Source organism: Mustela putorius, unplaced genomic scaffold (genome assembly GCF_011764305.1).
Source record: "Mustela putorius furo isolate JIRA1106 unplaced genomic scaffold, ASM1176430v1.1 tig00001419_pilon_pilon_pilon, whole genome shotgun sequence".
Taxonomy (NCBI): Eukaryota; Metazoa; Chordata; class Mammalia; order Carnivora; family Mustelidae; genus Mustela; species Mustela putorius.
In genome coordinates, this window is record NW_025421736.1 from 142490 (window position 1) to 256131 (window position 113642).

At 51.6% G+C, this 113642-nt stretch overlaps 6 protein-coding genes and 1 long non-coding RNA gene across 10 annotated transcripts; 4 read left to right on the plus strand and 3 right to left on the minus strand.

The window, feature by feature from the left end:
* Window positions 1–13874: 13874 nt before the first annotated feature.
* LOC123394086 lies at window positions 13875–17351 on the minus strand. The gene is made up of 2 exons (XR_006608854.1): window positions 16828–17351; window positions 13875–16174 (listed from the first exon to the last, which is right to left on the minus strand). It is a non-coding gene; the product is annotated as an uncharacterized LOC123394086 (long non-coding RNA).
* Window positions 17352–17429: 78 nt separating this feature from the next.
* On the plus strand, window positions 17430–20837 carry ARSA (arylsulfatase A). 3 transcript variants are annotated; one of them, XM_004775342.3, is made up of 9 exons: window positions 17430–17700; window positions 18145–18397; window positions 18569–18809; window positions 18927–19145; window positions 19220–19389; window positions 19677–19801; window positions 19894–20021; window positions 20206–20308; window positions 20400–20837. In XM_004775342.3, the coding sequence occupies exons 2-9, from the start codon at window positions 18180–18182 to the stop codon at window positions 20717–20719; spliced, it is 1524 nt and encodes a 507-aa protein (XP_004775399.1). In that variant the 5' UTR covers window positions 17430–17700; window positions 18145–18179; the 3' UTR covers window positions 20720–20837. The 3 variants fall into 3 exon arrangements, with proteins under 3 accessions (XP_004775399.1, XP_004775398.1, XP_004775400.1); XM_004775341.3 differs by having other exon boundaries at window positions 17430–17633; XM_004775343.2 differs by having other exon boundaries at window positions 17430–17603.
* Window positions 20838–30109: 9272 nt separating this feature from the next.
* On the minus strand, window positions 30110–40945 carry MAPK8IP2 (mitogen-activated protein kinase 8 interacting protein 2). Its single transcript, XM_004775344.2, has 12 exons — window positions 40504–40945; window positions 39414–39519; window positions 37411–37704; window positions 37167–37260; window positions 35836–37068; window positions 35432–35507; window positions 35126–35298; window positions 34923–35032; window positions 34098–34202; window positions 33895–33965; window positions 31197–31295; window positions 30110–30850 (listed from the first exon to the last, which is right to left on the minus strand). The coding sequence occupies exons 1-12, from the start codon at window positions 40566–40568 to the stop codon at window positions 30778–30780; spliced, it is 2499 nt and encodes an 832-aa protein (XP_004775401.1). The 5' UTR covers window positions 40569–40945; the 3' UTR covers window positions 30110–30777.
* A 15445-nt stretch (window positions 40946–56390) lies between these two features.
* Window positions 56391–59788, plus strand: CHKB (choline kinase beta). 2 transcript variants are annotated; one of them, XR_006608855.1, is made up of 11 exons: window positions 56391–56811; window positions 57070–57178; window positions 57435–57548; window positions 57691–57824; window positions 58093–58188; window positions 58364–58422; window positions 58505–58586; window positions 58713–58821; window positions 58992–59067; window positions 59295–59376; window positions 59527–59587. XR_006608855.1 is itself a non-coding variant. In XM_045087538.1 (11 exons), exons 1-11 carry the CDS (start codon window positions 56588–56590, stop codon window positions 59596–59598), a joined length of 1185 nt encoding a protein of 394 aa, XP_044943473.1. In that variant the 5' UTR covers window positions 56398–56587; the 3' UTR covers window positions 59599–59788. The 2 variants fall into 2 exon arrangements, 1 of the variants encoding a protein (XP_044943473.1); XM_045087538.1 differs by having other exon boundaries at window positions 56398–56811; window positions 58964–59067; window positions 59527–59788.
* Window positions 59789–59931: 143 nt separating this feature from the next.
* On the plus strand, window positions 59932–68153 carry CPT1B (carnitine palmitoyltransferase 1B). Its single transcript, XM_004775345.3, has 19 exons — window positions 59932–60419; window positions 60908–61067; window positions 61449–61588; window positions 61869–62046; window positions 62265–62366; window positions 62552–62689; window positions 62787–62864; window positions 63641–63748; window positions 63823–63907; window positions 64458–64653; window positions 64976–65161; window positions 65257–65362; window positions 65448–65564; window positions 65891–66055; window positions 66133–66267; window positions 66348–66500; window positions 67055–67168; window positions 67583–67675; window positions 67816–68153. The coding sequence occupies exons 2-19, from the start codon at window positions 60927–60929 to the stop codon at window positions 67897–67899; spliced, it is 2319 nt and encodes a 772-aa protein (XP_004775402.1). The 5' UTR covers window positions 59932–60419; window positions 60908–60926; the 3' UTR covers window positions 67900–68153.
* A 3365-nt stretch (window positions 68154–71518) lies between these two features.
* On the plus strand, window positions 71519–100936 carry SYCE3 (synaptonemal complex central element protein 3). The gene is made up of 3 exons (XM_004775347.3): window positions 71519–71624; window positions 82419–82527; window positions 100635–100936. The coding sequence occupies exons 2-3, from the start codon at window positions 82419–82421 to the stop codon at window positions 100790–100792; spliced, it is 267 nt and encodes an 88-aa protein (XP_004775404.1). The 5' UTR covers window positions 71519–71624; the 3' UTR covers window positions 100793–100936.
* A 239-nt stretch (window positions 100937–101175) lies between these two features.
* KLHDC7B (kelch domain containing 7B) lies at window positions 101176–105911 on the minus strand. Its single transcript, XM_045087519.1, has 2 exons — window positions 104441–105911; window positions 101176–104074 (listed from the first exon to the last, which is right to left on the minus strand). The coding sequence occupies exons 1-2, from the start codon at window positions 105906–105908 to the stop codon at window positions 102165–102167; spliced, it is 3378 nt and encodes a 1125-aa protein (XP_044943454.1). The 5' UTR covers window positions 105909–105911; the 3' UTR covers window positions 101176–102164.
* Window positions 105912–113642: the final 7731 nt, after the last annotated feature.

Below are 113642 nucleotides of genomic sequence, written 5' to 3' on the forward strand. Positions count from 1 at the left end.
GTTGCGTGCAAGAAGATATAGAGATACAGAGAGCCGCAGATACAGAATCTCTGTTATATCCAGCTTGTTAACTGTATTATTTAAATATCCCATGCTGGGGTGCCTGGGTGGCTCAGTGGTTAAGCCGCTGCCTTCGGCTCAGGTCATGATCCCGCATCGGGCTCTCTGCTCAGCAGGGAGCCTGCTTCCTCCTCTCTCTCTCTCTGCCTGCCTCTCTGCCTACTTGTGATTTCTCTCTGTCAAATAAATAAATAAAATCTTAAAAAAAAATATCCCATGCCTTTTCTAATTTTGCATCTACTTGATTTAGAAATTACTAAAAGAAATGGGTTAAAATCCCACTAGTATGATATTGGTTTTAGCAGTCTCTCCACAAAATCTGCCAGTTTGGGTTTTATATTTTTGAGACTCGGTTTTTAAGAGCTAAGAGGTTTAAGATTATTATACCTTCCTGATAATTATTCCTTTTGATATTATACACTACTGCTCTTTATCCCTAATAATGTTTTTACCTTAATTTCTTTTTTCCAGTCATTAATCTACCATAGCCCTTTTTTTGTGAATATTGACCTCATGTATCTTTTTCTATCCTTTTTCTTATATCTTAAGTATGCTTTTGATATACAGTCTCTGTAGCTAGATTTTTTTTAAATCAATCTTGTCGTTTTCAGCCTTTAATGGTGTGTTTATTATGATTGTGATGCGTTTTAATAGATCTTTACTATCTTATTTTGTGTTGTCTGTCTTTTTAAGATAGGCATCTGTCTTATCTATGCTTCCTTTTTCTCCCTTTCTGTCCTCTCCTGGACGGGTCAAGTGTTCTCTATTCCCCTTTCCCTCAACTCGCGTTGGCTTGGAAGGTTTGCATTCTCTATCACTTTCGTAAATACACTTTCCACCCTGCATAACTGACAAATTCTACAGTCGATGACTCTCTCCACCTCCCTTCTACGAATGAGAAGAACTTAGAGACCTTCACTGTGACCTCTCGCCTCCCCCTCCAGGTGCTGGTCCCCACCGTTGTTGCCTCCGGACCGCCCAGCGCTGCTTTACACTTCACTCACTTTTCCTCCAAGGCTGAAGTCTCTTTTTCCGGAAAGCACATGCTCGAGATACTTTTAATGAACGTCTGTTAGTGAGAAATTCTTTGTCTCTGAAATGTCTTATTTTGCTCTCTTTCTTGAGTGAGAGTTCAGCAATGCAGACTTCTAAATTGACAATTGTTTTCCTCACCATATTTTTTTCTCTGTGTGTGCTCTGTTCTGGGTAATTTCCCAATTCTGACTTCCACCTCATTAATATTCTCTTTGTCTGTGTTCAATCTGCTGTTAATTCTCCTCATATGTTTTTGGTTTTGGGGGTTTTTTAAAAGATTTTATTTATTTATTTGGCAGGCAGACAGAGATCACAAGTAGGCAGAGAGAGAGAGAGGAGGAAGCAGGCTCCCCGCTGAGCAGAGAGCCCGATGCAGGACTCGATCCCAGGACCCTGAGATCACGACCTGAGCCAAAGGCAGAGGCTTTAACCCACTGAGCCACCCAGGCACCCCTCCTCCTATGTTTTCTTTTTCATAGAGTTTTCAGTTTCAATGACCACAGATTCTATTTCTCAATTTAATCAATTTAGTTCTATTATACGACCTTTTTGGTGGTCTAATCGTTTCACTTGCGGCAGATTATTTCTGTGAAAAGTTTGTAATTTGAAGTTATGAACTTAGTTGGGCCTAATTTATGTGGGGACCCTAAGCAGCCTAAATGTGTCCCTTCAGAGTCCCACTCCCCCTGGTCTCCTTGTACATTAATTTCCCGGAGACTACAAAGAATAATATAACTCAGACCTCAAAACGGAAGGGGGCAGGCAAGAGTTACAACCTCACAGGGGGTTTTCTACAGAGAGGCCACCACAAAGCTTTATGAAAATTGCTTAGATTTTTTTAAAAATGCAATAAGAATTATGAAAATTCATTCCTTACTAAGGTGTTTGAGCGCTACATGCCATTCACTGAGCGAGCCGCTGTTACTGTTCTTGTGACACAGATGAGGGACCGAAAGCCATCAAGAGTAAGTAACGTAAAGGGTCCGAAGTCATGCAGGCTGGACCGTAGAGGACCCGGGACTCGGACCATGGCAGTGGGCATGGGACCCAAGCAGGACAAGTGACAATCCTGCCCTGGGTTGTTTTTTTTTTTTTTAAGATTTTATTTATTTATTTGACAGAGAGAGAGGAAGACCACACAAGCAGGAAGAGGGAGAAGCAGGCTCCCCACTGACCAGGGAGCCTGATGTGGCACTTGATCTCAGGACCCTGGGACCATGACCTGAGCCAAACAAGGGCAGATGCTTCACGACTGAGGCCCCCAGACATCACTTGTGCTGGGATTTTACCTTTTACAACTGTTTCTCCACTCTTACACTCTTCATAGTTACATAAGAGCCATGAACTCAATAGCTACTGGTGACCAAGATTCCAACCTTAAGAAGAGAGCAACAGTGGGGGAAGAACAGATGCGGGGAACAGAAGAGGTTTTGAAGGGTAAGTCCCTAAACGTGCCCTGAAATCTGAAAGCACTTCAGTTTTTCTTGATTTTGGTTTCAAGAGCCAATAGATTTCCCTTCTCGGTTGAGAGGCCACCTACTGGACAGGTGGAAGGTTTGTCCTTGGAGCAGGTGTCGGGATTAAAATCCCAGCTCAGCCTCCAAATACCCACGTGGCCTGGAAAAGCTTCTTACCTTTCCCTCTGTCTTTCCTATGTCTCCAGAACACCATGCCACACTCTGCCAGGCTGGGGACGATGGTTGGCATTGTGTCATTCCCCCCTTTATTCTGGCCACGTGCCAGGTCCTGTTTCAGTTGCTGGACACGAGGCAAGCACTTGCCTTCGCAGCTCAAAGGTTGGCTCCTGGCCTTCTGGGCCATTGTGCAGGCTAGATGAGCTCAGTGAATATGAAATGCTTACCATAGGCCTGGTACACAATGAACACAGTTTTTATTAACATCATAAACCTAATTCTGATTTGGTTTCTGTCATCTCCAGAGTGCCTTCTAATGAACATTCTTCATATAGAGTGATGTGAAGGGATGACTGATCTTTGTTATATACTCTTAGAGCATCAGATTTTAAATATTTTAACTGAAATTAAGGGCAGAAATATCTGCCTAATTAATTTCACATTTAGGATTCCAATTACTTTTTCTTTCAAGAGCATGTGTTTTACCCACGAGTTTACTCTTCCCTGCAAAGGTCACTGACAATTCAAGAACTCTGCGGGTTTTTTGTTGTTATGGTAAATAATACATAACAGCAAAGTCACCATCCTAACCATTTTTAAGTGTACAATACAGTAGTGTTATTATTTTGAAATAATAAATCCATCCCTGTGTTGGAAGACAGACACAACCCTTGCAGGCGGAACAACCGGTTAGGGGCCTCTGGCGGAGGGGAAGATGTGGTCCATATACACGATGGAGTATGACGCCTCCATCAGAAAGGACGAATACCCAACTTTTGTAGCAACATGGACAGGACTGGAGGAGATTATGGTGAGTGAAATAAGTCAAGCAGAGAGAGTCCATTATCATATGGTCTCACTTATTTGTGGAGCATAAACAATTAGCATGGAGGACATGGGGAGATGGAGAGGAGAAGGGAGTTGGGGGAAATTGGAAGGGGAGGTGAACCATGAGAGACTGTGGACTCTGAGAAACAATCTGAGGGGTTTGAAGTGGCGGGGGTTTGGGGGTTGGGGGAGCCAGGTGGTGGGTATTGGGGAGGGCACGGATTGCATGGAGCACTGGGTGTGGTGCAAAAACAATGAATACTGTTATGCTGAAAATAAATTAAAAAGAAAAAGAAGAAGAAGACAGGGGCACCTGGGTGGCTCAGTGGGTTAAAGCCTCTGCCTTCGGCTCAGGTCGTGATCTCAGGGTCCTGGGATCGAGTCCTGCATTGGGCTCCTCCCTCAGCGGGGAGCCTGCTTCCTCCTCTCTCTCTGCCTGCCTCTCTGCCTGCTCGTGATGTCTGTCTGTCAAGTAAATAAATAAAATATTTTAAAAAAAGAAGAAGAAGAAGACCGCGAAGCCCACCGGGCCGCAAGCGCGCTGCTGCGGGAAGAAAGACGCCTCCGCTGCGGTCCGCTCCGACTGGCCTGGGGCACCAGCTGCTCCCTGTGTGGAGTGGAGGGGGCTGGAGAGCCCGCGGGGCCAGGGAAGGAGCCTGTCCCCGAGAGAGGTCTCAGCCCCCTTGTCGCCTTCCTCGGTGGCAGGGCAGGGCCGGCCGATCCGCCCTAACCCGCAGCCGCCCACCTGCCCGGGCCTGCCCTCCAGCGTCAAGGCAAGCGCTTCTCGGGGTGAACGTCCCTCCTCTTTCTTTTCGTTCTGCGTGAGATTCGCTGCAGGAAAACACTGCGTTTGGGGGCTCGGTCTGCTGAGGGTCCCACTCTGGGTCCGGCTCAGGTTGCGATCTCGGGGTGGTGAGATCCCGCCGGGTCAGGCTCTGTCCTGGGGGCGGAGCCTGCTTGGGATTCTCCCTCTCTCCCCTGCCTCGTCCCCCACCAAAATAAATAAACTTATTTAAAAAAAAAAAAAAAGAAAATACCACATTTTGCCTATCAATTAATCTGTTGAGATGTACACTTTTTTACAGTTCGGAAGGATCGTGAACAGAACCGCTAGGAACACTTGCATGAAGCGTCTGGGTGGCTTTTGGTTCTCTTGGATGGAGACAGAGTGGCTAAGTCTTACGGTAGACCCACGCTCACTTTTTAAGAAACTGGCAAGCAGTTTTCCAGAATGGTAATATCATTTTAAATTCCAGCTTCTTCCATTTCCTCCCCATCCTTGCCAACACTTGGCATTGACTGTTTTTTTTTTTAATTGTAGCCATTTTAATGGATGGTAGCAGTATCTCCTTGTCGTTTAAATCAGCATTTCCCTGATGATGTCGAGCCTCTTCTGGCATGCTTGTAGACCATTCACACGTCTTCTTTGGTGACATGTCTGTTCGAGTCTATTCTCCCGTTTTTAAAAAACTAAGTAGTTTGACTTACCGAAATGTAGTAGTATCTCTATATATTCTGGACGCAAGCTTTTTTGCCTAACGTTCTCCAATTTTGTTGCTTGCCTTTTCAAAGGCATTTTCTTTCAAAGAATAAAAAGCTTTCGTTATTATAGAATCAATGCACATTTTTCTTTTATTTGTCATATTCTTTATGTCCTAAAAAATCTTTGCCTACCTCAAAAATCACAAAACGTTTCCTCTGTGTTTTCATCTTGAAAGTTTTATTTGCAACAGTTAGGTCTATGATTAATTTCAAATTAGTTTTTATCTGTGATGTCAAAAAGGGTTGATATTTGTTTTTTCCGTTTGGGGATGTCCATTTGTTTTGGGCCACTTTTCAAATTATTTCAAAATAGTTTTTACTGTGGTGAGATATATATAACATAAAATACACCCTCTTAGCCACTGTCTAGCTCAGTGGTTTTACGTCCATCTGTATTATTGTGCAACCATCTCCACTGTCCGTGGGTCTCCAGAACTTTTTTCATTACCCCACACAGAAACGGTGCCCATCATGCAGTAACTCTCCATCCCCCTCTGCTAGCCCCTGGACCCAATATTCTGTCCTCTGTCTCTACAGGTCTTACTGCTTTAGCACCCTCCCAGCACCATTTTTGAAAAGACTTTGCTTTTCCACTGAAATGCCTTTCCACGTTTATTGAAAATCTGTTGATCACATATATGCAGGTCTATTCCTGATTTTTCCTTCAATCTACATTTATATTTTCACTAATACCAGATTTCTTAATTTCTCCAAAGGTTTTTTTTATTTATTTACTTGACAGAGATCACAAGCAGGCAGAGAGGCAGGCAGAGAGAGAGAGAGAGAGAGAGAGGAGGAAGAAGGTTCCCCGCTGAGCAGGGAGCCTAATATGGGGCTCAATCCCAGGACCCTGAGATCATGACCTGAGCCGAAGGCAGAGGCTTTAACCCACTGAGCCACCCAGGCACCCCGGATTTCTTAATTTCTGTGAAGTCTTGAAATCAAGTACTATAAGCCCTACAACTTTGTTTTTCTGTAATCTTTTTGGCTGTTTTAGGTCATTTTCATTTCCATATAAAGTTTAGAATCAGTTTATCAGTTTCTACAAATTTTTTTAAAAACCCGATGGGAATTTTATTGGTACTGAATTATATCTATAAGTATATCTAGAAAGAATGGATTCTTAACAATATTGGATCATCCTATGTGTGATCATGGTAAATCTCTTCATTTATTTTGGTCTTCCTTAATCTATTTCAGCAAGGCTTAGTAGTTTTCAGTGTAGAATTTTTATGCATTTTTCTTAAATTTATGCCTAAGAATTTTGTTATTTCACATTATTGCAAGTGAAATTTTAATTTCATTTTTTATTCTTAGAATTTTTTTATTTTTTAACATGTAATGCTATATTAATTTCATGTGTACAATAATACAGTGATTCAACAACTCTATACCTTACTCAGTGCTCATTGTGGTAAGCGTGCTCTTAATCCCCTTCACCTATTTCACCCATCCCCCTACACCCCTCCCTACTAGAACCATCAGTTTGTTCTCTACAGTTAGTTCTGGTTTTTTATTGGTCTCTTTTTGTCTTTGTTCATTTCCTTTTTTATTTTTTTTAAAGATTTTATTTATTTACTTGACAGAGAGAGACATGGTGAGAGAGGGAACACAAGCAGGGGGAGTCGGAGAGGGAGAAGCAGACTCCCCACTGAGGAGGGAGCCTGATGCGGGGCTCGATCCTAGGACCCTGGGATCATGACCTGAGCTGAAGGTAGACGCTTAACAACTGAGCCCCCAGGCACCCCTAAGTTCATTTTATAATTGTTTGTTGTTAGTATAGTATATTCAGTATACTAGCCAAAAAAAAGAAAAAGTTATCTACAAAAAAGTATATATTTTTGTATATAAACTTTGTAGCCTGTAAACTTGTTAAATTCACTTAGTTCTAGTAGCATTTTTATAGGTTCCTCAGGATTTTCTACATAATCAGGTCATCAGTAAATAACAAAATACTTATTTCTTTAGAATTTTCTCCATTTTATTTATTTTTCTTGCCTTATTCCAATGGCTGGGACCACCAATACAGTGTCATATAGAAGTAGTCAGAGCAAGCAGCCCGGCTTTGCTCTCAGTCATGGGAGGAAAGTATCTGATATTTCACCATTAAGTATGATATTACGTGAAGGTTTTTTGGTAGATGGCCTTTACTAGATTTAGAAGGTCCTCTTCTAGTTGTCATCTACAGAGAGCTTTTCATCATGAACAGATGTCTGACCTCCTTAAGGATTTTTTTTTTAAACCCTACTCAATAACCCGGCTTTATTTCATTGGTCAGAACTGAGTCTGGCTGCAAGTGAGCTTAGGAAATGAAGTTCTTTCTTAGGTGAACACATGACTGCCCCCCCACATCAAAATCAGGGCTCTATTAATGAGGGAGAAAGCATGATGGATATTAGAATAGGCAGGTAGCAATCTGTCAACCTACGTATTCAATTCTAGATTAACAGTTATTTACGCTCCACATTTTTAACTTACGATTCTATTGTCATCTAGGTTCTACTGCTGACGTTGAAATAAATGCTGTTAAGTTGTTATTCTTTCTGTATTTGTTCTTTCTGGATGCTTTTAAGAGCCTGTCATCTTTAATATGATTCCATTTCAATTTATATATAGGTGCTGTTTTGGTTTTAGTTGTCCTGTTTGGGGTTTGTTATGACTCCTGGGTCTTACGGCCTACGTCTTTCATCGAATCTGGAATTTCCCGGGTATCATCTTTTTAAATGTTGTATCTCCTCAGTATCCTCTGTAAAAATATGTTAGATCTCATGGATGAGCCTTGAAAGCATTATGTGAAGTGAAATAACTGATTCACAAAAGGGCAAACGTATGATCAACTTGTATGAGATATTTCTGGGGCTGGGAGAGGAGGGAATAGGTGGCTATTATTTCATGGTACAGAGTTTCTGTTTTGTATGATGAAAAGTTTTGGAAATGGATAATGGTAATGGTTCTACAACGTTGTGAATACATTTAATGAAATTATAAGGTATGAAATTTTTTAAAGATTTAAAATTTTTTAAATATGTTAGACCCTCTCATTCTAAAATATTCTCATCTCCCAGTCTATTTTGTATTCTGGGTAATTTCTGTAGACCCATCTTCTTTTTATCTTTTTTTAAAGATTTTATTTATTTGCTTGAGAGAGAGAGGGAGAGCCTAAGAACAGGCAGGGGGAGAGGCAGAGTGAGAGGGAGAGGCAGGCTCCCCACTGAGCAGGTAGCCCAATGCAGGGCTTGATCCAGGACCCTAAGATCATGACCTGATCTCAGGATCAGGTCTCTCTGAAGGCAAACGCTTACCTAAATGAGCCACCCAGGTGTCCCTCTAGGGCCAGCTTCCTATTCAATAATTCTCAGCTGTGTCTAGTTTGCTATTTAATCTGCCTGCTGAAATTTCAATTTTATTTTTGTTTTCTAAAGTTATATTTTTGGGGTCACCTGTGTGGCTCAGTCAATGAAGTGTCTGACTCTTGATTTCTGCTCAGGTCGTGATCTTAGGGTCCTGGGATCCAGCCCTGCACCAGGCTCTGCACTCAATGGGGAGTCTGCTTGAGATTCTCTCTCTCCCTCTGCTACTCCCCCTGCTTATTCTCTCTCTCTCCCTCTCTGTCTCTCCCTCCCTTTATCTCTCTCTCACAAATAAATACATAAACCTTTAAAAAATAAAGTTATACTTTGTTCATTTTCAAATCTATCAGAGTCTTTCCTTTTTTTTTTTCCCCAAGATCCTTTCTGACCATTTCTCATCTCTTTTCCAGGTTTTCAATTGCATCTTTTATCTCTGTGAACATTTTTAGCATACTTATATGGTTTATGATTTTAGATTGTGACCTCATGTTTGGCTAACCCAATCTGTGAGAACCTGGAGAGACTGAGTTAAGACAGTGGTCCTCCAGAGATTATTTGCATCTGCTCCTGCTAGACGCCCCCATGCTGCCAACCTACAACCACTTCAACTCAATGCCAAACCACCCAGGTAATATATATTTAAAACCCACACCCATTTGAAGGTAAGTCTATGCTTATGAATTCTGAGGAGAGATTGTATTTGCATCTTGTGGTGAGATCATCACAATATCTTTTCTCTTTTTTGAAAATCCAATTTTTTCTAGTCTTTCTAGCCCATCACTGAAGTTATGGGTCTTTAAAAATCCTGAGAATGTCCCCAATAACATGCTTTCTTGCCCTCTTGCTTTTAGTTTCCATTTCATTTAGTGTCTCTGGGGATATCCCTTGCTTTCTTTCAAGCTCAGCTACATACATTTAAAAGAAGGCAAATTTTATTCTAGTGAACATTTCCAAATGTTTTGCACTGGGTTATGTTGTTGAAAATCTTTTTCTTTTTCTTTTTTTTCTAACTTTTTAAAGTAATCTTTATACTCAATGTGGGTCTTGAACTCACAACCCCGAGATCAAGAAGTACATGTTCTACCTACTGAGTCAGGTGCCTCAGAAATGCTTTTTTCTTTTCTTTTCTTTTTCTTTTTTTTTTAAGATTTTGTTTATTTATTTGACAGAGGTCACAAGTAGGCAGAGAGGCAGGCAGAGAGAAGGGGAGAAGCAGGCTCCCTGCTGAGCAGAGAGCCCGATGTGGGCTCAATCCCAGGACCTGAGATATGACCTGAGCCGAAGGCAGAGGCTTTAACCCACTGAGCCACCCAGGCACCCCAGAAATGCTTTTCTTATTCAACCACAGCAGTCAGCACACATAAGTGTTTAATGATTGTTTGCTGGACAGATGTTAAATGAGTGTATAGATAACAGAAGGACATTTTACATTTTAAGATGTTTATTATAGACCTATACACACACAAACAGACCCCAAAATATGAGGTACTAGGAATATGGCACTGTACCAATGGGTCCCAAATGGTCACCTACATCTTCTCATTCACTTAGGATTTTGGCATCTTTTTTTTTTTTTTTTTTTTTTTTTTTTTTTTTTTTTTTTTAAGCAGGCTCCACACGGGGTATGGAGCCCAACTAGGAACTTGAACTCATTACCCTGAAATCAAGAGTCAGATGCTTAACTGACTAAGCCACTGAAGCACCCCCGGATTTTGACATCTCAAGTTCTGACATCACCCATGTCCCTCCAAGTGATCCCTCACACACTGGCCCCCCAGTTCCCCAACCTCTCGTCTCACTGAATGCAAAAGCTAGAGTTTGGATATAGATTACAGAATTGTGCATAGCTAATTTGACCAAAAAGGGATTTAATACACCAGGATTAGTGCCTACAAAGTCGCTGGAAGGACTGAAAGAGAAGCATCTAGTCTGAGCTTCTAGAAATGCACCGGGCCCCCAGAAACACCGTGGAACTGGTTCTCTAGGGAGTTACTCTTCTGCCACAGTTGACAAACTGACGTGTTGGAAAGCTGGTGCCCCAACTGCTGGCCCCAATAGGCCACACCTCTCAACCCCTTTTGCATCTAGGTAGGGTTATGTCACAGAGTTCTGGAACTGATCTGGGTGGAAATGATATGTGCTACTCTAACCCTAACCCACAAAGGCCTCCTGCTCAAGCCTGCCTGCTCTCCTCACCCTTCTGCTTGCTGGATGTAGGTATCCTGGATGACTTGAAGTCTGTATGTTGAAAATAGCAGCACTTCCTTTGTCCTGGTCCCTAAATGACTATAATGAGAAGAGAGCCCCGCCCCCCCATCCCTACCAGTGTTGCAAACTGGACTTTCTGAAAACAAGAAATGAAATCTGTTTTATTAAGTTCTTGAGTCTTAGGGGTTTAGCTGTCAAAGTAGCTGGTGTTTCCTCAGCTGATACTCGAGTGGTGTTCTAGAGGCCTCACTGGGCCTGCCTTGGAAGTCCTTGCCTGGACCAGCAAATAGTGTTGCATTGGCTGCTCAATATACCTTGACAACTGGGGAAATTAACACAAGATCAATTTGCATAGCCACCATGTCCACTGTGAGATGGACTTATGTCCAGGGAATGGCTTTAGATCAAAACGAGTACCCGACAATCCCTGAAAACTTCAAGTGCCTCCCCCACCCCCCACCCTGCCCAGTGCATAGCAACCTTGGCAAAGTCTGCACCTCCCTGCAGGGGAGGCCACAGGGAAGACAGCATGGCCTTGGGTGTTTCCGCCAGGTCTTTCCCTCTGGCACAGGGCTCAGGTCTGTGAGTGACTCATGTCCAGGAATTGGAGGAGGAGCTGGAGCGACTTTCCTGCGTGGTGAGTCAAGTGCAGGCCAGTTCCTGAGACGCAGGGTTTTCCAGCACCACCCAAGCCTCCACCGGCACTCCCCTGTGTGTCCTGGAGGGTGACTCCGTGGCCAATGAGCCAATGCAATGGTCTCTGAGTCCACATCACTATGTTTGACCAACATGATGACCACACCTGCCTAGCCGCGTGGCCTCTGCCACCCCATTATCTCCTCGCTCTGTTTCATCTCACCCTACAGCAGCTTCCCCAGAGCCTCTCAGGAGGGTTGCTGCTCCCCTGCCTTCTCCAAACTACAGCCTTTATTATCTTGGTGATGGAGGGATGTCCTCCAGGCCCTCTTAGAGGATACATGGGGGACAACTGAGCAGGTGAAGCACAGTATCTTCATGTCCCAGACTTTGGATGTCTTTTTCTCCACTGCTAAAAAGAAACGACAGGCTCCAAAATGTAGTCACTTTTGCTAAGCCCCCCCCAAGACTTATAACCTAACCTAACTGCAGTTTCAGCCTCTCCCAGTAGGGGAATTTCAACCCATCAGTCTGGAATTTCCTGGTCAGCCCAGTGAGGTCGTCTGTGTGATGAGACCCCTGCCTTCTGGAAGGAAAGGGGACCTTGCCTGAAGCAATCCACTCTTTTTACTTCCTTGTCTCCTTTCTTCTGCCTCTAAAATCCTCCCAGTTTGTACAACTCCTTGGAGCTCCCTTCTTCTTACTGGATGGGATGCTGCCTGATCCAAGAATCACTGAATAAAGCTAATTAGATCTTTACATCTATTCAGTTGAATTTTGTTTTTCAACACCACCAAGCCAAGGACTTTTCAGCATCTCAGCTTCATCACATGGGCTATCGTGAGCCCTGGTTTTAATTGCTAGTGCTGGGTCAATACCATCCCAGTCTCTCAGATCCAGAAGGACGCTCACTGTCAGTCTCACCTGATTTAGGGTCATCTTCCTCCAATATCCATTCCTCAGGACTTTGCTGAAGGAGATGTGCAAAATGGTGCAGTTCCCTTGGTGTCTAAGTCTTCTCTCCTGCGTTTACATTAAAGTGCCCCTGTCTTGACCTGGAAGGCTAGACTCTGACCTCCGGAGGAGCTTACACCACAGCCTTACGTTCCTCAAGCCCTGGGACCCATGCACTGACATCTGACCCCAGCCCCCGAGGCCAGACCTGCACCAGGCTCTGCAGTAGGGGGTCCCGGTGGCCACACACATGGAGTCTAGAATCTGCTGCTAAACACTGGATCTCCTTGAGAAGATGCTCAGTCTGAGCCCCGTCCAGTCCCTTGAAAGAAAGCACTGGAAAGGGAAAACTGTCCCCTGGCTGGTCTGGGCAGAGCTTCAGAAATTAGCATTCCTGATGAAATTGCACAGGCAATGATCTGATGACCTTTAATGATGGCATAATCTGTTTTGGGAACCGGTCACCAGCCCAGCTGCGTGTCATTCACGGTAAAGTGATCTGTAACCAGAGGTTGTTTTGTATCTAGACGAACAGCGATTCTCTTTCCTGCCCTGAATGAATCTTTGAGGTAGTCTCTCGGAGGCTTTCCCCTTGCATGCAAGACTGAATGAAACTTGAAAGACCTCCCCCCTGCTGGTAACTCAGTTGACAGGTTGACTTCATCTCGCCACCTTGCTGTCACCCAGGTGAGCCCTGTCTTCCCCAGCCCCCTGCGGAACACTGTCCCTGTCTGGCACTCCTCATGGTCGTGGCCCTGCACCACCGTATGACAATAATGGTAGGAATAATACAGACTTGCCACATCCCGGCCAAGGCTAAGCCTCGCTTACGTCAACTAAGAGCAACAGCTCACAACTGGGCAGAGAGTAGGAGAAGGCGCTTGGACACCAGGGAAGGCCTCACTGAGACAGTGACATCCCAATGGACCTGAAGGAGGTGGGGAGATAGCCAAGGCTGATGTAAGGTCGAGAATTTCAGGTAGGGAACGGCAAGGTCAGAGGCCTGGGGCCAGAGGGTACCTACTGATCTGCAGTGAGTGGGGCAGGGGCAGAGGGACAGCAGAGCCAGAGGCACACCGCTGCACGCCAGCCACGCACTCCAGGGCAGTAAACCTCCCACCGGCTCAAAACTGCACCCCCTTTCTGGGAGCCTTCCCAAAGCCCTCTCCTTTCCAGTGGATGCCATGAGAACCTCCCAGTCAGCACCTTGTTAAAGAAAGAATTATTCCTGGGTGCCTGGGTGGCTCAGAGGGTTGGGCCTCTGCCTTCGGCTCAGGTCATGATCTCAGGGTCCTGGGATCGAGTCCCACATCGGGCTCTCTCCTCGGCAGGGAGCCTGCTTCCTCCTCTCTCTCTCTCTCTCTGCCTGCCTCTCTGCCTGCTTGTGATCTCTGTCAAATAAATAAATAAAATCTTTTAAAAAAAAATAAAAAATAAAAAAAAAAGAAAGAATTATTCCTGACACTTCTTAAAATGCTAAGGTAGTTGGTGGGAATGCAACCTGGTGCAGCCACTCTACAACAGTACAGAGAGTCCACAAAATGCTAAAAATAGAGCTACCCTATGATCCAGTCACTCCGCTACTGTACATTTGCCCAAAGAATACAAGAAGATTAATCCAAAAAGATACATGCACCCTGGGTTTATTGCAACATTATTTACAATAGCCAAATTATGGAAGTGGCCCAAGTGTCCATGGTCCACAGACTGACGAGCAGGTAAAGGAGAAGCGGCAGATCTCTACAGCAGGATATGACTCAGCCACCGAAAAGAATGAAATCTTGCCATTTGCAATGGCATGGATAGAGCTACATATTACAGTGCTAAGTAAAATAAATCAGAAAAAGATAAATATATGAATCCACTCATATGCAGAATTTAAGAAACAAAACAAATAAACAAAAGAAAAAAGAGACAAACCAAGAAACAGACTCCTAACAACAGAGAACAACCAGGCAGTTACCAGAGGGGTGAGGATGAGCTAGGCGGTGGGGGCCAGGAGGACACTGACCGCACGAGCAGTGAGGAAAGTGTGAAACTGCTGGCCTGTGACTTTGTGCCCCCGAGACTAATGGGACACTGTATGTCAGCTCACCAGAATTTTGTAGAAAGGACACATTTAACCAGTGAAGACAGTAAGCACACGTTATTCAGGACCATCACGGTACGTACACAGACCACTGCGATGGAATTTCGTGGTGGGGGCTCAGGCCTGGTTGCGGCATGGGTAAGTGAGACCCCTATGGTAATGGGGTTCAGAACATGCCACCCCCAGCGATGACGCCTTGCACACTGCATAGTTCAAGGTGAAGGGGTCTGAGAAAACAGCAGAAGCAGGACGGTCACTCTAACCTCGCCGCCCTTGTCCCCTGAAACAGGCCATCAAACCCTCCTGTAAGAGGCACCCTCCCTGTCCCCAGAGAACAGGAACAGCCTTGTGCCAGAGACAAAGGGAAGAAGCCCAACAAATGGGCACCCCCAGTTCACTTCACCAGCCTCGTACACCTCAACGTGCCACAATCTCCCACAGCTATCCAGTCCCCATCCAACCAAGCACAAAATACGCAGGTTTAACTGTTTCTCCGGGTCATTTCCTTATGAAGTCTCCCATGTCAGGTGAAGCTTATAAAATTAAACAAATGCATGGGCTTTCTCCTGTTAATCTTTATCAGTTTAAAGATAAACTGACAGGGACCCTATGAGGGTCCAGGAAAACTTGATCTACAATAGCCAAGCTGCAAGTGGGGGTCAGTGGGAATGCCCGACTGCTTCACAAGAAAAAATCATCAGGGGTGAGGGGGGTTCTGGTTCAACCAACCTGCCAGGATTCTGGCCAAGGACAGGTCAGGGGATTCAGACATCAGCAGGGGGGCGGGGGGGAGGAGAAGATAGAGAACCTGATCAGAGGGGGCCCCTGGGAGGCTCAGTCAGTTAACCATCCAGATGCCTTCCACTCACAACATGATCTTGGGGTCCTGGGCTGGAGCCCTATGTCGGGCTCCCTGCTCGGTGGGGAGCCTGCTTCCCCCTCTGCTCCCCCTCCACCCCATGTGCTCTCTCTCTCAAATAAATAGATAAAATCTCGAAGAAGAAGAAGAAGAACCTGATCAGATACCGAGGGGAAGCGCTTTTGCTAAAACTGGGATTTACAAGGAGGTGCACAGATGGGCCTAGGAGCCAGTCCAGGAGCCTGACTGAAGTTTGGTCAAGGAAACCTCCCTCCCTTGGTTGAGAGATGCACCCACCTGCTGTGCCCTTCTGGAACTGGGGCCAATCACACCACATCAAGGTGGCTGCAGGGGAGGAAATCCCACCCGGGTGGGCAAGAACAGGAACAGTGGTTGCCGAGGACAACAAGGATGGAGCTGGAGGCCTCCACAGATGGCTTCTGGCGTCCTGGGTCCCCACATTAGCCAGCCCCTTCTCGTTCTCACTGAAGACACTCACCCACCCCACCCACCCCACACAGGAGACAGAGGCCTCTCCTCCTTTGTCCTAGGTACAGAAAGACAAGACCAGCACCACTCATTGCAAGGCCCCTCTCCTAACTGTGGGCGTCAGTTCCAAATTAGCAATGTCCCAGGCGTCCAGAGCCACATCATGCGGCTGGCAGGCTGCCTCCCATCAGGCCTCTATCCCAAGCTGACCCTCCTGCCAGCTCCTGCAGCAATGCCAAAAAAGAACTCACATCTCCAAAAGACTCAGGCGCCTGCAGAGGCTTGGCTTTGAACAAACATAGCTGGCAGCACACAGACCTTCCCCCTACCTAGAGGTCAGGGCCGGGCTGGTGCAGCGGTCCCGTGTGCACACACCTGAGCAGCCGCAGGGGGAGATGCCAGCCTTTTGCGTAACATTACAACCGCAGGCAGGCTCTTCCCAAGAATCAGGGCAGGTCCTTGGCTGCCTGGGGTAGTTTCCAGCTTGCGGCTGAAAGGGAAGAAAGTGCTTTTGGTTAACTCCTTTTAAACTCCAATTCACAGCGCCGACCAGCTGTGATAGCTCCAATTACAGGTTCAAAGATTTCTGGGCCACAGAAAAACTTCCTGTCCTGGCCACTCAGCCCCATACCGCTCCCACGCAAAGGCCCAGAAACCACCCTGGAACGTGCCGCCAAGGGGTTGGGTTGCCAGAGACTGGACCCTTCCTTTCCCCACAAGGTCAGCAGCAAGTCTTGACCACAACCCTGAGCCCCATCTCTGAGAGTTCCTGCCCTTCAAATTTTGCTCCCCCACACTCCCCCTTGTCTTGAGCTTTCATGTTTTGTCAGGAAAATGCCAGCTCCCCAGCTGGGGTGCGGCTTCAGTGGAAGCTGTGCCCTGTTCCCCAACCCTTGTTCCCAGAGGCCATTCAGGGCGCTGTCCACTCTCCCGTCAGTTCCAGGGTCAGGAGCCTCCCCAACCAGAAACCCAGGTCCTGGTCTTCCTGAGGTCAGAGGTCCCAGAGGGATGCCCTGAGCTTGTGGGGGAAACTGAGGCCAGAAAGCTGCCCTGGAGAGTTTCCTGGGGTGGGGGGAGCTGCCCTAGGGAGCTGAGCTGCGGGCTGGGGGCCCCAGTTACTGCAGAGTAAAACACCCAGCTAACCTTCCTCCTGGGCACGCCCTCTGACTTCGAGACGGCTGAACCAACTGGGGACCACAAAAGTGAAGTCATCTGTCCAAGGTGGTCCAGTGATGGAGCCAGAGCCTACTCGTCTCCTGCCGGTGGGTTCTTCCCATTGGGTAACCCCAAGGCAGGCCAGACCCCAGACACCCGGACGCACACGCACCCAATACACACACACGCGGAGACGCGTGCACGGAGGGGAAAGGGTTTGAAGGAGTTTGCTCTCTCGCCGGAAGTAACGTTGGGGGAAAAGCCAGCAGTCGCGGGTTCCACCGCTTCGTTCCGCGCGGCTCATCCAGCGATGCCCACACCCCCCGCGCGTTCAGGGCCTTTCCAAAAGGACCCAGAAACCCAGTCCGAGGTGCGGGGGCCCCGCCCGACCCCGCGCGCCGCTCCAGCCGGGCCCCCTCCAACGGCCTCGGGGCGCGAAGGGGGCCGAGCGCGAGCCGCCCAGCGCCCCGCGCCCCCAAGCCCAACCCCGACCCAGTCCAGACCCAAGCAGGCCCCGCCCCCTGTCGGCCCCGCCCCCCGCGAGCCCCGCCCCGGCCCGCCGCGCGCGGAGGGTCACGGGACCGCAGGGCGGGGACGGGGGCGGGGCGGGGCCGAGGCGGAAGCGCCCGCGTAGGGCACCGCTGTCCGCTGTCGGGACCCGCCCCTCCTCGGCCGGGTACTGGCCTCGTCCAGCCGCGCCGGACCCGGGGGTCAGTGTCATGTGACTTCTGTCCCTGACCACGAGCCTGAGCCGCAGCCTTTAGGTGAAGAGGGTCCGATCGCCCGAGAATCAGGTGTCCTGGTCCCCGGGGGTCTCCAGAGAGTTATATCCCAGGCTACGGTCTCCTGGGTTCTGTTGGGGTCAGTGGTCTCCGGAGGTCCGCTGGGACTTCAGGAAGGGGTTGTCTGGGTCGGGGAGTATTTGAATCTGGGGTCTCAAGAAGGGGGTAGTGCCTGGGTCTGGGGTCTCAGGCGAGAGGTAGCTCCTGGATTTGATGTCTCTGGGGAGAGGGAACGCCTAGATCTGGGGGTCTCCGGGGAGAGGTAACGCCTAGATTTGGGGGTCTCGGGGGAGAGATAGCGCCTGGATCTGGGGGTCTCAGGGGAGAGGTAGGGCCTGGATTTGGGGTCTCTGGGGAGAGGTAACTCCTGGATTTGGGGGTCTCGGGGGGAGAGGTAGTGCCTGGATTTTGGGATTTCTGGGGAGAGGTAGTATCTGGATTTGGGGTCTCAGGGGAAGATAGTGCTTGGATCTGGGGTCTCTGGGGTAGAGCATGCTGGAGCCAGTTTGCTTTCTCTCCCAAGGGTCTCTTGTGACAGTCCCGTCCTTGCTGTGTGCCATGGTGGCGCTGTGGGCTCTCGCTCTGGCCTTGGCCCTAGGCCTGGCCACTGCTGGCCCACCTAACATCATGCTGATCTTTGCTGATGACCTGGGCTATGGGGACCTGGGCTCCTATGGGCACCCCAGCTCCACCACCCCCAACCTGGACCAGCTGGCCGCAGGCGGGCTGCGCTTCACCGATTTCTATGTGCCCATGTCTCTGTGCACACCCTCCCGGTAAGTGAGGGGGCATCTCCCAGATTCACTCTGGGCTCCAGCCGGGGAGGCAGAGGGCTCTGTCTCTTTGGAGAGGTTCGCATTTCTCTGTCGTCCTCCCCTCTCATCCCTCCGTGTGTCCATTTCACCCTGAGTTTCCCTCTGGCTCACGGACTCTGACTTGCCCTATAGGGCTGCGCTCCTGACCGGCCGACTCCCAGTCCGGATGGGCCTGTACCCTGGAGTTCTGGAGCCCAGCTCCCGAGGGGGCCTGCCTCTGGAGGAGGTGACCCTGGCTGAGGTCCTGGCTGCCCGAGGCTACCTCACAGGGATAGCTGGCAAGTGGCACCTTGGGGTGGGGCCTGAGGGGGCCTTTCTGCCCCCCCACCAGGGCTTCCATCGATTCCTGGGCATCCCGTACTCCCATGACCAGGTAGGAACCTCCAGGGCCCTCAACCACCCTCCTCCCCACCCCTGACCAGTCCCCTTCCCCTTAACCCCTTGAGCCCCACCCCCCAGCCCAGACTCCTGAATGGACCTGCTCCCCCAGGGCCCTTGCCAGAACCTGACCTGCTTTCCGCCGTCCACCCCCTGTGATGGCAGCTGTGACCAGGGCCTGGTCCCTATCCCACTGTTGGCCAACCTGTCCGTGGAAGCGCAGCCCCCCTGGCTACCTGGACTGGAGGCCCGCTACGTGGCTTTCGCCCGTGACCTCATGGCTGACGCCCAGCGCCAGGGCCGGCCATTTTTCCTGTACTATGCCTCTCACGTGAGTGACCGCGGCCTTGTCCCCTGAGCTGCCCTTGACCCCTAGCCTGCACTGACTCCTGTCTCCACCCACAGCACACCCACTACCCCCAGTTCAGCGGGCAGAGCTTCTCCGGGCGCTCAGGCCGAGGGCCATTTGGGGACTCCCTGATGGAGCTGGACGCAGCTGTGGGGGCCCTGATGACAGCTGTGGGGGACCTGGGGCTGCTCGGAGAGACGCTGGTTATCTTCACTGCAGACAACGGGTTTGCTGTGGCAGGGGGTGGGGACGTGCTGGCTGACGCCTCACTGGCCGGTCCCTGGGGCCTCCCCATCCTGACCACTGGCTGAGGACGTACAGCTAAGGGTGTCCGGGGGGATGCTGGCTGTGTTATGGTAACCCATGGGGCATGTGGGAAGCTGGGGGCCACAGGTGTGTGGAGGTACTGGTCTAGGACACAGAGGGGACAGGTGTGTGCTGACCACTTCTGCACACAGTGTGGAACTCTGGGGTCATCCTGAGCACCACTGACAGCTTCCTTGTGTGCCCCAGGCCGGAGACCATGAGGATGTCCCATGGCGGCTGCTCTGGCCTTCTTCGTTGTGGAAAGGGAACCACCTTTGAGGGTGGTGTCCGGGAGCCTGCCTTGGCCTTCTGGCCAGGCCACATCGCTCCTGGTCAGTCTGCAGGCCCTCTCCTCACAAACCCTCGGCCCCACCTCCCCGACCCCGATGGCCAGTGGAGTGATCACACAGCCTTCTGCCTCCAGGGGTGACCCATGAGCTGGCCAGCTCCCTGGACCTGCTGCCCACCCTGGCTACACTGACAGGGGCTCCACTGCCCAACGTCACGTTGGATGGTGTCGACCTCAGCCCCCTGCTGCTGGGCACAGGCAAGGTAAGGCTTATGACCCTGGGACCCTGGCTGTCCGGCATCCAGATGGGGCTACCAGTGGGGCTTCTTGGGTGAGCGAGGAGCAGCTCCATGTCCAGGGCCTGACACAAGGCCGCTGGCTCCAGGCAGATGCACATGAGCGCTGGGGGCCCCCTGCCCACTCTGTGATCCCTGACTTTGCCCCCAGAGCCCTCGGCAGTCTCTCTTCTTCTACTCGGCTTACCCAGACGAGGTCCATGGGGTCTTTGCTGTGCGGAGTGGGAAATACAAAGCTCACTTCTTCACCCAGGGTAATTTCCTCTCCCCCAGCCCTGCGGACCCCTCGCAGCCCCAGAGCCCAGCCCCTCCTGCCCCTCGCCCAGACGTGCCCCCCCTCCCCAGGCTCCATCCACAGTGACACCACACCGGACCCCGCCTGCCACGCCTCTAACCCGCTGACTGCCCACGAGCCCCCGCTGCTCTTTGACTTGTCTGAGGACCCTGGAGAGAACTACAACCTTCTGGGAGGCGTGGCCGAGGTCGCCCCCGAGGCGATGCAGGCGCTGAAGCAACTCCAGCTGCTCAAGGCCCAGTTCGACTCCTCGGTGACCTTCAGCCCCAGCCAGATGGCCCGTGGCGAGGACCCTGCCCTGCAGATCTGCTGTCAGCCTGGCTGCACCCCCCGGCCTTCCTGCTGCCACTGCCCAGAGCCCCAGGCCTGAGAGCGTGGGCAGGCCCGCCCAGGGCGCCTGCCCCACCCGGGATGGTTGGCGGCAGCAGTGTGGGTGTGCGGAGGGGCTCTGTACCCAGTAACCTAATAACACCATGTGATACTCACAAGCGTGGGAATTCATCTGATCCTTATGATGACCCCAGAGGTAGGTGCTGTTCTGCCTGGGTTACAAATGAGGAAATCGGTGTGGAGAGGTTCAGCAACTTGTCTGAGGCCACCCAGCTGTTATGAGGTCAGGCTGGGATCTGAACCCAAGCACTGGGCTCCGGGAGCTGCCCACCGCCGTTGTGATTGTCAGTGCAAGCTGGGTTCCTGAGTGTGCGTGTGTCCCTCCCGGAAGCCAGGAAGCCATCGAAAGTGCTGTTGTGTGGCAGGAGCAGGGTGGGTGGGTGTGAGGGCAAGGTGGGCAGAGACCTTGAAGTTGCCGAGCACCCGTGAGCCCCAGGTGTGCCCGGACAGTCCGTGGGGGCACCACGACTGGGGCGGTGGGGGGTGGGGGGGCAGGCTCTTCTCAGAAACCCGTCCGAGGGGCTGAGGGCTGAGGGTGGATGACGATTGCACACTCCAGGTGGGTAAGAGGAGACAAGCCCCTGGGATAACCCCCAGACCCTGCCTCTGCCCCTTTCGGAGCTCTGCATTTTCCACCTGCCCTGTCCCACCCAGCAGAGGAGGCGCAGCTCAGGGCTGGCTCCCTCCCTGCTCCGCACTCTGCAGGCCACACTCTCCAGCGGTGCTCAGCATTACGTTCAGGCTCCTTAGAAGCCTCATATCCTCTGAGGCCTTCCCCACTGCCCTCAGCTCTGGTGTGCTGACTCAGCCATCCTCTGGTGGGGCTGGTGTGCTCTCTGCAGAGGGGACTCCAACCACCCACCTGTACCCACGTGAGCAAAGTGTAGACCTTGTAGTCACCTTGTGTGTGCACACATGACAGGTGCACACGGATACCCATGCTCCCTCCCGGCCAGCTTGACAAGAAGAGCTTGTCTGGATGCTTGAGGGTGGTATCCACATCCTGCTGATAGACCCTCGCCTTCCCAGTGTTGGGCAGAGGCCCGTGGACGAGGAGGCATGGCCTCTCCAGAACCCAGTCTGAGCCAGTCACAATCCCATCCAGTGACTGGTCCCTGAATGCCACATGGCTAAGTCCTGGTCCACGAAAGGTCAGTCATTGTCTGCCAGGTTCCCTGCAGCATTCTTTCTTGGGGCAGTGAGGGTTTTGTGCTCTCACTGTCCCGCCCAGACAGCCTGCAGCTGCTAAACCCATGTCCCCAGCCACCTAGCTCCAGAGCTCATGATATAATCAACACCACCGGCTTAAGCCGCTGCTGGGGGGTTATCTGTCCCTTTCAGACCAAAGAAGTCTTGCTGGAATGAGACGCGGGATGCACGGCAACTGTGTCCACAGGCAGCCCAGAAGCTGTTCATGCCTCAGATCCTGCTGTGTCTTGGAGCTGCCCCCCCTAGGGCAGTGCTTTCCCTGGGGACCCTTGCAGCCAGTGATGCTGGTTAGGAGGGCCCAGATGAGCTGGGCGTGCCCTCCTGTAGGCTGCCCCTTCTCTTCTGGTGGGACACAGTCACCTCAAGGGGCCTTGGTTCCAGAGGGAGGCCTGAGGAACTAAAGCAGGCCCACTGTCTGTGCGTGTCCGCCAGATACCCAAGTGCTCGGCAAGAACCACACCAGCGCTAACACCCATAAAGGCAGGGGCTGCTTTGGGCCCGCCACCCACTTGGCTGAAGTTCGCTCCACACAGAGGGCTGTGTGTGATGCTGAGGCCCAGATCACCAGAGGGAACCCCTCCCTGTTCCCAGGGCACTTCTTGTCTAGCGAAGGGTATGGGCGTCAGCTCTGAGATCTCTGGAAGGTGGGATTCGGGCACAATAGGGCCCCTTCCACCTGGGTGGGCGTGGGGGACATATGGCTATTACCTGAGAAGGGACACTAGGGGTACTGGAGGGTGGAAACTGTGTACGTATGTACAAAGCAGTAAAGCTACACACTTAGGTTGTCACATCTGTATTGTATACTTGAAGAGAAATGAGAATTTTGCGCTACGTGCCACAAACGAGGAGTGTGGGTCCTTTAGGAGCATAACCGCAGGGGGAGTGGGGATCCACCGCGGGGGGAGTGGGGATCCAGGTCACTGAGCACATCAGGGACGTTCCCCTGTTGGCTACGCTGAGACCCACCCGCTGCAGCCAAGGTTTGGGGAGAAGCAGACTGTCACCCTCCCAGCCCACTGGTGGTCTTGCTGGGATGGTGGTTTTGTTTCATTTAAGATTTTATTTATTTATTTGACAGACAGAGATCACAAGTAGGCAGAGAGGCAGGCAGAGAGAGAGGAGGAAGCAGGCTCCCTGCAGAGGACCCCGGGACCATGACCTGAGCTAAAGGCAAAGGCTCAACCCACTGAGCCATCCAGGTGCCCCTTGCTGGGATGGTTTTGCAGCAGAAATGCTTGTCTCGGCATTCTAGCTGCTCCCCGTCCAGTCACTTGTGCACATGTGCAAACACACACATGCGTACGGAGAGACACATACTAGCTCATATGTGTGAGCACACACACTCGAGGTGGTCCTGAATGCTGTCTACGGTATCCCTGCTCTTCCCTTCTTAGCTGCTGTTGATTTAAAAAAAAAAAAAAAAAAAAAAAAAAAGCCCCTTTCCCTGTGAGCGTAAGAGTCACCATTCAAGACCGGTAGCTTTCCATTCCTACGGAGCAACGTCCTCCGGCAGCTGGGTCTCCTCTGGAAGGGGCTCTCTCTGCTTGCAATGGACGGAACAAACACAGCGGGGCTGTGGTGTCCCTCCAGGTGCGTTGGGAAGGAAGAGGCGAGGTCCGGAGCAGCGGGAGTGGCAGCAGGTGAGCAGCACCTGCTGAGGACCCCTCCCCCGACCACCCCCACCTTGGGCACCTGCTCACCTGTCCCCCAAGTGACCAGAAGGGGGAGCAAAGGGGATGTTTTCACAGAGTAAAGCTTATATTTGCCTCTTGCCTGAATGTTTTTACTTAGGAAAGTACATGTATTTTTCAGAGCAGCCCAGGCAATGCCTGCAATCCCAGCCGAGTTCTCCATGCTCTTGTAGATCGCGTCACCACAGCACTAACGCAGGTGTAACCTTTCCTTGCTGCACCCCAACACCGCCTTTCTGGGGTCTGATGGTCCATTCACCTTGACCCCTGGCCGGGTGCAGGGGTGAGCCACAAAAGAGATGCCTCCCTGTCAGCCTCCGCAGCTCCTGTGTGTGAAGGTCCCTGTGAACCTTCGCAGCCACAAGGGCCAAGGCGTGACAGCCCCTCCCCACACTGCGGCACAAACGGTATTTTGCTAGCAGCCCAACACCCCCCAACACCCCCAAGCAAGGAGGGAGAGCTGAGTCTCTCTCTCCAGGTGTTCTCAGAAGAAAGGGACCCAAGGGAGAAAGAGGGGTCTGGGGTGCCCTCCGAGCTGACAGGCAGCTAGGGCCCTAGAGAGAGCAGTTGTGGGAAGGTGGCCTGGCCCCGGACTCCCCAGCAGGAGTGGAAACATCTCATCACTTGGCAAACACTAGAACCACATGGAGCACTGCCCAGGAGCACCCACTGCCCAGTGAGACCTGGAGGGAGGGGCCGTTGGTCTAGCAGCTGGCCATCACCCGGATGTGGATCTCCAGGTGGGGGGGGGGGACCCACAGAACAGAAGAAGGGGCTTCTTCTTACAGCAGAGCTGGGCCAGATTGGGGGCAGGAGCGGCCCATCGACTCTAGAGGCAGCCACTGACCCTCTGGGGCACACTTGTCATGCCTTCTCTTCCACCCTAGGAGTCCTCAGCACTGTCCCACTAAATTTCCTTTGGTTAGAGACAGGGGCACCTGTGTGACTCAGTTAAGTGTCATGATTCTGGGATCCTGGGATCGAGCCCCACATCAGGCTTCCCGCTCAGCCGGAAGTCTGCTTCTCCCTCTGCTCTTCTGTCTGCTTGTGTCCTCTTGGTCTCTCCATCAAATAAATAAATAAATAAAATTTTTTAAAAGTGGACTGGCGGGGACAGGAATGGTCCCTGCCAGAGGCTCCATGTAATGTGCCGTTTGGGGTGGACACAAGGCACAGCCCTGGGGAACCACCTGTGCCCGTGCTGCCACCCTTGGGGTGGGTGTCATGTCTGAAGAGCACGACCTCCTTCTTCCTACCCTGCTGGGCGAGTCACCTCCCTGAGCTGCCTCCCCGCGTGAGCCGCACAGGCCAGTCCCTACGTGGAGTCCCAAGCAAGGACAAGGCGGGTCCCGGTGACCGGTGGTGCTGCACCCACTCCTCTGCTGCCCTTCCCAGGAGCCTCCTCCATGCCCCTTCCGCTGACCGCAGGTACAGGCCAACCTCATGCAGGACCCCCCCCCCCAGGAGAGCAGGTGGGTTGTGCCGTCCAGGGTCAGCATGTCCTGTGTAGGTAAAGGCCAAGGAGTGGCGAGGTCCCCACCAGGCCCTGCGTGGGGTTCCGGGTCACGGGGGCTTTGCACAGGTGCCAGGGGCCAACTGCCCCCAAATCTACGCAAAGGAAATAAATAATAAAATCCAGGTTCCCCTTTTTGCCATCAACTCAAATGATGGTTGAGACAGCTTTTAGGTAGATTGTTTAGTCCTCGTCTCTGCCGAGCTCTGTGCGTACAAGGACTTGATTCGCAGGTCTGAGGGAGCAGGGCTCAGTGTGGCTGACTTTGGGTTCAGTGGGTGCTCCCTCAGGACGGGCACCTGGGTGTCAGACAGGACCTGTCTGCTGGCTTGTACACCAACTCTGTAGAACAGGACCCAGGTGGTGGGGGTGAGGACGCATTCCGGGAGAGCCCCCGTGCTGCATCAATCCTGGCCTTCACGCCTGCACGGTTTCCACCACACCTGTCCACACCTGCAAACCAGCCAGCTCACTGCAATGGTTTCCACCTGAGGAGTGGTGAGGAGCCTGGTACCTGCTCTGCTCAGCACCGAGGCTGTTCCCTCATAGCCTCTCTTCAGAGGGGGCCACTTACTTCTGCATCCTGGGGGCAGCCTTGGATCCCTGCTTGGGAGTGCAGGAGGGTCTTCCCGCATGCTCCCTGGTCATGGGTTTTGCCCTCGGGGCCTCTCCTGAGGAGGTCAGAAATACCGCTGGGCTTTCAAGGATCCAAAGTTGGGGACAGGACTGCTGGCCTCAGCTGTGGCCGGACGACCCTCAGAGGGCTGCTTTGCTCTGCTCTCAACTCGCCTATGAGCGGCTCTGAAGGGCAGAAGGTGCGCACTCCTGGGGCAGCCCCCCACCTGTGGGGGCCAGGAGCCAGCAGGTAAATATTCCCGTTTCTCATCCTTCCAGTGATGGTTAAGGGAGCCTTGAGTTTGGCCTTCACACTGGTGTCTCCTCCCCCCTGCCTCTCTCCTACACACGCCTCACTGCAGCACCCTGTGGGTCTTCGGCAAGACCGGCAGCCTGGCCCTCCGCCCTTGGCCTTCCTCCGGCAGGAGACTGAGCCCAGTGCTGAGCCCAGGAATGGCAGCACTCAGGACACAGGCCAAGCACCCATGTCACAGGACCTCAAGGAGGAGCCTCTTGTCCTCCCAGAAGCCTTCCAGCAGCCACGACTGCTTGACTCCTCCTGCCCTGTCTGGTCTAGACCCGCCTAGAGCCGAAAGCTTGGAGTCACACCTGTTCCATGGTCTAGTGTTGAAGATGTCTGTTTTCACAGACATCCAAAGAGAATGGTGTTCTCTACATGTAAAATACAGAATCCAGTGTGCATAATAATAAGCTTACTAAGTTGATTTTCGGGTCTATTTTTTCCTCCTTTTTCTGGCTGTTTGGTTTCTAACATTTCTGATCATGCATTTGTTGGTCTGTGTTTCAGAACTAGAGACTCAGGTGTGAAGGCCATCTTACATCACACGCGGCTCACTTCACAGTGGTGCGGGCTGCTTTGCTTTCATTGTCTTGCCTTAAATTCTTCATTGGATCCCCCGATCTCTCTCTGGTTGCAGACAAAATACAATAAAAACCCATGTATAGAAAGGAGACTGGAAAAAAATACACCAAAACATCAGTAAGAGTTGTCTTTGAGTTGCTATAAGAATTTTTTTTTTTTACCTCCCATTTTCTGCCCCTCCCAAAATTCCCACAATGACCATGAGCTCTTTATAATGGAAAAGACAAAACTTTAAAAAGACAAATCCTATTTTGTACGGTGTTTTTGAGAATGGTGATGAGCACCGACGTGCCCGAGCTCTGATCTCAGCCTGTCCGGAGGGCAAGTTTGTGCGCGTCTCACCAGAGTCCTCAGATGGGTACTTTTCTTGTGGTCAAATAACCTTGTTTTGCTTGCAGTTAAATAATGCAATTTTTTTAATTCTTGGTTTTTCTGGGGATGTTTCTATTTGCATTTGGGGGGTCTCTCACGGGCACCTACAGTACAGGTAAGGATGAAGAGATGTTCGTGCAGGAGAACAGCTGGGGAACAAAGGCTGCCGGCCTTCCTCATGCTCACCTAGTGTCTAGCGCAGGGCCTGCACATTTCCCCATAATAGCATGACTGTTTTCCATATTACTTTTCTTCATATCTGTCCAATATTTCAATTAAGTCAATATACCTTTAGTTGGTCAAAATTTGGATTATTTTTACTCTTTCAATATTTTAAACAAGAATGTGTATAGACGTTTTAATTCAGGATGCTCTCCTTAGCCAGGTCTCCGGAGATCAGAGTCCTGATGCTAGAGACTTGCTCACGTCCATGGGGGGGTTGGCAGGCATCAATACATGTGCCCAAGCCCTGCACTGAGCTCCAGGGCGAGGGCAGCAGCTGCACCCCTGCTCTCTCGGGCTCGTCTCCCACAGCCTCTGCCAGGGTTAGGGTTACCCAGCTCCCGGGCTCCAGCCCCCCAGCGACCAGGAGGAGGATAGGCCACCCAGCAACACACAGAGGACAGCGGCTGCCCTTGGGGTGCTCAGAGGTTCTAGGGCAGAAATAGGGTGGAGGGAGGGGGTTCTTGAGAGGGGCAGGGACTAGCCGACCCAGTGGGGAGCCACTGTGGAGTTTAAGAGGGACAGTGCCCAAGAGAGTCAGTTATCATATGGTCTCACTTACTTGTGGAGCATAAGGAATAACACGGAGGACATGGGGAGACGGAGAAGAGAAGGGAGTTGGGGGAAATCAGAGGGGGAGAGGAACCATGAGAGGAACCATGAGAGACTGTGGACTCTGAGAAAAAAACTCTGAGAGTTTTGGAGGGGCGGGGGTGGGGGGGTTGGGTGAGTCTGCTGGTGGGTTTTAAGGAGGGCACAGATTGCATGGAGCCCTGGGTGTGGTGCATACACAATGACTCCTGGAACACTGAAAAAAAATCAAATTAAATTTAAAAAAAGAGAGAGAGAGTGCCTGCTCCAGTTTCTGTTTAAAAACTCATCTAGGGGGCACCTGGGGGTCTCAGTGGGTTAAACCGCTGCCTTCGGCTCAGGTCATGATCTCAGGGTCCTGGGATGGAGTCCCGCATTGGGCTCTCCGCTCAGCAGGGAGCCTGCTTCCTGCTCTCTCTCTGCCTGCCTACTTGTGATCTTTCTCTGTCAAATAAATAAATAAAATCTTTAAAAAATAAATAAAAATAAAAACTCATCTGGCTGGAGGGCCAGGTGGGTTCTTGGACATGGGGGGCAAGTGGGTTCTCGGACGCAGGCTGAGGCCGGGTTCCTGGAGGAGGCTTTTGATGCACAAAGACGTAGGAAAATCAAGGTGGTTTGACGGGAGGGCTGTGTGTGTGAAGGGGCAGACATAGGAGTGACGGGGTAGGGATGGAGGTGGCAGCCATGGGGATCTAGGGCAACTCCAGTTGAGACGCTGGAGAAGAAACCGGAAAACCCAGAGCATCGCTGAACAGGAGCAGGCAGGGAAGGCTCACGTGCGTCTGAAACGTCGTGGCCCCTCAGAGCCGCTCAGGCCCTCTGCACCTCAGGGCTCACAGCAGCGTCATTACAATCTTGAAACTTTGCAAAGCACAGGCCCCCTGACTGGTGGAAGGAGTGGCCTGGAGGTCAGCTGGGGGTGGTGAGTCAACGCACGCAGACAACTGAGCCAAGAAGCCAGGGAGGACCCAGGATGGAGCCAGGGACGGGGTCTGCAAGACAGCTGAGCTGGAGGAAACCCTAGGATCCAAGGAGCAGTTGGAAAGGGGACGAGAGGGAGGCACAAGCAAGGTCAAAGAGGTGGAAGGAAGGTGAGCGATATGGGAAGGGTCCTACTGAGAGGGAGCTGTTCCAGGGAAAGGGACTGGGGCTTGTCCAGCAGCTGAGCTGAAGGGCCAGCTGCGGGGCAACGTTAATGATGCAGAGAACCCGGGGGAGCCGGAGGCGCTGAGGTGAGGGTGCGAGCAGGCATGTGGTGACTTCCCGAGACGGACGAGGGCCGTGGCACGGCGTGAAGAACTCCTGCCTGACAGCGAAGGCAGAGCAGAGGGAGCTGGTGGGCGCTGGGTCCCGACGGTGACACAGCAGAGGGGTCCGAGGCCCAGGCTCCCTGCCAGGCGCAGAGGGGTGCACGTCTCAAACAGACACACGGAGCACTCTCTGCCTCTTCCAGCTTCAGTCAGTAGCAAAGTCTTCACAGACATTCTGCTTCGTGTTCTTGACAGCAGCCTTGGAAGGTTCCGGCGTGCCGGCTTACCAGCTGCGCGTCCATTAAGACTGGTCCAGGTCCCCGTTCTGCTGCTGGGGCTGTCCACGTGCCAAAGGTCTGGGGCATTTATCAACTCAATTTGTGGAGAGGCGTGTGATTTTTATAGATAGTAGTTTAAAATTCATATGTAGTGAATCTGTCCTTTTGCTCACATTTCATAACCTTTACCTGTGGTCTTCCCAGGGCTGCACTGGTCCCAGGCTCTGCAGGGAGGACCCAGAAAGGCCCTCAGAAAGGCCCACCACGCTGACCTCAGCACCCGAGAGCCAGGGCTCCCCTGGGGCCCCAGAGCCAGCAAATCCCGTTCTCTGTTAGACAGTCCCTACAACCACCTAGAGGCATCAGGAAAAAGAGCCACCTCCTCTCTTCTGGCTTTCTGTGGAGAATCTTTTAAGATCTGAGCAGACTAACCCCTTCTTTCTCACTCACACGCGTGCATAAACACCCATGAGCACACGCACACGCTGATCTGAGCCCGACCGGCTCCCCAGCCGTTCCGGAAGGAACACTGAGAGTGACCACAGCCCCTCCTCTCTCGCCTCAGTGACCCTGCTGAGATGCACGCAGATCAAGTACATCTTGGGACAATCCCCAGGGAGCCTGTGGCATGACCTCGGAGAGCACTGCAGGGCTAAATCTTCTCACGGTTCCAACACAAGCAAGGGTAGCTCCTGGACCCCCGGCCCCCGAGCTGGGCCCCCCACCAGAAACAGCCAGTGTCACACCAAGCAGAGTTTATTGAGGCGCTAGACTGCAGGGAGTGTTTGCAGCGGCAAAGCGGACGCTGGTGTGGCCAGGGCCGGGGTGCGCACCCCCTCCCAGCATCTGCGGGCTCGGGGTTAGCATCAAGAGCTACCTCTAATCTCCCCCAGGGCCCTTCTGGGGGGCCCTTCCCTGCTTCCCCCGAGCTCCATGTGGGGCAGTATGGGGGTCCCTCTCTTTATCCCTGTGGTCAAGGATGGGGTAATCCTTTGAGATTCACTATAAAAATTAAAATTCCTTTATAAATCACAGGGGAGGGGCAGGAGGGGGTGGCCTGGGAGCCTGGTGCCACCAGCCACCTCGAGTCTCGGCTTCCTCTACGACCCTCCCAGTTCTGACCCCAAGTAAAGAGCAGAGGGCGAGGGTTTGCAGGCACAGAGAGGGGCAGAGACAGAAACAAGGAGCTAGGAGGAGATCAAGGGGTGGAAGAGGGGGACACAGAGAGAAAGAACGGGTCAGAGGGAAAGTGGAGAGGACTCCTCTCTCCTGCGGCCCCTGGGGAGCACGGAGGAAACTCCCCGACGTCGGTTCCCACGCGCCCCCAATCCAGTTCTTGCCAAAGCCGCGGTGGCTTCTGGAGAGGCGCCCAGCCCGGCGGCCCCTGCAGCAGGAGGGCGGCGGGCGGCTACTCCAGATAGATGTCCTCTGTGGGGCAGGCGTACTCCAGGTGCTGCTGGTAGTACTCCAGGAAGGCGCGGCTGGGGGGCAGGGAGAGGGTCTACCAGCCATGCGGGCCCCCCGAAGCCGCCCCTGCCCCCCGCCCGCAGCTCTCCCTCCTCACCCCCGGGGCGCGCCCCTCATCCCCAGACCCCACTCCTCCGCCCTGGGGCCTGCTGAGCACACGCTCGGGGAACTGTGTCCCTCCCGTCCCAAGAACACCCCTCCTGCCCCAAGTCTTCAAATGTGCTTGCCACCCACTCCGGACCCTCGGTCCCCCTCCCTCCCACCCACACTCTCCTCCCCACCCTGTCTGCTCCCAGGCCCCACCTCCTGCCCGTCTTCCCAGCCCTGAGCTCCCACCCGGGCACTCCCCACCCCACTCACCCCACGCTCTGGGCCACGGGCCTCATGGACTCCTGGGAGACGAAGACGTGGCAGGCGAAGCGGCTCAGCAGAGGGTGTTTGGTGATGAAGCCGAAATAGCTGCGGGGGAGGGGGGGTTGGTGTGGGTGGGGGGCGTCAGAGCACCAACCCACACCACACCGCTGGGTCCTCCCCACCGGCCCCCAGGGACCCAGAGACAAGAGTCAGGAACAGAGGGCTCAGGGACAGAGGAGGGATGGAAAAGGTGTGAGTCCCACAGATTAAAGGTCTGAAGGCGCCTTTTTGGGGTCCAGTCCAAGCACGGTGCGAGGCACCTACAAGGGGTAAGTGACCTGTGTGAATTTCTCTGGGACAGGGAGGGCCCCCCACCCGGAGCCTGCCCCTAGGCCACAGGGTGGGGGCTCGTTCCCGCCTTCCTGGTGCGAGTCGCCCAAGCCCAGCCCCACGGCTGCTCCCGCCACCTCTACAGCCAAGATCTGAGCTCTGAGCTGGGCTGGGCATTGGCCCCAATCTGCTAAACCCTCATGGAGAAAAAGCTCCCACCCTGGCTCGGTCACCGGCTGGGGTCACTTCCCCAGCTCAGTCTCATTCAGCCCTCTCCTGAGTCTGCCCCGTCCTGCTCGTCTAAGACATTAACAAAACCTGGTCTGGAGGGAGGGCCTGTTAGAGCAGTGCAGCAGAAGACCCGAAGACTCCCCTGACAGTGGCTGCTCCAGTCCACAGCAACTGGACTTGGGTCTGTGGTTCCACAGCATGGGAATCCACATGGCAGAGACACTGCCAAGACGCCATGCTCGTGTATCTATGACAGCCTTGTCTCAAACGCTGTGGTCAAACAATCACACCTATGGTCACCAACACTCAGATGTCGCTTACCAAGCCCCAGGCACAACTACTAGTACTACTAGTACTATGACTACTAATACTACTACTATTAGTACTACTAACCCACATACCCCTCCCAACAGCCCTGTGAAGTAGGTGCCCTGATCTACTGTCTCTAGAGGACAGAGTTGAGGCCCAGAGATGGTCAGAAATTTGCTCAAGGACACACAGCCGGTGTGGGACCTTACAGGCCACATACTCCAGCCTCATCCAGGTCCTGCAAGTCCAGCACAACCCTCATCGCTGCCTGCTTCACGACGAAGAGAGGCGTTAAGGGTTCACCTAACACTATTTCGTTAGCGCCTCCTTATGTGAGAGACTGGGCTGAGTTCTGAAGTGACAAATACTAGGAAGGTCTGGGCCAGGACAGTAGTTCCTTGGTCCCGTCCGCTCCCCCCACAGCCTCCCCTCCATCCTGACCCACCGGTCTGATCACCTTTCTCTCATGGGCTTGCACTTGGGTCCGTGTTCAAGCAACCAGGCCTGATTCTCTGTTGTCCGCCCCCTGCCAGAGCCGTTCTCAGCCCACTGCCTACCCGGGCCTCATGCAGACCAGTCCTTGCAGTACCAGAGCTGCCCTGTTCGGCTCTGACCCTGCTGAGGCTTGACCCCATGCCCCAGGCAGCAGACACAGCCCTTCTCCCCACCCTCGTTACCACAGAAATGCCCAAATGATACAAGTGCTGGACCGCAGATCCGTGACAAGCCTCAGCTCCGGTCCCCACGTCCCTCCTACATCTAACCTGCCCTTGATGACCGGCTCCCCCCATAGCCCACCAAGTCTTTTCGAGCCTCTGGTTGGCCCTTTCTTTCTGGTGACATCCTGTTTCCTTCATCGAGGACACCGGGAAGAGCAGGCAGGAGCCGGGCTGGGCAGGAAGCCTGTGCACTCACCCAAGCCGGTTACCGCTCTGGTCCTCTCGCTGCCCCCCTGCTGTCCCTTCTCACTCCGCCTGTCTAGTTGGCCTCCACCACAGTAACCCACCTGCTCCCAGCTGATTCTCTTCCCTCCGTGTCTCCCTCCCACTCCAGACGGCCGGTCTGACGGCACTGCATCTGCACCTGAGTGCCACATGCCCAGCACGTCGGGCCTACTCACTCCACACTCCTTCTCCAGGTGTAAGGGTCACTCTCTGCCCATCACCCAGGAGGCACATCACCCTTGGTTCTCCCTCCAGGCCAGCCTCTACATCCCATCAGCCTTGGGCCTGCCTGTTCCACCTCCTAAGTGCCCCCAGCACACTGTCCCTGCACAGCCTCGGCAGCACCTGGCCTCTGGCAGGAACACACGGGGCCATCCATCCACAGGGCAGCCAGGACCAGCTCGGCCACCTGGTCACCCCATGACAACACTGCAGAAGGGACTGAGTACAAGCTCTGTGACGGATCCCAGTACTCCTGGTGTCTCTCCAGCCTCATCCGAGCTGCCCCCCAAGACACCTGGCGCCCCTCACCCACAGCCTTAGCTCAGCTGGCTCCCTGCCAAGACCCACCCCGTGACTTATCTTCCAAGGCTTGCAGAGTGGACCTCAGTGCCCTTCCTGAGCCCCAGGAGAACTCACCCCACTCTCTACAGGTCTCTACAGCCCCACACAGACTTCTGCCAGACCCCAACAGGTGCTTCAAGCATATACTTGCCTGTGTCTCTGTTTCCCCACCCAGACCAGATGAGAGCTTGCCTGAACCCAGTCTCCTGCACCCAGGGCAGACTGGGTGCCATGTGGGTGCAGGTGGGGCAGTCAGCGTGGGGGAGGGGGGCTTGTATCCAGGCAACGCTCAGGGCTTGTGGGGACTCGGGGGGTGAGGCCCTTACCAGCTGTTGCGGGGATGGCAGCCACAGAAGGAGATGTTCTTCATCTGGAAGAAGTGACTGCAGTGCTGGAACTAGAGCAGAGACAGCCGAGCATGCCCAGTTAGCCGCGGGGCCTGGGGCGCCTGCCAGATATCCCTCCAGTGGCCCCTCCCGCCTTAACCCATGCCCAGCCGCCCCCAGGCCTCAGGCCCCAGCACTCCCACCTCAGGGCCTCCACTCAGACTCAGTTTCACCCCCCGAAGGGAAATCTCGAGGTCACAGGAGGCAGGAGGACGCAGGTGGACGGTCAGCTTCCGGGCAGTAGCAATCTGGGAAGAAGTTGGGGGCAGAGGGCCTCAGGGCCCTGCAAGGGTGTCTTTCTCTCCCCTGGGTGCAACATTTCACATTACGGATGAAGACTCGGCTCTAACCCTCGAAGATAGGAACTGGTGGTCTCAGCCACTCCTCGGGCTCAGGCCCAGCTCGCCACCTGTTTGCACTAAGCCTGCCACTCCCTTCTGCTCCTCCAGACATGACCACGGCCCCCCAGCCCTGGCCTCCTCGGTGTCCATCCCTGTGGGCTGGATGGGAGTGCTCGGCAACAGAGCCATCCTGGTCCTCTGCTGCTTCCCCACTAGACCACAGGACCAGCAGACGGGCAGGCTCACTAAACGTCTACCGAGTGAACGAGCCAGTGAGCAGACGACTCCCAGGAAAGGATGTGTGAGAGTCGGTCTTGATTTACAGACGAAAGGAAGACGGACTGCAGGAAGGGTGGAGCTGGGGGGACGGTGGGGGCCCTACTTCAGGCGACCAAGCTGCAAGGGCAGAGCAGGCGGCAGAGCACGCCGAGTTCCACTGAGGGTTTGAGGGAGGGAGAGACCTGCCAAGCTCTGCCCCAGGCCTGTGTGCCCAGACCCTAGTCAGAGCTGGGATCTCTGCCCGAGGCTCCCAAGGCACCATCAGAACCCTCGGCGGCCAGAGGCCCGGGTCCTCCAGAGGCTGGGCCAGCCCATGGGGTTGAGGGGGGCCGATGACCCCGGACTGACCTTCTGCATGGCTGCACACAGGATGCCGTTGCCCTGGTGACAGGGCACCTCTACAGAACCCAGGAACTGCACGTCGAAGCGCTCCACCCAGCAGGGACTCCGCTTGCTCCCTGGGGAGAGGGAGGCGTCACCAGGGGCCCAGAGCAGGCGGAGAGGGCGGTGAAGCCCGGGTGACAAGCTACCCCTTGGGGATGGGCCCTCACCTAGCAGGTCCTTGGCAGGGCCAGGTACCGCATGGGCGTAGAAGGCAGGGAAGACCCCACGCTCCCCTGTGCGCATGTTGAAACCGCGAAACCAGAAGTCATCCTCCTCGGCTTCCACCAGCACCGGGTCGTCCACATCCAGCTCCAGCTCGTCCGGATGGCGAGGGATGAACCTGAGGTCCGGTGGGAGGTGGGAGGTCACTGGGGGGGAGGGAGGAGACCCAGTGGGTGGTGTCCACCCCAGTCCCACAGTGTCTGTGGACCAAGGCTGGGGGATCACGGACAGCAAGCAGGGAAAGGCTGTACCTGAAGACAGCCCGGTGGGTTTGCTCTTTCTCCTCCCCATTGACCAAGCAGGAAAAAAGACCAAAGGACTCGGTGCCTGAGACACAGACACAGGGAGAGACAGACACTGAGGAGGCAGAGGAAGGAAAGTACTGGAAGGCCTAGCTGCGTTCCTCCCCGATGCACCCCTCAGCAGTCTGGTGGAGGCTGTCCCGAGTCCCAGAGGGACGGAGACCCTGCCCATCAAGGGCCGGAGGCAGAAGAGCTCTCCCCATTCCGCTGCGCACCCTGCGCAGGGGGCCTGGGGAATGCTGCAGGCACATGGTCCTGGGTAAGAGGGCAGCGCCTAGCCCTGACCACCCTCGGACCCTCGGGCTACCCGGGGCCCGCTGGGGACCATCCCCCTTGCCCCACCTCCCACTCACTCGAAGAACGAGATGTGCTGTTGACAAAGACGTTGAGGAACTTTTTAGAGAAGGTGAGGTCAGGGCTGTCCGGAGAGGCGTCCTCCGGGCCCTGACCACCACCCAGCAATGCGGCCGCCGTCTCCTCCTCGCTGGCCTCGCCACCGCTATCCTCCGAGCCGTCGTCCCCCAGGCCCGCGCAGCGCCGCAGGCTGACCAGCTCCAGCTGCGTGTGCTCGTCCACCACCAGCGTGTACTTGACCGCGTCGTACACCAGCGAGGCGTCCAGCGGCGCGGCGGGGCCCACGCCCCTGCCGCCAGGGGGGCCCACCTTGTCATCGGCGTCGCCCTCGTCCTCTTCATCCTCATCGTCCTCCTCGGAGCAGGCGGCGGAACAGGAGCGGCCCGGCCGGGCGCTGCGGCCTGCGGCAGCCCACAACGGCGTGATGGTGTCGCGCGTGGGGTTGCTGAGGAAGAGGCAGGGCCCGGGCTGGGCGGGGCCGGGCCGAGGGGCGGAGGGCGCCGGGGGTGGCGGCCCGCACAGCGTCTCCATGTCCACCAGCTCCACGCCGCCCCGCCCTGCAGGCGCTTCCGAGCCCTCGGTGGCCCCGTCGGCGGGCGACGCGGCCTCCCCGGAAGGACGGGACGCGGGAGACAGGCACTGGCCGGGGCAGCGGATGGGCGAGGAGCCCTCGGAGATCATGCGGCTCACGAGGTTGCTGAGCAGCCAGGGCGAGTCGGCGTCCTCGCTGAGGTCGGGCTCAGACTCGGACCCTGATTCGTACTCGCTATTGGTGTCGTCGGGGCCCACGGGCAGGAAGGCGGGGCGACGCGGGGGCTCACAGGGGGCCTCAGGCTCGGGCTCGGGCTCAGGCTCGGAGGCAGGCGATGAGGCCTCCTCGATGGAGTTGGTGAGGTGCGAGGAACGGCCGCTGCTGCTGCTGCCGCCGTCGCTGCTCAGCTCCAGCTCCGTCTCTGAGATGGACGAAATCATGCGCCCCAGGCGCGCACCCCCCGCGTCCTCCGAGTCGGAGCCCGGCGAGGACAGCTCCTGGCTGCTGCGCCGGCCACCTCGGCCCCCGCTGGAGCGGCTTCCCAGGTCGGCCTCGATGCCAGGATCCGAAGAGGGCGAGGCTCCACAGGGCGCAGGGGCACCCGCGGCCGGTCGGTTCCCTTCACAATCGCAACCCAGGCGCACAGGGGACTGCGCCCCGCGCGGGCTGGCGTCTGCGGGCTGGAGGGACGCCGGCGACTCTGCAGAGCAGGGATTATGTATCAGCAAGCCCACTCGGCCCCCTTCCTCTTCCCCTTGCCTGCTCTGACCCCACCACCAGCACCACCACTCTGCTCACCTCTGAGGGGCTCTTGGGGAGGGGAGCGCAGCACTGTCTCCTGCCAGGAAGCTGGAGGCACTGGGGCAAAGCCTCCATTGTTGTTCAGGGAGTCCTGGGGGTGGGGTGGGAGAGCCATAAGAAAGCAGCGCTGAGGGGGGTCTCCAGCTTTCAGGGGTAGGACAGGCTGCCATGGGCAGCAGAGTCCCAGATGCTAAAAACCCAGGTTAACTCCAGGATGTTGTGGGTGGGTCTGGATGCTCACCTGAGCTCCCAGCGTAGTCAGATGGAGAGTGGTGGGCCGGTTCTTGTGGGGTTCATCCACGGAGGGGGAAGGGATCAGGGTCTCTGGGGCAGGGGCCTCCGACACAGGGCCTCCTGCCTCCTTGCCCTCCCCTTCACCTTCCTCCTCTTCCTCCTCCTCCTCTTCCTCCTCCTCATCCTCCTCCTCTTCCTCCTCCTCCTCTTCATTGTCATCGATCATCTCAAACTCCTGGAAGTCATCCTGGAAGGAGCAGATGGGGTGCGGCTGCTCCGAGCGTCCTAGGGAGAGACTGTCCTGCAAGAAGGGGGGACAGGCAGAGCTGGGCCAGAGCTCAACAGTGACTTGGGGTTCCAAATCCCAGGACAGGGGAAAGCAGAAGCTATGAATTAAGGGAGAGAAGACTCCAGTTCACTCTGCTCCCCACCAACTGAGCAGTTTTTTTAAAAATCTGCTTAGGGGGCACCTGGATGGTTCAGTCAGTTAAGAGTGTACCTTCCTCGGGGGTCATGATCCATGTGTCTGTCCCAGGCTTTCAGCTCAGTGGGGAGTCTGCTTCTCCCGATCCCTCTGCCCCTCCCCCTGCTCATGCTCTCACTTGCTGTCTCTCTAAGATGAATAAACAAAAAAAACCTTCTTTTAAAAATCTGCTTAAGGGGCACCTGGGTGGCTCAGTTGGTTACGCGACTGCCTTCGGCTCAGGTCATGATCCTGGAGTCCTGGGATCGAGTCCCGCATCGGACTCCCTTCTCAGCAGGGAGTCTGCTTTTCCCGCTGATCTCTCTCCTCTCATGCTCATTCTCTCTCTTTCTCTCTCTCAAATAAATAAATAAAATATTTTTTTTTTTAAAAATCTGCTTAAGATACAAAAAGATCATTCCTGTTCTTGGTAAGAGCTCAAACTCCTAAGCTTAAGGAACAGATCTTCTCAGGGTAGCTTCAATCCACATGCCACCCTATGTTATCTCCAAAGCCCATCACATCTGACACCAGCACTCCTTCCTTCATGGCATTTTAACCCAATTCACAATCCCTGTATTCTGCTGCACCCCCCTCCCCCCCACAGGCTGCAAGCTCCACCAGACAGGCCCATGTCCATATTGTGTACCAACATATCCCACCTTGAGAACAGGACTTAGCCTACAGATACTCATTGGAGTGCATGAAGACAACCCAGGATTCACCAAGCCTGCACCAACCTCAGGGCCTTTGACACACTTGATAGCTTTGCCAGCAAATCCCCGCCTCCCTTATCCGCCCAGCTCCATCCAGTCTTCCCCAAGGGCAAGGTTGGGTGCCATTTCCCCTGGAAAGTCTCCCGGAAGGCCTCAGTGTCTGTTGGGTCCCCACCCCTTTCATTGTCCCTAGTGTGCTCCCATTCCTTGGAACTCAGTCCTTGATATTCAGCCAGCCAGCCAGTGCCTCTGACATGTCTTTCTCCCCTACTGACTTACAAGCTCCCAAGGACAAGGGCAACACTTGCCCCATTCTCCTTCCACACACCCGGAATCCCCAGTACTTGCCACATGGCGGTTCCTCAGAAATGTTTTTGAATGAATGAAAACAGAAACATGGAGAGACAGGGAGGGGGTGGAGAAGAAGCCGGAGATGGGGAGAGAAAAGATACCAGGGGTGGAGACACAAGGCAGAGGAGGCAGGAGAGGTGGGGACAGGGCTGGGAGGGAGACAGCAGGAAGGGGCGGGGTCTTCCTAAAACATGGTCTGAGGACTGAAGGCATACCTCCCCTCCCCCAAGCTAGCCCAGTGACAGGGGCCAGGAGAGGAATGCTGAGGACAGCCCTCTGTGGAGGGTGTACAGTCTGAAAAAAGAAAGGTTTGATATCAGGAAGACCCTGAGCCAGGAGGCCCACAGGGAGGAGACAATCAGAGGGTTTCTTATTTCAAGGCTGAGCTCAGACCCACACGAAAACTCCAAGTGAACAGTAAACAGAGCCAGAGTGAGGCTCTCCCTCGAAAGGCTTCCAGTCCCCCAGCCCCTTGCCCACCTTCTCGCAGTGGTCCGAATCATAGCTGAGGCCCAGGCCACAGTCATCGGTGATCTCAGACAGGTCCTCATCATCAAATTCTTCCAGGCTTATGTCCTGGGGAGGCCTGGGAGAGGAGACCATGGTCAGAGAGCAACGACAGGGCTCCCTAGAGAGCCATAAACTCTGGACTCCCTCCCTGCCTGGATGCTGGCCCTATGGAGGGACCCCCCCCCCCCAGCTGCTAGGCCCAATGGTCTCCAGAAAACCCAACTCCCAGAGCCGCATACTGCCATCACCTTGAGCCCCAGGCTGTGCTCTTCAACAGATTTCCCCCACAATCTGAGCCATGACCAGCCCAGAGGAGCCTCTTTCCCCTCAACCCTCCTCCCACTCCTCCTCTCTCTTGGAGAGCCAGCAGCCTCTCCTCCCTGCTCCCCTGGGTCACAGCTTCAGCCTCAGAGGAGTCGGCTGAGCAGAGTTGGGGGAGGGAGAGCTGAAGCTGCAGTGGCAGCTGGGGGGGGGGGCAGGTAGGCCTGCTCAGCGAACAGAGTCTACTAGCCACTTTGTCTCCCCGCTCCTCCCCGAGACAGGTCTACACCCAGGGATCCAATCCTCTCTCCACCTCAGCCCCTTCCCCCAAGGGCTGCAGGCTTGATTTCAACTCTCTCCCTCCCTGAGCCCTACAGGCCAAGACAGGCCTTTACCAAAGACAGGCCCAACAAGGCCAAAAGGACACTGCCAAGCACAGAAGGTGGCTCAGTGTCCTGCCCACACAGGCTGCCGGGTCAGAGGCTCAGCCCAGGTCCTCCACCCTTGATGGGTCAGCTGCCCAGGCTGGGTGCGGCACTGGATCCCAGCGGGATGGGGGGGGGTCATTAGGGCTGGAAAGGGGGGACGAGAATAGGACAAAATTAGAGACCCTGCAGGGAAGGAGGATGGGGAGCAGGAGTCAGAGGCCTTGGGAACAGAGAGGAGACTGGGGCTTGGGTCCCCAAAGGCGATGGGGGTGGGGTGGCAGGGCCGGGTCGGAGGAGGCTGGGGACTGGGTCGGGGAGGGGGTTGCGGGAAGATAAGGGCCTGCCAAAGCCCGGGGCGCCCGAGTGCGTACCTGCAGCCTGGCGGCGACAGCGAATGAAAGGTGGAAAGAGAAAACATCTCCGCCCGATCCGCCATCTTCTCCGGGGAAAGGCCTGCCGACTGCGGCGGGGGGAGGGGTGCGCGGAGCGACGGCCCCGCTCGCCCTTCGTCGCTCCCTCTCTCGGTCTTCAGCCCTCCCCGAGTCACCTCGTGACACGCCCTGCGACACCCCGCCCGCCGACACACCTCGACACCCTGCCAGGACACCGCGGCAGGCGAGCGGCGGCGCCGCAGGGGAGGGGAGAGGAGAGGGAGGATCCGGGAGCGGAGGGAGGGGACAGCGGAGGGAGGGAGGGGGCTGGCGGGGAAGCTGGTTGGAGGAGAGAAGATGGTTTGACGGAGAGGCTCTGGTTCGGGAACGGTCGGCTTTGGTTTTTCCGGGGGGTGGGGAGGTGAGAAGCGGGTTGGCGGCAGGGTGGGGGCGAGATCAGTTCGTGTACAGGAGGGTCTGCGGGGCGGGGGGGGGGGGGCGGGCGGAGAGGGAGAGCCTTCGGTTTGAAAGCTGCGGGGGGACGTCGGAGGACGGCCGCGGTCCGGGTCCACGGACCACTGGTTCGCTGGGAGGGGGAGGGGCTCGTGGAAGGGCGGGCGCCGCCCGGAGTTGCGCTGGCGTCCGGAAGAACCTCAAGAGTTGGGGTCCCAAGCCTGGGCCTGGGGGCGGATCCAGACCCACGCAGGGCTGGGAGCTGTCCGCCTCTGGGTGCTGATTGGGCCGACGGAGACGTCTCGCTAAAACGTGCTGATCGCGGCTGAAGGAGCTGTTCTCCCAGAGGGTGCTGATCCGTGCTGGACAGAGACATCTGACCAGGGAATGCTGATCCGGCTGGATTCCAAGTTGATCCTACAGAGGTTGCGGGTTGAACTTTCAGTTCGGTACTGAACTTTCAGTGCACAGTACAGACTACGCAGGCTGGACAGAGGTACTGATGCGCATTGGGTGATAACCCTGAGGCTATGTTCATTCAATTGGAAAAACTGTTTCTTGAGCACCAACTATGTGATTGGCACTGTTCAGGAGACTGACATATTCTGACTTTCTGACTTGAAATGGAGCTGCGTGGGGAGAGCGATGGTTGAAATCCAGCTGGAGGAGTTAGATTAGATCAGGGTCAGCAGGCACTGGGGTGGGAGAGGGCAGATCAGTGTTGTGAGTACAGTTGATAAAGTCGGGTTGGAAGGGCAGATTAGGGGGGCATTGTGGAGAAGATTTGGCTAAAGAAGGAGGCTGGATTTTCAACAAGAGTGCAATGAAACTATCCTTAAACTACCCCCCGATGGAAATTATGTGCCCTGAAATTTCCTACTTCTGTGGAAAATTATATCTGTGCGAAAGATGAAGCACTTGATTAATGCCTGGAAACCACAAGGCAGAAGGAGCTCATGCATGTTGGGAAGGACAACATCATTCTTTTCTTTGAGATAGAAGGGCTATAGCCAAGGTCAAATTGTGCCCTATTTTGTGCCCTAACCACAGTTTACATTTGTCTCAGTTACGGTATTTTTCTAAGAATGGTACTTAATAGTTTATGTTATCCTCGCTAATGAATGAGAGCTGCAAGACAGCAGATACACTATCTTAACTCTCTTTGTACCTCCAAGCCAGTTGGATCCTAGAACACAGCAGGTGCCCAGCAAATATGTGAATGAAGAAACAAATGAATGAGAGGACTTAAGGACTTTACCAGGTCTGGAGCATTAAATCCTTGTCATGCTGTCTTTTCAATTTTAGGAGCACTAAGAACAGTCCCCATTTCTGAGTTTCAGGGACTCTGGACATACTAAAAACTCCCTGACTACCCCCATACTAAAAACTCCCCCACAAAAATCCAGATCACTCTCTAGAATTCACAAAGAGTTTCTACCCCCACTTCCCAGATTTCCTTTCAATCCTGTCTTGTCGTCACACTGGCTAACTTGGACATCCACATAAATGACCCATCCAACACCCTGGTAAGTCAATTCCTTGACTTCTGACCAGCCAACAGTCTTTGACTGTTTCAATTCTAGTGACCTCTCCCACAAAAAGTGTCAGGATTTACCTTTTCCTGGAATTGCACCAACTTTGAATGAAGCCTTATATTTCTAAATCCCACCTCAAGTTATCATTCCCGCAATCCTCTTCAAGACTCTTCCCTTCTTTTCCTCCCACTTACCAGATGATTTGCCTCCAGATTCCAGGAGTATAAATGTCATGAGGTCAGGGTTTCCATGCCCAGTTTTACCTCTGAAGTCTTCTGTCTGTCCCCAGAATACAAATGGAAGGTCATAAGCCTTAGGGTCTGAGAGATTGTGGTACCAATCTTTATCTTGTGATCAATTTTCTGAACACAGGCAATTTACTCAATCCTATGGACCCCAGTTTCTTCAACTGTACACTGATGCTATGAGGATCACATGAGATAATGCATGTAAAGCTCCAGGCATGGGCTTTAGCTCCTCATCATGGTCATTCAATGTTCCTCCTCCCCATGCTCCTCGCACTAGGACCCATTTGCTCCCAAGCTCTCAGGACTCTGCTCTTCTCAACTCAGGGATACATTGATGAAAAGGCACAATCTGTGGAAGGGGTTTATGATCCTTACATGTCCCCACATTTCATCAAATTTACATGTGTTACCTCACGTGATTCTCATAGCATATTTGTATGAATGAAAGATCCCCAGGGACCTGACCAACCCTTCCTTGAAGCTCTCCCCTCCCTCAGCTTGTGGACCCTTTGCACTATTATTGGTTTTCCTCTTGACTTCCTCATCACCTATTGTCACTGTCCTTCCAGACTTCTTTTCCTTCCCTTTCCAGCACTTTAATAATTTGGCTTTCTCTAAAGTCCACTAATGGAATGGGCAGCTAGTACAAAACACAGAACTGATTGGACTTATATGGGAAAACTGAAATAGCAACAGAGCTTGCGTTTCAGCAATCCCAGTCACAGATCAATTCTAAACAGTCAGAGGACATTTTCTGACAATTTTCTCATATATCAGAATATAAGTAAATGCAGGGTGTTGGGGGAGCTCAGTCAGTTGAACATCTGAGTCTTGGTTTCAGCTCAGGTCATGGACCTCAGGGTTATGGAACTAGAGCCCCATGTCGGGCTCCATGCTCAGCACAGAGTCTGCTTGAGTTCTTCTCTCTCTCTCCCTCTGCCTCTCACTCATGTGTGTGTGTGCTCTCTCTCAAATAAATAAATAAATCTTTTTTTAAAAAAAGAAAGAAAATAAATAAATATATACTAATCTTTTATTCTATTCAGCATAGAAGTCACACAAAACAGTAAAATGCCAGTGGCTAAAACTATATATAATGATGATGAAAAGCTTAAAAGCCATACTTACTAGGAATGGTGTCATAACCGATAAATTCACCACCTCCTCAATTTTGATTTTAAGCATCCAGTTCTCCAACATCACCTCCTGTTTTTCTTGCTTTATTACTGTGTCACCATGACACCCACAATTCCTTGACCTAATAGGAAACCTGTTCCAACTACTTTTGCTATGTAGAAGATTACCACAAAGTTTATTGGATTAAGACAATCATTTTACTCTGCTTAGAGTTTCCTGATCATAAATTTGGGATTTGAAAGTCCTTGACTGGGGCTTCTTGCATGGTGTGGTTACAGTCAGAAATTGGCTAGCCTGGATGTTCAAGAGGGCTCACTCACAAAGCCGGCAGCAGATGGTGACTGTTGATGGAGAGCTCAGCTAGAGATGTCAACCAGCATCTACACATGGTAGTCTCAGGGTGGTGGGACTTGTTACAAGATGGCTGGCTTCCTCCAGAGTGAGTATCCTAGGAGGGCCAGGCAGAAACTGCATGGCTTTTCTGATATAGCTTTGAAAGTCATATGGCATCAATTTTGCTATACCTACTGATCAAAGCAGTCCCAAGCCTAAGTAGATCAGCTACTTGTACTTAAACCTTTGTCCCACCACTATTTTTAAAAGAATCTGAACTCAGGCACCCTCCTACTTATGACACCCCGGTTAAACTTAACAAAGCCTGAAGTGAATTGCTGTCTCTACCCTCTTCCTGAACAATATAAAGAACCTGGAACACTCTAACTGGATTAAGTCCTGTCCCAATTTAAATTCTATTATGCATTTTAATTTTCCTTTTAAGGACACATAAGGCCTTGTTAATTTTTGCTTTAAACACTGTTTACTTAGATTCATCCAAATGTTAACCTCTTCCTATGTCTTCATTCTTCCTATTTCAGACCTTCCTGTGATACCACTTTGCTTTTGTCTGAAATACATTCTTTTTTAATGTTAAAGGGAGTTCTTTATTTTTTTATTTTATTTTTTGGAGGGAGAGCAAGCACAAGCAGGGATAGTAGCAGGCAGAGGGAGAAGTTGGCTCCCTGCTGAGCAAGGAGACAGATGTGGGACTCGATCCAGGGACCCTGGATCCATGACCTGAGCTGAAGGCAGCCACTTAACATCCTGAACCCCCCCACCCCCGCCAGTGGCCCTGAAGTATATACTTTAGCATTTTCTTTTTGAGAGCTCTAGGAGATAAACTCTCTATTTTTCTAAGAATGTCTTTATTTTGCTCAACTCCTGAAAGATATTTTTACTGGATATAGAATTCTAGGTCAGATAATTAGTTGCCGTCATCAATGCAAAGATGTCACTCTTCTGTCTTCCCTGAATCGCCTTGTTGCCATGAGAAGTCACCTTCAGTCTGCCATTCCCTTGATAGTCATTTATCTTTATTCTCCGGCTGCATTTAGGACTCTTTCCTTTGTCTTTGGTCTTCTGAAGTTTCAATACAGTGTATCTAGGATTATGGGTTTTTCTTTTTCTTTTCTTTTCTGCCTGAGGTTTACTGAGTTACTCAACTGTGCAGATTTCTCTGTATTGTTTCATCAGTTTGGAGATTTCACAGCCAGTATCCCCTGGAACACTGCCTCCCCTGCCCCCTCTCTTCTCCCTCTGGGACGCCACTCAGACCCTCTGGACCTCCTCGTTTCAGCCTCCATAGCTCTTAGCATCTTTTTCACGCTCTCCATCTCTACATCTTTCCAGGCAATATTCAGGATAGTTTATTCACACTTTACTTCATAAATTCTCTCTTCAGCTGCTTATTATCTGCTGCTAAAGCTGAGCACAGAGTTTTAAATTTAGTTGAAATTAAAATTCAAGTGACACTCAATTAAATTAAAACTTTCATTTTAGAACTTCCGTCTGGAGCTTCTTTCCAAAATGTTTGATTATTCTTCATAGTTTCTACACATATTTTCAACCTTGCCTTTTATTACTTAAATTATATTGAACATAAGCCTTTTATAATGCATTTGATAATTCTATTACCTGAAATAATGTCTATGACTACTGTTGGTTTGTCTCGTGATTCCTCATTATCTTGCTGTTTAATTCTTGCGTTTTGTTTTTTCTTTACCTTAGAATGCTCATTAGCTCTGGGATTGTATTTATGGGAAACTCTGTGGTCTAGGAAAAAGGTAGGTATCAGAGACAATTTGTGTTTGCTTCTACCAGGCTCCTATGAGAATTACCAAGACCATTCTACATTCAGTGTCCCACTGAAGGTTTCTTGGACCACCCTGACCATATGAATTGGAATTGCCAACTTATATGAGGCCAGCTTCTTATTCTAAATTTTCAGCCTCTGTCTCTCTATCTCTATCTCTGATTCTCTTTCTCTCTCTCTCTCTCTCTTTCTCTCTCTCTCACATACACACACTCCATTTTGCCCCAAATTTAAAACAACTTTCTTTGCAGTCCCCAAAGGACAGAGTATATCTTTCATTCACGCTTATAATTTAACTCTTTGAAGTACAAGCTTTGTAGAGGATTGGTTTCTTATTAAATTCTCCTCCTTGAGCAGGCTCTTTGACTTGTCTCTGTCTTCTACATCTCAAAGGGTACATATTTGTTTCCTAGGGCTACCATTAAGAAGTACCACAAAATTAGTGCCTTCTCTCACATTTCTGAAGGCTAAAAGCCCCAAATTAACATGTTAGTAGGATCACGCTCTCTCCAAAGGCTCTAGGAGAAGACTCCCCCTTGCCTCTTACTAGCTTCTGGTGGTTGCCTCCTCCTTGGTTCATAGATGCATCACTCCAATCTCTGCTTATATGGTCACATGATCTTCTCCCCTAGGTTTTGGTGTCTTATTTCCCTCTTATTATTATAAAGGTACCAGTCATCAAATTAGGACCCAGTCTAATCCAGTGTGACTTTATCCTAACTGGTTTTATCTGCGAAGACCCTATTTCTAAATAAGTTAACTTTTTTTTAAAGGTAGGCTACATGCCCAACATAGGGCTTGAACTACAACCCCAAGATCAAGAGATGCATGCTCGGGTGCCTGGGTGGCTCAGTGGGCTGAAGCCTCTGCCTTCGGCTCAGGTCATGGTCCCAGGGTCCTGGGATCGAGCCCTGCATCAGGCTGTCTTCTCAGCAGGAAGCCTGCTTCCTCCTCTCTCTCTCTGCCTGCCTCTCTGCCTGCTTGTGATCTCTCTGTCTGTGTCAAATAAATAAATAAAATCTTAAAAAAAAAAAAAGTTACATGCTCTGTGGACTGAGCCAGCCAGATGCCCCAATAAGGTCACATGCTGAGGTTCTGGGTGGATATGAATTAGGGAGAGGGGAGACGCTATTTAACTATTTATTTACAGCATAGACTATAAACCCCAAACTCAAGTTCTGTCAGTTGACCAAATCCCTCTGATCAAAAGCACAGTGCTCCCCTTATCTCTCTGACCTCCTATCTTACCTAGTCCCTTATTTTCTTACTAGATTATCAATGATTTTAGAAAACACGTTTTAAGAAAATAGTTTGTCCAGGGATGCCTGGGTGGCTCAGTTGGTTAAGCCTCTGCCTTCGGCTCAGGTCGTGATCCCAGGGTCCTTGAGCCTGCTTCTCCCGCTTGCTTTCTCTCAACTCTCTTTTTCTCTCTCTGACAAATAAATAAAATCTTTTTAAAAAAAAGTTTGTCCTACATTTTTTTTTAATCGAAGTATCATTGACGCACACCGTGTTATGTTAGTTCCGGGTGTGCAACACAGGGATCCGACGAGTCTGTATGTGACGCCCATCACAAGTGTGGCTGCCGCCTGTCACCGTACAACACGATGGCAGCACCACCGACTGTACTCCCTGTGCGGTACCTCTCATCCCCGTGACTCACTTGTCCCACGACCGAAAGCTTCTCCCTCTTCTCCTCACTCGTGCTGCCCCTCCCCCTCCCCCGCCCCTCTGGCAACCCTCAGACTGTTCTGTGTATTTATCATCTGTTTTTGCCTTTTGCCACGTGTCAGTGAAATCATATGGTATTTGTCTTTCTCTGACTTATTGCACTTAGCATAACACCCTCTAGGTCCATCCATGTTGTCTCAAATGGCAAGATCTCATTCTTTTTTATGGCTGAATCATAGTCCATTTTATATACATTTTATACATACGGTCTCTTCTTTATCTCTTCATCTGTCAATGGACCTTAGGTTGCTTCCATATCTCAGCTATTCTAAATGATATCCTTTTGAATTAGTGTTTTTGTTTCCTTTGGGTAAATACCCAGTAATAGAATTACTGAATCATAGGATATTTCTATTTTCAATTTTTTGAGGAAACTCCATCCTGTTTTCACAGTGGCTGTACCATTTTACATTCTCACCAACACCACCTGAGGATTCCTTTTTCTCCACATCCTTGCCAACACTTTTTAATTCTTGGTTTACACTTGATTTTAAAACATTTTCATCAGGAAATTCGCTTAGGAATCTAGTTTGCCATATTACATCTCCATTTATCTTATGAAACCCTCCAACATGTAAGACTAGCTCAAGAAAATTCATGAATTGTGTGTCTATTTCACTTATAAGCATATATACAAAAGACTCAATAAAATACTAGATAATGAAATTCAACAGTTTATATTTGTAAATGCATTCTTTTTTTTTTTAAAGATTTTATTTATTTGACAGAGAGAGATCACAGTAGACAGAGAGGCAGGCGGGGGGGGGGGAAGCAGGCTCCCCGCTGAGCAGAGAGCCCGATGCGGGGTTCGATCCCCGGACCCCAAGATCATGACCTAAGCCGAAGGCAGAGCCACCCAGGCGCCCCCTTCATGATTTTTAAAATGGCTTCCAGCCATTACTGGAATAACAGCTAATGGACTTGCGTTCCTTCCAAAGGGAGTGGGGAGGAAACCCAAGAAAACTGAACAAAATACAAAATATAGGAAGCAACTATTTTCTTTTTTTTTTTTTTAATAGTCGGCCAATTTACTTAGGGAGCAACTATTTTCAAACACTGGACAAAGGACAGCACAGGATTGTGGTCCCTAAAATAAAGGAAATCAATGACATAAAGTCTACAATTTCCCTGGTTTTCCGTGCAGAGGAAAGACTGCAGGGAAGAGAATCCAATCAGAATGTGACGTCCTGACGAGTTTAGAAGACAGAGTCAGGGTTTGGAGAGCCAAGGCATTTACAATTTTCAGATGGGGGGGTCAGTACTAGAAAGTAAAGATCTACTCAGAGTCCCAGAAATCTACAGTAGGGTCTCCCAAGTTATTCTACACAAGCAGTCTGCAAGCAGTGCCCTCTGCATATGTGAACACGAAGCTTAACAAAGAACATCCCAGAGGACAGAGCCAGGGACTATCAGAACAAGGAACTTCCTTTTCTTCCCAGGTAAGGGTCTTCATTATTCAAGCTTAAAGGGTCTGGGATTTACCTTGGACCATAGGCTGCTACGTGTTTCCCATGTTGCCATTTATAAGTAGAGGTTTTGTTTTGTTTGTTTTGTTTTTAAAGATTTTATTTATTTATTTATTTGTCAGAGAAAGAGAGAAGGCACAAGAAGGCAGAGTGGCAGTCAGAGGCAGAGAGAAAAACAGGCTCCCTTATGAGAAAGGAGCCCAATGTGGGACTCAATCCCAGGACCGTGGGATCATGACCTGAGCTGAAGGCAGAGGCTTAACCAACTGAGCCACCCAGGCTTCCCTGTAAGTAGAGGTTTTATTGTTTTATCCTAGTCTTACCCTCTCATTGTGTTTTTGGGACACGTAAAACATTTTTCAGCTTATAAATCACTGAATTTATAAACTGTCATACATTGATTGTGTTGGGAGGACAAATAACATATTTCATTTTTATTTTTTCATATCATTTCATTTTATTTATTTATTTATTTATTTGACAGAGATCACAAGTAGGCAGAGAAGCAGGCAGAGAGTGAGCGGGGAGCAGGCTTCCCTGCTGAGCAGAGAGCCCGATGCGGGGCTCGATCCCAGGACCCCGGGATCATGACCTGAGCCAAAGGCAGAGGCTTAACCACTGAGCCACCCAGGCGCCCTATATCATTTCATTTTTAAATCAAGGGACCACAAGAATCTACATCAGACCTTTTGAAACAAACTACACGTAACTCAGAGAACCTAAACTGTGAGCTGAACTCCGCAGCTGGCTGGAAGTCTCACAGAGGCTCTCCCTTCGGGGTCCAGCGTGTTTGTTCCCGACACAGCAGAGTGCAGAGATATGTGAACAGCCATGAGAGTGTACTACAGCAGAAACAGCCACTGTCCTCCAGTATCCGCTCTCCCGGTCCTCTGTGACTATAGAATCCCTGACTTTTAGTCAGACATTTAGCCCTCTAACATCCTACGGTTTCTGGGCTTCCTTGCTGCTAGGGGCCTGTGGCAGCTTCCAGGTATTTCCCTAAAGAGACTTTTGGCCTGAGGCATCTGTGCCCATCCTTACCCCCGCCGGCCAAAAACTAGAAGCACTTGTTGGAGCAGCCACCTTGGATCATGAAAGAAGCTTGGGAACGGAGCCCATAAAGGCCGAATAAGATAAAAGAAACTTGGATCCTTACAGGTTCATGGAAAAGAGCCACCATTCAGGCCCAGGGCTGGCTACCTCTACGCCTTTGCATGAGATAAATGAAATTATCTTTTGTAAACTGCGCAAAACTGTCCAAGTCCTGTAACTGTAATTCCAGGGACCCCACTTAGTGTATTGTATGTGTTCAACCACATACGGCCGCACTAAAATTTCCCTGTTATTCTGGGTCTTTGTGATTCAGGGCCAAATAGTATCCTAACTGCTACAGAGCATAAGTTGGAATAACCAGTTTGGGGAGAAGTTTAGCAATACTTCGTAAAACTGACATATGCATATCCTATCATCCCTATAATATACTATTATAGTGGTTCTCAAAACATGTTCCCTGGACTCTGGATTCTCTGAAGGTTAGCAAGGTCAGATTTATTTGTGTGACACTGAAACATGACTTGCCTTTCCACTGTGTTGACGTCTGCATTTATGGTGTAACAGCGATGGCTAGGTAGCACACTCTAGGCAGTCATACCAAACTGTAACAGTACTCAGCAAACTCTTCACTGCCACGTGCGGGGAGGTTGAGGGGAGGAAAAAGCAGTGTCACTTAAGAATTTCATTGCTTGGGGACACCTGGGTGGCTCAGTGGGTTAAAGCCTCTGCCTTGCTTGGGGACACCTGGGTGGCTCAGTGGGTTAAAGCCTCTGCCTTTGGCTCAGGTCATGATCCCAGGGTCCTGGGATCGAGCCCCGCATCGGGCTCTCTGCTCAGCGGGGAGCCTGCTTCCTCCTCTCTCTGCCTGCTTCTCTGCCTACTTGTGATCTCTGTCAAATAAATAAAATCTTTAAAAAAAAAAAAAGAATTTCATTGCTTGGGCACCTGAGTGGCTCAGCGAGTTAAGCCTCTGCCTTCGACTGGGGTCATGGTCTCAGGGTCCTGGGATTGAGCCCCGCATCGGGCTCTCTGCTCAGCAGGGAGCCTGCTTCCTCCTCTCTCTCTGCCTGCCTCTCTGCCTGCTTGTGACCTCTCTCTCTCTCTCTGTCAAATAAATAAATAAAATCTTTTTTAAAAAGAAGAGTTTCATTGATTGAGCAATAAAAGAACTATTTGTTGTATTGTCTTGACTTAACAGCTCCTAATATTCAGGGTCACAGCATGAAGGACACGGCTGAAGTACAACAGGGCCATCCGAGCTACTTACACAACCATTCATCTGGGCAGCTGCACTTGCCACTTTTTCATGAAACACTTTTTTACTTAAAAGAAAACTGACAAACTATGTTTATTCTGACTTGCATATCCTTGAGACACTTTCTTGAAAATGAATAAAGTCAACATGTGACTTCAAAAAAAAAAGAGCGATAGTATTTGCTGTCAATGATAAAATTTGAGCTTTTAAGCAAAACCTACAATTTTTGAAAACTTGTGTCTACCACCATGAGCTTAAAGCTTCCTGATGCTTAAACATTTTTGATATTATATAACAAAATGTGTCAAAATTTGGAAGATTTACTTAACTCAGTGAACCAGTATTTTTCAAATGACCAATGAAGACATGATGCTTCAAAATTATACATAAGTAAAAGATCAATTCAGCGTGAACATACCGTACTTCTTCTAGAACACAGACAAAGAAATGAAATCACGTCCAAAGGAGAAAAATTCGGCAAGGGCTCAACTTTCCAGCGGCAGCGCCCAGGACCAGAGCACCGTGGAGGGAGGAGCCGGAAGCTCGAGGGAAAGAACTGTGCCGAGTCTGGACTTCCCTTGTCCTCGGCTGGCATTTCACAGGTTACCCACCCTTTCGTTCCTTGGGGGTTCCAAGCCCTTGACAGGCCGAGGCTGATGACCATGGCTTCCCACTGTTATCACGTGGCATGGAAGTGACCAGACCGGCCCAGGTAAACCCTCACAAACTCACCACAAAATCATCAAACTCTGGAGGGCCCCTGAGAAGCAGCAAGCCTGAATCTCCTCACGGTCGTCCTCAACTGTCCCCTCCTGCTGTCTGCCGGTTCCCAGCACGAGGACTCAGAGTGACCTAATGGCACTTTCGGACTGTGTCCCATCATGGAATCGTGCCCTTCCTGGGAACCAGGGGCCAGATCCAGCAGAGTTTAATGTGACAGAGCAGAATGTGCAAATCCTAGGGGTGGGTCGCTTAAAGCAATGGTGAGATACCCCAAGCCCTGGGTTCTTAGGGCGCTGTTGTTCCTGGAGCCACATACTGTATCTACTGGGGCACAGCACAATATACTGAGCTTTCACTTGGTGTTTATAGCCCAATTCCTCAGGCTACTGTCCCATAGCTGGGACATTTGCTAAGTCTCTAAGAGGTCACTCCATCTTTGTATTAGATGAGCTGCTTATGGATAATTCAGGATATTAGAGAAACAGTGGCTTCCATGGCAATTCATACATTGTTGCATTTCTTGCACTGCAGAGTGAGTTCCTTGATCCAAAGTAATGTCATACATGATACCATGTTGGTAAATCAGGGTTCTCTAAGGCTCTGGATAGTGATATTACTCTGATTCATGGTGCATATGTGGATCTGAGAAAGCAAACCCGTATCCAGAGCAGGTGTCGATTCCAATAAGGGTGAATCGATGCCCTCTCCCAGGTGGAAAGGATCTGCCGGAACTGACTTGTCACTGAGTCATCTAGGGATGGAGCCATATCAGACCTCAGCACTGATCTTGGCTCTAAGAGGTCAGAAATTCAGCCACAGTAACAATTAGACAAGTTTGATGAGAGAGAGCCCATGTTAGTGGACATAACCAGCACTTCTGCCACCATGGCAATTCCCTTCATGGGCCTGCCAGACGAGCACAAGGGTAGCCAAGGACAGAAGCTGGCTGACATCTGGCCATCCACTTTGCCATTCAGTGACCCCTCTGCGGTGGGTATTGACATGAGGCATAAAGATGCACACGTTTGTGAGGTCTTCTACAGGCTCGTCTTCTTTTTCAGACTGCCCTGTCTCCAGTATTCCCCCCTAGCTCTTTCCAAGTCCTGGGCCAGCCCCAAGACATCTGTCACCACACAGAAATTCATGTGCACTCTTTCCCTAGACTGTTACTCTGTCCACTCCACTCTCTCCCTGCAAAGTGGAAACCCAAGGGTACTGCTCAGAGCTCTGCCCTCTGGAGGGTTTCCCCTCATTACTTTCCTTTAGAAGCACCCTGAGCAGGACTGTAGTTCAGCAGTGAACCATTTTAAGCTCACAGCAACACATCAAGTCGACCTACCTGTGAACCAGATCTGAATTTTTCTTCCTGTCTCCTGAGAGAGAGGCATCAGTGGAACAAGTAAGGAGACATGAGGGCCACAGCCACCTCTTCCTGTAAATGGCAGGAAGCTTGCATCCAATTCTTCTTCACTGTGCAGCGAGTTCCTACTGAGCCTGCTTATCCTACTGACGTCACAGGTCCGTCAGCATTGAGCTCGGGACAGGCCAATGTGGTTATGTGGTGGTGTGGTGCCCCACAAGCAGGTACTAAGCCTATACCTGGATCCAGCAGTGTGCCAGAAGCCACATGGTTTTGCTTCAAAACCCACAGAGTGTGCACTGCAAAACCACGGAAGCATGTCGAAGGTGTCCTATAGAATCCCTACTTCCCACAAATAAGTCCAACCTTACCCCTCATTCTGCCGAGTGGCACGGGAACCCATCCTCCAGTCTGGGTCTACAGAGGCCTCATTTCTTCTGGGCTCCACTCAAAACTGGCGGTCTCCCAAGTCATTCAACAAATGGGCCAGAACAGTGTTCCCAAGGATGCGGACTACAACATCCAGAGATGCATCAAGGGCTATGCTCCCCTTCTTCGTGATCCAGACGCAAGATGCAACAACTTACCATCATCTTGGAAACAATGCCCTGTCTTGCCCTACAGCACACTCCGAGAACTTCACTGATGACAGGCTGCACGACTACGGAGGGTCTCTCTCCCATCCTCAGATCTGCATTGTCTCATCAATGACAGAGCCCTTGTCACTTCCTTTTTCACCACGTCCAATCAGCATGATGTTATCAGTGTTATGTGAAAGTCTAGGGTAGATTAAATTGAGGAAGAGAGCAGGAAAGTTAAAACCATCTCCCTTGAAGGGAGATAATATGTTTGGCTGTTCTTCCCATAAAATGTGAACTGTTGGGGTGCCTGGGTGGCTCAGTCAGTTAAGCGTCTGCCTTCTGCTCAGGTCATGATCCGCAGTTCCTGCAATCAAGTCCCACATTGGGCTCCTTGCTCGGTGGGAAGCCTGCTTCCCCTCTCCCTCTGTCTGTCACTCTGGTACTTATGACCTATCTTTCTCTGTCAAATAAAGAAAATCTCAAAAAAAAAAATTTTTTTTTTAAATGTGAACTGCTTTTGGAAATTTACTCTCTGCTACTGGAAGTTGAAAACAATGTTCCCAAATCACTAACTGTGTTATCTGGTGCCAGAGGCGCAATGATAGGTTCCAGCAAAAACAGCTCAACTGACACACTACTGTGATTGGGGATACCACTTGGCTACATTGGTGGCGGTTCACCACCCTTTACTGAGCCCATCTGGATTTTGCAGGAGCCATTCAGGCGAACTGAAGATGCCACGGGGAGCAGCACCTGTCTTTGAGAGCAACGCACTCTCTGCAGTCCGGTCGGACTGCACCGTTGCTTCTGACTTACTCCCCTTGCTGGGAGGGGGAGGGGGGTTTCAGGGGCTCCCACTGTGCTCTTTCTGCCACGAGTCTTATTCCACAGATCGGGGGTCAGGATCTGCTCACTGCTAGGTACCATCATCCCAAGTATGCCCTGGGACCAAAAACAGAACCACAGGACTTGGGCCAGGACCCCATTTCTCAGCTGGCTCGCACACCCTCCGCTCACCAGGGCTCCTGATGTTCCAGGTGCCTCGGCACAAGTATCTCAGGTCCTGTTCCCGAAAGCCTGTGAGAGGTCTGCCTCGTCCCTCCGCCAAAGTCAATTACCCGTGAAGCAGCTCTAGGTCCCTCGGGGGAAGGCCGGGAGGACCCCTGAAGGGCCGAGCCTCCCTTTCAAACCGTGGGCTCCGGGGCTCAGAGCAGGCTCGGATTTTAAGAGTGAGGGATGGCGCCTTCCCACTGCAGCGACTGGCCTGTGCCTTCTGACCGCAGACTCTTCCCTTCCTCCCGCGGGTTCGCATCAAACCCCGCCCCAGTCCGCTGCCCCGCGATCTCAGCCCACCATCGCCGCGGGGCAACCAGCAGGGCCACAGCTCCCTGCGGCTGCAGCCTCCCGGGCGGCCCCTCCGGCCTCCAGCGGAAGCAGAAACGCGGGCGTGCGCCGCGGCTGGGGCTCCGTCGGCCGGGGCTCCGTCGGCCGGGGCTGGGTCTGATGGGCGCCGAGGGGCGCCGAGGAGGCGTCCCCAGCCCCGCGCGTCTGCTCCAAGCCGAGCCTTCTCCTGGGTTTCGCCGCCGGGCCAGATCCGGGGGCACGAGGGCGCGGAGCCGCCAGCCGCGAGCAGGGCGCGAGGGCTTCCTCCCCGAACGAGGGCGCCTCAGCGGGGACTACGGCGTCCCCGAACTGTCCCCCGGGTCCCACGTCCCCCTCTCTCCTCCGCAAACGTGTACGGGGCGCCTGCGCCGCGCCCCGCAGTCTCCGCTCCCGGGCGGCGAGTCGCACAGCGCCGCCTCCTCCGGGGGGACCCCCGCGCTCCGCGGCTCTCTCCGCGCCCGACCGCCCCCGGGACTGGGCGGGGCTTGCGCGCGCCTGTCCAGCGAGGGGCCGCCGCCTGCGCTGCGCCGTGCGCGCCCCGAGCCCCGCGACGGCCCTTCGGCCCTCCCTGGCACCCGCCCGAGGACAGCCGCCCTCGAGCACCCCCGCGCGGGCGCACCACCCCGTCCACGTGACCGGCCCTCGAGACACGCCCCAGGGCCGTGCGCCCCACCCCGCTCTCGACGCTTCTGGTTGGCCCCCGTGGGCCCCTCCTAGCTGCCCGTCTTTGGAGCGGCCCCGCCCAGAGAGACACCTCATTGGTGTTCGCTCAGAGTAGGGGCGGGCACGGCGGAGACGCGCGGAACTTGGCCTTCGGAAAGGGCACCCGACCGGGATGACGGAGAGAGGCGAGCGGCGCCGCAAAAGGCCGAAAAGAGCCGGAGAGATCCGAGTATGACGAGAGCAGGGCAGGCTGGCCGGAAGCAGACCCGAGCGCAGCCGGAAGGAGCCGAGTTCGCCCGAAGGGGCCTGAGCGCGGCTGGACGTTGGGGCTTCGCCCAGCCGGCGCCATGGCTGCCGAGGGGACAGCTGTGGCCGGAGGCGGGGCTGTTGGCGACCGGCTGGCCAAGGACAGCTTGCCGCAGTCTCAGTGCCCGGACGCGGCCCCGAACCGGCGGCGCGGCTCGTCGCTGTCGCGTGACGCCCAGCGCCGAGCCTACCAGTGCTGCCGGGAGTACTTGGGCGGGGCCTGGCGCCGAGTGCGGCCCGAGGAGCTGAGGGTTGACCCTGTGAGGTGGGAGGTCAGGGGTTAGCTCTCCGGAGCCAGCGCCGGGGTCAGGGGTCGAGCTCGGCCCCGGGAACCCCGCGTTGCTGCGGCTCGGGCGCGCGCGGGGCGGGGGGCGCGCGGGGCGGGGGGCGCGCGCGGGGCGGGGGCGCGCGCGGGGCGGGGGCGCGCGCGGGGCGGGGGGCGGCGGGGAGGCCGGCCCCGGGGCGGACGCGGGGGCAGGTGCCGCCGGCCGCCGGCTGAGCGCACGCCGCTGTGGGTCCGCAGCGGAGGCCTCAGTAACCTGCTCTTCCGCTGCTCGCTGCCGGACCAGCTGCCCAGCGTGGGCAGGGAGCCCCGGGAGGTGCTGCTGCGGCTGTACGGGGCCATCCTGCAGGTGAGGACGGACGAGGGCCGCCGTGGCGCCGGCGTCGGGGCCTGCCCTCCCGCCTGGCGGGTGGCCGTCGCCCCGTCGCGCCGCCGGGGCCGCGGAGGCCCCGGGGCTCAGGGGCTTGTCGGCTCCGCGGGAGCCTGGCGCGGGCGTCTCCAGGCGGTGGAGCAGGCGGGGCGGTGCTGGGAGGTCAGAGCAGACGCTCCTGGGTTGGCCTCCGGCCCCGCGTGACTCTGCCCCGTGGCTGTCCATCTTCCTGCAGGGCGTGGACTCCTTGGTCCTCGAAAGTGTGATGTTCGCCATCCTGGCAGAGCGGTCGCTCGGGCCGCAGCTCTACGGAGTCTTCCCAGAGGGCCGGCTGGAACAGTACATCCCAGTAGGAGCCCAGCCCGGCCCGGCCCTGACCTCCCCGAGGCACCTCCTGCCCCCAGACCCTGACATCCCCCCCACCTCCGTTCCCCACCCCTTCCCCCTCCAGCCCCAGCCCCCTCACCACCCTGATAGGTTCCTGGGTGCAGAGCCGGCCACTGAAAACCTGTGAGCTCCGAGAGCCAGTGCTGTCAGCAGAAATCGCCACGAAGATGGCCCGGTTCCATGGCATGGAGATGCCGTTCACTAAGGAGCCCCACTGGCTGTTTGGGACCATGGAACGGTGAGTCCGGAGCCGCCTCAGGGCCCTTGCACACCTGTTCTGAGCCCCGATCCTGCCCGATGCTACCCTGGGCTGCAGCTGAATGTGTCGGTGACTGTCCCGCTGAGTGGATCAGGTGTCCCAGTGTCTAGCGCGGGACTCTGACACAGAACAGGCGTCCGAGTAAGGCAGACAAGCCCTCCAGTGACCGGAAAACGGGTAGGACAGCCCGGCCTGGGGAAATAGGAAGGGATAACAGACGGAGCATGTCTTCTTCTTCGGACTTCAGGTACCTCAAGCAGATCCAGGACCTGCCCCCGACTGGCCTCCCGCAGATGAACCTGCTGGAGACCTACAGCCTGAAGGATGAGATGGGCAACCTCAGGTGAGGGACGGCAGGGTAGGAGAGCGGCACAGCGCAGCGCAGGAACCAGTGCTAGGCACCGACTGAGGAGCCTCCCCAGTATTTACTGAGGGCGGGCTCAGGGCCTGGCCCACGGGGTGACTGGCCCTCCTCTGGTCACTCCTGCTCAGGACCCATGCCCCCTGTTCTCCTACAGGAAGTTGCTAGACTCCACCCCATCACCCGTGGTTTTCTGCCACAATGATGTCCAGGAAGGTAGGAGAGAGCACCGGCATCCCCTAAGGAGAGGGGGGCCAGAGGGCCCTGGAGTCACTGGAACTCCACCCCGTTTTCCCAGGGAACATCTTGTTGCTCTCAGAGCCAGGAACCACTGACAGACTCATGCTGGTCGACTTTGAGTACAGCAGTTACAACTACAGGTGAGGGTAAGAGGCTGGCCTCCGTGGCTCTGCTCCCACAACAGCCTGGAAAGCAGACTAGGCCTTCCTCTCTGCATCCCAGCTGCCCAGGGTATTTGGGACTGAGTGTCCACCTTCTTCCCCCAGGGGCTTTGACATTGGGAACCATTTTTGTGAGTGGGTTTATGATTACACTCACGAGGAGTGGCCTTTCTACAAAGCGCAGCCTGCAGACTACCCCACCCGGGGGCAGCAGGTATGTGGACCGGAGGCTGGGGAGCGGGACCTGGCCTGTGAGGGAGGAGGAAGGTGAGGTCTGGGAAGAATGGTGGGGAAGGGTGTTCACTGGGAAATGTTCCGCAGTCTCCCCATGGTCTGACTCTGTCTGTCAACCTCAGCTCCATTTTATTCGCCATTACCTGGCAGAGGTCAAGAAAGGTGAGACCATCTCCCAAGAGGACCAGAGGAAACTGGAAGAAGATTTGCTGGTAGAGGCTAATCGGTGAGGAGAGACGGGGCAGCACGGAGTGCAGGGGAAGAGGGGCTGAGGAGGAGGCTGGCAGGCCGGCTTCTGGGACTGCAGGAGGGGGCAGAGCGGAAGAGTCAGGACCGTGTTGGCATTAAGGCAGTGGGGGAGAAGTTTGAGCTTTGGGGCTTGACCAGCCTGAGGAACGAGATCCAGGTGATGCCAAGTATGCTCGGCACCCATGTCTGTCCTGCCCTCCTTAGATACGCTCTGGCGTCCCATTTCTTCTGGGGCCTCTGGTCTATCCTCCAGGCATCTATGTCCACCATAGAATTCGGTTACTTGGTAAGTGACCCAGATGGCTGAGTTAGGTGGGAGGAGGGGGAACAGCAGGGGCCTCATGTTGCCCAGGAAATCTGTGGGCAGACGTGGGGGGGGAGGCAGGTGCTAGTCTCAAGCCTTCTCACAGGTCTTCTGGGGGGTTTCCTTCCCTAGGAGTATGCCCAGTCTCGCTTCCAGTTCTACTTCCAGCAGAAAGGACAGCTGAGCGGCTTCCCCTCATCCTGACTCTCCAGCCCCCAACTCCGATTGTTCCGGGAGCCTCCAGGGCAGGACCTTGGAGGGAGGCTCTGGGGACTGGGCTGAGCCTGGAGCAAGCCTGGGCCTGAGGATGGCCCGCCTGTCTCCACCGCAGGCAGATGGTGGGAGAGAGCCCCTGGCTGTGTACCTTGAGACAATAAACAAGCTTCTTCCTTCACACCCGGTCCTAGCCCTGCTGCAGAAAGTACCAGCAGGGAGTGCCACACACTCACAGGCGTGATCGCTGCTGTGAGCCTTGTTTTCTCTGGGAAGGGTGGCTCTCGGGTGCTCTGGGCTGGGGAGGCGTTAAGGGTCCACTGTGGCAGCTGGAGCCCCCTGCCCTCCCCCTCCCGGCCCCAGCTTAGAAGTGACACACACTAGAACGATTTGGGTGGCGGGCTAGGAGGTAATGCGGGTACAAAGAGGGCACTGGGCTGGGGCTGCCCAACCCGGCGCACTGGAGATCAGGGGACGGGCAGCGCAGCTGACACTCGGATGACCTTTTCCCTACATTCAGCTATTTTTAGCGCCAATGCGGCCATCCTCACGTGAGACCCTTTGGGCCCCCCCCAGGTCCCAGACCTCTGAGCAATCTCAGCTTGCCGAAACCCGGCCCGCCCCCACTCCGGATTCCCACCACAGAGAGGAGGGGACTCTGGTTGCCGCCCCACATCTGTTTTCTCAACCCAAATTTGGGAGTGGGTGTCAGGTTCCCGGTGAGGGCGGGGCAGGGATGGCCAGGCCTGAAGGACATGGGGACACGGGCCAGAGCGACTGGCCCCACACGCGGACAGGAGCGAACCCAGGCTGTGAGTGGAGTGGGGGGCAACACGGGGCCGCCCGTGGGGCTCAGAAGCCTAGACCAGAGCAGGGGGCGCGGACGGCGCGGGGTCCCTTGCAGTTGGGTTGTCTGCCTCGCCCCAGATCAACTCTGCTTTCAGGGGCGCGTCTCGCCCCAACCCGGAGGCAGCCCTTCACTGTCCTCGGGGCTTCTGAAGATTTCCTGGCTCGGCCCTCTTCCCGACCGCTGCCCCACCGTGGCGGACGGAGCACGCCCGGAACGCGGGCGCGAGGGTTCCGCGGCCGTTGGTCGCGCTACGGAGCCGCGGCCGGGGCCGAAGCCGGGGCCGGGGCCGGGCCGAAGCGGGCGGCGGGCCTGGGGCGGCCGCTGGTGTATCGCGGCCGAGGGCGGGGGCGGGGGCGCGGCGGGGGCTCGGGGGCCCTCGAGGCGGAGGGCGGCTGGGGGCGGGGCCAGCCGAAGTCCGCCCGCGCACCCTCCTGCCCTGCCCCCTCCCAGGTGAAGGCCAACCTCCGGGATGGCGGAAGCGCACCAGGCCGTGGCCTTCCAGTTCACTGTGACCCCAGATGGGGTCGACTTCCGGCTCAGTCGGGAGGCCCTAAAACACATCTACCTGTCCGGGATCAACTCCTGGAAGAAACGCCTGATTCGCATCAAGGTGGGCGGGGGTGGTTCTGGCTTCTTCCTCCCAGCAGCTGCAGGATCGAGTTTTCCCGAAGGCAGAGGCCAGGTGTCAGCTGCTGCCCCATTGTCAAGACCTTCCACCTCCACCTTGGCTGGCAGTTTGGCTGGGTGGCAGGCTGTAGCAGTGCAGAAACCAGAGAGGTGCTCAAGGTGTGGAGGGGAGATGGGCGTTCAAGGAGTAGCAGTGGGACCCAGTGAGTGAGTGAGCGCTGCAGGCGGAGGAGGGGAAGACCTGACCTGAAGGAGGGATGAGCACAGCAGGTGAGGGAGGGAGGTGGCCTCCCAGGCAAAGACCAGGACCTCACAGGGGCCCACCGTCATTTCTGCTGTAAGTGTGCCTGTTTCTGCCCCACAGAATGGCATCCTTAGGGGTGTGTACCCTGGCAGCCCCACCAGCTGGCTGGTTGTCGTCATGGCAACAGTGGGTTCTTCCTACTGCAAGGTGGATATCTCCATGGGGCTGGTCTGCTATATCCAGAGGTGCCTCCCTGAGGGGTAAGAAGAAGGGTGACAAGAGAGGGCTGGGCAGCCTCCAAGGCCAGGGTTCTTGAGCTGGGCACATTCAGGATACCAGCCACTGGAGGTCCTAGGGGCAGCCCTCCCCGGGGGCCACCATTATCCGAGTTGGTAATGTAAGGCATTCAGACAGGAGTGTGCCGGAGAATGGTCATCCATGCCTTCTCCAAGCTGGTTCACAACCATCAAAACTGAAGTCAGAATTTTCCTAAGGCTGACCTCAAGTGGATTCCCTGCAGCCCTATCCCTTCTCTGACAGATGTGGCCCCTACCAGACCCCACAGACCCGGGCACTTCTCAGCATGGTCGTCTTCTCCACGGGCGTCTGGATGACGGGCATCTTCTTCTTCCGCCAAACCCTGAAACTGCTTCTTTCTTACCATGGCTGGATGTTCGAGATGCATGGCCAGACCAGCCACTTCACCAAAGTCTGGGCTGTGAGCAGAAGCCAGTGGATGGGTTCAGGCAACTGGTTGGAGACTCTAGGGGCCTCATTTGGGGTTCTAAACTGGAGGGAAGAGGCAGGCAGGGCACTGGTGCCTGGTGCATAGGTTTGTCCTGGTTCTGAGGGTCAGGGGCCCAGCTCCTCAAGGGTTTGTAATTTGTTTCCTTCCCCTGGTTTTCACCAGAAACATTCTCTGCTCCGTATGCCCAGATCTGTGTCCGTCTTCTGTCCAGCCGGCGGCCCATGCTCTACAGCTTCCAGACATCCCTGCCCAAGCTTCCCGTGCCCAGTGTGCCGGCCACAATTCAGCGGGTAAGGGCCTGAATCAAACATCCCCGTTGGGCAGGCTAGGCTGGACTCAGAGGACTTCGCCAAACTAAGGGACTGTCCCTTGCAAAGAGCGAGGTTGAGAGAAATGGGGCTGGGTTGGCAGAGAGTCGGGACAGAAGCAGTCATTGCCGTTTGGCCCCCACGCTGACAATGACTTGGCTGGACAGTACCTGGAATCTGTGCGGCCCTTGTTGGATGATGCGGAATACTACCGAATGGAGACGCTGGCCAAGGACTTTCAGGAGAAGACTGCCCCCAGGCTGCAGAAGTACCTGGTCCTCAAGTCATGGTGGGCAACTAACTATGTGAGTCCCCTCCTTGGCTTATCCTCACCCCTCTTGTGTCAGGGGCATCTGTCCCCTGCCCTCTGCCCCAGCACTAACTCTTCCTTTCCTCTTGCAGGTGAGTGACTGGTGGGAAGAGTACGTGTACCTGAGGAGCAGGGCGCCCCTGGTGGTGAACAGCAACTACTACGTCATGGTGCGGGTGGGCCTGGGGGCAGGGAAGATGGGGGAGATCTGGAATAGTCGGGAAGCAGTTTCAGGGCAGCAAGGGTCCTGAGGATCTGGGGAGTCCAATAGACCCACAGCCTGAACTATCCCTGTCAGAGTCCCTCGGGCTCGCTGCCCTCACCAGCCCAGGCTCTCTCCCTTCCTGCCTTGGTTTTCCCACCGGTCCCCCAGCCACAGGTTCCCAGCTGTCCTGACACCATCACTGGGAACTTCCTGTTATGTTACTGTGCGGATCCCGAGCTGCCTCTCTTAGAGCTCACGAGGTCACGGTCTTCCCCCTGACACACATGACCAGCCCTTCTGCTCCCAGCACAGGCCTCAGCACAGCCACCAGTCTGCACAGCAGGCCCCTCCTCTCCCACTGCCCAAAACACATTCCGAGTCACGCGCCTGCACAGAGCTGTCGTCCCAACCACTTAGTACAGCTTGCCCGTGACGGAGGTTTTAAACTGTTTTTCAGTGGTAGAAACTCTGTGCTCAATGCAAAATAAACAAAACACGACCAAAGAAAATAGGCTAGGAGAAAGCAGCTCCAAAGATTCAAGCTGGGCAGAGAGATGGCGTGACCAGCTATGCATCTCACCTCTGGCAGTACACCCTGACCACGTGTGCAGGACGGACCGGGGAAAGGGATCAGGACCCCTCAGGTCCCTAGGCGGGGAGACCCAGGTGACACCAGGACGGAGAGGTGCTGCTGCACATCTCTGTCACACCCCGTGCGGGCTCTGCGCTCTCTCTCTGCAGGACTTCGTGTTCATCCAGAATACAAACATACAGGCAGCCCGCCTGGGAAACGTCGTCCATGCTATGATCATGTATCGCCGTAAACTGGACCGGGAAGAAATCAAGCCTGTGAGTTGTGTGGGGTCGAGGGCACAGCAGGGAGAGGAGGCCTGAGTCTGAGCCGTGCCGGGCCTTCCTCCCAGGTGATGGCGCAGGGCATTGTACCCATGTGCTCCTCCCAGATGGAGAGGATGTTCAACACTACTCGGATCCCGGGCAAGGATTCAGGTACTGGCCACCGCCAGGGGCCCGAGGTGGGGCTGTCGGGACGGAGGCCCCTCCCTCCCAGGTCTGCGCCTCACGTGGCTGACCCTTCTATCTGTGCGCCCGTCACCAAGCGTCCCGAGCATCTCAGGGTCACGGAACTGGAAAAAATACTTGATTTGTGACCAGCAGGGCCCAGAACAGAGCCTCTGCTCCCCAGGACCTTCCAGGGCAGGGGTAGGTGGTCTGAAGAAGGGGTCGCGGGAGGAGCGGAGCTTCCCAGGAGCCCTTCACAGCCAGTGGAGTAGGAGAGGCTGCTTGCCGAGGGCCTGCTTCCTGACACGGGGACAGTGTGTGTGCTTCCCGGAGCGTCGGCCTCCTCCTCTGGGACGTGCTTTATGGGACTGTTGGCATTAAGCAAGACAGATGGGAACGCCCAGCACAGGGCCTGGCTTGGTGCCAGCACTTCCACTGCTGGGAAAGGAAAGCCCAGACGGAGGCCTGCAGGGGGCCTGGGGGGCAGTGGGAGCCGGGAGGTGTGCCCTGCCTCAGCCTTCCTGCCGCTCTGTCCCAGACCTGCTGCAGCACCTCTCGGACAGCAGGCACGTGGCTGTCTACCACAAGGGCCGCTTCTTCAAGGTGTGGCTCTACGAGGGCTCCCAGCTGCTCAAGCCTTGCGACCTAGAGATGCAGTTCCAGAGGATCCTGGACGACCCCTCCCCACCTCAGCCTGGGGAGGAAAAGCTGGCAGCCCTCACTGCAGGGGGAAGGTACCGGAGCCCCATGAGAAGAGGAGCTTGTTCCTGCATGCCACCCTGGAACTTGGGGCCACGGGCATGACTGAGGGAGGCACGTGCTGGCAGGGTGCCCTCTGCCCAAGCCAGGCCCCTCCGTAGTGAGGAGGATGGCGGGCACGGCAGACGGCGCATCTAGCCACATGCGACTGGGCGGGGGCTGGGTGGGAGTGTGTGGAGGACAGGGACATCTGCCAGGACAGCCTGGGAGCCCCGGTCCCGGGCCCTGCCGCGTCCTGAGAGGTGTCCTTCGCCGCCGCCCGGTGACCCCACACTCACCCTGCCCTTGTGCCCCCAGAGCGGAGTGGGCACAGGCACGCCAGGCCTTCTTCAGCTCTGGCAAGAACAAGGCCGCTCTGGATGCTATCGAGCGTGCTGCTTTCTTCGTGGCCCTGGACGAGGAGTCTCCCCACTATGACCCCGAAGATGAGGCCAGCCTCAGCCTCTACGGCAAGGCCCTGCTACACGGCAACTGCTACAACAGGTGTGGCACCCCAGCCCCGCAGAAGGCCCCCGCTCCTTCCCCCTGTCTTGGCGCTGCCCCCCACCGCCCCGCATCTCCCGCCTCCTTTCCTGCAGGTGGTTTGACAAGTCTTTCACTATCATCGCCTTCAAGAACGGCCAGCTGGGCCTCAACTCGGAACACGCGTGGGCAGACGCACCTATCATAGGGCACCTCTGGGAGGTAATGGGCCCTCAGAGGGGGTCCTGCCGGGCAGGCTGGGTGCGGGGTGTGAGGGTGGCTTCTCAGCCTGATCTTCTCCCTGCAGTTTGTCCTGGGCACTGACACCTTCCACCTGGGCTACACAGAGACCGGGCACTGCCTGGGCAAGCCGAACCCCATGCTTATGGCTCCCCAGCGGCTGCAGTGGGACATTCCTGAGCAGGTGTGCAGGCCAAGAGGGGACAGGGAGGGGCATGTGAGAGTGGCAAGTACCTGGGACGCTCTCAGGGGCATGGGGTGGGAGCTTCTCAGAGTCCAGACAGGCCACGCAGAGAACAGCGATCCTGGGACCATCAGTTCGTGAAAGACGTGAGGCGTGAGACTCGTCCACGGAGCCTCCCTCTTCCCACAAAGCCCAGCGTGGCCTCTGGGGATGGAGGCCCCTCAGGTTGCCCTCTGTGTCTGAAGATGTTGAGGGCTCACTGAAACCTGCCCAGCCTCGCTGCTTGGCGAGCTCTGCCCGCAGCTGACCCTTCCGTATCTTGGCAGTGCCGGGCCATCATCGAGAGCTCCTACCAGGTGGCCAAGGCACTGGCAGACGACGTGGAGCTGTACTGCTTCCAGTTCCTGCCGTTTGGCAAAGGCCTCATCAAGAAGTGTCGAACCAGCCCGGACGCCTTTGTGCAGATTGCCCTGCAGCTGGCCCACTTCCGGGTAGGAGCCCCGCCGGCTGCTAAGGGGCAGGGTGGCACCAGCCTCACCTGCCAGATTCACACCTCTGTGCTCCTCAGGACAGGGGCAAGTTCTGCCTGACCTATGAAGCCTCCATGACCAGGATGTTCCGGGAGGGACGGACCGAGACCGTGCGTTCCTGTACCAGCGAGTCCACGGCCTTTGTTCAGGCCATGGTGGAGGGGTCCCACATGGTGAGCCCCCCCAAACCCTCCACCTCCTGCCCACCTTGAGGGGCAGGGCTACTCTTCATTGTTCCGCTTCTGCTCCCCAGAAAGCAGACCTCCAAGATCTCTTCCGGAAGGCTTCAAAGAAACACCAGAACATGTACCGCCTGGCCATGACAGGGTGTGGGATAGACAGGCACCTCTTCTGCCTTTACCTGGTCTCCAAGTACCTGGGGGTCAACTCCCCTTTCCTGGCTGAGGTCAGCATTGTTGACGGGTGTGTCCCCTCTCCCCATGGCCTCTCCTGCGGGGGCACGGCCTATCCTCTACCCAGATCCCCAGAAATTTCCCTTGAGGGCTGGAGCCAGCTTTCCTGCTCCACACCCCTTCCAGGCCTGTGGTCCTATTTCTCAGTAGGTGGTTCTCATGAGGGTGGACATACAACTATGGTGGCGCTCAGGTGGTGACAGCACTTTGGGAAAAGCAAAGAGGCTGCAGGATGAGGCTGGGCAGAGGGAGCCTCCAGACAAAGAGCAGCAGCAGGAGGGGAGGGAGCAGAGCTGAGGGAGGGACAGGCCAGTAGGAGAGGAGGCCTGGGGGACAGTTAGGTCACGTGGGCCTCAAGGGTTTTGTGCAAATGCTGTCATGGTGAGAACAGACGGGGAGGGAGTGGGAGGGGGGACCTGTAGAGGCAGACGGTGGTCAGGAAGTTTGTGCTCATGCAGGTGCTCAGGCATCACCAGTCAGCAGGTTGAGTGCTGAGTGCGTGGCATTTCACGCATGGTGCCTCACTGCTGTGATCTCCCTGGTACAGGTGCTCTCAGAACCCTGGCGCCTCTCCACCAGCCAGACTGCTCAATTCCAGATCCGTATGTTTGACCCGAACAAGTACCCCAAACACCTGGGTGCCGGTGGTGGCTTTGGCCCTGTAAGTGCCCTTGAAAGGAGGTCGATGAGCAGAACTGGGCCCCAGGGATCTCAGTGGAGAGTACAGCGCCCTGAAGTCAGACCAGGGGCAGGAGCATAGCCCTGGGCTTGCCCTGCGTAGAAAGAGAATGGGTAGCTATCGACCCCGGAACTGAAGACACTCCCAGGAGAGAGGCAGTGAGCTTGAACCTCGTGAGAGAAACACAATATCCTGGACCCCGGTAGCGTCTGGACCTGCAGTAGGCAGAGCTCCTCGGTTTTCACACTGTTGCTCGGAAATGTTCCTGACCTCAGGGGAAATGCAGCATGTGGGGTGGGGCCCCTTCCTGGGCATCTTGTGGGGACAGCAAGCATGACATCAGCTTTCCGATCTGCAAGGTTTGGTTTACTTCTTTACTCCTCGTGCTGCTCTCAGGTGGCAGATGATGGCTATGGGGTTTCCTACATGATTGCGGGCGAGAACACCATCTTCTTCCACGTCTCCAGCAAGTTCTCAAGCTCAGAGACAGTGAGTCTCTCCCGCTCCTGCTCAGGCCTGAGGAGGGCTACCACCTGGGGCCCTTTCTGGCTGGGGAAGAGTCCTTGGTTGTGGGGACAGAGGGACAGGGCCTCACCTGAAGGGTTGGTCTGAGCTCTTGGCTCCCACAGAATGCCCAGCGCTTTGGGAACCACATCCGCCAAGCTCTGCTGGACATCGCTGATCTTTTCCAAGTTCGCAAGGCTGACAGCTGAGGGCTGGAGAAATGCAGCTGCCCTTTCATCCCTACACTGTGGAAGAAGGGGCCTGTGGTCGGCTCGCAGGCCTAAGGGGTGGCCATGCACAGGTGTCCAGCGTCCAAGGACAGCTCTGGCAGCAGGCACTCCCGAAACAGACGCTGCTCCCTGAGGGCCCAGGTGGTAGAAGTGGGGTTGGAGCAGGGAGGGAATTTTGACTTTTTTTTTCTTGCTAGACGCTAATAAAGATAAGCCTCTGTAATTCTCCCTTAGCTCTTAGGTACCTTTGTTTTATTTGGGGACTAGGAGGCCCTCCCCTGCCCAAGCTCAGACCAGAGAGGTAGCAGGGGGAGGAGATGGGGCTGGAAGACTGAGAGGCTTGTGACCTACTTTGCAATGCATGTTTCTCCTGAGGTCACCACCGTGTACACCCACTTGGACTAAACTCTTGTTTCACAACCTTCACCTGTTCCCTGGGGCCACTTCTGTTTGTCTGCCAGAGAGTGGGGCCCAGCTGCCAGGTCCCAGCTGCCAGCTGCCATGAACGGTCATGCCCTCTGCACACCTCTGGGCTGGGGCACAGCCCTGTGGAGGCCCATGGCCACCTCCTGGCCATAGGGAAGGGCTAGAATCCCAGGCCCTCAGTCTACACACCAAGTGGTCGTGTCTGTGAGAGGACACACAGTATAATCTGGAGCAACACCTGCTCCTTCCCTCAGGTTGACTTTTTACATTAAAATAACATTAAAAGTAAACATAAATTTTTTCCTGGAAAGTATAAGAAAGCATTTAATTCCTACTCCTGCATGTGAGAGGGAATCCGGGTCTCAGCACTCTGCTTGTTGCCAAGACCCCGGGAATGAATTCATACAGTCCCGGGCCTTCTCTTCTGAACTACCATTGATTGCGCACCCACCCCCTACTCGGCGCTGTGCTGGGGATTCGGTGCTGAGCAAGGCACCTGCCGTGTGGAATTCACTATTAGGTCAAACAGGCATGGATTAGGGGATGGAGAGGCTGGCATGGGAACCAGCAGCCTTTTGGAATAATTCACTTAGTACTTATTTAGTGCTATGATCGGCTAGGCACTGGCATACAGCAGTGAATAAAACTGGCCAACACAGTCCCTCCCCCTGGGGCGTAGAGTCTAGTGGGAAGACAGGCATTAAGCAAGAAGAATGAGTAAATTATATGGTAAGGCAGATGGTAATAAGTGCTAAGGAGAAAAGTAATGGGCGGGAGCAATGGCGGGGTGGGTGGCAGTCTCAGACGGGGTTGGGAAGGCAGACTTCCTGAGCGGGGCTATCTGACTGACCGGGAGGGAGGGAGGGCTCAGAGTGGACAGCCAGGGCCAGAGCTTCCAGGGGGCAGGTGCCGGCTGCAGGAACAGAACCAGAGGGGCTGGGCCTGGTGTGGAGGGAGCGCAGGGAGCAGGAGGGGACAGGTGGATCGGGGCCTCAAGCGCCTCAGACGCCGGGCTCTGGCTTATACGAATGACGGGAGAAGCCACTGAGGTGAACAGAGGGTGATCTAGTCTGCCCCAAATCTTCATGGGATCATTCTGGCCAACCAGAATGACATTAGAACAACGTGGGGGGGTGGTGAGGACAGAAGCAAGGAGACCTGTCTGTCCCTCTCGGCAGGGTGGCCGGGGGGCGCGGTTGGGAAAAATGACGGGACTTACACTCCCGAAAGGAGACTCAGGACGCAGAAGGTCAGTGTAGGTCTGGACACCTGACAGGCACGGAAGAGAATTCCCATTTTCTGCTCTGGGTGCTTGAGTGGTTAGATGAGATTTTTACACGCGGCGCTTGATGTGCCTGTAGGAGGTATTGCTGCGGCTCAAAGTCCTCCAAACAGAAACCGAAAACTAAGACGATGCAGGCTCCGAGCGCAGCTCGGAAGAGAGCCCGTCAGGGGACTCCCAGGGCAGAGGCTCCTGATGGCCTCTCAGTCTCGGCGAGAAGCTTAGGAATCTCAGCCCCCAGAGTGTTCCGTTCTGCACCAGAACTTTCTTGGAATCCCAAGAACCTCTTCGCAGCCAGGCCACAGAGGGTACACCTGGGTCACCTACCCTGGGGGGCTGCGTGGGTTTGGTAGGCTTCTGGGCACACCAGCCCCCCAGCCTTGGAGAGCAGTGAGCAGCGCCTTCCAAAAAGCTGGCTTTCCGTTAATGCCGAAATTCAAGGTTTTCTTTCTTCCTTTTCTTAATCGGATTTTTTCTTGGTTAAAAAAGGTAAGAAGGGAAACCATAACGCCGACCCAAGGCGAAAACCTCAGCGACAACCCACTGAGCCATAAGCTACTTGCAGCCCCGGGGTTGGCGGGTCGGCGCGGGTCGCGGCTGGCGGGGGAGGGGAGGGAGGAACAGGCGCGTCGCGACCCCCTCGCGACCCCCTCGCGGCTTAGCGCGGCAGAAGGGGGCCTCGGCGCCCGGCTGAGAGGAAGGCTCTGCCCCGCACCACGACTCAGGCGCCGACCAAAGGCCCGCCTCGGGCTGGTCCCAGGTGGCCCCGCGGGCTCCCGGGGAAGAGGGCAAGGGGTCGGGCCAAGGGGTCGGGCCTGGGGCGACACGGAGCGCCCGCACCACCGCCGCCGGCCCGGGCCCCCAGCGCGGGAGGGGGGGGGGGGGGACACAGTCCGGCCGGGAGACGCCGGGGAGCAGCGGCCCCCGCGAAGGCCGGGCTGAGCCCCCGCCGTCCGGCTCACCCGCGAGGCCGAGCCGCCGTCCGAAGAGCCGGAAGGAAGCTTGGCCACGCGCCGGCCGTCGGCTTCACGGAACCGGCTTCACGGAACCTGCTCGTCCCGGCGCGTCTGTCCCGGGCCGCGGCAGGAAGCGGCTCCGGCAGCCACGCGGACGGCCGCGCCGGACGCTCGGGCTCCACCGCGTGCGCCGCGCCGCGGACCCCGGACCGGAAGCCGGAGCCCTGCTCCCGAACCCGCTTCGCCCCCGCCGCCCCGCGGCCCGGCCCGGCTTCGCCCTCGGCCCAACCCCGCCCCTTCCGCCCTCCCCTCCCCCAAACCAAGCCCGCTCAAGTCCACCCTCTGGACGGCTCTGAGCGGGGGGACGTCCCTGCCCTGCGACCCCCGCACCGCGGCCGTCATTCGCCCGAGCAGCCCGCGCCCTCCCGCTCCCGCAGCCGGCAGCCCGGGAGACCCTAACCCGGGGACCGCCGGGGCGCTCTCCTGGCGGCCGCAGGTCCCTGGGGGCGGACAGCTGCCTCGACGTCGGCAGGCGCGGTGGTCGCCAAGACGGAGAGCGTCTGGGCCTGCACGAACGCCTCCTGGCACCTGCTGGGCCAAGTGCTGTCCCGGACACTGGGGACGCGGTGGTCAGGAGGCCCGGGCCCTGCGGGCAAGGCCTTGCGCCGGCGAACCGCGGAGAAGAGCACAACCAGCAGGTCCACGAGGGGACCCTCCCTTCAGTTCCGCTCTCCCTCCGCCTCAGCCACCCCTACTTCGGGCAAGAGCCCCCGCGGCGACCCCGCCCCTTCCGCTCTGGAGACCAGCCAATGAGACCTCGAGGCCGAGACTCGGGACCAGCCAGAGGGCGGCACACTCACGTGTTTGCGGCCCAGCCCCTTCCGCCTCGGGACACTGGCCAATGAGGGCGAGAAATCATCTCCAGGGGGCGGGTCTGCTAACGGAAAGGGGCGGGGTTCCGTGACCAGCTCGGGCCGCGTGCTCCCCACCACACAAGTGGGTCACGGACCACCACGCGAGGAGCGCAGGCGGTGCTTGAGGTGAGCGAGGCCCGCCCCGCCACGGGTCCCTGGCCCTCCCTGCGCCTCCTGCCCCCGCCCCCGGGGCCACGACGTCCCCGAGCTGTGCCCGCCGCCTCACCCGGTATCCCGCTCTCGCCCGTCCCCTCGCCACGGGCCGCTCGCCGCCCCCACACCCCTGTCACCCCAGCCCCTGCCCCCCACACCCCGTTCTTACCCCAGTCTCCTCGCGCCCCAAAACCCCTCAGCCCAGCCTCCTCCTCCTCTACCCGTCACCCCAGTATTCTTGCCCCTCACCCCAGGCTCCTCGCCCCCCCACATCCCCTCACCCGTCTCCTCTCCCCTCACACCCCTCCTCACCCCAGGCCCCAGCCACGACACCCCACCCTCAGCCACACACCCGACCCTCGCCCCAGCCTCTACGCCCCCTCCCCCAGCCCCTCCCCCACCCCCTCACCCCTGTCTCCCCGCCTCCCACACCCCTCCTCAGTCTAGTCTCCTTGCCCCCCAGACCCGCCCCAACACCCCCCCTCAGGCCGCCTCACCCCATCTCCTCACCTCCCAAACCCGCTTTCACCCCAGTTCCCTCACCCCAATCTCCAGACCTCTTACTCTGCCGGCTCCAGACTGAACTCTCGTACGACCTGGCCCTCGCCGTTGCCCGCACACCTGGAGCGGGGCGCCGCACACGCCACAGCCTCCTCCGACCCCAGGACCCCGCCACCCGCGCACACGCCCTTCCTGGGCTGCTCCTCGCGCGGGCCCCTCGCAAAGAATCTCCACCCGAGAGCCCCACGTGCCCTTTCCCAGTTCCCATTGCCAGGGGGACCCCAGGCTCTGCCAGACGCTTCAGGCCAGGCAAGACCCTGAGACGACGAGCAGGCCTCCAGGCCCCTGAGCCCTGCACACCTCTGGAGGCTCCACCCGCAGGAGCCCTGGGACCTCCAGCCCTTCGCACCCGAAGGGCTTCTTCACCGGTCCTCCCTGCTCTCCTCGCCCCATTAGTCGGCTGCTGCTCTCCTTCCCCTGGGCTTGGGCACTGGACTCCCCTCCTTCCCATCCTGGTCTTGCTCCCCTGCAGCGACCCTATCAGGAAGGAAAGCCGTGGGCTGCTCGCCCTGGTCTTCCTCCACCCCAGCTCATCCCGTCTCCCTGGATCTGCTCATCCCACCTGTGAAACCCAGCATCACCCTGGCCGCAACCTCCATCCCCATCCGCCTGCCCCCAACGGCATGGCTCCCTGCTTCTGCTTAGTCCCCACCCATCACCTTCAGCCTCCTAATGCACTCTCTTCCCCGTGCCCTCACTCTGCCCACCCACCACACTCATTTCAAAATCCCAAGCCAGCTACACGCCATCCCTTTTCTCTGTGCTACCCTAGAGCCTGAGGGTGCTGTGCAGCCATGTGTCCCCAGCCACACAACCACTGCTTCTCTGCTGCATATCCAGGTGCCTCTAGGGAGGTGCTCCGCTTTGCCAAACCCGTCTCATTCTCCTGAAACCAAGAATGTCTGGCGGGAGAAGGACCTTTTCATTGCCATTTGTGGGTGAGCCAGAGACCTCAGGCCTGAACCTGGACCACCTGGACCCTTACCTACCCTTTCTAGGGTAAAGTGACCTTCTTCCTGTCTGAACCCAGCCCATGCACCATCACCACGCACCCTTTCTTCTGTTTTCAGCCTTCTCTGTTCAACTAAGTTCTTTCACATAAACCTAAAGTCAGGCAAGTCTCTGCCTTTGTAGAATAAAAAAGAGAAGTCCTTCCCTCTATCATCCGCTCATTTATCGCCCGTTTCTCCTACCTGTCTCAACTGAATCTGCATGCCCTATCTATTTTGCCTAATGCTCTGTTAATTCTTTATTCTTGGAATTCTTGTTATCATTGCTACTGTTACTCAGTTACTCACTGAGACCTGACACCCAAATAAAAGGTCTTAAATGCACTGGGCCTCTTGTAACTTCTCCCAACTTAAAAACAAAAGATACCTGTAACTCCACATTACATTCCAGCTGCTGGCCCTTTCTTTGCTCCTCTTTGAACCAGAACACACAAGTTTTACTTACTTCTCTTCCCTTCTCTGTAAACATATTGTGGTCAGGCTTTTGTCCCTGCTGCCCCATGAATACAGCTTCTGTCAAGTTTGCCAGTGACCTTCAGATTGTCGAATCCACGGTCACTTTTTTCCTTATGCTACTTTATGTGAGACACAATTGATCACTCTTTGTTTACTTTCTTCACTTGACTTCCAAGACCTGCTGCTGCTTTTTAGTCTCCTTTGCTGGTTCCTCTTCTTCCCAGATTCCCAATCTGGAGAGCTCCAATCTCCTTTCCATCCACCCTCACTGCCCAGAAGACCTCAACTAGTCCCATGGCCTTAAGTGTCATCTGTACCCCAGTGACTCAATACAGATATTCAGCCAGGCTTTTCACAACACTACAGATACATATTTCTACTTGGATGTCAGCACATACTGTTGGCTCCATGTTTCCAGCATATTCAGAATCCGGTCACTTCCCACTACTGCCACTTCTCTAACAGTCTAGTCCAAGCCCTGTCATCCCTTACCTGGAGTTCTGCCACAGCCTCCTCTCTGCTTCACCGTCCCCATCCCAATCTGCTCTCAGCATTGCAGCCAGAGTGATCGTTTGACATACTTGTTTGTTTTAGAGAGAGACGGTGAGCACATGTGTGTAAGCAGGGCTGGTGGGCACAGGGAGAGAGAATCATAAGCAGGCCCACACCCAGCGTGGACCCAGGGCTTGACCCCACACACAACCCGGAGATCATGACCTGAGCTGAAACCAAGAGTCAGACGGTCCCAGAGAAATCCTTTTAATTCATAATTCAAATCGTGTCACTCCCTCCAATTTCTCTAATATCTCCTCCGCTCACTCAGAATTAAAGTCAAAGTCTTGTAGAAACTGCAGTACCCTCCCCAGCTCCTCATCCTCCTCGCCTAACATCCTGCCCTCCTCCGTTCCTCTCCAGCACTTCTAGCCTTCTTGTCCTTCTCAAGCACAATTAGCCTGAAGGTTTCTTCATCCCTGTTTCCTCGGCATAGAATTCTTCCCTGAGGTACCCGCAGGGCTCACATGCTCACTTTCTTGAGTCTATTTGAAGACTCACTTTCTCAAAGGGGATTTCCATAGTTCACCATAGATGGAGTAGTTCTTGACACTCCATTATTTTGTAACCTACCTTTTTTTTCTTTTCTATCACCAACTCAAATTTTCTATATTTATATAAATTTATATATTTATGTATTATATATAAATAATATATATTATATATAATATTATATATAAATATATAATATATTTATTTATATATTTATGTATATTTCTATGTTTTCTATATTTATTTATTTATGTGTTTATTGCCTATCTCCCTTCACTATAATGTAAACTCTACAAGGGCAAATATTATTTTTTGTTCGCTAGTATACTCCTAGCACCCAAAACAGTGCCTGATGTTCAATAAATATTTGTTGACTAAATGAATTAACTGGCCCCTCCCTCCTCTTTTCTGTTGGTCTCAACTACATACTCCCCAATTCTCTACTTTCTTTTTATCAGTGTCTTTTATGGGCTCATTTTCTTCTGCTTTTAATGGCTGATATTTAAGAGCTTCTTCCAAGTCCATTTTCTCTTCTTTTACACAGTCACTGTGAATGATTTCATCTTTTCCCATAATTTAAACACCGTCAAATCTCTATTTTCAGTTTACCCTCTCTCTAGGGCTCTAACCCTGGATTTCAGCTGTTGGCTAGCTTTGCCTGGACGGGCACCACATACTCAAGCTGCCCCAAGCTGAGCTCTCTGTTAGCCTCTTTGCTCCACCCCTCCACCCCCTTTGTTCCATCCCTCCCGACAGTCAGGCTCAAAGCCGACCAGTATTGTCTGAGGCAGCCGTGAGAAGATGGCGTGCTAACGAGCTCTGCCTCTAGAATCAGGACTGTGCTCCAGCCTGGCTCTGCGGCTGCTTGGCTGTGTGACTTCGCTTAGATCCTTCCACAATCCTCAGTTTCCCTATCTGCACAACAGGGAGAGTAATAGCACTTACTTTGTTCCATGGTTGTGAAATCAGCCAGTGCTCATTGAGAATTTACACGGTTCCTGACACATACTAAGCATGAAATACACGTTAGCTTTTATGTTAATCACTTCACATCTCTTTCTCACCTCCTTAACATAAAATATTTTCTGAGCAACTACTCTGTCTATACCTGGTGTTACACATGGAGTCCTGCCAACTATTTCATTTGGTGAATGTGGGTGTCTGCCATCCCCGCAGCTGTGTGTGTCTTCACAATCACCTGCAAAGGAGCTATTATTTCCATTTTACAGAAGAGGAAGCTGAGACTTAAGGAAATAGGGGACCTTGCCAGCCTTTCACAGCCGATACATGGCAGAGCCTGCCTTCTACCCTGGAATTTCAGGGTACACACAAGTTGTTCTTTAGTTGCTTACTACACCTTGTTAGTTCCGTTCACTCACATGTTTATCAAGAATTTATTGCATACCAGGAGTGTAATGTGTGAGCGCACAGACTGGAGCCAGATTCTCAGGGCCCAGTTCTTAGATCTGTGTCTTTGCTGTCTGACCTGGGGCAACTTTGGTCATTTCTCTGAGCCCTGTTTTCCTCATCTGTAAATTAGAACAATAATAGTACGTACTTTTTAGGGTTCCTCTAAAGGTGTAAATGCTTAGAACAGTGTCTGGCTGGAAGAGGTGCGGAAGCTGTTGAAATGTAAAAGAGATGCCACCTTCAGAGCTGAGGATGGGAAATGTGAGGAAAGCCTTCTAGACGTGACGCTTGAGCGGAGTCTTTAAAAACAAGAGAGCGTGAGGGAAGGGTGTTTCAGGCAGTAGAATAATATGTGTACACACATGGAGGTTAAGAGAGAACCTGTTTGCAGAGTTCTCAATGTCTTGGCTATAGGGGCCATTTTATATATGAAGGCTTTGATTTGAAACCGAGCAAGGACATCTGGTTGAATGGCTATTGCTCTTCAAAGAACCCTGCTTTACAACAGGTTTCTTTTTGCCAGACTTATTTGTTTACAGCACTGAGTACCTGTTTATTTTTTAATCCCTTTTTTCTGTAGTCCTTAGTTGGCATATGGTAGATACCCCAATTTACCAAATATTGGATATGACTGAAGCTTAGAGTAAATATGAGGACATGGCTAGATATTGATAAATATGAGCTCCGGTAACTTTAAAGGCATTATTTAGACAGAGGAAAGAGCATTTGATTGTTTACTTTGGTTTTAAAAAGTAATGTTATTTTATTAACATAAGTAATATTAAAAATCCAGTTTTTCTTGAGCAATTAAGTTTATGCTCTAAATCACTAGATTTAGATTATTAGATTATTTTTAGTTTATTACATTATTGGATTACTTATTCTAAATAATTATCTCATTCTAAACTCTTTTTTTTTTCAAGGTATTTTTTTATTTATTTGACAGGGAGATCACAAGTAGGCAGAGAGGGAGACAGAGAGAGTGGGGGAAGCAGGCTCCCCACCGAGCAGAGAGCCTGATGCAGGGCTCAATCCCAGGACCCTGAGATCATGACCTGAGCCGAAGGCAGAGGCTTAACCCACTGAGCCACACAGGCACCCTCATTCTAAACTCAATCTTATTCTAAGTCTAGCAAATTTAAATAGTAATAACATTATGTTTTTGTTCCATTTACAAACTTAAACTCGTGTGTGTGTGTGTGTCTGTGTGTCTGTGTGTGTGTGTGTGTGTGTGTGTGTGTGTGTGTTTGGTTTAACAAAAGTTTAATTCCCATTCTCGTAAGGTCCATCACAGGTCTGGGAGACTCCAGAAAAGGAGCTCTCCATGTGGGGGCTTAGTATTGCAGACTACTTTGGCCCTGATTTCTGTGTGGACAATCCATCATTGAGGCAGGAAGAGCACTATAGAGTCTTGCAAGTACCCTCAGCTGTCTTAACAACAAACCTTCCCACGTAAATAATTCTTATAAGTATCATAAGTGAAACTTATAAATATGGTGAACTTCAGGTTCTCCTAAATGTTCTAAGCCTCTTTGTAAAGTTAAACAGATTTTGACTTAAAATTGTAACCCATAATCAGGGGCACCTTGGTGGTTCAGTCAGTTGAGCACCTATCTTCGGCTTGGGTCATGATTTCAGGGTCCTGGAATTGTGCCCATGTTGGGCTCCCTGCTCAGCGGGGAGTATCCTTCTCCCTCTGCTCTAATCCCCCACCCCCCAGTTGTGTGCTCTCTCTTTCTCAAATAAATAAAAACTTTAAAAATATATAAAATTATAACCCATAATCAATTTCACATTTTAAACCAGAACAACGGAACTGACCTATTGACTCTAACAAGCCAAATTCTTTTAAACATAGAAATGCATAAACTACCAAATATTCACAGGAATTTTACTTTTTAAAGATCTTTATTTACCTGAGAGAGAGGACAAGTAGAGAGGAGGAAGCAGACTCCCCTCTGAGCAGGGAGCCTGATGCGGGGCTCAATCGCCAGACCCTGGGATCATGACCTGAGCTGAAGGCAGAGGCTTAACCGACTGAGCCACCAGGCACCCTAGAAATTCTTTTTTTTTTTTTAAGATTTTATTTATTTATTTGACAGAGAGAGATCATAAGTAGGCAGAGAGACGGGCAGAGAGAGAGAGGAAGGGAAGCAGGCCCCCCGCTGAGCGGAGAGCCCGATGCGGGGCTCGATCCCAGGACCCTGAGATCAAGACCTGAGCTGAAGGCAGAGGCTTAACCCACTGAGCCACCCAGGCGCCACAGAAATTCTTTTTTATGCTCTTCCTTAATTCCTTACCTTCTCAGCATTATAAGCTATTCACCCACTAAGGAAACACCTATTTTATCCCATACAGTTTTGGGGGTTCCTTTCTTTTGTACTCTCTAGAGTTGTCTTCTCAGCTTGTTGAGATGTTATGTCATCAGAGGACATTAGCTGGGGTCCAGTGACTCTCTGAGAGTCTGGACTTGACTTAGGAGTCCAGACTTGCTTCCCTTCTACCTCTCTGGCCTCTCTTCCTCAGTCTCCTTGGCTGGTTCCTTCGCATCTCCCCAAATTTGATGGACCCCTTCTCCGTTTGTATTATCTCCCTTGATCTCACCCAGCCTCGTGTCAGATAGCATCTGTATGCTGATGACTCCTAAATTTCTGTCTTTAGCCTACTCTGTCCTGAATTCATTTATCCAGTTGCCTACTCAGCATCCCCACTTGGATGCCTCATAGATATCTTTTTCTTTTGGTTATATTCGGTTAGCCACTGTATAATGCTTAACTAGTTTTTGATATAGTGTTCAGTATTCATTCACTAAGTATAACACCCAGTGCTCATCACAGCACATGCCCTCCTCAATACCCATCACCCATCTTAGCATGTTCAAAACTGAGTTCTTTCTTTCCCGCACAACCCAGCGTCTTCTCGTTTTCCCTCATCTCAGTTAACGGTGTCTCCATTTCTGGTTGTCAGCCAAAAATCTTCGTGTCGCCTCTAACTCCACACTGACTAAGCAAATCTTGTTGGCCCTGCCCTCAAAACGTACCCTGAGTTATCCTCTTCATGTTACTTACATCATTTCTGTGCTAATCCAAGCTGTTATTATCTCTCACCTGCATTATTCTAGTGGGCTTCTAGTCTCCCTGCTTCCACCTGGGTCCAGAGAAGCTACTCTCAACCTAGTGATTTATTAAAATGTCAATCAGATTATCACCCCCCCAGACTCCCATCTCGGTCCACCATACTTCTACTCCCCCACATTTTTACTTCATTTTCTGCTACTCTCCCCTTCCCTCTCTCTGAACCAACTATAGCCTTTGTTGCTCTTCCTCCAGCTCACCCAGCTAACTCCAAGCTCGGGGGCTCTGTTCTTACTCTTTCCTCTGCCTGGGATACACTTTTCCCAGGTATCTGTATGGCCCCTTCTCTCACTTCCTGCAAGTCTCTGGTCAAAATCACTTCAGTGCACACTTACTTATTTATTTCTAAGTTTTTCTTTAAATTCCATTTAGTTAACATACAGTATAATGTTAGTTTCAGATGTTCAATATAGTGATTCAACACTTTCAATCAAGACTCAGCGCTCATGACAAGTGCGCTCCTTGATATCACCTGTTCAACCGGTCCCCTCACCCACCTCCCGCTGGCAACTGTCAGTTTGTTCCCTAAGAGTCTGTTTCTTGGTTTGCCTCTCTCTTTCTTTTTTCTCCAACTCTTTGCTCCTTTCTTTTTTTTTTTAAGTTTTTATTTAAATTCTAATAGTTGACATATAGCATAATGTTAGTTTCAGGTGTATAATATAGTGATTCAACACTTCCATTCAACACCCTGTGCTCATGGTAACAAGGCCGTACACTTATTGAAATTACAGCCCCCCCTTCACACATACTGTTCCCCCCTCCATCTCTGGTTGACTTTTTTCCTTGGTACCTGTCCCCTCCTTATATTTATTTCACTTATTAATCTTGTTCATATTCTTCTCTCACCACTAGAATATAAATTCCATGAAATCAGGAATTTTAACCTGTTTTGTTCACCGCTGTATTCTCAGAGTCTAAAATAGTGCTCAATAAATACGTGTTGAATGTGTGGGTAAAAGAATATAACAGGTAGCATATAAATTAATGAATTGAGCAAGTGGCCACACAACTTAGATATGAAGTGTGTCATTATCTACTTTGCTTTTGCACAGATTTTGTAACCATCTACATGATAGAATGATTTTAATCCATTTTGAATTTCTTTAGCTCTTTTATAAGAAAACTGTAAATTTTTTTAACTTTACAAAGTTTTATGTTTTTTCATGGATCTTTTCTAATCATGTCTCATGGAAATACACAACTCTTACAGATTTTAATTTGAGATCTCTTAAGGCTTTCTTCAGTTCCTTGGTCACAACCCAGAACTGGATGAGAATGGGAAGAGTCAGGAGCTAGGTTATTAAGGATCTTACATATGTAGTAAGAGATTATGTTTTATCCTGAAAGAAAATGCGAGCTATTGAAGGGTTGTTAACAGAGTGACATGGTTAGATTTGCATGTTATACAAGGTCATTCAGGAGGTGAACTGGAAAACGGATTTGACAAGATGAAGCCAGAAGCAGGAAGTTAGGAGTTTATGAAAATTGTCCAAGTGAAAGGTGAAGGTAGCGTGCACCATTAGTTCCAAACTTTGTATTTTTAGCTCCAACCTTTCTCCTGAATTCCAGACCTATATATATTCATCTGGCTATTTGAATCTCTACTCACAGGTCTAAAAGGCATCTCTCATTAACATACTCAAAATAGAGAATTTGGGGGGGCACCTGGCTGGCTCAGTCGGTGGAGCTCGTGACTCTTACTCTCAGGGTTGTGAGTTCAAGCCTCATGTTGCGTGGAGACTACTTATATAAATAAAACTTTAAAAAAATAGAGCATTTCATTTCCCTTCTAATATGTTCTCTTAGTCTTCCCCACTTCAGTTAATAACACCACCATGTATTAAGTTGTTCTCATCAAAATTAGGAGTCATTTTGATTTTTCTCTTCCCACCACTTACCCTTGCAAACATAGACATATCAGATCCCTTTCCAAATTCTTTTGGCTCATCTTCTAAAATACAGCCTGAACCCTTCCACTTTTCACCATTGATATCATTACTTACCACCCTAAACCAAAGCTACTTCCACCTCTAGACCATTCTAGTGCTCTCTTAACTAACTGGTTCTCCCACTCTTACCTCCTCTCAGCCTTCTATAGCACTCCATCTTCCACATGGCAGCTGAAGTCATTCTCTTAAAGCATGATCTCCTGCTCTCAATTTCCAATAGCTTTTCCTCATACTCAAAACCAAACTTCTTGCCTACTGAACTGATCTCACCTTATACCACTTTGCTCCTGAACTCCATGCTGTACTTTCTTTCCATGCTTTGAAACACATGAAGACCACTCCCAGCTGTTCTCAACCCATTCTTTCTGTCTTCCCTTAGCTCTTTTTATGATTCAAGTGTCAGGGGCACCTGGGTGGCTCAGTTAGTTGAGCATCTGCCTTGAGTTCAAATGATGATCTCAGGGTCCTGAATTGAGCCCCACATAAAGCCCCCTGCTCAGTGGGGAGTCTGCTTGTCCCTCTGCCCCTTTCTCTGCTCATGCTCTCTCTCAAATAAGTAAAATGAAATAAAATCTTTAAAATGCTTACCACTGAAGTGTCAGTTCAAATACTGCTTCATTAGAAAGGACTTGGCTGACTTGACAAGCTAAAGCACCCCTCCCCGTGAAAGGTCCTCTTTATTAAACCATGCTGTTTTGTTTTCTTTGTGCAGTGACCACAAACTGAAGGTATCTTTACCATTCTGTTGTTTATTATTTGTGTCTCCCCCTGGAATGGAAGTTCAGTGAGAGCATGGGTTTTATCTGTCTGGACCCACAAATATACCACAGTATCTACACAGCCGTAGTAGATGTCTGGCACATAGTAGATGCTCAGTCAATCTATTCAATGGTGGATAAAAGAATGGACCTCAAGTAAAGTTGCAGCCTTGGAGAGAGGGAGGATAAAGTCTTTAAAGAGCTGGGCAAGACTACAAGTTCCACAAAGGTAGCGTTCACTGACTACTCCCAAGCACTGGGCCTTCTTGACCCACAGATGAGTAAATATTCCATGAGCAAATAAAATGGGTGAGTTTCAGTGACCCCTTATGTCAGGATAGTAAGACAAGGAGAAATTAAAGATGACCTCAGATTTCTGGTTTGGCCTTTCCAGGCGTGAGAAATCGAAACCCTGATATCTCTCTCACTGCGTCTTCTTTCTTAGATGGCTGATTCTGACCCTGGAGAAAGAAACTATGACAACATGCTGAAAATGCTGTCAGACCTGAATAAAGACTTGGAAAAGCTACTGGAAGAGATGGAGAAAATCTCAGGTAGGTTGTTTCCCCCCCTTATTTCCAGTAGGTCAAATTCTTCCTACACTTCTGAGCTCAAATCAGCTGCCTTAACAAGGTCTTCCCTGAGCACCGCTCAGCTTCTACGCCATGTTGTAACTACTCTACCACAGAGTTGGACCCTACCACCAAAGATCGCCTCGCAGTGTTTTCTGATTACTTTATGTGTGTCTGTATCCTATCTCTGCGACTGGACTCTTCTGAGGGCAGAAACGGTGATTTCTTTTTTGTAACTGGGCACAGTACCAGACCCAAGCTCAAATACTTAGCAAATGACAAACAATATAACACCTGTGAACAGAATTAGAACTTACTTTCTATGAGTTGTTTAAACACAGAACTCAGAGTAATAGTGCTAAGACAGATGAGGTGCTGAAATGGGAGGTTCACTTAGTTCCGTGGAATAAAGCAGCAGTGGAGTTGAACAAATTTCTCCGTTTTGGGAAAAGAATGTTAGTCTGTTATTCAACATGTTTCCGTTAAGTGATAAACAGCCACGGTAGTGATACCATTATAATTACTTTTTCAAAAATTTTATTTTTAAGTAATCTTACAACCAATGTGAGGCTTCAACTCGTAACCCCGAGATCAAGTCATATGTTCCACAAACTGAGCTGGCCACCCCCCATTATAATCTCTTTATTTCGTTCTAATCCAGAATATGTATAATTCTCTAATTTGTAAGCCTAAATTATATTAAAGAAAATACTAATATAAAACAAATTTTAGAAAGTATGCATACTCTACTCAAATGAGAAACAACCTGTTTTTAAGGACGTTATTAGTTTGCAAATAATCTCCATTTATTACAATGGGCTTTAGAAAGTTCCTACTTTAAAATGTTTGCATTTTTTGGTCTATGTACTTGAAAGCTTTTTATATTTTTAAAACACCTTTTTAGAAAGTTCTATAATCCAGAGCACCTGGGGGGTTCGGTTGGTTAAGTGGCTGCCTTTGGTTTGGGTTGTGATCCGGGGGTCCTGGGATCAAGCCCTGCATCAGACTCCCTGCGATGGGGAGTCTGCTTCTCTGGCTTCCTCTGCCCCTGCCCTGCTTATGCTCTCTCTCTCAAATAAATAAATAAGTAAATAAAGTTGAATAGAGATGCCAAATAGAGATGCTCCTTCATTAGAATAAGTAGGTAGGGGGCTGGAAACAGACATCAAGATGGCTAATTATAATTTAAATATGTAAATTAAAACACATTTCCATTTTTTTAAAAGATTTTATTTATTTATTTATCTGACAGACAGAGATCACCAGCAGGCAGAGAGGCAGGCAGAGAGAGAGAGAGAAGGAAGCAGGCTCCCTGCTGAGCAGAGAGCCCGATGCGGGACTCGATCCCAGGACCCTGAGATCATGACCTGAGCCGAAGGCAGCGGCTTAACCCACTGAGCCACCCAGGTGCCCAAAACACATTTCAATTTTATATTAAAACTATAATCTGGAAGATGCTGATAATGGTATATACCAAGGGCTACAGAGGGAACAAAAAAAGAGAGGCTGACTGGGGAGGCAAGTGAGGCTTTGAACAGAGCATTCGGGAAGGAATTGAGATTGGACAGATGAGCCAGGGGTGTTGGAGGCAGACAGGAGAAGGAAGCCTATAGAAGAGATAGCCTAGGCTGGGTGCCAGTGAAGGAAAGCCAGGTGTAGTCAAGGAATGAGATTAGCGCATGGGACTCACAGGATCACAGACCAAAGAAAGAAGAGGCTGTAAAGGTAAGAAGGGTCTCCGTGCCAAGCTAAAGAGTTTGACCTTTCTTATCTAGGTAATAGGAAGCCATTTGGGATCTCAAGGAAGAAACTTTGTTTTGGAAAGACATCCCTGGGGGTGCCTGGGTGGTGCAGCTAAAGCTTCTGCCTCTCGGTGTCAGCTCGGGTCTGATCCCGGAGTTGTCAGGTTGAGCCCCATGTTGGTGTCCTCGCTCAGTGAGGAGTCTGCTTGAGTTTCTCGCTCTCCTTCTGCCCCTCCCTTGCTCACTCTCTCGCCTCTCTCTCAGATAAATAAATAAATCTTAAAAAAAAAAAAAGAAAAGAAAAGAAAGAAAGATACCTCTGGTAACTGAAGAAGAATGGTTTGGAGAAGGAAGACTAGAGGAAAGATCATTCAGGAAGTTTGCAAAACTAAAAGCTAAAATGGGGGCCACCTGGGTGGTTCAGTCAGTCAAGCAACCGACTCTTCATTTTGGCTCAGGTCATGATCCCAGGGTCATGTGAGATAAATCCCCACATCACATGGAACCTGCTTAAGATTCTCCCTCTCTCTCAAAAATAAATAAAAGCTGGAACAATAGAAAAAATAAAATCATGGGTCCCTGGGTGGCTCAGTGGGTTAAGCCACTGCCTTCGGCTCAGGTCATGATCTCAGGGTCCTGGGATCGAGTCCCGCATCGGGCTCTCTGCTCGGCGGGGGTCCTGCTCCCTCCTCTCTCTCTGCCTGCCTCTCTGCCTACTTGTGATCTCTGTCTGTCAAATAAATAAATAAAATCTTTAAAAAAAAAAAAAAGAAAAGAAAATCAACAAAACTCGGTCACCCAGAATTAACTATTAATGTTGGTGAACCTTATGGCAAGTCTCTGTGCAAAAATAGAATGATGGATCAATGGATTGATGCATGGAGGAATCTTTTTTTTTTTAAAAGATATGCTTTCATTAAAATAGAATCATACTATATAAGCTACTTTTAAAATAGGGTATTCACCTTAATTTTACTTAAGAATTTAAATTGAAGTGAAACTGAAGAAATTCTTCACTTTTATAAAAAGTGTTTATTTATTGGAGAGAGAGTACAGGCAGGTAGGAGGGGCAGAGGGAGCAGCAGGGAGCCCTGCACGGGGCTCGATCTCAGGACCCTGGGACCGTGACCTGAGCCGAAGGCCGAGGGGCTTTAACCCACTGAGCCATCCAGGCGCCCCGAAATTCTTCATTCTAAACAAATAATTTTTTTTCAATGTAAGCAAATATCTTTATGTCAGAGAAAGATTTCTTAAAAAGTACACAAAACACACTAATAATATAAGGAAAAGATTAGTAACTTAATGACATTAAAAATAAGAACTTTTGGGGTGCCCGGGTGGCTCAGAGGGTTGAGCCTCTGCCTTCAGCTCAGGTCATGGTCCCAGGGTGCTGGGATCAAGCCCCGCATCGGGCTCTCTGCTCAGTAGGGAGCCTCTTTCTCCTTCTCTCTGCCTGCTACTCTGCCTATTTGTGATCTATCTCTCTGTCAAATAAATAAATAAATAATTTTTTTAAAAAAAGAAATTTTAAAAACATGTCCCAATGTGTAAGTACATCAAGTCATCACATTGAACACCTTAAATATATACTTTTTTTTAGCTTTTTAGTATTTTTATTTTCTTTTTTAATTAACATATAATGTACTATTTGCCCCAGGGGTATAGGCCTGTGAATCATCAGGCTTATACATTTCACAGTGCTCACCATAGCCCACACCCTCCCCAATGACCACACCCCCACCACCCTCTCCACACACTCCCTCCCCCCAGCAACCCCAGTTTGTTTCTCTTAGGCTTTGTCACCCTCCTGATCCCATCTTTTTTTTTAAAGATTTTATTTATTTGACAGACAGATCACAAGCAGGCAGAGAGGCAGGCAGAGAGAGGAGGAAGCAGGCTCCCCACTGAGCAGCGAGCCCAACGTGGGGCTCGATCCCAGGACCCTGAGACCATGACCCGAGCCGAAAGCAGAGGCTTTAACCCACTGAGCCACCCAGGCGCCCCCTGATCCCATCTTTAAACACCATAAAAAATACATTCGCTTCTGTAAGATTGTTCCAAATTAAGAAGGTTTGTGGGAAAACATTAAGGAAATTCAGGTTATTTCTTCAGGTATTTCATTTATCCTTGTTCAGGATCTAATAATACTAATAAGCAACATTTATTCAGTATTTATTAAATGCTAGATGCTGTTCTAAGCACTTTACGTGAAATAGTTCATTTAATCCTCACAACAGTTTTATGAGCTATAGGGACTCTTACTATCCCTATTTTATGGATGAAGAAACTAAGGCAAAACTGTCATTCATTATACTGTATTTGTTCATTATCAACTACAAATAACATTTATATTATTAATGATATTTACAACATTTACATTCTGTTCACATAAATCCTACAGTTGTTGAGATTTACACATCCTGTATTCCATAGTTCAAATATTTAACCTAGAAACTATAGCTATGGATATGTTCCTTGAATTTATAAAGGTGGGGGCACCTGACTGGCTCAGTTGATAGAGTATGTGATTCTTGATCTTGGGGTTGTAGGGTCAAGCCCCATGTTGGGTGTGAGATTACTTAAAAATAAAATTCAAGGGGAACCTGGGTAGCTCAAATGGTTGGGCATCTGCTGTTGGCTCAGGTCATGATTTACAGGTCCTAGGATTGAGCCCCATGTCGGGCTCCCAGCTCACTGGGGAGTCTGCTTCTCCCTCTCCCTCTGCCTCTGCCTCTCCCCCTTCATGTGCCCTCTCTGTTTCTCTCTCTCTCTCTCCCTCTCTCTCTCAAATGAATGAATAAAATCTTTTAAAAAATTAAAAAAATGTGTCTACATTTATAACTGGATGGTAATTTGGCTAGGTGATTATTTTCTTTACAACTTAAAAGATGTTTTCAGCATTTAGTGGCTCTGTGTGAGCCCTGCCCATGTGTCTCCTCTTGAAAGTGACTTACTTTTTCTGCCTCTAAGATTCTTTATTCTGGAAGTTCTATACTTCACTAACATGAGATTGGTGTTAATATTCTCTAACACTTTTTGTGGGATACATTAGACCTCTAGAGCAGTAGACTTCTGCTATTTTTTTTTAAGAGGGAGAGAGAACATGCACACACAAGTGGGTATAGGGGGCAGAGGGAGAGGGAGAGAGAGAATCATAAGCTTGCTCCATGCCCAGTGCAGAGCCGGATGCCGGGCTAGATTTCACCACCCTGAGAACATGACCTGAGCTGAAATCAAGAGTTGGACACTTAACTGACTGAGCCACTCAGGTGCCCCTTTAGTATTTTTTTTAAAGAAACATGACAAAGTATACTTTGTATACTATTTCTTTGGTTTACTTCTTCAGAAATTCCAATTATCCATTGTACATCTCTTTTTGTGTTAATCTTCGTTACCATCTCTATAATCTCTCGTATTACTTTGTTATTTTCCATTTTGGTTCCTTGAGACTGTTCCTCTAGTCCCTGATTGTGCTGTTGTAGAAAAAATTGTTCATTTTCAATCTCAGATGTAGAAAATTGATTTTATCATACCCTCAGTTCATGATACGTTGTGATAATTGGCCCGTGAAGGACCCCTCTAGTTTATTTTTCTTGCCTTATTCCCATAGCCACTCTCTTTCCTCTCTCCCACAGACATATATTTTGTGTATGTGTGTTCTTATGAAATATATGTTGCTATTTTATAAATTTATTTTAAATTTCTGTAAATAGTATTGTGTTATATGTCTCGTGCTGTTTGTTTTGTTTTGTTTTTTTCATTCAGAACTATGTATGTCAGCTCTTTCCAAGATGCTATGTATACATCCAATCTATCGCTATTAAATGCCGACAAGTTTGCATATGCAGTAGTGTACATCGTTCATAGCCAGGTTTGCCTAAGCCACATGGGTGGATAGCATGGAAGGTAAAGCTCACCCCTGTGGATGAAGACAAACTCTCAGAGAAGGGCATTTGGACCAGGAAAGCATCTCAATATGTGTTTATTTCTCCATATGTGAGCCTAATAGGGCTTCTGGGCTCTTTCCTTCTGTCTTCCCTAATATTCTTATTATTGTTTTATTAAACCTTTACATGGAATGCTTTGTTCATTCACTTTTATTCCTTTTTAAGTCATGAAAACATTTGGGGCTGTGGATTTATCTTTAGATATTTTCATACAACCCATAGGATTGATAAATTGTGTTCTTGTTATTTTTAAGTCACCTTTATTTAGGTATAACTTACAAACAATAAAATAAGCATATTTTAAGTCTGCAGTTTGCTGAGTTTTGCCAAATGTATACACCAGTGTAACCAACATAACTATCAAAATACAAAATATTTCTATCACTCTAGAAGTTTTTCTTCTGCCCTTCCCCAGTCAATTCCCACTCCTCCTTCCCCAGCACCAGGCAATCACTGATATAATTGCCTAGAGTTTCATATAAATGGACTCACGCAGTATATATTCCTGTGTTAGGCCTCTTTTGCTCAGTGGGTCCAGTCAGCTTAATAGCATCAGTGTAATGGACCAGCCTGATGTCCTGGGGAAAGAACAGCATTGAAAGTCCCTGCCCACTCCACTATGGCATCAAGCTGGAGAGTTGGTACACCTGAGTTAGGGTAGTGAAGATGTGTTGTGGACCTTGTCCGTAGAAAACAAACTGCTTCTGGCGGTCTTTACTGATAAGTACAGAGAAGAAGCATTCGTGAGATCAAGAGCTGTGTATCAGATATCAGGGGATGCATTAGTTTGCTCAGGCAACAAAACCTCATCTAGAAAGCAGCTGAAGTAGACCCACCATCTGACTGAGTGTACAGTAATCCACTGTTGTTCTCTAAGGTTTGTCTTCTACACAGGCCAAATCAGCAAATTGAATGGGAATGTGGAGAGATTGACCCCCTGCGATTTTCAAATCCTTACTGGTGGCACCAATCTGCACCATCCGGCCAGGAATGCAGTGTTGTTTTTGATTTCCGGCTTTCATAGGTAGAGGCAGTTCTAGTGGTTTCCACTTGGTCTTCCTACCATAGAGCCCTCACTCCATGGGTCAGGGAATAAATGTAGGGATTCTCCCAGCTGCCGAGTGATCTATTTCCATTAGGTATATTGGAAATGGGAAAATTTTCACAAAGTGTGTTCAGAGACCCATTGAGCCCACTGTAAGACCCAAGCTAGAACTCTGTTGACAACATGACCTCCTTAAGCCCCTATTCTGAGTGGTAGATCACTGTACTGACTGGTAGTGAGATATTCTGGGTCTCCAGGAATTAGTATCAATTAGTCTCAATTAGTATCAATTAGTATCAATTACAGAGCCAGCGTCTAGTAATCCCCAAAAGGTCTGATTATTTCCCTTTTCCCAGTGTACAGCCCTGCAGCAGTATTGTTATGAGGTCCCTATTCCTAAAGTTGATGGCCATGGAAGGAAGAAAAATAACTAAAAAGCAATTACTTTGGAGGCACCTGGGTGGCTCAGTGGGTTAAGCCTCTGCCTTCGGCTCAGGTTATGATCTCAGTGTCCTGGGATCGAGCCCTGCTCAGCAGGTAGCCCACTTCCCCCCTCTCTCTGCCTGCCTCTGCCTGCTTGTGATCTCTGTCTGATAAATAAATAAAATCTTTGAAAAAAATAAATTTCAACTACTGAAGAATAAACTACAAGTGAAAGTGGTAGAGAATAAATCTCAGTCAGTCATTTGGGGTCAGATCATGAACGACTTTGTGTACCACACTAAGCAGTCATTCTTTAGTCGACAGGGGAATACTGGAGAAAGCTAAGCAGGGGAGTGACATGAAGAGATACATGTTTTTGAGAGACTATATAGCAGTGTGCAGGAGACTGGGAACTACTTCAGCAATGACCTCACAGATAGTAATATTACCAAATACAGTGTTGGTGGTATAGCCATGAGCATAGCTGCCTTCCAAATATGTGAAATGATAAGCCACTATGAGTGAAAGTCCACAGAAACAAGAGCCAACATATTTAGATCTGCACGGTCTGTAGACGGTGTCAGATGCAGAGTATAAATAGCTACGTATAAAAGGGCTGAAGAGGTAACAGATGCCAAGTACTAAGGTGAGCATGAAAGAAATTCAAGAATAGACAGATTGAGGGGCACCTGGGTTAAAGCCTCTGCCTTCAGCCCAGGTCATGATCTCAGGGTCCTGGGATCGAGCCCCGCATCGGGCTCTCTGCTCATTGGGGAGCCTGCTTCCCTCTCTCTCTCTGCCTGCCTCTCTGCGTACTTGTGATCTCTGTCTGTCAAATAAAATAAATAAAATCTTTAAAAAAAAAAAGAATAGACAGATTGAAAAAACAAATGGAGCCTCTCAAAAGAAAAAGTAAAATTGTAAGATAAAAAAGAAATCAACATGAGTTGAAGAGAAAATCAATTGGAGAATAATGCATCAAAAAGGGATAAAGAAAGTAAAAGTATGAAGAGATGAAGACACTTATGATATAGCTGAAGAAGGTCTGACACATATCTACTTGAAATCTTGGGGAAAAAAGACATTAGAGACAATGGAACAATAACAATAGTCAATAATATAAGGTCTTTGAATTTTCCAGAAAGGATGAATAATGAAATCACAGATCCAAAAAACAAAACACATCAGAAACAAAATAAAGTGACATCTATATCTAGACATGTAATTGCAAAACTTCAAAACACCAAAAACAAAGAGAAAAACTACAAGAAAGCAGAGAGAAAGAAAACGAAAAGGAATGACAGCTGGAGTGGAATTTTCATCAATAATTATGAAAACTACAAGTTAGTGGAATAATATCTAAATGTCATAAAAACACTATTGACCCAGAATTATGCATCTAGCAATATTATCTTTCAATAATGAGGGGGAAATAGGGCTACTACTGTAGTCAAGTTGGAGGCTGACAACCACATTTACGGAGAGCATCTAAAGCATACATTATTGGAAATAATAAAGCTTAGCAAGGTAGCTGCAGATAAATCGGTATACAAAAGTTAATTGCATTTTCACATACCAAAAACAAAGAATGAGAGCACATTTTTAAAAAAGATTTTATTTATTTATTTGACAGAGAGAGAGATCACAAGTAGGCAGCAGAGAGAGGGGGAAGCAGGCTCCCCCTGAGCAGGGAACCCAAATCGGAGCTCAATCCCACGACCCTGAGATCATGACCGGAGCCAAAGGCAGATGCTCAACCCACTGAGCCATCCAGGCACCCCACATTTTTTTAAAGGAATTTATAACAGTAACACACACACACACACACACACAGGCATGTGCACACACACACATCTATGAATTCCCCTGGAAGAAATTTAAGAAGGAATGTATAAGGCCTTTATGCAGAAAATGATCAAACTTGACTAACATGGATACTAAAGATCAAATAAATGGAGCTTTAGCAACATTTGTTAGCAGAAAGATTTAAAGCAATAAATGTGACTGTTCTCCCCAGATTTCATCCTAGACTTTAAAGTAGTTTTAGTGAAAATCCTTCTAGGGTTTTTCATGGAACTTGACAAGTTTATTCTAAAACATTTATGAGAGACTTACAAGCCAAAAATAGCTGATATTTCTGAGGAAGAGAAGGATGGAGTTTATCCTACCATTAGCAAGATTTATTATAAAAGTATATAGTTAAGGGACCCCTGGGTGGCTCAGTCGGTTAGCCATCTGCCTTTGGCTCAGATCATCATGATCTCAGAGTCATGGGATCAAACCCCGAGTCGGGCTCCCCGCTCAGCGGGAAGTCTGCTTCTTCCTCTCCCCTTCTTTGTGGTCGCTCTCTCTCTGTCAGTCTCAAATAAAAAAATAAAATCTTTAAAAATCTTTATTATATCATATATATTTTTTATATACACACACACACATACGTATGTATTAAAACTGTATAGTTAAGACAGTGTCATTTTGACTTAGGAATAGACAAGTTGAGTAACAGAATACAACAGAGAGCCCAGAAACAGACACACACACACACACAGTCACACATACACAGATGTACACACACATAACACACATACATACACAAATTCACACACACACAAGAATTTTATTTATTTTATTTTATTTATTTGACAGAGTGCAAGCAGCAGAGGGAGAGGGAGAAGCAGACTCCCTGCTGAGCAAAGAGCCCGATGCCGGACTCGATCTCATGACCTGAGCCAAAGGCAGATGCTTAACCAACTGAGCCACCCAGGTGCCCAAGAATTTTTATATATAACAGAGGTGAAATGGCAGATCAGTGGAGGAAAAGAAGGAACTATTTAATAATTAAGCTGGGGAAATTGGTTATCCATAAAGAATAAAAATTTTAAAAGGATCCCTACCCACATATACACATAATAGCTTCAGCATGATGAGAACTTAAGTGTCAAAAATAAGTATAAAACTTGGGAAGAAAATAGGGGAGAGTATCTTGTGACTTGGGAGTGGGGTAGAATTTCCTAAACAAGAGGCAAAATGCTAAACACAGAATAAAAGATTGATAAATTGAGCTATATTAACATCAAGAACTTCATCCAAAGGTAATTTAAACGTCGCTTTCTCAATGAAGTGTTTCCTAAGTGCCTTTCTTGAAATTACAATCATTTTTTACACTCTCAGCCTCCTTCACTGATTCATGTTTCTTCTTAGTATTTATTTCCTTTTTAACATACTCTATAAGTTTACTTAGTGTAGTTTATTAGGTAATGATCATGAGGACAAGACCTTTGACAGGTCTTCTCATTGGTCTGTCCCCCAAACTTAAAACAGGTACTGACCCATGCCAGGGGCTTAATAGATATTTTTCTAAATGAATGAATTTTTCTTAGCTCCTTAACTTTTTAATGCATTTTTTAAAGATTTTATTTATTTATTTCTCAGAGAGGGAGCCAGAGCACAGGCAGGTAACGACAGGCAGAGGGCTTCCCCATTGAGCAAGGAGCCCAGCGGGGACTCAGTCCCAGGATCCTGGGATCATGACCTGAGCCAAAAGCAGATGCTTAACTGACTAAGCCACCCAGGCACCCCGACTTTTTATGCGTTTTAAGAAACCTTGTGTCTTAAGCTTCTTGACATCTTCTTGCTAACAGTGAAGTAGGTATTGGAATGAGATTGCTTCCCTTGGTACCTCCTTGCATGGCACAGGGAGGAAAAAAATGTTTTCAGTTCGTGATTGATAGTCATCCCCTCTCTGTCATAGTGGGTCCTTCATTTGCTGTTTTCTGATGATTCTGGTTTTGTTGGTTTGTTTTTCTTAATGGTTCTCTGGCAGGGAGTTTGGCTCACTTTGAGTTCACAATGTGTCATCATCACTGGTCCATAGAACAATCTTCTTATTTCTTTTTACATTCTTTTATTTCCATTTCTTTTTTTGTTTTTTGTGTTTTTTTTGCTTATTCCCTTTCTGTGTATTTTTGTAAATTTTGTAATTTTGTTTTTATGCATGTATTTTAAGTAGTGTAAACTATATTGCATTATATCTCCAACCTGTACCTTCTTTTTTAAACTCATCTGTATTATGAAGATCTATTTGAGTAGAGTTCCAGACTTTCTTCATATGGTCGTTAGTCTTTTGGATTTCTTCTTATGGACCATAAGAAGCAGTATACTGTAGGTAGTTAAACATATGGACACTGGAGGGGTGCCTGGCTGGCTCAGTTAGTAGAGCAAATGACCCTTGATTGGAGGGTCATGAGTTCAAGCCCTATATTGTGCATAGAGCTTACTTAAAAATAAGGGCTTACTTAAAAATCAGGGGCAGCTGAAGGGCTCAGTCAGTTAAGCATCTGCCTTCAACTCAGGTCATGATCTCAGGGTCCTGGGATTAAGCCCCGCGTCGGGCTCTCTGCTCAGCGGGGAACCTGCTTCCCCCTCTCTCTCTGCCTGCTTCTCTGCCTACTTGTGATCTCTGTCTGTCAAATAAATAAATAAAATCTTTAAATAAGTAAATAAATAAATAACCAACTAGGGCTCCCAGGTGGCTCAGTCAGTTAAGTGTCCAACTCTTGGCTCAGGTCATGGTCTCACAGTCATGGGACTGAGCCCCACGCCGCACTCAGCAGGGAGTCTGCTTCAAATTCTTTCTCCCTCTTCCTCCCACTCTCTCTCTCAAATAAATAAATAAACTCTTAAATAAATAAATAACCAAAGAACTAACTAACCTGAATGTGAAGGGCAGAACTATAACGTTATTGGAATAAAATGTAAAAGAATAATTTTAAAAAAAGAAAAATCACGGACACTGGCGCTTGGTTACTTGGGTAAAATCCTGCCTGTGCCACTTTTTACCTGTGTGACTTTAGCAGCTACTTAACCTCTCTGCCTCTCTGTTTCTACTTCTGAAAAATAAAGATAATCACAGTACCTACATCTTAAATTTAAATTTAAAAATTTAGGTGAAATTCATACACCATGTAATTTACCATTTTTAAGTATATATTTAGGGGCATTTAACACATTCACAATGTCCCATAGCCACCAACTCTATCTAGTTCAAAATATGTGCATCATTCAAAAAAGACACTTTGGACCCCTAGGCAGTCATCTCTGTGGTCTCTATCCCCAACCCCTTGCAACCAGCAATCTGTTTCCGGTCCCTCTGGATTTATCCATTCTGGATATTTTATATAAATAAATCATATAATATGTAAATACAATTTGTTTCTGGCTTCTTTAACTTAGCATAGTATTTTCAAAGTTTATCCATACTATAGAATATATTAGTATTTTATTCCTTCTTATGGCTGAATAATAATCTCACTGTACAGATATATCATATTTTATTTATTCATTCATCATTTGATTGATATTTGTTGTGTCCACCTTTTAGCTCTTGTGAATAGTGCTACTATTAACACGTGTATACAAGTTATTTGTTTGAGAACCTGCTCCCCATTGTTTGGAATATTACCTAGAAGCGGAATTGCTAGGGCGCATGGTAATTCTTTGCCTGGCTTCCTAGGGGGGATGTCAGACTGTTTTACACATGACGCACCACCTTACATCCCCACCAGCAGCTCACAAGGGCTCCAATTTCTCCACATCCTCACCAACACTTGTTGTTTTCCAGAGTTTTTTTTTTAAAGTATTCGATTTTCTGTCTTATTAATTAGAAATGTTTCTTATGTATTATAGATATTAACCCATTATCATCCTTAAGGATTATAAATTTCTTCTATCATTTTTTGAAAACTTTTCCATGTTGTCCTTAGTTGAAAAAAATTCTTAACAGAAAGACTCACCAATATTTTGCCTTATGGTTTAGAGGTTTTTTTTTTTTTTCAAAGATTTTATTTATTTATTTGAGAGAGAGGAGGTGAGAGAGAACATGAGCAAGGAGAAGGTCAGAGGGAGAAGCAGACTCCCTGTGAAGCTGGGAGCCCGATGCGGGACTCGATCCTGGGACTCCAGGATCATGACCTGAGCTGAAAACAGTCGTCCAACCAACTGAGCCACCCAGGCGTCCCTGGTTTGGAGGTTTTAAGAAGTCCCAAGATCACAGATGTTCTGCTAAATTTTGATTCACGGATGTTATTTTAATTTTTATATTTATATCTTTTTTTAAAGATTTTATTTACTCATTCGACAGAGAGAGAGATCACAAGTAGGCAGAGAGGACAGGCAGAGAGAGAGGAGGAAGCAGGCTCCCTGCTGAGTAGAGAACCCGATGTGGGGCTCGATTTCAGGACCCTGAGATCATGACCCGAGCCGAAGGCAGAGGCTTAACCCACTGAGCCACCCAGGCACCCCTGTATGTGTATCTTTAATTCACCTGTAGTAACTGTCTTTTGTTCATTGATTTTGGTTTTACTTTTATCATTCTACTAAATTTGCGTATATACTTAGATCTATCTCTGAACTTACTATTTTTCTTCCTTTGGTCTCTTTGCACTATTTTTTTTTAAGATTTTATTTATTCATTTGACAGAGAGCACAAACAGGCAGTGGGAGAGGGAGAAGCAGGCCCCCCACTGAGCAGAAAGCCTGATGTGAGCCTCAATCCCAGGATCATGACCTGAGCCGAAGGTAGATACTTAATGATGAGCTACTCAGGCGCCCCTATACCCCACTATTTTTAAAAACATGACCTTAAAGTCACGGGTGGCTCTTGGGTGGCTCAGTGAGTTAAGCATCTGCCTTCAGCTCAGGCCACGATCTCAGGGTCCTGGGATCGAGTTCTGCTTTGGGAATCCCTGCTCAGTGGGGAGTCTTCTTCTCCCTTTCTCTCTGCCCCCTCCCTGCTTGTGTAGGCTCTTTCTCTCTCAAATAAATAAATAAAATTGTGTGTGTGATACACACACACACACACACACACACACATATGACTTTATAGGATATCTTGATATCTGATAAGGCATTGACTTAGCTATTGGATCTTTATTTGCTCACATACATTTTTATAATTCACAAATACTGATAGATTGGTTTTTGTTTGTTTTGAGAGTGCACAAGTGGGGGGCAGAGGGAGAGAGAACCTCAAACTGACTCCCCACTGAGAGTTGATCCCTTTGTCTTCATCATGGGGCCCCATCTCACAACCCTGAGATCATGAGCTGAAATCAAGAGTCAGTTGCTTAACTGACTAAGCCTCCCAGGCGCCCCCAGATACTGATACTTTTATCTCTTACCATCCAATCCTTACACCTCTTGATTCTCTCCAGATTCTTTACTCCATTTGCCAGCATCTCCTATACCAGTGACATTGTCAGAAGTACCCTTGTCTGATCCCAGTTTTAAAGGGAGTACACACAGAGTTTCTGCCTTAAGTATATCGTTCATTGTAGGTTTTTAGTGAATTAAGGGTATCTCATTCTATTTCCAATTTGTTAGGATTTGGGGTTTTTTTAAATCATAAATAGGTATTAAACTTTGTTAACTGCTTTTTTGGGCTTTAATTGAGATATTCCCTTGATTCCCCCTTTTTATTAAAGTGCTTAATTACACTGATTGGTTTTCTGATACTCAGTCATCCTTGAATTTCTTTTACAAACTCTACTTGATCACAAATACTATTTTAACTCACTGTTAGATTTGATTAGCCTATATCATATTTAGAGTTTTATATCTATATTGATGTGAAATAGACCTATAATTTCTTCATATGATCTTTGATTTTAGAACAAACCCCCTGAGGGAAAATCGTGTTTTTATTTTTGCTGATCTCTTTTGTCAAATTTCCTATAAGTAGGAAGCTTCTATACCCATACAACGAGATGATCGGTCTTCTTTTCCTAATTTCTGGACTCACTTGTATTATTAACTCCTCTGGGATTCCTGGGTGGCTCGGTCAGTTAAGCGTCTTCCAAGGTCCGGGATTGAGTCCCGCATTTGGGCTCCCTGCTCAGTGGGGAGCCTGCTTCCTCCTCTGCCTGCTGCTTGTGCACGCTCTCTCATACACAAGTAAATAAATACAATCTTAAAAAAAAAAAAAAAAGAATTAACTCTTCTTTCAAAGTTTGGTAGAATTCATCCATAAGACCATTTGGGGCCTGAGACTGGGAAGCAGAATGTCACCACTTACATTTTAAAATGTTGATTGGTCTGTTTTGCCGAAGGTGGGAATTTGTGTGTGGCTGTAAAATCCAGGCGCATCTCCGTCCCGTCATCACAGGGCTTAGCCGGCCCTCTTGTCGCCATTCCTTTACTCCCTGTCCTCCGTCTCTACCTTCCAGGCCCACACAGCAGATTCACCTCCGAGCGCCCTAAGTGATGTCCGCCCCGCGCCTACAGCAGGTGTTTGGAGCGCTCTATCTACATCCGTTACTGAACCCTGCATCTACGTGTACATCTTCACCATTTCTCCTTAATATCCATGCGAGGGCTTTAACCCTACCCAGAAGGTTATCAGTGTTTGGGGTGAGCCCCATTTGGCTTCTTAGAGTACCTGCTGCTCAGGCTTTTCCAGAGATGATGACCTTAGTTTTACTGCTGCGCAGACCTTACCAAAATCTCAGAGAGAGCTCCTGCCCTTATCACCTGCTTTAAAGTCAGATTCCTCCTGCCCCGTTTCTCTGCCACAACACATGCAGCTTGCTGCCTTCACAGCCTGTAGTTTGTCTTGTGTCTTTCCTCTGTCCCCTCCCACAGCGGCTTGGGTAGACACTTAATGACAGCAGGTGTGTTCGCCGCTAAATCGCGGGGCTGCCAGAGCAAAACGCCCACACAGAAGTGCTCAATAAATACGGAATGAATTAAAAACTCAGGAAACACATATTTCTGCAGGATTTTCTTACAATCATGGGTCCTTCCTATTCTCTGCATTCTGAATTTTCTTCCCTGGATCAAATCAAACAGGGTTTCGCTCTCGATGCGGTGTTTTGGTGTCTCACTGACTTGCCTTCTCTGAACTGTGCTTTGGCACTGTGCCAACAGCTCTCTTTGGCCAGTGATTACCAACAACTGTAGCCACAGACGAAACTTGTTGTATTTAAAGTATGGATGCCATCAGGGCGCCTGGGTGACTCAGGCGGTCAGGCAGCCGAGTCTTGATTTTGGATCTCAGGGTCCTGGGAGCCTGAGCCCCCAAATCGGGCTCTGAACTCAGTATAGAGTCTGCTTGAGATTCTCTCTCTCTCTCTTCCTCTGCCCCTCCCACCCCCTCTCTCTCTAAAAATAAATAACCTTTTAAAAAATAAAATATATTACAATAAAATAAATAAAATCTTTTTTTTTAAAGATTTTATTTATTTATTTGACAGAGAGAGATCACAAGCAGACAGAGAGGCAGGCAGAGAGAGAGGAGGAAGCAGGCTCCCTGCCGAGCAGAGAGCCCGATGCGGGGCTCGATCCCAGAACCTCAGGATCATGACCCGAGCCGAAGGCAGCGGCCCAACCCACTGAGCCACCCAGGCGCCCCAATAAAATCTTTTAAAAAATAAAATATATTACATACTTCTCAAAAAATATACCTATCAGAAAATTTTTCATAGGATAAAAGTGTCTTAATGGGTTTGCTTTTATTTTTGGCCAGAGTCTTAAACCTGAATATGTTTCCTCTACTTTGGCCTTAGGATACTGAGAGCTACAATTCCAGCTGCCGTGTGGACTACATGAGACTCGCTTCTGCAAGCTCTTTTTTTCTCCTGAATTTTTATTTCTTACCAATTATTTATTTTATAGTAAGAGTTTCTCCTGTCTTGAACACCCTAATATGTTCTAGGCAAATTGCCTATGTCATCCATTTAATCTTCGTAGCAAGCAGCAAGATTAGGACATCATCTGTCCTTTACAGATGAGGTTCGTACATTTAAGTCACTTGTTCCTGGTCACACAGGTAGCAAGTGGCGAGCCCAGAAGCCGACGGCTCTGACGCCCAGGAACATGCTCCACCTGCTACTCAGGTGGTCTGCAAGGGTGGTCCGCTTATTAAGATACAGGTTCTGGGCACCATTCCCAACCTGCTAAATAAGAACCTCTTTGAGGGGCGCCTGGGTGACTCAGTGGTTAGGTCATGATTTCGGCATCCTGGGATCGAGCTCCGAATCAGGCTCCTTGCTCTGTGGGGAGTCTGTTTCTCCCTCTCCCTCTGCCCCTGCCTGTGTTCCTTTCTGTCTCAGTCTCTCTCACAGTCAAATAAATAAAATCTTAAAAAAAGAAAAAAAAGAGCCTTTGAGTTATGGGAGGGGCCAGTGACCTACATTTCAACAGGTGTCCCAAGTGACTCTCATTTACCCAAAAGTTCAAGAATTCCTGTGCGAACTGTATAGCTATATCCCCTCTATCTGTTGAGAAACTGCACATAGCTTTTCTGACAGTTTTTCCCTAACCAAACAGATATTACTTTCTGTAAAACATCAAGCCTGCTGTGCTGCTGACCTTGGTCACGTGTAGATACTCAAGTGCGATTATTATTATTCATTCTGCCTGTCTCTTCTGTGGACTGGCCCTAACGAAAGCACAGAGGTACCGAGGTAGAGGTGGGCCAGCATCCCAGGCCACTATACATAAGGTAACATGAGGCTCAGGACCTTGCTGGAGGGAGCGCTGTCTCCCCTCCTGAGCTTCGATAGGCCTTCAGACTCCTCAGGGCTCACCCTGCAACCACGAGTTATGAGCCACAGATGGGGAAGGACTTCTGTTTGCTCTAATTTTTCCTAATATTTTACATCAGACTGGCCTCTAGCCTTAATGCCATGGGCTGGTGCATCCAGAAGTTAAGACCCGTGTGAGGTCAGGGAGGTTGTAGCACTGTCCTGTGTAGGGAGAAGTTGTAATAGGGGTTTTTATGAACCCTATAACACATAGCCTACCGGTTTCCTCTCCGGGGAACAGCAGGATCTAGGCCCTGGGATGCGTAGAGCGGTCGGAGGCACAGGGCCCTCCCCGGGGCCCTCCAGAGCCCAGCCCCACTCTGTGGCCTGATCAGGGCCCATCTCGTTGTTGCAGTGCAAGCCACGTGGATGGCCTACGACATGGTGGTGATGCGCACCAACCCCTCGCTGGCAGAGTCCATGCGCCGGCTGGAGGACGCCTTCCTCAACTGCAAGGAGGAGATGGAGAAGAACTGGCAGGAGCTGCTCACTGAGACCAAGCATAAACAGTAGGCCCCTCGCCCGCCGCGGCCCCACGCTGCCCTCGCCGCCGCGGAGAAGCCCCTGAGGCGCCGAGCCTTCTCTGCTGGCAGAGGAACAGCGACCAGAATAGACAGCTGTGTGAACCGTACTTGTTTCTCAATAAACTTATTTTTAAGAACACCCTGAGGACCCCTTTCTGTCCTACCCAGCAGCATATCAAACCTTGTGAACAAAAAATGAGAATTCTGAGATGCAGATGCTTTCAATGAATCAAACATCCTTAGTGCCAGAAGCACCAAGCATAGCATAAAAAGCCAAAATGAGGCCAGACAGGGACAAACCAGGTCAGAGGCTGGGGCAGGCAGCAGAGTTCAGGCAGATTTATTTACCTTCCCCTGGTGGATTCCAAAATAGGCAAAGGGACACATAATAATGTGTTCATTATCCCTATTTCATAAATGAGAAGAATGAAGTTAGATGTCTCTTCGAAGTCCATGCTAACAAGAGAAGGAGCTCAGGGGAAACTTGGGTCTCACACAAGAATGGGGGTTGGTGGGAAGCGAGGCTGGCTTCTGGTGGGGCAGAGCAGGTGGGAAAGGCCCCACAGAGGGGCACGAGCCCAAGTGGTCCTGGCCAGGCCTGGGCTGGGCTTCCAGGAGGGGGCTGCAGTCAGCAGGACCATTCCCTAGACAAGGGTTCTAGGCCTCTGCGGACCAGTCAGACAAAGGAAGGCTATAGAGCTGTCCCCAGGAAGAGCCAAGCCAGGCTCCCAGGGCTTGGCGTAAGGACATTTTCCTGAGGACTTTTCTGTTTCTTGTTTCCCCTTCCCACTCCCTTATAGACTCCTTGTCCAGCTTGGGGCCCTAGGGACAAAATACAGGAAGTGTGACTGCGCTTCTAGCCACCTCCTTGCTCTGCTCAGTGGTCGCTCAGCTCCTCCACAAGCCACATCTTGGTCCTTAAGTACGACGCCTCATCAGTCCCTGACTCTCAGAGTCCCAGGAGACCCACAGATGCTTTTCCAGACAGTGCAGCGCTGCAAGAGGGAGCCTGGTGCCGGAGCCCAGAAGAGGAGAACCATCCTGGAGGAGGGGCCGTGTGAGCCCACTGAGCTGTGAGGGCAAGAGCCGGGCCATAAAGGCAGGAGACAACATGCTGTGGGCGGCGGTGGGAAAAGGCTTGGGATGCCCCCAACGAGCTCAGGGGTACAAGGAGCCTCAGCTCCCAGGGTGAGAAATCTCTTTTATGGGGTGGGGGATATGGAAGGGGGAAATCATGAGTCTTATAATAGAAAAGGAAAGTCCCGGAAACAATGGCAGAAAGTTCTGGATCCCAACTGTGCAGTCGATGCCCCAGGTGCTGGTGGACTCCCAGTCCCAGGGTCTCGGTGGAGAGCAGCAGCTCAGAGGGCAGTCTGCAGTGGGTCCGTGGCAGGCAGAGTCAGGATGAATGGACAGAGCACCCCCTTACTCCCCAGAGGAAAGGGCTGCAGCTCTCTGGCCTGGAACTGGGCAGTCCCCTCAGAGACCGTAAAGGTGGCCGTGACCTGGTGGTTGAGGCAGTAAATGGTGTCGCCCAGCGTGGTGCAGTGGAGTGGGGCGGGGTCGGGCAGCCGCAAGGAGGCCGCGCGGCTCCAGGAGCCCGTCACCGTGTTGTAGCGCATCACCGCCGCGCCCACGCCGCGCAGCAGGTCGAAGCGGTAGAGGAAGCCCCCCAGCGCCACCATGTCGCTGGAGCGCCGGTGGCTGGCACTGTAGGGGCACTCATCCCACGCGTCCCTCCCAGGGCTGTACCTCAGCAAGCGGTAGAAGAGGTGGCCCCCGGTGACGTAGATGTCCCCACGACAGGCCACAGCCTCATGGGCCACAGGGAAGGTGCCTGCGGGCAGGGGCGCCCGCAGGGTCCAGGTGTCCGTGCGCGGGTCATAGCGCTCCATGCTGTACAAGCACTCGCCACCGATGGCGTAAAGCAGCCCGTCCAGGGCCACCAGCTTGAGCTGGGCGCGGGCCTGCTGCATGGGCCGCACCTGGCTCCAGATGTTGGTCAGAGGGTTGTAGCAGAAGACCTCGTTGGAGCAGACGGCCTTGGCGCCGGAGCCGCGAATGCCGCCCGCCAGGAACAGGTAGTTGTGCATGGTGCAGAGGCCGCAGCCCCGCAGCGGGGCCTCCTCCGGCACCTGAGTCAGGGGCCGCCAGGTGTTTTCTCGAGCGTCGAACACGTGCAGGTGCGGGCGGGGAGGCGGGGCCGCGGACTCCGCAGCGGGAGCCTCCTCCCGGCAAGGGCCCCTGGCGAGCCCCGAGCGGCTCACCTGGTACAGGCTGGGCAGCACGAGGACCCCCAGCACCGCCCGGCCCCGGCCGGTCCGGAGGCTCAGGATGCGCTCGCGGTCCGCCCCGCTCAGCTGCCGGTAGAGGCTCGGGTCCCCCAGCACGCGCAGCAGGTTGTCGCTCATCAGCTCGTAGGTCTCGCGCGCCAGGCCGGGCTCCCCGTGCTGCTGGGCGAAGGCCAGGACGTCCAGGCAGTTGCCCAGGTCCAGCCGCGGTGGCCGAGCGGCCGCCGGAGCCGGCTCCCGGGCCAGGCCCCGGCTCCCCGGCCTCTGCAGCAGCCCCGGGGGCTTCCCGGCTTCTTCCCGCGCCTCCGGGAACGGCCCCCCGCGGCCCGCCGCGCCGGGCTGCTCCCCGCGAGCCTCTCCGGGGCGTCTCCGCGGCGCGGCCGGGCCGACCCCGCGCTCGGCGCTCTCGGCTCTTCCGCACGCGCTGCGCCGCCGCGGGTGCGGGACCGGCTGCGAGGCGCCCCTCCCAGGGGCGGAGGGCTCGGGGCCGGGCTGCTTGGGCTCGGGGCGCGGGGCGGCGGCCGGGGGCCTGGCAGCGCCGGGCGGCACAGGGTCTTCTCGCTTCTCCTCGACGGCATCGCCTCTCCGACCTGAGGGAGGGTCTGGAGCGGGAGCCTCCTCGGTCTCCACGCGGCTCTGCGGCTGCTCACGTCCCGCCTCAGCCAGGCCCCCCGCGTCTGCCCCTGTGGCCGGTCCGTCTGAGGAGCCTTCCCTGAGCTCCAGGCTGGGGGCGGCCCTTTCAGGCGGGGAACCAGACTCTCTGTTCTCAGAGGGCGCACCAGTGCTGGGATCTCTAGGGCTCTCGAGAGCTGCCTTTGGGGCTCTCCCCTGGGGTCTGTCTTGCCTGGGGAAAGGGTGACTCCTAAGAACCATGGAAATAAGGTTTTCCCAGCTGGTTGGGATTTGTCCCTCCTGCTTGTCCTTGAGGGCCACGCTGGGCTCCTGTGTCATAAGCCTTGACCCACTACTGGGGGCTGGGGCTGGGGCGGGGGCTGGGCCTGGGGTGGGGGCGGGGGCTGGGGCTCGCACTGCACTGAGAGCTTCATCCTCTGCAGGACAATGGCTAACTCTGAGGGACAAAGAGTCTGAAGGAGAGGAGGTCAGAAGAGTAGGGCCTACGCGTAAGAGACCTCCGTGCTGACGGGCTGTCCGAGGGGAAGCCAAGGGTGGAAGAGGCTTAGGGATGTGTGGGGAGGGCGTGGCTGAGGGACTCCGGGAGGGGGCGCCTCCAGTGGCCTTTCCTCTGTCCCCACCGCCTCCTCTCTGCTCACTGCTCTGCTCCCCCTGGCCTCGCTGGGATCCTCCCCCTTCTCTGACACGGTGGCCTGCTTGCTCCAGTGTCCCACCCAGTCCCGGGCTGAAGAAAGAGCCATCTCCAGAGCCATTAGCCCCCACCTTTACCGCGTCATTGGGGTCTGTGGCCCCCTGCCCTTGAGACAAGAGTGAGTGTCCACACGGAGACCGCTCTGGCCATGGGCCCGTGGAGCCTGGGGCCTGGCTGGTGCTCCTGGTGACAAGAACACCCTTCCTCTCCCAGGGCCAGCCTTCCACGGGGGCTGGGGGTCCCCGAGCCTCCCTGCTCTCCAGAGCCAGAACAGGAGCTGCTTGGAGGATGCTCTCCCTGTAGGCCTTCTCTATGCCCTCAGCCCGGGGCCCAGGCTGTGTGGGGTGTGACGGAGGCAGCTCCCGGGGAGCAGAGGGCTTCTGAGAGCCTGTGGCGAGGCTGCTGGCAGCATCCACAGCGTCCCACACACTCACCACAGCGCCCAGGCGCAGAGAGGCCAGCTGTGGGACGTGGCGGCTCCTATCTCCTGAGCTGGGGTCCACCTGCCACCGCCGGCAGCCGGGGCCTCTCTCTAGTGAGCCAGGTCGCCCTGCACCTTGTTGCCAGGGACTGGTGTCCTGTTCTGTGATGGGGAGCAGGCTCTGGTGAGTTGGCACCTTGACTTGGACGCCTCCTGCCTGCACTCGTCCTGCCAGCTCTCTGCCAGGACTCCGAGGGGTGAAGCGTATCAGGATGGGGCCAGGTACCTCCCCTACTTTGCTCTGACCCAGGGGGGCAGTACCTGGCCTGAGAGGCTCCCTTCCTTGACTTTGGGGGGCTCCTGCACTGGCATGACCTTGCTGCTGCCTCAAGGTCCCTCCAAGGGTCACCTCGCCAGGTGTCTTGAGTGGAGGTAGAGCTGTGGCAGCCAGACCTCCAGCTCCCCGGAGCTTCTGATCCTGGGTCCCTGGTGCAGCCAGACTCCTCTGGCCACGTCCCAAAGAGTCTAACTTCCCCTGCCCGGAGCTGTGTCCCTCGACACCACCACTGACCTTGGACTTCAGGGGCAGGGCTGGCCTGGCTCCTCCCGCCTGAGAAGGCTGGGCCCCGGGGGTTGTGGGTGCGGGTCCTGCTGCCTCCTGGTCCTGCCCAGAGCCAAACCAGTGCAAGGCCAGTGCTGTGGCACCCACCACAGCCAGCGCCAGCAGGGCCAGGACAGCGCCGTCCGAGTCATCCTCCCCGTCCCAGCCCCCGCCGAGGCCATCGGGCTCCAGGGTGCCCTGGACCATGGTGCTGGGCGGCAGACTCAGCCTGGGAGCCAGGTCAGCGAGCTGGAGGCTGTGTGTGCTGCCTGCAGGGCGGTCCGCTGTCCGGCCTGGGCTGCTGTCTGCACAGATGGCATCAGCCATGCGCTCCGCCCACAGAGCTGCCCAGTTAAGGTAGACCTGGGCTGGGGGACTAATCGCTCCGCCTGGCCTAGGAGGGGGTGGGTCTCTGTGCCTGCCCCTGGATCGGGGTTTGTCGGTGGAGCTATCAGGAGACAACATCATATCCAAGAGCTCCAGGAGCTCGGGGACCTTTCCAGGCCCACCTGGCCCCTTCTCCTTTCCCATGGGGTCCAGTGGCAAATGGCATTGTTCCTTAACACTGTTCCGGATCCCAGACAACCTGCTTCTGCCTACAGACCCTCCAACCCCTCTGACTTCCAGGTCCGACCCTGGGTCTAGCCTCAGGGGCTCTGGCAGGGAAAAGTTACCCCCAGGGAGATGTTATCTGTAGCTTGAGCAACATGATGCAGCCCTGATGAAATTACCAGAAACCCAAGAAGTCGGCTCCACTGTGGGCCAGTGGAGGAGGGGTGGAGAGGCATACAGCCCGTGGTGCCAACCCTGCAGGAGGGTCTCAGACTGGGGAACATCATGGAGGGCATTCGTCCTGAGACTAAGCACTGTCTTAGAAAGTGCAACCTCCTGTCACCTCGGCCATGAACTGGAAACTCACACTCTTCTCTCCCCGGACGCGGAAGGGTGCTTGAGAGGGGCCCCCACCTCCCCTCTCCCAGCAGCCACTGGACTTCCCTTACCCTGAGCCCAGCAGAGATGGGCTAGATTTCGCTAAAGGAATTTGCTAGGCTGTCAAGAGGGGAAAAAATGAACAAAATAAAGAAAATCCAAAAGTTGTATTTCTCTCTTTGTTGGCCTGGCTTATCACAACACCTGCCCTTTCTAGAGCCTCCGGGGCCTTCCCTGCACCCTGCGGACCATCTTGACTACCCAAATGCCTCTCATGGTGCCCCCAGGAAGCCCTGACCCCAGCCTGCTCTCACCCCTGTTACCTCATCAGCCAGCCCCAGGATCCCTCAGGGAGGCTCCTCTGACCCCAGCTTATCTATCAGCCTGACTTCCGGGTATCCCATCGCATTCCTTGGCCTTCCCTCATCTTAGCCAAATCAGGCCCAGCTCCTCGCTGGAACTCAGGCCCTTGCAGGTCAGCACTGCTGCTGGGTGTGCATCTGGCCTCCCTCAGCGTGGCTTCTCGGGGGAGGAGCTACGGCTCTTCCATCTGCTTCTCTCTTAACCTGATCTCAGGAATAAGTCTTGGGACAAGTGGGGCCCAGATATGAAAAGGAGCCAGGAGTCTCTGGGACAAAGGCAGGCCCCCACAACATGTATTCATTACTTTTTCTAGGACACAGGGCCTCTCCCTGACTCAGGCAGTGAGGAGATGGCCAAGGAGCATCCCTGGCACCCAGCCTGGGCTCTGCTGGACCTCAGGTTCCTCACCCATCTGGTGGCCTCGCAGCTCCCCTGAGCATATTAGATGACAGTAGGAGGTAGAAGGCGGGCCCGTCCCTTAAGGTGGATCTCAAGCTGGTGGCAGGCTTTATGGACCTTGCACTTAGTCCTGGCCCAGTCCCAGGGCCTGCCTCTTGGTTATTTGGGGTCCAAAGACCTTGAAAAGTTGGAGATGACCTGTATCCCCTCCTAGGCCACACGCTAGCAGGCATTTCTACCCAGCTTCTTCAAACACCTGTTGTTAGCAGAGCCCCGGGCTGCTGTCAGAGAACGGGAGAAGTGTCCAGCAAGTGATACCTTAGGGTGCCATGGTGGGGAAGAACCAAGCACAGGAGATCACCCCAAACAATTTCACAAGGGGTCAAGGACTGTGATGGGTCTTGGTGGCACAGGAAGGGTCTAGACCCATCCTCTATGGAAAGAAGACATCTCCCTCTGTCAAAATCCAGGGGAGGGCAAAACTCTGCCGCATGGAAAAAACCCCTATTGGGAAGGTGACTGGGGACATGCTACCTCCCTAAATTGTGGGAGATTTGCCCTCCTAACTTTCCAGAGGAAGTAAAAATGTAGTTCTGCTGGAAAGGTGACAGAACATGACGTCATCTAGACAAACTGTGAAACAAAAATTGTTCCAGTTGTGCCAAGAGATAGTGTAAATATCCAAGTTCCCATCAAGGTGAGAAACAAACCACCCAGAAAGCAGATGTGACCACGCGTGGCACCCTGCCCCCGCTGAGGCAGGCATGGAGAGGGACTCCTGCCTAGCACCTGAGGCTTCTGTTTCCTCAGACAGCCCAGAACAGGAATGGGCGCGTCTCCTGCCTATCGGCAGCCCGTCGTCCACACACCCTGGGCGCCTGGGTTGAGAAGAAGCGTCGGCACATGAGCCGGTCCTCTGCAGCCACTCACGGAAGACCCCAGGCGCTGCCTGGTCGCGGAGCCTGAACAAAGCCGGACGGTGCCCTTGCCACCGCTGTGCTCTCTCCGAAACACTCAGTGGAAGGGAAGCACAGCGGTGTAAGGACATAATTCCCAGTGGAGAGCCGCAAACCCCACCAAAGGCAGGGCTTTCTCTGTGACTGCCATTTGTAAAATCAGGAAATATTATATAATCAGAAATGATTAAAAAATCTATTTTAAAAGAATTAATAAATATATATACATATATTTAATATTAATAATATATAAAATATAATTTAAAAGAATATAATAAATAATCCTCTACTGAAAAGTATACATGTATTTTTATATATGTACAAATAAATAAATAGAATAATGTTTAAGGCTTAGAAAATATAAATCCCAGATTTAATAATCACACCCCACAGGAACGACCTCTTAAGGAATTCATCTGACATGGGAAAAACTCATGCAAAAAAGGAAAATGTTATTTAAAAAAAAACAATACAATATGATTTAAAATGGAAAAAGCTACAATGTAAGCATTCAACAATGTGGGAAGGATGAAAACATGCACATGACTTTAAGATGTGGCATTGGAGGGGCGCCTGGGTGGCTCAGTGGGTTGAAGCCTCTGCCTTCGGCTCAGGTCGTGATCTCAGGGTCCTGGGATTGAGTCCCGCATCAGGCTCTCTGCTCGGCGGGGAGCCTGCTTCCTCCTCTCTCTCTGCCTGCCTCTCTGCCTCCTTGTGATTTCTGTCAAATAAATTAATTAAATCTTTAAAAAAAAAAGATGTGGTATTGGAAATCTTAGCTCAATAATTATTAATAATGTGGCTTTAATACCAGTTTAATACCAGTATTATGGAGAGCCGTAACAGAAGAGGCATAATATTTTTAAAAATATTTTATTTATTTGACAGAGAGAACGTGTGCTTGAGAGCGCACACGCATAAGCAGGGCGAGCAGCAGATGGAAGGGAGAAGCAGGCTCCCCAAGGAGCTGGGAGCCCAATAGGGGCTCGAGCCCAGGACCCTGGAATCATGACCTGAGCCAAAGACACTTAACCGACTAAACCACCCAGATGCCCAAGGCATAATATTTAAAATGTGGACAAAGTATGAGAAGGGAGAGAGAAGAAAGAGATAAAACATAGTGAGAGTCACCTCTTATTCCAAAGGGGAGAATATATATATCTAAATATTTTTTGAAGATTTTACTTATTTACTTGATAGAGAGAGAGAGACAGAGAGAGAGCACAAGCAGGGGGAGCAGCAGGCAGAGGGAGCGGGGGAAGCAGGCTCCCCGCTGAGCAGAGAGCCTGATGCGGGACTCGATCCCAGGACCCTGGGAGGACCCTCAGAGGCTTCACCTGCTGTGTCCCCCAAGTGCCCTTATCTAAATCTTGAAATCAGTTGCTAAATTCAGTTCATATATAAGTTTAAATTTTTTTGAATTCTAAATTGATGTAGACATTTACCACACTTAGGGATTGGAAAACTTAATGTCATAAAGATAACAACTGATGAAAGACAATTCAGAGATTCCAAAGACCCAATGAATGTCAAGCGGGAGAAATAAAAAGAAATTCATACCAAGAAAGACCAGAGGGACAGGGCGCCTGAGTGGCTCAATGGGTTAAAGCCTCTGCCTTCGGCTCAGGTCATGATCCCAGGGTCCTGGGATCGAGCCCCGCATCAGGCTCTCTACTCAGTGAGGAGTCTGCTTCCTCCTCTCTCTCTCTGCCTGCCTCTCTGCCTGCTTGTGATCTCTCTGTCAAATAAATAAATAAAAATCTTTAAAAAAAATGTCTTTGGAAACTTCCTTTATCTCTAAACCCCAAGATATGTGTTCACAATCATCCCCCAAGCATATGACCCACCGATAGACAGAAGAAGGGTCTCATGACTCAGGTTTTACCAGAGGGTAATAGACCTTTTCCCAACACCAGCTAGCCCCCTCAAGAGCCCAGGAACCTTGATTCCAAAATTCCTTAGAGACTTGGGCTTTCCCTAACCTCCTCCCAACTTGAAAGTATATAATGGGCCACAAGTCATGACCCCATTCCCCTGGCCTCGGGTCCTGTCCCCATGCTTTAAGAAAACCACCTTCTTGCACCAAAGATGTTTCAAGAATTCTTTCTTGGTCATTGGCTTTGAACCCTAACGTCTTTCCTACATCAAGTAGAGTCGCTGAAACCTCCCCACAGGTGGTCTGTGGGAACCACAGACAGGGCTGCCAAAATGGGGCATCAGGGGGCCGGAGGGGACAAATATCGAGGTCGCAGGTTCCTGGTCCCTCCGACTCAAGGGGCCACCTCGCAGTTCCTACACCACCAGCCCACCTGATGGCCTCGCAGTGCTCCCTGTAATAAATCCACATCAGCCTTCAATGCTTCACAATGGCTTCTGTTTTCCGTACTGAACCCCAACGGGGACGTCACCCTGCCCTGCTCACCGCCGCCTTCAGCTCAGTAGACGACAGCTGCATGCACACCTGTGAATCCGGTCCTGCCTCACCAGAAATGTGAACCAGGAACACACACACACACGGATATTTACGGATTGTCGGGACAACTGGGGGCTCAGTCATTAAGCATCTGCCTTCGGCTCCGGTCATGATTCCAGGGTCCTGGGATCAAGTCCCGAATGGGCCTTCCTGCTCAGCGGGGAGCCTGCTTCTCCCTCTGCCTCTGCCCCTCCCCCTACTTGTGTTCCTTCTCTCTCTCTCTGATAAATAAATATTTTTAAAAATTTTTTCAATTTAAAAAAATTTTTTAAAAACTGTTAACTAGGAAAAGGAGGCAGAAGAGTGCTCCAGGGGCCGCGAGGGGAGCGAGCGCGGGGGCACTGCCACGGCCGACCCCTGAGCACGGAGGGCTTGGGGAGCCGGGCCCTCCTCACGCCGTCAAAACCCACACGTAACTGTTGACTCCCCCACACTTAACTAGTAATAGCCTCCTGCTGACCAGGAAGGAGGCTTACTGACGACACAAGCAGGTGATGACACGTATCTTGTGTGTCACCTGTGTTAGGTACTGTGTTCACACAAGCCAGCTAGAGACGTCATTAAGAAAATCGTAAGGGCGGCACCTGGGTGGCTCAGTCCGCTGAGTGTCTGCCCTGGGTCCTGGGATCGAGCCCCACTTTCAGCTCTGCACTCAGGGGAAGTCTGCTTCTCTCCCTCTCCCTCTGCCTCTCTCTCTCTCTCTCTCTCTCTCTAAAATGAATAAATAAATATTTTTTAAAAAAGAAAATACATTTACAACACCGAACTGTATTTATCAAGAAAAAACATCAGCGTACAAGTGGACGAACACCCGAGCTGTTCCAGGCTCCGCATCGCATCTGCGGGGCTGAAGGACAGAAGAGCCGGACCGGAAGAGCCTGGCGCCCGGCCACCGGCGTGTGCTCCCACAAGTGGCCAGGCCTGAGGGCGAGTCTGAACTGGGGCATAGAGCAGCCGCTGCCGCACCGTGGAGAAACTTGAGAGCAGGCAAGCAGGAAGCAGCTGCCTGGGAGGGCCGCTCAGGGGACAGCCCCCCACCTCCTGCCCTCGGAGCCCGGCCACTGCACCGACCCGCCGCACCCCAGCACGAGGAATGAAGGCCCTTCTCTGGGCCAGTCCTGGTTGTGTCTGTCCAGCACCCTCTATGGACAAAACCCAGCACCACACCTGCTAGCCAAAGGGAGGCCATGCGTGGGGCCCCTCCAGGGTCAGGGTAGAGCAGACCAGTGGAGTTCAGGGAGGGAAGGAGACAGAGTGACAGCTGGCACGTGGCTCCGTCCATCGAGCCAAAAAGCAACACGCAACCCTCACTTTCCCTTCATCTCTTACTTACAACCAGCATATTCCCAGTACAGCTTCACCTCCAACCACCCTCTCTCCCTCCTCCACAACAGACCCAAGCTGGACCTACAGAAATATAACCTGTTCCTAAACTGGAAGCTCAAAACCATAGCCCAGCCGAAAGTTCATGACCAATGCAATTCCCATCAATTTCAACAGATTGAGAAATTCACCCAGAAAAAAAAAGTGCCTAAAATTATCCATGTAACTTTGGAAAGGCTGCTAAAGGGAAGGGACTTGCCCTGTCAGAAATCAAAAGGCGCCGGAAAGCCGTAAGAAAACATGACAGCATTGGTGCGGGACTTGGCAAGAAGGCAGAGCCCAGAAACAATCTGCGAATTGTTTTTGTTTTCGTTTTTGTGTTTTTGATAAATGGTACTGGAGGAGGGGAGAATCAGGCATATTCCTCCTTCATTCTACACACAGAATAAATTCCAAATGATAAATTTAAAACCATAGGGTTGTGCGTGTGTGTGTGAGTGTGCACACTCAAGGTTAACACGACGACAGTGCTCTCTTTGTGCCATAAAGCTAGAAGCCTGGAGAGAAACGTCTGACATATGGAACTGTAGAAATACGTCATTCTCCTGTGCAACAAAAATTACCAACAACAGGGGCGCGCCTGGGTGGCTCAGCTCAGGTCGTATCTCAGGGTCCTGGGATCAAGTTCCACATCCAGCTCTCTGCTCAGCAGGGAGCCTGCTTCCTCCTCTCTCTCTGCCTGCCTCTCTGCCTACTTGTGGTCTCTGTCAAATAAATAAATAAAATATTTAAAAAAAATTTTTTTTTTTTTAAAGATTTTATTTATTTATTTGACAGAGACCACAAGTAGCAGAGAGGCAGGCAGAGAGAGAGGAGGAAGCAGGTTCCATGCTGAGCAGAGAACCCGATGCGGGGCTTGATCCCAGGACCCTGAGATCATGACCTGAGCCGAAGGCAGCGGCTTAACCCACTGAGCCACCCAGGCGCCCCAAAAAATTTTTTTTAATTACCAACAAAAACCTGAAAGAAAAATAACAAATCTGGAAAACATATGGCCCCCCCCAAAACTTAACATATGTAACAAAGTCATCCTGGACACCTGGCTGGCTCAGTCAGTAGAACATGTGACTCTTGATCTCAGGACCGCGAGTTTGAGCCCCACCCTAGGTGTACAGATTACTTAAATTTTTTTTAATGATTTATTTATTTTAGAGGAGGGAGGAGGAGAGGGATCTCCAGCAGACTCCCTTCTGGCCACAGAGCCCCACGCAGGGCTCCATCTCATGAGCCTGAGATCATGAACTCAGACAAAATCGGAAGTTGGACGTTAACTGAGCCCCGCCCCCACGTGCCCCCCAAATAAAATCTTTTTTTTTTAAACTGTCTTACAAGTCAATAAGAAATATATGAAGACACAAACAGGAAAATTGACAAAAACACATTAACAGGCAGTTTGCCAATAAATATATGAATTATGTTCATTCTTCCTAAGAACCAATGTAATGCAAATCTCAACAAAATAAGGCCTTATTTTCATGTGCAACTGGCCAAGATTTAGAGGCACTGTGATTCATGAAGGGTCTAGAGTGAGAGCCAGATCGTCTGGATTTGAATCTCCCCTTCTACGCATGTAGCCCTCAGGTCTGTTTCCTTATGCGTGAACCTGGAATAAATAATAATCCAAGCTTCACAGTGAGGATTAAATGAATACCAGCAAACTCGTTTTCAGAATAGTGCCTGACGTATAACACACGCTCG

Bases quoted from the DNA above. Each gene is read 5' to 3' on its own strand.
- MAPK8IP2 (XM_004775344.2), bottom strand. From the start codon at position 40,568: ATGGCGGATCGGGCGGAGATGTTTTCTCTTTCCACCTTTCATTCGCTG. The intron at 37,069-37,166 runs GTGAGCAGAGTG...CCTGCTCTGCAG, and splicing joins TCCCCAAGAGCCCCTCAGAG to AGTCGCCGGCGTCCCTCCAG. The intron at 35,033-35,125 runs GTGAGGGCCCAT...CCCTCTCCCCAG, and splicing joins CCCTGCCAAGGACCTGCTAG to GGAGCAAGCGGAGTCCCTGC.
- CPT1B (XM_004775345.3), top strand. From the start codon at position 60,927: ATGGCGGAAGCGCACCAGGCCGTGGCCTTCCAGTTCACTGTGACCCCA. The intron at 63,908-64,457 runs GTACTGGCCACC...GCTCTGTCCCAG, and splicing joins GATCCCGGGCAAGGATTCAG to ACCTGCTGCAGCACCTCTCG. The intron at 64,654-64,975 runs GTACCGGAGCCC...TTGTGCCCCCAG, and splicing joins GCCCTCACTGCAGGGGGAAG to AGCGGAGTGGGCACAGGCAC.
- CHKB (XM_045087538.1), top strand. From the start codon at position 56,588: ATGGCTGCCGAGGGGACAGCTGTGGCCGGAGGCGGGGCTGTTGGCGAC. The intron at 56,812-57,069 runs GTGGGAGGTCAG...GTGGGTCCGCAG, and splicing joins CTGAGGGTTGACCCTGTGAG to CGGAGGCCTCAGTAACCTGC. The intron at 58,189-58,363 runs GTGAGGGACGGC...GTTCTCCTACAG, and splicing joins GATGAGATGGGCAACCTCAG to GAAGTTGCTAGACTCCACCC.
- SYCE3 (XM_004775347.3), top strand. From the start codon at position 82,419: ATGGCTGATTCTGACCCTGGAGAAAGAAACTATGACAACATGCTGAAA. The intron at 82,528-100,634 runs GTAGGTTGTTTC...TCGTTGTTGCAG, and splicing joins AGAGATGGAGAAAATCTCAG to TGCAAGCCACGTGGATGGCC.
- KLHDC7B (XM_045087519.1), bottom strand. From the start codon at position 105,908: ATGATGTTGTCTCCTGATAGCTCCACCGACAAACCCCGATCCAGGGGC. The intron at 104,075-104,440 runs GTGGGACACTGG...CCCCCGCCCCAG, and splicing joins TTTCTTCAGCCCGGGACTGG to CCCCAGCCCCCAGTAGTGGG.
- ARSA (XM_004775342.3), top strand. From the start codon at position 18,180: ATGGTGGCGCTGTGGGCTCTCGCTCTGGCCTTGGCCCTAGGCCTGGCC. The intron at 18,810-18,926 runs GTAGGAACCTCC...CTGCTCCCCCAG, and splicing joins TCCCGTACTCCCATGACCAG to GGCCCTTGCCAGAACCTGAC. The intron at 19,802-19,893 runs GTCAGTCTGCAG...TTCTGCCTCCAG, and splicing joins GCCAGGCCACATCGCTCCTG to GGGTGACCCATGAGCTGGCC.